General features: G+C 38.1%; 1 protein-coding gene and 1 long non-coding RNA gene across 2 annotated transcripts; both read left to right on the forward strand.

The window, feature by feature from the left end:
* Positions 1 to 12,449: 12,449 nt before the first annotated feature.
* On the forward strand, positions 12,450 to 54,813 carry tox3 (TOX high mobility group box family member 3). Its single transcript, XM_065289560.2, has 7 exons — positions 12,450 to 12,682; positions 35,465 to 35,530; positions 41,607 to 41,855; positions 50,133 to 50,393; positions 50,511 to 50,738; positions 51,040 to 51,120; positions 52,524 to 54,813. Exons 1-7 carry the CDS (start codon positions 12,584 to 12,586, stop codon positions 53,271 to 53,273), a joined length of 1,734 nt encoding a protein of 577 aa, XP_065145632.1. The 5' UTR covers positions 12,450 to 12,583; the 3' UTR covers positions 53,274 to 54,813.
* A 66,133-nt stretch (positions 54,814 to 120,946) lies between these two features.
* LOC135778953 (uncharacterized) lies at positions 120,947 to 123,045 on the forward strand. Its single transcript, XR_010544671.2, has 3 exons — positions 120,947 to 121,118; positions 121,245 to 121,392; positions 122,107 to 123,045. It is a non-coding gene; the product is annotated as an uncharacterized lncRNA (long non-coding RNA).
* Positions 123,046 to 144,179: the final 21,134 nt, after the last annotated feature.

A 144,179-nucleotide genomic window follows, 5' to 3' on the forward strand; every position in this document is an offset into this window, starting at 1 on the left:
TTGCCGGAGAGAAGCGAGAGCGTAAACGCCACCTTTGTCTCCTCGAGGAAGAATGTCCGGGGCTGTTGGGCGAAATGTAGAGAACAATGAGAGAGAAAAGTACGGCAATAGTTGGGCTCACCGGCATATTTCTCCGGGATAGGTAGTCTCGGTTCCTGGATAAAACTACCCCCTGGAGGTGAAGATGGTGCGGGCGGCATGGGTGGCGCAGTGGGAGGCGTGATGTCCGGAGGTCGCTGAGAGAGCTCGGAAACCTTCGCCACCATTACCTGGACGGCCTTCCGCATATCTTCGATGGCTTGATCCTGATGATCCATACGAGCCAGCGATCGTTGGAGAAACTCCTCCAACGTGGAGATTGGTTGACCACCTGCTGCTTCCATGTTGGCCAGATTCTTCTGTAATGACTTGTAAAAGACGGAAGCAAACGCAGGTGAACAATATAACAATGTTTATTAAATGTAAACAAAGAGAGAGTATTCAGAGGTAATGCGGAAGTAATCCAGTCCGGTGTTGTTGAAGGCAATGGCGACGATGACTACGGGGAAGTTGGTGCTTTGAGTGCGGCGTTGGTGGAGTAGTGAACAGTGGTGAAATCCAGGCTGACACGGAACATCCACACGAAGACGACGACGACAATAAACATCCAACAGTAACACGTAATCCAGAGAGCACGAAACAACCAAGCAACACGGAGACTGAGCAAACAATTGAATCTGGCAGGGAACAGAAAGTCAGGTGAGTATATATGGAGATGATGTAATGATGAACAGCTGGAGCGAGACAATCAACACACAGGTGAAAGGGATTGCTCTAACGAGCACATGGCAGGGGTAAGTGAACAACACACACACACACAAACATGACACGGAGGAAAACACTGGATTTTCCTACCGTGACATAATGTCATTAATGACTTACCCGTATGTCGTTCTAAACTCGGAAGACCTCCGTTCATCTTCGGAACACAGTTTAAAATGTTTTATTGTTAGATTTAGTCCGAGAGCTTTCTGTTTCCTCCATTGAAAATCTATGTACGGTTTCCATGTCCAGAAAAGTAATAAAAACATCAAATAGTCCATGTGACATCAGTGGGTCAGTGAGATTGTGGTGAAGCATCGACAATACAGTTTGGTCCAAAATAGCAAGAATTACGACTTTATTCAGCATTGTCTTCTCTTCCGGCTCGAGCGTGAAGTCTTGTGACTTGTAGTGACGCGGCTGCCCTGTTCCTCAGACATGTTTGCTTAGTTTTATATATTTTATTCAAACTTATAGTGTGCGTCTCCCCAGACTGTAAATGAAGCTCGGGCGCTCAAAACAAAAGAAAGATAAAAGAAGCTGGGGCGGAACAAATAACAGTCAGCCTCATCGTACGTCAGCCGCGTCACTGACTTTATGGGGCGCCGCAGTCGGATGACGTCAAAGTACCGCGAGAGCTCTTCAAGAAATCTTACGGAGTAGTTTAATTTCGACTCGCTCTCGCGGTACTTTGACGTCTTGCAGCGCAGCATGAAGTCAAACTCATAAGTTACACAGAGACCCTATTTTAAATACAAAATTTGAAGGCGGGTTCATGTGTTTAACGGAACGCAAATACCGGACTGTAATCTGATATACCCTTACATGTTACGATGTAAATAGTCCTCAAATTGTATATTATATTGTATTACCAGAAGTTCATGCGAAATCTGATGTACTAATAGACTATTATATTTGTGGACAAAAATCATTGGATGATTCAAACATTTGAAACAGACTGGATTCGACTTGTGATCCCCACAAAGGTAAAAGTCCTGTTTATTTTTGCATGTTGTTCATTCGGACTTCTGTAATAAAATACTAGATATGATGCTAAAACATCTGTAGGCTATCTCAAAACGGCTTTACAGGGGGTATGTCTTAGCTAAATGAGATGTAAATGAGCCCTATTGTCTCTCCAGCCAGGGAAAAGGGAAAGTGTTAACTTTTTTCTTTCTCAAATTTCTCAGCATTCTCCTTCTTGAATGTGTTACATTCAAATGGCCACAACTTCTCCAAATCTTATCAGATTTCCATGTGTTACACATCGTTAGAAAGCTTAGAAACTGCACTTTCAGAATCTATGAATAACTCAAAATGCCCCAGATCCGACTTGTGTCCCTACTTTCCGTGACGGGTCACATTTTTCCACTGGCAGCACAACTAACATGGCAGGGCATCTCCGGGTTCAATGTCATAAACTATATAGTGTAGTCTAAAAATTGCATGGCATTTTTTGTGCTTTCAAAAAAAAGTTAAAATCGAGAATCGAATTGTGACCTTAGAATCGAAAATGTAATGGAATTGAGGATTTGGAGAATCGTGACACCCCTACAAACAGTGCACACATGATATACAATGATGGCCACTTTTTGCCCCCATATATAGCTGGATTTCATTTCATAATGATGTGGCTCTGAGCACAACGCATTTCAAATGAAGTGAATCGTACTGTTTATATGCACTTTAATATTTGGTATGTCCACCTTTTCCAGCAATTACAGCAGCACTGTATCTCTCTGGCATAGTGTCAATATATTTACTCCATATATTTTCCCCATGCCATCTGCAACTCAAGCCAAAGGCTTTACTTTGAATATACAAAATGCAGTTTATGTTCCAACTCGCCCCAAATTAGCTTGATACGGTTGAGGTCTGGAGAGGAAACACCAGAAAGGAAAAAACCTAGGTCTCCGTATGATGGCCATCTGTCATCATTATACTCTAAAAACCAAAGAATAGAGCCATCATTAGGAAATTTAGGGTATAAGGTATCCCTTAAAATTTAAGGTTTTAGTTTATTCATATTTTACATATTTAAGTGTGTGTGTGTGTGTGTGTGTGTGTGTGTGTGTGTGTGTGTGTGTGTGTGTGTGTGTGTGTGTGTGTGTGTGTGTGTGTGTGTGTACCTGGGAATTATCAAATGTCCCCACAAAGATAGGAATACCAGTAAATGTGTGACCATTGTGGGGACATTTTGAGGTCCCCATGCGGAAACAAGCTTATAAATCAAACAGAATGATGTTTCTTGAAAATCTTAGGTACAATAAAGTTTTCTGTGATGGTTGGGGTTAGGGTTTGGGGAAGGGAAGAGAATATACAGTTTGTATGGTATAAAATGCATTACGTCTATGGAATTTCCCCACAAAACATGGAAACCTGTGTGTGTGTGTGTGTGTGTGTGTGTGTGTGTGTGTGTGTGTGTGTGTGTGTGTGTGTGTGTGTGTGTGTGTGTGTGTGTGTGTGTGTGTGTGTGTGTGTGTGTGTTAGTAGAGGGGTATTGGGTTTATACCTTGATGTTTTATTGCCCTTAAAATGTCCCTAAAACTTTTCAGAGACAGCGGTCAGAAAGCATCATTGTCTGTCTCTAATTATTGTATACTAATGCATCTTACATTCATCAAGTCAAGATTTACAGTTTAATTAACTGCTCTTGTGTTTAAATGCATTAAACAGCAGTGATTTATAAATGGAAACCAGATTCTGAATTGCAAATGAATTTCAGTGAGTCCACAAATGAGAGATACTGTACATTTAACGGTTTGATTTATAGTGAATGTGATCTCCCCTAGAGTAGATTTGAGCACATCTGACTGCAATGTTTATTGAGCACTGCCCCAGTTCTCACAGTCCTGCACAGGGATACTGCAGTGTAAAATAAACACAAGGTCATTTGAAAGATTTATGACATGTTTATGAAGCAGAATTCAGAAGAACAGAATTCAGAGCCATACTTCCTCTTCTCATACTGTTTATTCGCTGTGCTAACATTAATGCAGCTACATCTAACATGGCCATTTCCCTTCTTATCTGATGGGATTTCCAAAAGCACTATTCGGAAACAACACACACACATACACACCACATCTATGAAAGAAAAGGGCAAAACATCTACATCATGTAGTCGCTTTCTCAAAAGGTCAAGATAAGGGGTGAGGGTACGACCAGCACTTGTGTTCATTTCAAAATCAAAGTGAATTTTTAGACCAATCAACTCATTTAGGTTTTCTTTTATGATTTTTGTCATGTTTTTCTTCATCTGTCTGTCTGTCAATTGACTTAATTTAATTCGTATAGGGCCGTATTACACACGTATGCAGAAGAGAGGGATGAAATCAAAGTTAAATGCAAAAGAGAGAAAGAAAAAGTAATGACAGACTGAAACGTGTCATTATATGCTGATAGAAGGCACACTGAGGCATATAATGTAATTACTTCCCAACTTTCACAGTGTGTCAATCACGTCACTATCTGCTTATGCTTTAATGGGATATTGAAATGTCCTCTCAGCTCAGAGGCAATGAAGGCTTCTGCTAATTAGTATGAACGAGGAGCGTTAAAATGAGTAATGCTGTGGAGGACAGGTTTTAATTGAGAATAATATAATGCTCTATCCCTCAAATTCATCAAAGCCACACGCTAATTGCTTATCAGACTAATGTTGCCATAGACCATTTTATTTCCTGTACATTTTTGGACCAAGAAAGTTTCTTTGCTGTAATTGATGTAAGATAATTACAGTGACATTTCTGAGTAAGGTGACATACACATTTTACAATATGGTGGTTAACAGAATTAGAAGATAAGTAGATTACTAATTAAGTCATTACCAGTGTTGTGATAATGACTCTGCATTTGTCAGTAAGTAAATTCAAGGTGATTTTCTTAGTTTTCTTCAATGCATAGGCTGCATTTAATCAACAATTATCGAATATACAATTAATTTGAACTGCTCACTTTATTTACCTTTGTAGCTTATAGTAATTGATAAAAATACTGAAGTAATATATCATTTGGTGTGTAAGTGTGTATTAGTACATGTTAACGATATGCAAAAGGAACAAACCCCAAAGTAAATGATGACGCTAGTTATCGTCTCCAACGTAAATTTCTTTTCTTGGACTACTACAAACACAGATTGTAGGCAACAGTTTACTTCCTGGGATTGGTGATGTAGACAAGACCGACATTATCATAATTCCTTTGCTTCGGACTCACGGCCTGTAAGTTAACTCCTGTTAGCATTGCGTTGTAAGCGAATCTTTCAAACATGGTAATTAGTGTCACATTTCCAGCTGACGTCAGAGGTATTCAGACCAATCTCAACGTACAGATTAGCTGGCCAATCAGTGATACAGAGCTTTTCAAAACTGTGTGTTTCAGGAAGATAGTGAAATCCGGAGCATAACATAATAACATAACTGTTTGGGATCTACTCTGATTTAAAGTCGCCATGAAACGGAAGTAGCGATTGCCTTATTTTCCCCGTGGTGACGTATATCCGAATGAAACGGCTTTTGAGATGAAATAAGGCAGGGCTGGATTTGAATTTGTCCATCGAGATCTGATTGGATCGTTTGAAGTTGGGTCGTGTTGCTAATTGCTAATCACTGCGATCTTCTCCCGGACCCCGCCCACCTGCCATACTTTTGACCGGAAGTGAAGAGAGATCGTTTTGAGGAGGGGAGGAGATTTGCATTTTTGATTAAAGATTATGAGCACACACGAATTTTTAAAAAATAATGAAGCTCACAGATAAGTAATTTGTTAATAATACCACACTATTAAAAATACATATATAGTTTTTCATTTCAATTTCATTGCGACTTTAAAATGAGTAGTAAGGGGCTGGACACACCAAAACTTTTAAACGCGGCTGAAAACGCCTTGAGGACGCCGAATGCCAGCTGTTTTTCAGCTGAGTGCCAGCTTTCTTCAGCTGAGCGCTTTGGTAGCTGTGATACTTCAGCTGCGAGCCGGTTGGTTGCTGTGGTAATGTCCCGCCCCTCCTCCACTGTGATTGGGCGGCCATGTGAGAACTGACATTGACGAGCGGAGCTTTTCTCCCCAAGTTGAATCTCTTTCAACTCTCGACGCTCAGCGCCGAGCGCAGAAAAACCACCGAGCGCCGGTTTTCAGCGCGGAAAAACCCGCTAGCTGCTGGCTTATTTGAAAAACGCCGAGCTTCCATTGGAAACAATTGAAAACATGCGCCGACCGCGGGCGTAAAAGTTTTGGTGTACACAACCCCTAAGTGTTTTTTGTAACTTTTTTCTGTTAAAAATGAAAATAAAATCTGTTCATATTTATTTCCCTACCTTAACCCCGTGTTCACAATAGTAAGCTTTTAATTATGATTTATATTTTGAGTATCTGTGTCTGTTTTCACATGAGTTTGAAAAAGTCATTCTTATTTGCGTGATTACGTCACATCCGTAAACAGAAAAAAGACTTCATGGCTTCTTCACACGTATGTGCTCTGGATGGGGAAGAGTTTGTAGCTTGTTTATATAACAGTTGGTTAGAGTTGAAACTTGTTATCTAGATGGCGGAGTTTAACCTGTAAAGTTTTAAACAACGATCATCTAAGAAATGCCATGTAAAGATGTCAATTTGTTACGTTCTTACATGGGGAATCATCTTTTGTTAAAGCAGTAATAGCTCATACTGCGGAAAATGGGAATATGACAGAGCTTGTGCTAAAACAAAAGTTATTATGAGCAGGGCTTTTCAATATTTGAAGGGCTTAAATACAGAGATGGCCAGAACAAGCATTGCAGATACTTGTTTAGATTTTGGATATAAAACTTTCAGGATGTACTTCTAAGTGTCAAGTTGATGTATAATGACAGATTGCTCTGATTCAATAAGTATTTGAGTAACGGGGCAAAGCACAATGCACGTACAGAAATGACTTTAAAGCCGGCAAATAACTGGAATTTTATAGTTCTAACAGAGATGGCGATATATAGGATTGCAACTTAAAATGTAGCAAAATTTATATGGTAACAGTATATTTGAAGGGGTGTTTATGAGACTGACATGACATCTTCATAATCATGACATGACACGACACGTGTCATGAACATGAAGAGATTTTATGCACATTTATGACCACTGTCATTAAGTATCATTTGTTCGATTATGTCATTTTTAATGCAAAGATTACATTGTTTGAGATGTATTTTTTATGACAACTTGACATAAACCAATACATCATGACTTGTTATAAATCTGTCATAATCATGACATTGCAGAATAATTATCAAACTACCTAGCTTTATGGGTTAATATGGATAATAATATTACATTAAACTACCATTTAAAAGTAATTAAGTGTTTATACTATGTCAAATAATTTTAAATACTATAACAAAATGCAACAGACACTTCAAAATATTATACTTTATGTATGTCCACAATACATAAAAAGCTGACAACAAACAGAACTTGTTCTTCCTCACAAAGGTTCTGAAATTTTCGGAGAAAAAACTAACAAAACATTTAATCAATTTAATTTAATGTAATTACAGTAACTGTTTTCCCAGCGATATGGACCCTACACTGCATGGCTTAACCCATTATTGTACTCTGCCCTACAAAGGCAAAATACTTTAACTCGCTAGAGTGTGAAACTGAGAAAAATTACTTTAAAGTTTAGACTTTTTAGTGACTTTCAGTTGTCAGTTAATTTCTTCTTTGTTTATTTCCTCGAAAAACAACAAAATTGACTCTACTTATGCACATAATAAAGGAGGTCTTGAATGTTTCAAAAATATGAATAACTAATTTTTGACCAAAAACGAAGTTACTGCCTTTTGCCTTTGTAGGGCAGTACTGTTTTCATTTAATTATAGGTTAATTGGTCTCCAAATGCAATTAATTAAATATAATTGTATCAATTTTATTATTATTATTGTATGATTGATTTTATTTTTTAAACACATGGAGGAAACGTAAAAGAAAAATAGAACTAAATAATATTAATGACATTGTTATAAAACTATTTGACATAGTATTACAACATTTATGACATTTTAATGACTAAGTATACTTGTACCACGGTACTTGAGGTCAAGAAAAATATTTATGACAATGTTATAAAACTATATGACGGAGTATTAACACTTAATTACAAATTCAATTTGTATCACTGGTAAAAAGTGGTCAGTTATGTTGTCTTGGTAATGTCAAGTTGTCATGACAAGTTATAATGTATTGACTACTGTCAAGTTGTCATAACAAAGACATATCAAACAATGTCATCTTTGCATTAAAAATGACATAATTGAATGAATGACACTTAATGACAGTTGTCATAAACGTTTAGAAAATCTCCTTCATGTTCATGCATGTGTCATGTCATGATTATGAAGGTGTTATCTCAGTCTTATGAACACCCCATCAAGTAAAGTGTTACCATTTAAACTTATTTTAATATTTTTTTAATGTTTAAATTAAAATAGCAGAGGAACTTATTAAAATAAGAGGTCAATGTTTTCACTTAACAATTTTCAATTTAAATTCAAATGTATTTATAGTTTATAGAATAGTGTATAATATTACATACATTATTTTCCAATGTAGCATTGTTTTAAAGCTACTTTACACGAAAAAGAAAATACAAACAAAAAACAGAAAAATTATGAAATTCATAATAAATATAGAGTAGAATGTGTTCTACACTATATGTATTGCTGCTATTTAAAAAAAAATTATTGTTTGTGTGAGATGCCAGGCTGGCAGGGCAAGTTGTGAGATGCCAACCTGGCAGGGTAAGTTCTCATTTGACACGTTACAGGTGCAATCCGTTCTGCACCCGTTTTTCGTTAAAAAGGAAAGCTTATAGTAATGATTTATTATTGAGATTTGTGTATTGAGATTTTCTAAACATACATTCTATATAATGCAATAGCACATTTGAAGCGACGTTGCCTTATTTGTATAGTCAGTATAGACAAATCCCATCATATCCCAACAATTAACCGTTGCATTAAAATATCTCCTTCATTTTCAAAGTACAAACAGCACTGTGGTGGCACAGAGAGAGAGAGAGAGAGAGAGAGAGAGAGAGAGAGAGAGAGAGAGAGAGAGAGAGAGAGAGAGAGAGAGAGAGAGAGAGAGAGAGATTAGTAAAGGGGGGCTGTGAGATAAAGAAAGCACTTTTATCTTTTATCTCGCTCATCATTACTGAATGCTGTAATAGAGACGATGGCCCCTGAGGGTTCTACATAAAATGCAAAGACAGCATAACCACACTGCACGCTGCATACTGCAGTATCAGCCATGATGGTGGGTGGAGGGGAGTGAGAAAGAGAGGTGTGGGAGTATTAAATCTCATGAAAACATAATTTGTAGGAGAAATGTTTCAAATGTACCCTCTTATCCAAAATAACCCATTGTTGTATTATTATGGGCTATTCAGATACTTACGCACCAAGGTAGAGTTGCTTATGACATATATATAGTAATTACATTAGTACACAGTTACCTTTCTTAGATTCTTACACAATGATGTGACCTTATAAAATAATAAAATATTAAATTGTTCATATCTAAATTACTACATCAAAATATATCTAATAACATTTTCAGATTACAGCAAATAACTGCGCAAATGAAAACATTTCGGAATTAGATGTTCATCATTAGCAACAATGATGGTGACAGATGTCAGACCCTCTTAAAAACGTGTGATCAGTCAAACAATTTTTTTCGATGACAATTCAACTTCATTGCATTTGAAAGGGAAGAGACATCAAAGACCTCAGTGGCTGATAATAAGAAATTGAGGGCTGAGCCAATCATGCAGACCAAAATGGTCTGAGAATGTTACTACATAAATCTGGGTAGAATACTTTATCTCTAGGAAGATGCTATAGCTGAATCTTTCCTATCTATGCATAATGGAGCAAAGCTGATTTGTCAGTTTGCCAAGGTCAGTGCAATGAAAATGCTCTTGTTCAGACTTACAGCAGAGCATAATTTAGAGCTCTGGGTTTAAAAGTAATGCTGTGGGTCAAAGGTCTAAGGGCCCATAAGACAAAAGTCATAGTTAACAAATGCAATATGATGATGCGTATGCTGTTATGAGACTGCAGCCCCATGACTGAATTTGTTTATGTTATGAAAGGACTTATCATCGGAGGCAATTTGTTTTTTATTCAAATGTGATTTTCACATCATACGTTATTTTGGCCTACATAAAAATAAAGCCATGAAAGATGAGCGCTGTGTGAATTATTCGTCCTTGTTTTGTAATAAGCACAAGAGAATTGAGATATGAATATTATTGATGGCACCGATACCTCTTCTTTTGCGTTCACAGCTGTTCAGCCTAATTTAGAGCTCACTGTCACAATGGAGAGATCACATGCTTAATATGAGGGCCGCATAAATAAAGATTATTAGGTTAATTCATTATTTTGCAATTATTATTCTTTTTATACCTCCACATAATTACTCTGGGCTGCTATAATTGAATTTGAACTTGCGCCAGAGAGGGATAATTTGTTTTCAGGTTACCAAATGGTGACGGTGTTACCGGGTGTAGAGGAAATGACATGAAGTGTGAGTGCAGCATAATTCATCCATGCTCAAACAGTGACACCAAACCCACAGAGAGGAAATTAATTCAGTTTCCCTCCTGCCACACCAGCAAACAACATTACACACACAAATAAATAATAACAGCGTATCAAAGATGCTCATGCGCACATCAGTTTGGCTGTGTTCATCACCAAGCATATCAAATGCAATAACTGTGCAATGTGAAACACCCTTTTTATCTGATATGCGTAGATGCATTTGTGTTTTTGTGTTTGTCTGTCTATTTATGCCTGTTTATTGTATGAGTCTTGCAGAAAGGGATTTTTTGTATAAGTTGTCTAATCCAGTAAATATTTCTTGGGATAGGACATATTTTTAGAAGCAAATCTCTATAGGCAGTTGTGGCCATGAAAATATATATATTAAAAAATCATTAAACAATGTTGACCCAGCACACTACATTTTGCATTTTGCCTGGTTTCATTTACATAAATGATGTAGGGTTTTTTCAACCCCTGGGGAGTCAGCTGACATTGGCTTAACTTAGCACCCTTTTCTATGCGTTACATTATTACTACGCTCCCTAGTACAGTTTAATCGTAGCCGCTGTATTTTGCTGCTTATGTTGTACATTGATTTTTCTGTGTTTTCTCCTGCATCTATTAATGTAAAACTGCTTTGAAACAATTAAAAAATTGTGAAATGCACTTTACTTCTGACTCAAGACCTTATAATCTTTGACATAGTTATAACTTCCCTACATATGTGACAACTAGCCTCAATCTCCTCTATGACATGTACTGTATGTAGGAAATGTAAACAAATCATGTTAGTCATGATTTTATCTTTCAGCTGAGCCTCTGCTTTGCTGGTCAAGTTGCTTTCATCTGTATCTCTCTGATTTAAACCCAAGGGATTACAGAACTCATCACAACCGATAATATACATCCACCGCATTCTCAAGATAAGAGGCACATTATAAATAAAAACACTGTGATGAATAATCTGTGAATTCTCAACAGCCTTTCAGGGTGTATTTATACAACGTAATTGTGATTATTTGTTACACTATACATCTTCTCCATTATAACCTAAACATTTAAAATGGATTGTCAAACAAACTTCATTTACTTGTAATTGCATTGTATAACCGGTATGTTTTGGTAAGTAGTTAACCTTTGCTAAATACCCCCAATGTGTCTATCATCTGTAGTTTATAGCCCCTGGTGGTCACATTTGGGAAAGCTGTCCAGCTTAGAGCATGTTTGAATTGGCTACAAGCACATAAATGGTTTAAGATCTCACTGTCTTCTGTCTCTTCAGCTGCTCCTTACACAAGCTTACCTGTTTAAAAGTTTACCATTGAAGCTATCATAAGAAGTTTCCCATTCACATGCAAATACTTTCTGGATAATCAGTCCATACACCAACTCACCCTGTCAAAACCTACCGATCGAGATTATATATTTTCTATGGTAAAGTGATGCCAGTGTGACTATTGAATGAGATACAAGATGAAATCTGTTATGAACATAACTCTGCAGGCTTTTTCTTTCTGACTCTGATAGGGGAGTGACGATGTCAGATGGGGAGTGGTCGCAATGAGCCCCACTCTCCCCTTCTTCATACCCCTGCCATCACAGCTTGATGTTGGTTGGAGCAAACAGAAGACCATTGGCTGTTCAGAGTATAATGAATATGTAAACACCGCTTTCTAAGTTTCTGAGACGTCCTAACGGAGATTGTTATCCATGTGTCTGGAGGGGTTCGTTTGATGTACTTATCCAAGCTTTGCGGGGCAAAGTGTGCCCAGATCTCCAGCTGACCTGCATTGCTTCATTTTAAGCGCAAAGTGTGGATTGATTGTGGCGTTTTGGAAACGCTGAGAGCAAAATTGTGTTTCAATTCAGTAACTGTGTGTTTTTGTAAGTGTGTATCTTCTCTCATAGCGGAGTTGCTGTTTGCCGGCTCGCGTATCCTTCTTTGTGTTACTCTGCAAGCATGCTTGAACCTCGCAGCGCAGGAGCAGTTTGAACATCGCCAAACGTTTCTCAACATCCCAAAACTATGGCTAGCGAACACTGCTTATAGAAGAGGATTACTAATACCTCCAACATCACCCTTTCTCTGTGCTTTTCCCGTGCGCTCTCTCATTCGCGCCTGGATAGTTGAAGGACAAGTAAAGAGAAATTGCGCCTTTTTTTCACCGAGCAGCGCTTCAGCGAGAGGAAACATGGATGTATTTTATCCGTCTGCCGGAGGGAATGCTATTCCCGGTGATCCACAGAACCTGGATTTTTCCCACTGCTTGGGATACTACAACTATAACAAGGTAAGAGACGTTATTTGAACCCTCGAGCTAGTGAAACTAGGACGCAAAGTTGATTTCTTCCTTTTGTTGTCGTTTTGAGTAAGGAAATATTAGTTTTTTTAGGAAGCACTTCTTTAAAGGTTTTTGTTTTAGCTGTACTTGCCACACATTTGTTTTTTATCCAGTTCAGGGAAGAAACTTAAACTTTTGCAAGGGTCTTGATGCATTGCGCATGATGTTTTACTTTCAGCACCATCGTACAGAGCAGGTGGAAGAGAGAGACTGCCAAAAACACTCTCCCCGAGTCCTCTCTGATGTGTTCCTTAGCTTAAACATCGCTTTTTAGTCATGGCATTTTTAAAGGTCGAAACCCAAATTTAAGCACGCTTTAGTTACTTGACAACTTTGTCTATAGGTCCCCTTCCCGGCTGTCTATAGTAAAAGTAGGCTAGGTACAAAGCCCTACGGGCATGTCTCGTATAAATTCAGTAATGTCTCTGCAGAGAGATACAAATAAACAGTTAAAGGACTTTCAGACAAAGGACTGTCAGTGTTACGGGACAATGAGTGAATTGTGCTGCCTTACAGATTGTGCTCGATATGACAGGAATGTTTTTATGTGCTCCTGTGGGAACAGTTGTGTGATTTTCAGCTCTCTTTGCAAATGTCGATCAGTAATTCACAGAACTATGAAATAACATGTCACGATGTCAAACATGGAAGCGATTATGTGCATTAAAACTGTATTAAGTTATAAAATCTCGTTTACACAGCAGAGACTAAACTACTTTGACGTTGATAAATTGTGTTTAGTAATACAGGATCGGATTGCAGAGTGGCTTTATTGTAAACAACACACACATTTTCCCCAGCCATTCTTTGTTTAAATCTAGTAGTAATTGTCAAGAGTTAAGTTTTATAGACTTTAAAAGCAAAATACATATTGTTTTGCTCTCCTTAGTGCAGTCACATGTTGTATCACTTGGTATCAACATACAGCAGGTTTATGAGAAGTTTCACCCACCCATCTCAGCCTTTACATAGCCTTGTATCTTTTTTCTAAAAGTTTAATTTAATACAAGTCTGTAATATCACTCTATAAAGACTTACAGTAACGTATAATGCAGCCCTTTAATTTGCTTTATTAGCAGTTTGTATATACTTTATAAAGACTTATATCTACAGTAAAGTCATAAGGATGACATAAACACAATTAGGTCCTGTATTTATCAACTTTATGAGGATGGTAGTAGAAGACAGTGGCAGATGAAATGAGAAATACAGTGGGATGCTTTTATTTTATTCACAACTGAACGAAAAACAAAAAACATTTTAGTGCATTAATGAGATACAGACAAATCTTTGTTTGGGGCTGTAAGTTCTTAAACTTAACTTTGAAATAACAAGTTAAAGGCCTGGGCCCTTGAGGCAGCTATACGGGGTCTTGATTTGTGTCTGCAGCCACACTCTATGCGGTGAATTCTGGGTAATGAGTGTGGTTTCTGCAGGAGCATTGGGTTTATGAAGAGAGCACATGTGGTAGTAGTCAGTGAAATTTACTAGAAAAGTGTTCCTGATGGCTTAAATAAACCAATGGATACATTTTGTAGGATGTAATGTTACTTTGTTTTTTCGGTTTAGGGTTCTTGTAAGAGTTTTGTAGAATTTGGATGGCGCATTTAAATTTGAGCTGTTTGTGTTTTGTTTTTGATATTAATCAACAGAACTGACAAGTATGTCACACTAAACCAAACTCTCTACTCGCTTTATATGTAATGTAATCGCTTTGTGGTCGTTTTTACATAATGTCAGGTAGGAGTAATTTGCATCGGAGGTGAATTGTATTTACTCAGATCACTTTCAGATGTGTAATGGTAATGAAAGGAAGCTTTTTTTATTATGCAAAGACATAACATTTGACTGCACATTTAGACAGAAAACATTTGATGCTGTTGCAAAGGAGCTAGTAGTATAATGATTACATTGATAATGAGACTTTTTTGGCAGGGAATGTTTATTCGAGTCTGACTTTATTTTGGTAGATGTCAGCATTCCTAACCCTATTCACTCACTTTCTCCCTCTCTCTCTCTCTCTCTCTCTCTCTCTCTCTCTCTCTCTCTCTCTCTCTCTCTCTCTCTCTCTCTCTCTCTCTCTCTCTCTCTCTCTCTCTCTCTCTCTCTCCCTTTTGCCACTTCCAATGAAAGGCACCATTCACTTATACAAGAGATGGATGATTCTCTTTTTCCTGTTGTCCTGGAAATGTTTGTTTGTTTGTTTGTCTGTATGTATTTTAAAGTTTGTATACACTGGAACTTTTGGAAAGTTTTACATACACCAAATACGTATAAGTTATTATGGTAATTAAATGTAGAAAGACACAAAAATAACACCAAAACCATAAAAGCTTTTTATATTCAAAACTTTGACTATACAACCTCCTAATGACAGGTTGTGTGGGTTTACGAAAATAGTTTATAGAATAAATCAGAGGTGGTTTTTTGACCTACTAAGTTTCAAATAGCATTTATTTTACTTTGCTAGCCAACTTACAACATTCACTTGTAATAACCTGAATAAAGTAGAATATAATAATATCCAAAAGAACTTAAATTGTCACTTATCCCCATTTCGCCATGTCACAATACTTTTTTAAGATGTAAAATAAATCTTTGGTGTTCCCAGAGTACACATGTGAAGTTTTAGTTTAAAATAGATAATTTATTATAACATGTTAAAATTGACAATTTTTAGGTGTGAGCAAAAATGTGGCGTTTTGGGTGTGTCCTTTAAAATGCAAATGAGCTGATGAAATTCAAACACTGATCGCAATGATGGTGGTTTGTTGCAATTGAAACTCAGTTGTGCTGTGAATTATTTTCTCTCTCTCTCTTTCTCTCTACACTAAATGGCTGTGCCGTGGTTGGATAGTGCAGATTAAGGGGCGGTATTATTATAATAAGATCTCCTTATGACATCATAAGGAGAGCCAAATTTCAAGGACCTAATTTTTCACTTGCTTGCAAAGAAATGTTTTACCAAAACTAAGTTACTGGGTTGATCTTTTTCACATTTTCTAGGTTGATAGCAGCACTGGGAATCCAATTATAGCACTTGAATATGGAAAAAGGAAGATTTTCATACCATTTAATTACATGCAAATGAATAACATATTTATAGATGTCAAAGTGAAAAGTAAAAAGTCTGGCAGAAGTCTAGTAGAGTCCTCTTACAGTCTTTGGAAAGGTTGATGCTATTGGATCAGGGTTTGAGTTTTCAGTGAAAATTTGCTTTGATTTCCTCTTCTTAACAATATTATGGACTGAGTACTGTAATACTTCAATAGAGACACTAACTTTGTAACTTTGACTTTTACACAAAACACTTAAATTGAGTGGGCACTGATCTGATTTGCAGGAGTCAGTGGATGCCAATGAATGAGTTGCTGCCTCAGAGATTGAACTCTATGGAGTTCATCTAAAGGGTGTTCTGGTAAGACAATGCATGATGTGAATGAAGAGCCTGTAGAAGCAGCTGTTTCATGGCCCTGCATTACAGACAAAGACCAGAGGAAATGAGGTGACAGAAACTGGAGATGGCAAATTACAGTGGAGAGGATACAACATTCAGATGCTTGTAAACACCCACACATAGACTTCGGGTTAAATTACATTTTAAACATCTGTTTACAGTGTACACAGCATGTGCCATTATACACAATACACAAGAAGCAAAGTCCAGGATTAATACATTTGAATTGATGTAACACAGTCGTCTTTTGTAGGAGAAGTTGAGGTGTGTTTGTAAAGATTCTGGTTTCATGTTCTTTCTTAATGGATTCTGTCTGACAGTAGAGATTTTTTTGTCAAACATCACTTAGCGTCACGAAAAAAAAAAGGTTTGCATTCGGAAGTCTATAGGCGTTTGCGTAAGATAAAACTCCCCATCACATCCCCAAGCACAATATTTGATGGAAAGGAAGTATTAACTGCCCGACTGACAGCTGAAGAAAATAGCAACTGTTGGGTGAAATGCGAACGCTGTAAATGATACAGTTTCATATGCCACCTTGATTCAGACAGCATAGCATTTAGAGAGCAGGAGCAGATGCAAGTGTTCTGTCACTTTTTCACTGCCAGGAATACTGATGTATCTATTGAATCTGAAAAGCTTTCATTTGAATATGATATCAGCAGTATTTTGTCCTAAAATGGCAGACACATGTGAAGGTTGTTATTTGGACCTGTTGTGTACGTGGCAGGGTACGTGTAATCTGCTACTGAATGTTCAGATCTTGTACGATACACCAGTCACAATGTGTACTCTTCATTTATGTTGTTGCTGAAGTACTGATCTCTCTCTCTCTCTTTCGCATGGTCTCCTCTGTGCTTCTATTTTCTCTCTCTCTCCATTATCTTTTATTGATCCATTTCTTCAAGTAAACTTACACTTAATGGGATTTTGCCTCCAGAACAAGAAGTCAGCCTTAGTGCAACCTACGTGCTGTATTCTATTCAAAGCATGGGAACGTACTAGATCACGGTGAAAAGATCGTAATGTACTGTAATCCTCCACATCTAACTACTGTTTGACCAATGGTCATTTCAGATGCATAAGTGATTGATGGAAGGAAGGTAACCGTGCCAGTACAAACCCGAGGCTCAAGAGCTCATTTCCACTAACCCCTATCATCAGACTCCTTAATAGTCGCTGTGATTGATTTAGTAGCTGGTTGATATGATGCTGCGTGGCTGGGCGAATATGTAAATTTGTAGCTGACACACAACATTAGCCAGGCCAGATCATGCTCTATAAATCATGTCTATAATATGCTGCTTACTGTAAATGCTGCTTATCTCAATATTGCACACATGCCTCATGTTGATTTCTAATGTAAACCTATTTTTTATTTGTGTTTGAGAGTTAAGTAGTAGAATAAAGTAAGTAAAATAATAAATGCAACCCGGGGCGATGTAGTAGGGCACATTTCTTTAAGTATTTGCTTGTGTGTATAACTGTGTATGTTGATCGGGAGAAAGTAAGACAAGAGAGAAAGAAAGGCAACATTGATCCCAGGCTGCAGAAAACTGTCACCAAATCTTCCCCTGAGATTTTGTTGAACAAAGGTTTGATGGCTGCTCTTCAAGACAGGAATGTGCCCCATGCTAGGGACACAGCGCTTCTGACATTACATTGTGCTGATGCCAGTGAGCTATGTGGCGAGAGTTTAGCATGTCCTCTTTCTTTTGTTATGAGCTAAGCTGAAATTCAGATTCTCATCCTGTTCCAAAACACTTCACAAATAGTATTGTTTCAAAACAAAGGGTGCCAATCTGGAATGCTGATCAGTCAAAAGATATTCCAGTTATGACAATAGTTCACGATAAGAGAGAATGCAAACTTTTCCATACATTGTTTTGCTTTGAGAGGGTCACATATGTCTGTGAGGTCACCAAAAATCTTCGTCATGATAAAAAGGAAAGCGTTAGTATTGCTACATTAAACTGGAGATAAATGATTACAGGCGGGGAATACTTACTGATGACATATATTATTATTTTAATACAGAGCTGTTGCCAGGTGTGACTGTTTTGTTTAGTGCTTGACTGCGTATGTACTTTATTTAAATTGCAAATGAGATTTTCTCTAAACCAAGGGAGTATATCTGTCTGAATTTTATATTGCTTTATATGGCTCTTCAAGTGTTATTTTTCTGAGATTGTAATTGGACTAATGATTGCTCTCATTTCCTTTGACCTTTCATACATCATTATAGTTATAAAGGAAGTAGAGGAAACACAGTCTGAAAGTGTGTGTTCGCGGCTCTATAAAGTATATTTTAGTCTCTCAAAGCTCTCACAAGCTTTGTCCTGCTTCTCTGAAGTTATCGACCTCTCAGGCTTATTGCTGGGATATTTTCAGTGACCTAAAAACAGCTTTTGCTCTGAATCAAGCTGTTTCCAAAGATCCACTCGACGCTCTCAGAGTATGTGATACAATAAGTGTTCAGCGCAGTAAATGTTTTCTTGCTTTTTAAGTGTTTTTTTTTTAGATCTTTCATCAGACAAATCCAGGCCATCTTAAAGGGATCGTTCACCTTAAAATGAAAATTCTGTCATCATTTACTCATCCTAATGTTGATCTAAACCTGTATGAATTTATTTTTTCTGATGAACACAAAAGAAGATATTTTGAGAAATGATGGTAAACACAGCAGATAGTGACCATTGACTTACATAGTAGGAATAAGAAAATTATGGAATTTAATAGGTACCTTCAACTGTGTGCTTAACATCATTTATCAAATTATTTTCTTCATCACTATCTGCTGTGTGTTTACCATCATTTCTTTTGTGTTCATCAGAAAAAAGAAATTCATACAGGTTTAGAACAACATGAGGATGAGTAAATGATGACAGAATTTTCATTTTAAGGTGAACTATCCCTTTAAGATCTTTTTAAAAGGCTAAAAGACCTTTGATTGTTGTTTCTTAAACTTAATGTAACATGACTCTCTACATATGAATTTAATTTAAAGAGTCTCACTGATGTACCTCTCTCTCTCGCTCGCTCTTCATGCATCTTTTAAACCAGTAAACAAGTCAGTTAATCACTCATCTCACCTTATTTGACTATTCAATCTGTTCTCAAGTTCCATGTTTCACCAAACAGTGGCAAAAAAGAGGAACAGAAAGAGGGAGGATCCCATTATTATAACTGAAGAATGAGGTCTTTGAGACTGTGTTTGATACAGGGGCTAAGTTTCCTAGATGGTAATCTCCAATAATCAAAACTAGCAATTATTACATCCCTTTTTATTAATTAAAAAAGTACAGTTTACATCTTAACCCGCTATGTTTAAACCAAATATAGTACTTCTTTGCTTCTGTAATTTCTTTGTCAGGTTGGCGGTGTTGCACCACACGTACCCACAATGCTCTGTGGCTCCAGGTTGTCCTGTATGAACTGACAAAGACAGCAGGTGTGCAAATACTAGTAAAGCTCACTGAGCAAAGAGTTCAGATAGTGGGGGTAAACAAAAGACTCATTTGAATGAGCAAACAGAACACATATTGAAATGACTGGTAGGGGTAACAACAGACATAAGATTCAATGCTCTCTCTCTCTCTCTCTCTCTCTCTCTCTCTCTCTCTCTCTCTCTCTCTCTCTCTCTCTCTGTTTCTCTCTCTCTCTCTCTCTCTCTCTCTCTCTCTCTCTCTCTCTCTCTCTTTGTTCTTCACATTCTGTTGGATATCGATACCCAAAGGTGATGAAATGCACCTGCTGACAGTGTTATGGAAATCAGAGGACGATGTATGTTTGCTATCAGTTTAAAAAGGTCATCGGTTAGTGATACTACAGGTAACACCTCCCCCATGCTCGCATATGCTAGGGACCTTACAAATGTCTTTAAATCATTGAAAAAGCACACATTCTCTCTCTTTCTCTGTCTTTCTTTTTCACTGAATTTTAATTGGATCATTTATATGGGGGCATTAGACTGATAAGAAAAAAGACTCTTTGTTTTGCATGGGAATGTAATTCTCTGTAATTTATGTTAAATAAAACGTCAGGCCTTGTTCGCTCTACTACAGCATGCCTGATCTCTCTACTTTTTCTCACTTTGCCATCTCTTTATCATCGTGATTGGATTTGATGCGTATGTTTACATTAGCACATCATCGAAATAAGATTCTAAATATTATTCTCTGCTGTTTATTTTGGACTTGGTTTAAGCAAAAGACCCGTCATTGTCTCCCATGCCTGAGGCAGTACAGGAACGTAGCTTTGTTCTATAGCATTATATTGCTTTCCAAAGGCTGGAAGCTTGTGCTGACATGTCGACTCGTTTAAATTGTGCTTGACAGAACAACCCAGGGCAATTAATCATTTGACTAGCATGTGGAATGATGCTGTATCACAGACAGAGGAGAGAGAAAAGGACCTCTCACACGTTTTGCTCTTCCTATCCGATTCACCAACCATGAAATTGTTATCATGCCCGTGACAGCGTATTTTCTCTTGCAATAAAAGTCATACGGATTTGCACTGTGCAGAAGAGCTTTTCCTCATATTAAGATGGTGCGGTGGACGTTCATTTGTTGGCACTTGTTACGACACCTGTTCTACGTTTGACGCTTGTAAAAGATAAGGTCCCACAAGAGAAAAGAATGAAGAAGAAAACCGAAAAGGAGAAAAACTGTGTAGCTGTGTTCGTTTTTTCTTTAGACCCACCAACCATATGGTTTTTCTCACTGCTGAGCCAGCTGATGATATTTATTTCATATGCATATTAAAACTGGAGAGTGAATGCTTTGTATACACTTTCCAGAAATTGTACAGTGATTGCTTCATTGCTGATGGATCTTTTATAAGCCTCGGAGGAATCCTGGAGAGAAACACCAGTCTGCAGTCTCTTCTAAAGTGTGATTGAATGTTGCGTTTAGCCTCTAATAAAGTTCTGTTGGAGACTTCAGCAGCTGGCCTCCATCTGGAGTGTGCAGAAAGAGTATTAATGCCAGTGTGTTTTGGAGGTTTAAGAAACTTCTATTTAAGTACATTTAGGGAGAAATAAAATTGAGCACTGACTTTGACTGACGCTAACAGGGCAGTCGTAGCCTAGTGGTTAGCGAGTCGGGGTTGTAATCTAAGAATTGCTGGTTTGAGGCTCATGGTTGCGACTGAGGTGCCCTTGAGCAACTTGTGGCCATTGCTCGATGGGTGGAGTGAATGGGTTAAATGCAGACAGTATGGGTTACCATACATTGGCAAATATTTCCCTTTCACTTATAGGACCAGAGGAGGAATATTTTGGTTAACAGTAGCTCAGATATGCTGTTTGCCTAAACAAGATAATAATGTTGTGCTACCTGACTTGTTAAATCAAAATATTTGGAAGTTACAGTATAGTTGGGGATATTTTTCCTCTCGGATTTAAGTTTAAACTTGATATTCACTTCTGCACAGCATCCTCAAAAATTATGTTCAGTGAAAAGAAGCAGCGCTTTTAGCTTCTCAGATGTGAATACCTGTGACAGCCTTCAACTACCCGTGAAGTGAAGAGATCACAGGGTTTTAAGGAGGACTGTGTGGTATGTAACTCATCACATGAACATTTTGATTCTTTTATTACTGCTAATCTGCTGTCACACAATATTCACTCTCACCGGCTCGTCCTTTGTTCGGTCCATGATGTAAATTGAAGCCGTCTTCTCCTCTCAATCATCACACCTCTTTATCTACTGCGTCTCTCATTCTCTCTCCATTAGCTGAGAAGTGAACAATGAAAAAAATTATTATAAGGTGTCACGTAAGGAATAATTGACGACGGGTCGTTGAATTATAAGAAAATAATGCACACAGTTAATGCATCGTGCCGTTACACCACATTATTTTCAAATAATTCAAAGGACTGGAGAATGATTTTGCTTATACCAAGATTAACATTTTTCAGCCAATCAGAATAAAGCATTCAACAGGCCCGTGGTATACATGGATTAAAGTTTTCCGTCGCTAGACGGATTTCCGTCAATTGAAAAATTATTAAATTCACTTTTCATAAAGACGACGTGTAGGCTATTCACCTTTTTAAGTGGGATGTGATCAAAGCCTGGAGTGGAGCCAAATCACGTTCCTCTCTCCACTGTAAGCGTTCTGTAACCACCACGCACCGGATCCACTCCGGGTTTTCTGGCTGTATCACGTTAAGCTGAGGTAAAACTTTATTTCAGCTAGCATGGACAAACTTATAATGCAGGAAGGCTCCGATGTTTTGGAGATCGATAAAGGTGTAAAAGACCTGGAGATTGACTTAGCGAAATGATGAAGATTGGCAAGGCTTTCAGTTCGTGGGCTAAGAAAACCAAAAAGCCAGGTAACTTGCGTGTCTTTGCACAGTATGACTAGGGGTGCTGTATTTTGGGGGTAAATGATTTCCCCCGTACGTGATCACCCGCGTCCCGTTTTTGACTGCTGATCTAACCAGTGGCTGATACAACGGGTTTGTTAAACTCGTGGGTAAACTTCATGTGGCGCCACAAGAACCAGGAGGCAGATGACATCCAAATCCCGTGAGAGCGATTCGAGGAATCATAAGAGGAGACTGCTTCCGAAATGCTCTCGCGGGACTTTGATGTCAAGCACATGTCGGTTCTTGCAGTTGCATTTGCGTGTGGTCACAAAAACTTAACATTTGTACACATATTTAAGCACCACAGTTTAAAAACAAGTGATTTAAGCCATTCAAAGTCAAACAACAGTGGCCGCTGTTTCTGTGTCAGATGGGCACGCAAAGTCGCGCATTCGCTACTCATTGTGTGAGTATTTTTGCCGCTTTATTGGCCTTAAATAAACACATGCGTCAAAAATCCAGTCTTTGCAAATATCCTCATATAAACACGGCCATTTAGGTCTTAGGAGAAAGTAAACAGCAGAAACATTGCGCACAAAATAGCACATCAGCGCTGCTATTGTAACATAATAATTTGTTGATAAAGGTACAGTCATTCATTTTACATCTTTCACTATGGTTACAGACATCCTGTGCTTATTGTACACGAGTTTGACTCGAGTTACTCGTTTAGGATTTATATTCATACATAACGTTACTGTATAAGAGTTGTGACTGTAAGCTGTTTTGTGAACAGAACAGACCCTGGATTATTTGTTTGTGTACTGAATAATATGATATGAAAAAGTTGTATTTGTTTACATTAGTAAATGCATTATATAACATGAACAAACAATGAAAATATAGAGTATATAAGCATTCTTGTTTATGTCATTACAGTAATTGACGGTAGTTCATGGTGCATTCACTAATGTTAACAGTTTCAACTTTGATTTAAAAAAAATATTAGTAAGTGCTCAAATTAATACATTTACAGTTAATTAATTAATAATTAATAAAAGATTCATTAAAGGTGGTGATATTCATGTTTTCTTTTTATATAGTGAGTTATTTAGCTGTTTCGCCTTAATCTGAAATTCCCTGTAAACTACAGCTACCTATATACTACAGGAGACTTTAATATGGAATTAATGGCAAAAAAATCTCCCCTTAAAATGTTATTGGTCTCGCCTACATAAAGTGTAAGTTAAAGGAATATGACTTGGCCTGAAAAAAATTTCAGTCAGAAGAATTTTTTTCACTTTAATCCCTGGGTATAAGTAAGGTTAGTGCATTAGACCAGAATGGTTGAAAGGTAACAACTAATAAAGATGTTGATATAGTCAAGCGAATAGTGCTGTGCTCAGTGTTGGGATGAGTTTTTCATATCCCCCAGAGTGAAACTTGGATAATAGATCAGTTTTAGAATAGACCCTGTTTTATTACTGATCATTTTCAATAAAACCGGCTGAATGGTTTACAGGTTTGTTGTGACAAGTAGCATTTCTGTTTCAAAACCCTACTAAACAGTCACATATAACTGACATTTTCTTATGGTAAGATGTGATGTGACCTTTCTTACGTTATAAAACTTTATCCTATACCAGTCACACCAAGCATTTAATTCTGGATGTCGTACTGTGTATAATTAAGTATTTGACCGATAAAACTTGAAAGACTAGGTGCGCAATTTGTTGGTAGATTTGAAGAGTTTGTTTCCAAAACGAGATTTTAATTTCTGTGTCAAAACATGTTTATTATTATGTCATCATGTTTTTATTGTTTTTGTTGTATTCTGCTTTCTGAGTGGTCCAATATAGCAGCATTTGACAGATTACGTGGGTTTTGGGTGAGACTACCTGTTCATCAGATCAATGGCAGGTTTTTGGGAAACCTGTATCAAAATATTCTTTAATTTACAATGTCACTTTAGTCATTGAATTGGTATTTAACAATGTTGACTGTTTTTCACTGCAAAACCATCTAAGTAGATAGAAAAATGTCCTAGAAAGTCCAAATATACTCAGTAAACCTCCTTTACCCGGGTAAAAAAGTTGCACCACCATGACATATGCGTGTCGTTGTTCATTCAATTCCTCTTGCCAGGACTTTGCTGTAAAATAAGGAACCATTGCATTTAATGGATTCTGCCAACAAAGCTGTATTTCTGAAGGGCCTAAGGCTGGGATTAAGTGGATTTGAAGCGAAAGTGTCTGATAAACGTTTAATATGCTCTGAGAGAATTCGGATAATATCATTATCTCATTTTTGACAGAGGTGGTGTTTAGCGTCTTTGCATCTGTGCTCTTTGTGGATAAACATCCATTCTGTTGTTTCATGCATTTTATGTTTGCATGTGTGCTTTTGTGTGCGTATCATATAAGAATACATTCTGTCCACTTATGCACTGGGTCACCAGATGTTGCTGCAGCGTTAGCATCTGTCGGATTGGACTGCTGGACAGTAAACTCTGAGTCCTGCACACTATAAAACCCTTTGGTAAATCCTCAATGGTATATTGTTTTAGGATCATTACCCCTCTCACTCACCCTGATAAACCTTGTATGAAAGCATTCATCTCCCAATGCTCTCTTAAGCCACATGTCAGTGCACTGGAGACTGGTATCTCTAAAGCTCTGTTTACACAGGAGCTCAGTGTATTACCGAGCTCAGCGAGCTTCAACGACCACCGCTGTGTAAAAGACGGCTATGATTGCTACTAATTAGTCGATAGGGTGAAGTCCTAGCCAAACTCGGACAGCCATTTTGTTCTACGATTTCTTATTTGCGCGAGAGAGAGAGAAAGAGAATTATGATCAGTTTTATCTTTGTTGAATGCGCACATAAACAATATCTCTTCAGTATAGTAATATTCCAGGCTGCTAAGTCTATGAAAACGACAAGCTGTGTTCATATAAGGATCTGATATAGCCTTATAGGTTACACCAGAGCTCTCAGCCTTGGCATGCGAGACCTTTATGTCAACATCTTTGTTCTTAATCCAGTAGTCCTGCAGAATGCTATCAATTAATACATCGTTTCTTATAAAGATTCCTCAGATTGTATGAGAGCAAGCGAGAACGTGTGGCTTTCATCTAACTCAAGCTAAAAGACTACAAATGGGAGCTGTGATATTTGGAGTAATTCACAAGCGCACGCATTCACACATTAGCGGATGCAGTCGGACAGCCATAAGGTTGAGAGCTAATTACAGCATTTAAAACCTATCAGTTCCATATGATTGCCGCTCGTGCCGGCTAAACGGCCTTTATTTGGTATGCCGTGGAAATTTCCCCTCGCAGCGAGGGCTCCGTGGCAGCAAATTATTTTCATCTTAATTGCATGTAGGTGGAGACATGAAATAATGGGGCATATTTGTGTTCAATCTGCTGTGTTTTCATTACATTGTGGAGGAAAACATTGTTAGCAGGAGTTAATTAACAAATATGAGTAATTGGTCTATGCTCATATTTATCACCGGCGTGCTCGCAACAGGCAGGCCTGAAGCGCTAACAACAAAGTGCTACATAAATCAAAGTGCTTTTCTTTGCCAAAGCAGAACCCTTGGGAGGTACCTTAGAGCTTAATTAGAATCTAGAAGGATTTTGTTTTAAGTGTGAGGTGAGCAAGCACTTGAATAACAATGATAAATTAGACCCTAGAGCATTGCCTGTATGTTTTGGACCACGCGCGATGTTATATCCTATTTCTGTGTAATTCATAAAGTGTGATGGCGAAGGCACTCGGCCAGATGTTCTGCCGGTCCTGTCGATTGGATGAGAAAGATTAATGCAAAGATTGCTGTTACTGGCTGAAAAGTTTACTGAAACGATGCCAGAGTGTTCACTGCAAAATTACCCAGATGGGATTACGTGGACTATTTGGATTTTACGAGGGTGTTTATAATATTATTCTTGTCACAGAATAATATGAAGGGATGCTTAATGTTTTGCTGCGACGTCAGTCATAATTCAGGGAACTTGGCGGAAAATTCTACCAACGTATTTGTGGTCATTTCGTTTTAGACTATTGATGGAAAATTGCTGCGTAACTCGATCGTTCATCGTCATTCCTTGCTGGATTTTTTTGCCATACTGTTATTTTCCGAAGACTTTAACATGGGACTTATAGTAACCGATTATGACTGACAGATCACAAGCATTGTCGATACTTACAGGAAGAAGATTTATTAGTTTAATCTGAAAGCAGTGCTGTGCTCTCACAAACAGACGCTTAATGCGGCTTTCACATAGGATGCGGTGTGCGCTGCGCTCGCCGCTGGGTTCAGCGCAGCTATGCGATTTGTGCTCTGCTTTATATTGGGGTTTAATGGTGGATGAGGAATACAGAGACTGATGTTCCCCGTCTCCATTTCGCGTAACTTTAAGCTGCCTACCTACAACGAACTACTTGGCTTAAAAACTCACCTGACATGCCAACTTGAATAGCTACGTGTTTCTATGACACAGCTTTCCTTCCGATGTCTCATTAGGAGCTCCGGGAATTCCGAGTATAAGCTTTTTGTTCATTTTGTTTGGATGAACAGTTTCTATTGGGCGCGTGGGTAATCGTCGCAGAGCGCAGCGCAAAAGTTAAACGTAACTATTTTGAACTTTGCGCTAGCGCTTTGCTCGACGCAACAACAAACCGCCCTCGCACGGCGCAAGCCATTGAAATGAATGGGTTTCATAGCGCAGCGCACACCGCGTTCTATGTGAAAGCCGCTTTATGCTAGTTCAAGAGCATGTTGATAAAAAAACGAAAAGACTATAAGTCTAAATTATCTATGAGATGCAATGAATCTCGTGTGCTGCCTTAAAGAAACAGTACCTCAAGTAAAAAAAGTCTTGCCTGACAGACACTTGTGCGATTCTTGATTACAGTCATACTGATACTCTGTGGACATGCATATGGACTGCCTGCCTGTCTTGGCACCCGATTCAGCCATCTGGCCTCAATTATGCTTTAAACATGCTTTGTTGTACATGACAAGTCCACACTGACAGCAAATCTGCCAGTGTTTAAACGTCATGCCTCTGGCTACGATTATACTCAATCAGCCACTCTGATTTTAATTGGAAAGTCACAAGATGAGTGGGAGACGTGAATGAAAATAAAACTGCTTGCATCTTTAGCGTTGTCGATTTGGAGGTTTTAAGAGTTTCTGTGTCTGGAGAATATGCTCACCACAAACAAACTGCTTGGAATTAAAATCTGTGATTTACAAAGTAAAGAAGCAATAAACCATCCTGTGCAATTATCCTTGTAATTGAAAAATGTTGTCTTGTTTGCAGCGGGTAAAATGACATAAATTAAAGTTCAAATATACAGATGTTTATCTTGGCTTAGCCCCTCCTTTAAGTAAGTGTTCCTGGATAAACATTAGTTTACCCCTTAGCATTCCTGAATCACAAGAATCGCAGCTTTTCAAAGATATGTGACATGTTTAGCTTTTTGTTTTTGAGTTCATTGGAAATTTAGGGGTTAAGGATTAATAAGTGTAACAGTGGATATCTTTAGAAAATGCTTTAGAGTCAAAGACCGGCATGATCTCCATCCAAAACACCGGACCTCCGGGTTTGATCTGCCAGAAAACAAGACTATCCTTTATGTGTAAATACACGAGTAAACAGCATCTCTTTAGCACCCCACTCCAAGAGACAGCGAACTCCGTCAATCTCTTTTTTTCCCAGCATCCTCAGCTTCATTCCATGCCAGATCATCTCTTTGCTTTTAGCCCCGGATTAGCTGCTCACAATTGTCTATGCTGGACCTGCTGTTGTGGTAAATTGGCTAGCCATGCTGTTGTAAGGTTGATGCTTTTAAAATATCCAAGCGAACAGTGTTAGGAGTACACGGGAGGTCCCCAAAGACCTCTCAGATGCAGAGAAACGGGTCAAACACTGACCTAATGAAGACAGATGGAGGTGGACAGTGTCTACATGTGTTGTGAATGATAGTCAGCCTGTGGAATGCTTTGCACACAGTGTTATTTTAGTGCAGTGCTTCTCCTGTTTGGCCTATAACAGAGGTCAACTCAAATAAAGGATTTGTGTTGACCCCATTTTAAGGGTTCTTACTGTAAAACGCGGTAAAATGACTCACTGCACTCAAACACTGTAGCTTTCTGAACCGTAATCATCGCCAAAGTTTAGACAATTGCTTAAGTCACTAGAAAAGTTGGACTTTGCATAATTACAAATAAACACATACGTTTCATTTATTAGCCACAAGAAGGCTGTTTATTTAACTCTTTCCTCGCCAGCATTTTTTAAATGTTGCCAGCCAGCGACAGCATTTTTCAAAATGTTTACAAAAGTTTAATGCTTCCAGAAAATGCTCTTCTTGAAATATATAAACGTGCAATATATCAAATAAAAGAAGAGACCCTCTGCTTAAAAAGAATTCATCCCTACCTTCATTAGTTCTCTTTTTATCACTTCTTGAGATAATTTCATTTTTGTAAAGGACTTTTGATAGAGATTAGATTACTAGCGATCCTCAAAACTTACACAGACATACAGCTGTTTGTCCTAGGGCGATACTTCAGGGTTTTATAAGTTGCGAAAGAGCGCTACCTGGTGGATAAAAGCGGTATTGTGGAAAGCCGGAAATATTCGTCAATTGCAGGGAAAGAGTTAAATGCCATGTGGCAAAATATTTAAATGTTTTGTGCTATTTTTGTACTTCTTCGATTATGAGGCATGTTGGTGTACAGTAAACATTGCTGTCTGAGGTCAGATGTTTGTACAGGTGTCTTTGTAGAGACTTGAGTGATGCACATTGGCGGACAGTTTGAGACATGTTTGTTGTTGTAGTTTTAGCACCTCACAAATGATCATTTTCACTCTCTTCCTTTCTCTTAAAAACTTCTGTTGTTGAAGATCGGTTCTCTCTATCCACATCACAAAGAAACCCTTTAAAAGATATGGCACGCTTCCAGTAATTCCCAGTTTTATTTCTGTTTCTCTTTGATCTGTGTGCTGTCACCCTGTCTTCAAGAGTAGAATAATTTTAGGGCATATCTGTGCAAATCCTTAGTACTCTTTTGTTCCTGGGCTCTCAAAGTGTCACCATAATGACCAGAAGTGAATAGGAAAGATTAGGTATTGTAATATCCGCAGCACTGCCATGATAATCTTAGCTTTCCTTTGAAATGCAGAATGTAAGATGACAGTTCAGGTGTAAACATAATGGGAGAGTATTCAGATGGAATTGTGCTTGTATTGAAAATTGAATGGCTCTAGCTGTTCATTTTATTTTTTGCATGAAGCCTGATGCTCGGTTTCTGAGCGCAGGACCTGTATTTCCATACAGAGGTGTGTAAATGCAACAAGCAGAAAACCTATAAACTAGTCATCAATATTTTAACATTTTCATTATTCGAGCTAATTTAAACCAACTGCACTGTTAATCTTTCACAACCTGTTGATTGCTCGGTTTCTCGACACATTTCTGGAGGGCGGCCATAACTGTGTTTTCAGAAAGGCTCCTGTCAGTGGCGCCAGGCTACACAGCCACAAATTGGAATGTGGCACTGGCCTGGGAATACAGCCAAGATTTAAATTAGACAATAACCTCTGGCCCCTCACGCAGGCTCCTCTCTGCAGCTGTAGGCTGATCCATTTGTTTAATATGGTGGAGTATTCTGTAGAATAATGAGCTGATGTACGAGTCGCCTCTTAATAGTTTGTGTTTCACAGACTTAGAGAAACAGTGCAATGTATCTACCGCAAACAACTACACAGAACGTATACAGTGTGTATATAGGGATTAAACACACAAACTAATGCTGCTTGAATTTATGTTGCAAAAATAAAGAAGCAGTACAATAGAAAATACTGCTGTGCTATATTTTGCTGACTGAATTTTTGTGTAATGTTTTCATATGGTGCACTTTTTGGTAAGGTTCGTGAACATTAAAATCTTTTACAACATTTAACTTATTAATATTGTTTAATGGTCAATTACTGTTTTCATTTTTCCACATACACATTTTTCAATTTCCAAAAAATGAAAATTCTATCATCATTTTCTCACTCTTGTTTCAAACCTGTATAAATGTCTTTGTTATGATGAACACGAAGGATGATAATATGAGGAATGTTTGTAAATAAACCGATCAGAGGCACCATTGACTTCCACACTAGGAAAAAGGAATACTATAGAAGTCAATGAGGCCTCTGATTTTATTTATAAATATTCCTTAAAATATCTTCTTTTGTTTTCATCAGAACAAAAAAAATGTGTACAGGTTTGTAACAACTTGAGAGTAAATTATGACAGAATTTTCATTTTTGGGTGAACTATGCCTTTAAAATAGTTAATAAATAAAATAACTTGTATTGACAATGAAGAGTAATAGACAAATAGATATAAATTAGCCTAGATTAATAAATGCTGTCAAAATTTAGCTAAAGATAGGAATATGTTTCTTCATGGGGAATATGTTTCCTCATGGGGACCTTAAGGACATTTTAAGGTCCTCATGAGGAAGCAAGCTTATAAATCAAGCAGAATTATGTTTTTTGAATATCTTAAGTTTTCTGTGATTGTTAGGGTTTGGGTTAGGCAATTGAATATACAGTTTGTACAGTATAAAAACCATTACGTCTATGGAATGTCCTCACAAACATGAAAACCAGAATGTGTGTGTGTGTGTGTGTGTGTGTGTGCATGCGTGCGTGCATGTGTGTGTGTTTGTGTAAGTAAGGAATCTCTGAAGCTGCAGCATATCCAGGGTTTCAGTACTATATATCCAGCTTTTCTGTGGCAGAAAGCCATAAGTGCTGTACCCAGCGAGATCAAAGATGAAGCTTCAGCTAGTCAATGCATCTTTAAAGGTTTTCTGTAAGGATTCAAATTGCATAGCTGGTCTATTACTTTAACACAGGAAGGCATGGGGGGCTGTCATTTATCTGAGGTATGCAGATAAGACCAAATGGCCTTACTGGTCCAAGTCTCTTACACAGCAGAAACAGATGCTGCTGCAAAGGGAGATGACGACTCATTTCTGTTTGACATGCTGTAATATGTGTGACTGAATTGAATCGGGCTGAGCACATAAAACATTTACATCAACACATAACAAAACACAAATAAAAGTGTTGTCTTTGCTTTGATGTCATACATTACTATTCATATTATTAGGACTGTAATTAGCATTGTAACAAATCCCAAGATTAATTTACTCAGCAAATGAAAAAGTCAACCCACATATTTAATTATCAGATTTACTTTTTATAATTTGCTTTTAGTCATCCCTCTTTAGTCATTATAGCGATATAATGCCTGCTGTGCAACAAGCTCAGTGGGTGGAGGATCAAGGACTGTTTTATGGATCCATTTCATTTCACTTACCTGGTGGGAAAAATCTCGAGTAGCTCTCAAATTTCATTGTTGCCACTTGTAGCTATATAACTTCATTTTGGCAATGGTGTCTGGCATCTTTGTATTTCTCTTCCCGATATGTTTGTGAAAGCTGGTGTGAGGGCAGCCTCCATTGCATATAATCTAATGCAAATTCTTGTAATTTGTATATAATCCATTACTTTGTATACCCATGTCTGCCACTTGTTTATTTGAGGGGGATCTAGCTGAATGTATTAGAAGAATAAAAAGCATTTAAGAGTGAGAGAGAATGAGGTGGCTGTCTAAAGCAGATTATGATTGTATTCTCTGTGTGCTGTACTTTCATGTAATGATTTTAGCTATACAGACGTCTAGTGATCGATTCTTCCTGTAGATAAGAACAGTTTTGCTTCAGGCTCTTTGTGTAAGCCTACTAAGCAAAGACGTCAGTTTACAAATTTTCCTCCCTGTGAGATGTGTATAGTTATGCATCTTATATTTGTCTGTATACTATTTATTTAGTCGTATGTGTATGTATTTGTGCATCATAGAGGTCTCTAACCTGAGCTTTGCCATCTTCTTTAAATTAGTAAAAACAGAAACTGTTATATTTTTATACTAAAATAAACTGTCCAGTGCGTCAAGCTGTGCTATGTTTGTCCAACTCTCCCACTCGCATATAATGACTGTATTACCTCAGTAATTCTTCAGACAGACTGCTGGCCACGGTCACAGTCTTCGCAAGCAGATATTTACTGTTTGCTCTGTGTCGGGTCGTAGTTCTGCAATATAGTTTTTTCCCTTGGGTTATTGAATTCACTGATGTAATAATAGCTTATTTTCCCTTTGGAAACACTTGCATAAGATTATGTAAAAAACGCCAAGGTTATAAAACCCTTATGGACACTGTTGTCCAAAAACACATTTTATGCATTACAGTAGTTTTATAAAACACAACCTTGGTTTATGCATATAAGTACAGTACAATCACATCTCTTTTACATAATATATTTGTCAGTAAAAGTAAAATCATTTCTGGCTCAATTCCACCTTGACATGAACCCTGGCATCCTATTTCTATTCACAGTTTTTCTGTTTCCTAAAAGCTATCTTGTTTATTATATTTCTGATTATATTTTGAATATATATATATTCATAAAAATACGATTGGGTGAAATGTCTTTTAAAACACAGTTCTTGTCTCTCTCTGTTATTGGAAATGCTTGTTCAATTAATATTTATGAGTTGTATCTGCATGTGGTGGTGGTGATGTTCGGTAGAGAGTCAGGTATTGGGATTTTAAACAGGGTGAATGGTGTGAATGAAACTTTAAGGCTTGAGCATGGCTGGTACACTACACACACACACACACACACACACACACACACACACACACACACACACACACAAATCTATCCCCTTACCGTTTGTATTATGTAGACTTACATTAGTGATGAATTGAGGCTTGAACTTTTTTCCATTTTCTAAAAATCTCCCTTTTGATCTCTCTCTCTCTCTCTCTCTCTCTCTCTCTCTCTCTCTCTCTCTCTCTCTCTCTCTCTCTCTCTCTCTCTCCCTCTCTCTCTCCTTCTTCTCAATTTTTATGGTGGTAGAGGAGGTGCTGTAATTGTTTTTCTTTAATGAGGTGTCAGTACCGGCCACCCTAAAAAATACAGGGCTTTTTCCTATTGGTTTTTCATCTGCTAATGGCAGAATACTAAAAGACTATAGCAGCATGTATTTGCTTTTCATAATGCAGAAAAGCAAAGCAAGCAAATAAAAACAAACAAATGCATAAATTAAATGCATCTTAGGAGGGATAGAAATAGGAGACTCAGCACCACTGAGAATACAGTGTGGATACAGTATGGTATACAGTGTGATATGATCACAGTGGTTTACAACAAACAGTGTATTTCTGAGAAAAAGTGAAGTAAACACAGCATGTAGTTTTGGTCATTTTTTCAATCCGTTTCTATTTTTAGAAAAACATTATACTGCTGACATTATGGTGCTGTATTGTATGAGGGAGCGTGTGTGCTTTATTGTAGATAGCACCAGGTGAGGACTCCAAAAGGCTTCTTCAACCCAAAACACCTGCTCTCCAAGACCTGCAGCTGCCGGCAGGCCTGTGTTTGTGTGTTTGCGTTGTGCATGGGTAGATGTGTACGCGTGCTGGTTAGACTTTTAAAATATCTCTCTCTCTTTCTCTCCCTCTCTCTCTCTCTCTCTCTCTCTCTCTCCAGGGCATAGACTAATTAATGGATACCATTCTCAGTTGATTAGCTACAGTTCCTTCTGTAATTACATTCGCATACTAACCACTCAGACAAAAAGATGAGGGGGAGAGAGAGAGAACAAAGCAAAGGAAAAATAAATTAATGCTCTTCTCATTTTGCTCTGATCTTAATTTGCTTCTGCTATTGTTTTCCCTCCACAATAAGATAAGAAAGCTATTTTTCCTCTTATTTCGGCAATTCTGGTTGTGTAACATCTAAAGGAATCACTTTGTTATAAACAGACAAAAGCTTGCTGTTGGATGAGTGTTGAATCATGGCCTTCAGGCTGTTGTGAAGATGACTTTTTCTCGCTGTTCTGGTTACTGTTTGTGTGTGTGTGTGCATATAAATGTGTGTGTGTGTGTGTGTGTGTGTGTGTGTGTGTGTGTGTGTGTGTGTGTGTGTGTGTGTGTGTGTGTGTGTGTGTGTGTGTGTGTGTGTGTGTGTATGCATGATTTGTCTGGTTATAGAGGGCCCTCTGTGCTGGCCCTCCAGCTGCTAACCCATAATTCCTCATTTTGCAGTCCCATTGTTCCTACCTGTCAGTGTGTTTGTGTCTCAGAAGAAAGATAGGATGGCTGCCATTTCAACAATTTTCTATCGTGTTTGATTTAGAGGGATAACGATTATATAAAGGATTATAAGAAAAGCTCAATTTAAAACAAAAACTCTAAAATACTACATTGATGTCCTGTGCAATAAACAAGATGAAGTTTAAACCAGCACGATTTCATTATCTCACATCGGCTCACCCTTTATTTGCATACTATTTTCAAATTCTCAGACCTCTACTTCCTTTCTTATTTATTTATTTTTTATTGAATAGTCCCAACCTGCCCTACCTATATAACAATCTCCTAATTTCGTTTATTTAACAGACATGGTTATGTTTTTATGATTCAACCACACCTTTGTACTCCAAAGATATTTTCTCCAACATACTATAGAGCAAGCCACACCTATCTCTCCCCCTGATGCATTCTTAATAAAGAATAAAGCCTTTTTCAGACACAGTGCTACACATTTTGTGATGATTTGCTTTACTTGTGAATCGAACCCTGACATAAAAGTTATTAGCTTTGTGTTCTACCAATTGTGCTGTAGGAACATGAATGATAAACTAATAAATAAATAAACTTTTAGCAGTGGTACTGCTTCCTAATACTCCAAAATAACGTTTTAGTTCATTTGTTTGCAGATATTTATGTGCAGTTGCTATTTTTTGCATAAAGCTGACTACAGAGGGACTGAAATAACTAGTGTTTTCCTTCTTGTTTCTTTTGCAGTTTGGGAATAACAACAACTACATGAACATGGCTGATGCCAATGGAGCTCTATTAGCAGGGGGAGATGTGAGTATATCAGATAACATTTTACATTGCCATGGATGGTAAACTATTACGAGCTAATGGCATGAGCTATATCACTGGGACTGCTAAACAGTCATTTCCATGCATAACCATTTATTGTTTTAAAGCAAACCCAAGTCCCAACAGCTCGCATGCCTTTATAAGTTTAAATAAAAAGAGTCATTTCAGTGGCAGGTGCGCAGCTGCTATATTTACATAAAACATGATTTTCCTCTTACATGCTTTCCTGAATTGCTATGGGATTTTTCTTAAAGCTTAAAGCTTGTTATGCCAGCGGCTATCTATCTATTCATGCACATTCACTTGTGTTGTTATAATCTGACTGAATGATTGTTCCAGTGGACCTGGTGTGTTTATGTACCAGTGTTTACATTGTTACACCTGGACAAGAGTGACTGGCTCGATATTGGCCAGAGGTCAGGTCAAGTAGGCATGTAAAACATCTACTATACTTATTTTACAATACAACTAAGCTAGGAGAGAAAGTGTCCTTTTTATTAAAGTCACTCTTAATTTCCGTCATCTTTATCTTCTGTCAGCATGTCAGCATGACAGTTTATTTTATATCTCAGATTGGTCTCTGCTTGCTTTATATAACAATATATGTTCTGGCTCCATGTTACACTCTTGTGTTGCCCTTGCCTGATTTCCATCCCATTTCCAATGCAAATCTTCATCTCCTTAACATCTCAACGGCATTGATAGCCTCATGCTGGCTAAGCAAAGATAATTCATGCGTGAGTCTGTGCATGTGAAGTCCATTTGTGCATGTTTGTTTATTCTCATAGTGTGTGTACGTGCATTGACTTGCTACGCATACCTTTTTTATTTGAAGTGCGAGCAGTAAGGGCACAGCTTGTATAACCACATGTGATCGAGTTGGTTGCAATCTCTATGATTTTCACCTACAGTGGAAAAGAGTTTTGATGAAAAATTTGAAATTTCCTTAAACATAGACTATATTTTTTCATGCATACTATATTGATGGCTTTATGGGATGTGACACAATGAAATTACCAGCATTAATGTTTTTTTTTTTTTGGTCACATCAAACACAGGCTAAAAAGAAATTAAAGGGACTTTACCTTAGTGAGTACTGTAATTTCACAGTGTGATGGGTTTTCCATGAGCTTTAGCTCTTTCATTAATCTGCTTAATGTGTCATCTTTAGGCTAGAGAGAAAAGTGAGAAAGGCTAAGCAATTCTGAGTCTCATACTGTGCGTATCTGTGTATGAATGTTTATTTAACATTAGGCTTTACTGTTAACCTGTGAAGCAAATACATATCAATGTATCTTTTAAAATAATAATAGACCTTGAAAAAAGATCGAGTCTGGCAATCCTGATTCATACTACATATTGCATGACATTAATCTTGTAAAATGAATCAGATTTAACTTTCGATAATATATGTAAACGCCATTAACTCTGTAATGAAACATGATATGGAAACAGAATATGGCAGTACTCGATCAGGTGACCTCTCCCTTCCTGCTTTATAACTGAAACTGATACTATCATATTCTGTTCCACTCAGCAAGATCACTTATCACACGCAATCTCGTTACATGCATGTAATCACTACTGTATATATGTAGAAATGGATTTGAAATGGCTGGTATACCGAGAGGGAGCCATTGTCATCTGAGTAGCGCCTCTTTCTTTGCTTGACTGATATTAGGAGCTCTGCCTTATCGATTTTTCTAACCAGCATGCTCAGTAATTGTGATGCACTGCCTTTTAACAAGTGCTGCTTATGTCTTTTCAGTTGACTAAATCTACAAACTGAAAAGGCTTATTGTTTTTTAATCCGTGCTATTGGTTTATCCTGGTTATTGTATTAGGTTTAGCATAATAGTGCTGTTGAAAAAAAAAATAGGTGCATCAAGACTGAATATTTATATGTGGGCTTTTGGAACATCTCTGTGTAAAGGCTATGCAAATTCCCTTTATGTAAAAACCTATAGGATGACACATGTAAAGCACATCTAATTTACATGGGATTTACACAAAATGGGATTTACATGTCCCACATGCAATTACATGTGTTTTCGCACATGTGAAAGTCATGTGGTTTTTCAGTAAAGGCTTTTCTTAAATACTATTTCATACTTAGGTGAACATTTAGACTATTAAAAACTCCTGCCAGTTAGGACATATAGGACAGACCTACGCACAAAGCCAGCATTTGAATTGTTTATATTAAAACGGTCAGCAGTGACTGAACAATGTTTCATTAAAAGCCAAATTCAGACTGCTATGAATTAAAGCCACAATATATAAGATTTTTGTAACGCAATATCCAAAAACCACTTGCACAATGTGATAAATTAAATGCAGATGTGTATAGGGCTGGGCGATAAAATGATATCGATATGTATCATCGATACACCTTTATCGATAACGGTAGGAAAAAAACCTTTGATATGACGTCTGTTAATGCACTGCTAGAACTGCATTGGACTATATTACATCACCTAGATCTTAAACAGCCTATAATATGCCCTGATAAAGGACCGTGCCATAATGTTAATAACAAAAGGAAATGTTAGCTCACAAGTGTGGCAGTTCTTTGTTTATTTGCGTCTGACCATCATTGGAACAATGTTGTGTGTACATAGCTGTACATACTTATGGACCGGGTGTACTTCTTTTCCGCGTCAGCGCAGCCTTCAAAGTATACTTACTGCGGCTACACACAGATGTCAGTGTTCGACAAATACACAATACAAATTATTTCTTATTCAAATTATTACTCTATCAGGCCATACTGATTTGGCGACATTTACAGTACATTAAAAAACTTAAAAAAGGAAAATTAGCCGATCCACCATTGCAAACAAAGTTTAGAACAAAGAACAAGAAACAAAGAACAGGAATCAAACATTATGATGACAAAAATGCTCCGGAGAGAGCATTTATAGAGTTTATTTAACACCAATTTAATCTTTATGTAAGATATATACTTTTTTTGTACTGCTAAACTAAAATAGTTTATTGTTTGCCTTAATGAAGTGTGTAAATAAAACATACAGTTGTTAAATGAATGAAATGAAGCTTAATAAAATGTATTAATAAATATCGCTATAGAATAAATCGAACACGTTATATCGATGATAAACATTTTAGCTCTATTGCCCACCCCTAGTTGTGTACTTACATTATAGAAACTATGGCAACACGAGTTGACAAATGTGGTGGTTATACAGCATCTAGCATGCAGCTGGTGTGCCTTGCAGCTACTTCATTATGATGGCTTTAAATAATTTAATCAAATGTATATATACATTTGATTGTATTATTTAAAGCCATCATAATTACCTATTATTACCTATAGGTAATAAAAAAATATTCATAACCTCATCTGTGAATATGACTAGCAAATTCCATACGTCTCTAGATGGTGAAAATGACATCACCTATAGTTCCACTATCCTTTATAACTTAAAGGAATAGTCCATTTTCTTAAAAAAAAAATCCAGATAATTTACTCACCACCATGTCATCCAAAATGTTGATGTCTTTCTTTGTTCAGTCGAGAAGAAATTATTTTTTTTGAGGAAAACATTGCAGGATTTTTCTCATTTTAATGGACTTTAATAGAGCCCAACATTAAATACTTAACTCAACACTTAACAGTTTTTTTCAACAGAGTTTCAAAGGTCCCGAAACGAGGCATAAGGGTCTTATCTAGCGAAACAATTGTCATTTTTGACAAGAAAAAATAAAAATATGCACTTTTAAACCATTTTAAACCACAACTTCTCGTCTAGATCCGGTCGTGATGTGCCAGCGTGACCCCACGCAATACGTCATGACGTCAAGAGGTCACAGAGGACGAATGCGAAACTCCGCCCCAGTGTTTACAAGTGTGGTGAAAGAGGACCGTTCCTACGTTATTGTATGTCAACTGATACTAATTAATGTCTTTGTGTCAGTTTACTGTTTAAAATGGTCCGCAAATGTGTGTTTTATATATGTAACATGTGACCTCCCTACGTCACTACGCATTTACGTTAGGTCGCGCTGGACCGGACCTAGACGAAAAGTTGTGGTTTAAAAGTGCATATTTTTTATTTTCTTGTTAAAAATGACAATTGTTTCGCTAGATAAGACCCTTATGCCTCGTTTGGGATCGTTTATAGTGCTTTGAAACTCCGTTGAAAAAAACTGTTGAGTTAAGTGTTGGTGTCAATTAAAGTCCATTAAAATGAGAAAAATCCTGCAATGTTTTCCTCAAAAAACATAATTTCTTCTCGACTGAACAAAGAAAGACATCAACATTTTGGATGACATGGTGTTGAGTAAATTATCTGGATTTTTCTTTTAAGAAAATTGAATATTCCTTTAAGGTTTGCCTTTGTTATTATTAAAAAAATGCTAACTCTAGTGGTGAAATCCTACATATTGTGCCTTTAACCAAAAAGCAAGAAAAAACTAATTTAGTTTTTTGTGCATTCATGCTGTATTTGACCTTGAAATTGGAGTCAAACTTTTTTACTATCTTTAGTTGTGGTACAAACTTACGTTTCACATTGCACAATTCTTGCAAACTGCTCCAAACCTCTCACATATAGCTGAATCTAGGATAAAATCCACTTTATAACACAATCTCTGCAGCCACCTTTATATTCTTCATCCGCTGCTGTTCTCATCCCACAACACTGCAGGCCGACGGTGTCTGAACACCAGACAGGCCAGAAACACATCTCAATTCTCATTTACACACAGACTCGCTCACCATCTCCCACAGCAGATGTTAATTTAATATCTGCCTTCTCTCTCTCATCTCATTGTGTTCAGTCAGGTGTTCAGTGTTTTGTTTAGTTATTTGTAAAGGTCAATGTCATTTCAGTTATGTTCTGATGTGAAAAAGACGAAGAAAGAGACTCTTCCTCACATTTGATCTTTGAATGTCGTATCTGATTTTACAGTATAGCCATGTTGTTAGGGCATTTAGGTCTTTCTTTCTTTTGCTCTGTGGTGTTGTACAGTGAACATGCTGGGACTGCATGTCTTATTCATAGAGAAAGGTCATGAAGTAAAGTAAATGAAAAGAGCACCTTTCACTTTCTCCCTCTGCATCGCTCTGCTCTCCTTTCACTCATTCAACCAATGTCCTTCTTTTTATCTCATTCTTTTTTGTCCCTTGATCATCTACATCTCTATCATATCTGGAGTGATCTTCTCTCATGATAGTTTTTATTATTTATGCCTCAGTGCTGCTGTTTTGATTAACACAAAGTTAACTGCTGCTATGCCATAGGGAGGGAAAATGAGCTTGTAGCTGTGTGTTAATGGAGAACTGGGAGACAGAGCTGCGCTGGCCACTAATGGTTTTAAATGGAGGTAATGTGAACATGTGTTAGGAGCTGCAAGCCCCTGGCTTTCACTATGTTCAACACGTCACTACCTTTACAAGACCTGCTGCTCACAGCTGTGGAAATAGTGCTGAACGTTAATGGAGTCATATAAAAAGCAAAAAAGGAGAGAAAATGAGAAAAAGGGGAGTGGTGATGATTATTATTAGCCTTAAACCTCTATTGGATCTCATCATGCTGTCATTGAATGTGCTTTAAGTACGTGTGTGGTTTCCAGAGGTGGGCCTACAGTTTATTGTGTGGTCTGAATTCACCTAATGGGTACCAGTATTTGCACTTAAAAGGGAGAAGAACAACAATAATATGCTTAAAGATTGTTCTGCTGTGTTTGCTTTTGTGCAATGAGGAAATGATGTCATTCTGCTTGTGTGATAGCTGTACAATATTTAATTTGTTATCCTCACATCATGTTTCATGGAGACTGTAAATGATAAACATTTTCTTGTACAAGAATTAAATGGGTTTTCTTATCTTCTCTATTTGGGTCAAAAGTTATTTCACAGCTCAGAGATTAAATGTGTTTCCAGTTTATGAGAAATCATCAGCAGGCTGTGTTTACTTTCTCCAGCTATTGTCCTTGTACATATTATTAAGAGCATACACAGTGACTGTAGAAAATCATCTGCATGACAGATGGCTTTACAGCTAGCTCATGACTTTTCATCTTTTCTCCTTAGACGTTTCATACTCCAAGTCTTGGTGATGAGGAGTTTGAAATACCCCCCATCACCCCGCCCCCTGAGGTGGAGTCTGGCATGGGCCTCCAAGAGGTGGACTCAACTTACCCCGGGCTACCCGACCACCCAAACTCTCATCGCGGGTCATACATCCCACAGTTCCCACCCCAGAGCCTGGAGCTTCCCTCAATCACTATCTCCAGGAATATGATGGATCAGGAAGGACAAATGAACAATGGACACCCAGGGGTAAAAATCAAGTTATTCTCACATTTACTTGAGACTTTATTGGTGTAAATATTAAGTAGTAGTAGCTGGGAGTTATGCAAAATAAAATCAAATGCATTTCTAACATTATATTCAACCCCAGCTGCATTTATCTTCCACAGCCCACTGAAATAAGTGTGGATGGTTTTCTTCTCTAAATGCAAATATGTTTGCCAAAGGTGTTCTGTGCAAAACTAATTCGGTGGCTGATATATTTTGTTGTTATAAAACTGGATTTGTACTTGTAGACGATTGGAAACAGACAGTGGTTGTGCAGTAAAACATTGCCAGATTTAGCTAAATATATTCCTTCTGCAACCTTGTGTCGCTGTGATGACTAATATATTAGACAGGCAAGCATTTGCTTCATAACAATCATGTTTTACGATCAAGCTTTTATAGCTGTTAATTTAGATAGAGAAATGGTTTCTAAATGCCACAGAGATGGATTCAGCGAAGAGGACGCTGTGAAAATGCCAAGGCCTTACTAGAAATATTAAAACTGCTATTATAGAAATGAAATCACTGTCGAAGACCTTTCAATACATTAAAGGACACAAATGTGACATTCGCCAGCTTTTAAATAATTATGACAAAGTTTGAAATTGAAACAGCTTTAAAAACTAAACAAAACAGCTCCTCCATACTGTATGTATATACAGTAAAATGATACATCTGTATTTACATTCCAATATCGATAGGCACCATCAAATTTTACTGCCCTTCCATGCTGCTGGCAAGTAAAATAATTGCAGCTTTTAAAATATTTGTGCTGCATAAGTGACCGCCGCAAGGCTTTTTGCCTAAAGAATTTTCATTTCATGCTCAGTTAAGCTCGTATGCAGCCGAGAAAAAAACAGAACCTTGACACAATTACAACGTGAACGGGTTCTCACTGCACTGTGAAGGGATTAGATTTGATTTCCCAACATTATTCCTCTTTAGCAGCTATTTCTGTGGACAGTGCCTCTGATTGTGTGGGGACTATATTAGCAGGTTCGGGGAGAATGAGGGCACTCTGCCCTGCGTCTGGTGGCATTATGACCATCCCTCTGAATCTTCTCTATCACTCATCACCCGATGTCCTCCTGAAAGACTCTCAGTCTCTCCTCTTAATGGAATTGATCTCAGTTTGTGCTGCTCTCTGGGATTGGTACGGACAGCGTCGTGCGATTGAGTCAATGCCTTATATTTGTAAAGGACTCTGTAAGGGCTTGCGGAAGTTAGGGATTTAACCTTTAGTGTCGTCCTTCAGTGATTTTTATGTATTTCATATTTTTTATATAATCCAATTCAGTATGATGCACCAAGAAGGACAATTCAGGATCACATTGATGTAATATTATGTGAGTAGAAAGGGCATGAACCAAAAATCCACAAAGAATTGACATATTTTACTTAAAATAGCGCATTAGTAATTATGTAAAGGTAAATCAGATCATTCAAATGAGCTTATCTATGAGAGATAACAAGCGAGCAGTGAGCCTGTTTTAGTTTTAATTTGCTCTCCGTGTTTCTGAATCTCTGCCAAATATTCCTCTAATTCCTTCCCTCTGATGCTGCACGTCTGTCAGGTGAAATTAGCCGCAGATGCTGCTGGACAAACCTAACTCTGCAAAATCCATTTCTCAGCTGTGAAGATGTCTGGCAGGATTTCGAATGTGAAGTCATTATTTATTTAATCTGTTCTCCTAACAAGCTCCTGCATCTCGCTCGAATCTCGTTGAATCTGACTAGCGCTCGGTGCAGGCCAGAATTGATGAGGAATCAAAGATCTGAATCCTGAAGAAAGGCTGTGATCCTGGAAGTTGTGTTGAGATAAACAGAGCAGATCAAGCATTCCTGTTTTAACATCTTGATTTCTTTTGCTGATTTACCTTTGTTTATCCATAAATTACAATTCTACATATGAAGAACTCGGATGCCAAAGCCGCTAAATGCCACCTCAAAAATTAGATAATAATATTAACCTCCTAAGACCTGGATGTCTACATACGTGGACATCAAATTTGTTTGTTGTTTGCACCATAATACTTAATTTTGTGTTACTGGAATCTGTTGTACCCAAACGTGGACAATTAAACTGCTTCATGTTTAATAAAAATATTTGGTTATTATATTTATTGATTCTTCCTAACCCCAAATAGCTGGAAGAAATCTGAAAAAAGACAAACCAAAGCTTGGGTCTTAGGGGGTAAACCAAATGGTCTGGGCACTGCTTTATATGGTTTGTTGTCAGAATCGCAACGTTGATTGTTCAGCAAAGTCCTCTAAGTACACATTTAAACACATTTGGTTCCCTTGTGATCACTTGGACTTGACTACATCATGAATGTGGCAGCCACATGCATCACATCGCCCACTAATGTGTGGTTCAGTTTCTTCATTTTTACCTTTTGAATTTTGACTTCTTTAGTGATTATGCAACTGTTTACTAGGCCTATGTCTTGTCCCAAGTGGATTTTTTTTAGAAGTTGAGGCTTCGGCAGCGAAAGACACTCAAACTTAAATACTAATGAAATGACTAAAGTGACATTTGTGAAAATTAGGCATTTCAATTACTGACGACTTTGCCATTAAAGTGAAATTCCTGAACATAAACAATAAGAGCTTAAAGGAACAGTATGTAGGATTGTGGCCAAAACTGGTACTGCAATCACACAACTTGTGGCTTAAACTGGTACTGCAATCACACAAATGGTGGCCAATACACAACATGACAACATAAACATCAGTTGAGGGCTGCAACTCCACTTTTTAAATGACAATATCCTGCCAGACCACTGTTGTCAGGGATATAAGTATTTGAAATGAAAATGATTTCTTAATGTCTAGTGACATATCAGGGCCATTTTATGATTAATTGAGAAAAATTTCTTACATACTGTTCCTTTAATTATAAATGCTTATTTACAAGAAAACATGCATTGTTTTTTTAATTAAAAATAATAAAAAATGAATCAATAAGCAAACAAAATTGTTTATAATGATAGCTCACTATTGAGTTACAGTCCGTGTGGTCTAAATTGTTTAGAGTATGTGTTTGTGAGATTCACACTGAAATGGTAAATCTTGTCCTTGTGATCCTTCACAAACTGACAAGGCTTTGACTGCTGTCTCAGAATAAAATGGAGAATATGTCCAGTGTTGCAGAAACTATATTTTTCTTTCCCAAACACCAAACAGACGCATACACACACATACACTTCTCCCTCTCCTCCACTCTCTCTCTCTTTACACCTTTCTGTTATCTTATCTCCAAGCTGAGTAGTTGTGACATCAGTTGTACATCAATCTTTGAAAGTGGATTTTTTTCTTCCTTTACTTTCATGTTTCTTTTTTCTTCTTTTTTTCTGCCAGACAGCCATTGTGACATATTGGGCCAGTAAGAAATGAAAGATATTCATGCAGGCATGCAATACTTGTAATGAAGTCTCAGCCTGACCTTCTGTGTGATTGATTTTGTAATTTAGTTTTCTCAGCCTGTACTTGAAATGAAATGAAATCATGTTGAACAAGTTTTAAATACCCATAAGGCAGCGGGAGAGGTGGAGGGAGGGAGAAAAGAGAGAAAGAGAAAAATAGAAGAAATGTTGTAGAGTTCTGTTTTTTTTTAAGAAATTGATTTAAATTCAAAACAATAAAACAACAATGTTGACCATAGTGCTGTACAAACAATAGCACAATTAGAAAAAGATAGCTTTTAAAAGATGATCACATAGTTATAAAAGTAATATAAAATAACCTGTAAAAGACAATCAAAATATATCTTAACTACTAGAATCAAACAATATCGTAAAAAATATGTTTTTAGGTGGCTTTTAAACTGGCCGAGCCCCAGTACGTTCCTAACATATAACGACAGGCTGCTTCATAATTTGGGGGCAGAGACTGCAAATCCTCGATTCCCTTTGGATTTAATCTTAGACCGAGAAACAACAACAAGTTACTGTGATTGAGATTGTAAGGATCTAATTGGCTTTTCTTCTTGTATTAGATCAGCAATATAAGATGGAGCTATGCCATGTAGGGATTTACATAATAATACGAATAAATATCCTAAAAGAAACTGAAATGATTTGAACACCACAGAGATATTCTTGACATTGTTTTTCAAGGGACTGCAATTCATACATTATATGACATTAACATTTATGCATTTGGTTGATGCTTTTATCAAGGTATACATTTTACTCGATGTATATACACAACCCTTAGGCTTCTGACGCAATGCCTAATCTGACGCAATGCCTAATCTAGCTAGACACGTACAGTATATGCCTGAAACAGGAGATCATAAAAATACTGTAGCATACTTTAGTACTTAGTAAATTGTAGTATATTACAGTGATTAGTACACTTTGTTAAAGGGACATTACACTTTTTTTATTTGAAAATGTGTTCATTTTCCAGCTCTCCTAGAGTTTTAAACATTTGATTTTTACCATTTTGGAATCCATTCAGCTAGCACTTTTAGCATAGCTTAGCACAATCCATTGAATCTGATTAGACCATTAGCATAATATCACTACGCCTTCTGCCGCCATGTTACATCAGCAGAGTCCTTGATTATTACACCAGTTTGAGAGTATAGTTCATAGACAAATCTGCCTAGAAAATCACAACTTTTAAGTTTTCGTCTGTCTTAGTACACGATGTATCTATAGAAGAGTCAAGTTTTAAATAGGAAAAATATCGAAACTCGATAAAAAATTTTTTTAGCATGATGCTAATGGTCTAATCAAACTCAATGGATTATGCTAAGCTATCCTAAAAGTGCAAGTGCCAGACCTGGAGATCAGCTGAATGGATTCCAAAATGGTAAGAATCAAATGTTTAACTCTAGGGGAGCTGGAAAATGAGCATTTTTTCAAAAAAGTGGAATGTCCCTTTAGTAAATGCTATAATAGTATGAAATATGGTGAATTGATTAACTGCAGTAAATACTGTTGTATACTTCTATATATTTACTATAAGTGTATAAGTAACACTATAGTATCTAGGAATTTACCTTTATTTTACTTTTATCATATTTTTTATATTGTTGTTTTTTAGAGAGAGATTGAGGGGAGGTGGAGGAGAAATAAAAGTAGAAAACAATTTATCTTCACGCTACTGTGGTCTCTGCAAGCATTCAAAATTCAATTTTTCTTCTTTTTCTTGAGCATCCAGTTATGCAGGTAGCCTTAAACGGTTGTAAAAATAAAGCCGTCTTCTGGTTAAGGTCCCAGCACAGCTGTGAATATGTGCATGGGGCTGATAAACTACCCATAATAGAGGCGACCTTTTCACATTGGCCAAAGTTGTGAGATTCATCCTCATAATTACCATATAGATGATTTTACTCAGTTTTCTGTTATGGAACATTTCCAAGAGCTCCGCGGAAAGATTGAATGGAAATTGAACTTGTTAACATTCTTTTCAGCATGGAACAGCTCATACCAAGCTGCTTTTAATAAACTCTCCTTTTTTTTATTCCCACCCCCCATGCGAATCCAGAAGGCCGATATCTTAAAGAGCATACCCAAGACTGTCAGCTATTGACACGACATCTTCAGATTCTTATCCCTGACCGGCTGAAAGCAGCATTGCTTATGTTATGGTTCTGAACACATGCTGGAAAAAGAGGTCTGAGGTTTTTCGAGGGTTTTTGTTGACTGTTTAGTTGCGGTCCCTGCTTTTGATGAAAGAGGCGAGGACACTATCAGGTACAACCAAACAGTCGTCTATCAAAGGTCTTAGTGTGTTATTTAGTTTGGCAGCTGGTCAGCCTCTTTCAAGTGCTTTTAATATGGAAAGGTTTTGTGCCTGTAGTAAAGTATAAATTCTAAACTTTTTACAGCATGTTGTGAAATAAAGATAGGAGAGGAAAACGATCCTTTTTCAGTCGGTGTAGATAGACTGATTGCTTGAATAATAACAACATTTGCACAAGCACACACAAACACACAGGCGAGAGGATAGGGCACATCTGGCCTCTTTGCTCTTCAGATAAGAAGTTATTTACAGATTTATGAAGACTATCAAAAGCATCTGTGTAGATGCGAGCTGTGTGTCTGCAGACAATGTTCCAATCAAAATGCAAATCGAGGCTGTACAGCAGGGACATAAATAAACAGATCGAATACAGACTGGCTCTTTCTACAAGCTAAACTACTCCGACAGCAGAAATCACATTTCTTTCATTGCCTACAAAGGCTGCTATTAGCAGCTGCCTGCCATTTGTGCTGGTTTAGTCTGAATGTTTCATTCACTCCTCTTTATTTTCTATATACTGATTTGTGCACCGTGCATAAATAACTATTTTATGTCAAATTATCTCATGGTTTGATTTTCTGGTGTTTGATCGCTCGGTCTCGTGTCTGTAGGCGGAAAGATAATGTTGTCAAATCATTAGATGCTTTAAGATAAATTGCAGCTGATTTTTTTATCCTCTGTGGGAATTATTACTACATCTGTTCTGCTCTATGCGACGGGATCAAAGCTAAAGACCAGTTCTGACCGCTTCTAAAAAAATACTCGGCAAAGCAGTCAGTGTAACATTTTGACAAAAAGAAAATCAAAAGAGTAAGGGGGCATGTGGTCCGTTGACAAATGTAGCATGCTCCTCTGCGAATGTAGCATTGATCAATGTAGTATTCACATGGGGATGAGCCGAAACATAGAGTCCTGTCATAGACTTTGATGATCTGTGTGAATCTCTCCTCGCTGTACATTAAGGATGCAAAGGGAATGTTGTCATGATTTTGGTGGGGTATCGGTAGCTGTTAGTTGAGTAGTCCTGCAGGGACCATGTTGAAGTGATAGACACAGATGGCCTTGGTTAATGAACACAGTAGACAGGTCTAAAACAAAGAATACTGCTGGCTTTGTCTCTCTGTCTTTTATACTAATGATAAACCTAGTGCAAATGCAAATAGTTTCATCTCTAAGGGGTGCACTCGTTTATAGATTTGTTCATTTATAACAAAGCGGTGATGTTTCTTCAGAAAGAAGAACGAAAGTTCCCGATGTCAAAAACACCTATTGTTTTTCAGATTGCGTTTTTGATAAAGCACGGATTTAATATAAAGTTGCATGTGCCCCGGGAATTTAAAGAGAGAATCTAATCTGTGTGTGAGGGAAGGTGTTAGAATATTGTACAAAGCGAGAGGGTTCAGCAGGTCTGGCCAATATGGCCAGGTGCACAGCTTTATGATGTGTTGACACATACAGATATTGAGTCGGTGAATACCAGATGGATGGGGGTTGATGCAGTAAGACTTTGATAAACGAAAAAATGAACAAAGGCGATCGGATGAACTGGTTTTCCCTGCTGTTCGAGTTGATTTTGCTCAGTAATCTGGTTGCTGTTAGAGATACTGCTGTAATTTCACTCTCCATTCAGTCTATGCAAAACATTTCAGGCACACCTTCTCAGTACTGTATATAAAACATCACACAAATCATCATGTCAAAAACATTGTGGATGCATGGTATACAAAAATAACATCTAGTTGATCTAATATTTTGAAGGTGTCAGAACAAAAAATGTGAGAATTATACAAAGATTGATACTGTAAGAGTTGATTACAAAGAACTAAAGTGCCTGACTGTCCTTGGTATTTGTAGGCTAAGTAATGTATAGTATGAAGCTTGTCGTATGCTAAATTTCCATCACTGAAACAGGGGTGCTATCATTTTATAGCTGCACAGAATGCAGATCTGAAATGTTAAATACTCTTTATTAACATTCATTTTTTCTCAGCCAGGGGTCTGGGCCCACAGGGGGCCTCAACAGATTTACAAGGGGGCCTTAAGATGACTTAAAATTATTCAAAATATTACAGCGAAATAAGATAAAACAACCAAAAATCTATATATTTATTATTGTTTTGGGCAATGGGGGGCCTTGAATTGAAAAAGGTTTAGAACCACTAACTTTAGGGACACTTTTGATCAACCTTGTTTTTCTATCTATGGGGCATTTCCCGGACAGGGATTAGACTAGTCCTAGACTAAAATAAATATAAGAGCTGTCCAAACTGAAAACAACTTGCACTGACATATCTTAAAATACATCAGTGCCCTTTGTTTTGCCTCTAAATGCACACAAGTAATGTTTTTAGTTAAGCATGTTTGTTTAAACTAGTAATATTTCCTAATTAAACTAACCCCTAGTCCTGGCTTAAGCTAATTCCTGTCTGAAAAACCACCCCATATTGTTTTTTCCATAGTTGTGATCAAAAAGTTTTAATAGTAATTTTTTTTGTTCTGCAGGGCATTGGTCAGACACACCTGCGTCAATACCCAAACCCCACCATGGTAATGCGCTCCATTATTAATATGCACAACCCTAATGGCATGATGTCACAACACCCGCTTACCACCCTCAACCAGTCACAGATCAGCACACAGCTGGGGCTAAATATGACTGGATCAAACATAGCTCACACTTCCCCGTCCCCGCCCGCCAGCAAATCGGCCACGCCCTCTCCCTCGAGCTCAATTAACGAAGACGATCAAGAGGAAGGAAACAGGGTGAGTGACATTTACTTACTTATTATCTTTTATCGCCAATGTTTTGGTGCAGTGTATTTGATGTATTTATATGGAATGTATTTATAAATTATATAAAATGTTCTCTTTTTCTGTCAGGTGATTGGCGAAAAGCGTCCCGCCCCCGATGCTGGTAAGAAGCCAAAGACACCCAAGAAGAAGAAGAAGAAGGATCCCAATGAGCCTCAGAAACCAGTGTCTGCATACGCCCTGTTCTTCAGGGATACCCAGGCAGCCATTAAAGGCCAAAACCCTAATGCCACATTTGGGGAGGTGTCGAAGATCGTAGCTTCTATGTGGGATGGATTGGGAGAAGAGCAGAAACAGGTAACACAAAACACTAACCTGTTTTATTAAAGGACTTTATGTTCAAAAGTTGAAGAGAAATGTTTAAACTTTTAAACTAAAGTGGAAACTAATGCAAAAGAGTAGGGTTTTCTCTTATTAAGCATTAATAGCTTCCCTCGTTTCTAAAAAAAAAAAAGATTTATGTCATCAAGTGATTTAACAAACTGCTTGATATTTTCCACCCTCTTTAGTTTGTATCCCTGTTGTAAGAATCATGTTTGCCAGTCAGTGCTTTATTAATTACTTGTTTATCACACCTCGTGTATTTTCTTCTCCGCAGGTTTACAAAAGCAAAACAGAAGCAGCAAAGAAAGAATATCTGAAAGCTCTCGCAGCGTACCGCGCAAGTCTAGTGTCAAAGGTGAGTTTTTGATATCTCTTTATCCATCTGTTTCGCTTTCCCTTTATGATTTCTTCTATACCTCTGTTTACCAGTTTGTTAACAGTTCTTACTTTGAGGCTGAATAGCTTTCACCTTGAGGTTTTAAAAGATGAGACCATCAGCGCAGTAAAATTTTAATTGAAGGCAATACATTTACTGCTGACAACAGAAATTTTTATAAATTATTTTTTTATATTTTTTGTCGTCTTACAATACTGAGACTGTGAATGCATTACTTTCACAATAGAGGTGTTACAAGAGCAGTAAATGAATTCTTCATAATATCCATAATGCTTATTAACTCCCTGTATCAGCTAGGGACATTTGCATTTGAGCAATACCATACAAATGTCAACCTTACCATATATTTTTTGTTCAAAAGTTTTAAACAGTACTGATATCTTAGATGTCAATATTTTTTGGATTAATTACCAATGTGAGTTTTCTGTTTAAGTTTGTTAACATTATTTTCCATAGTTGGGTTAGTGCAGCTTTTACAACTGTCACCTCCATAACTTTGTTTTTTCCCCATTATTGCACACATATAAATTAAAATAAAAATGTCATTTTTGTCACATCTGTAACACATGTATAAAATAAAATAGAAAACATAAGTATACTGTAGACTGATATTTTTCTGATGTTTGGACTGTTCATCAGGGGTTTAGGGAAAATATAGACAGATGTTAAATATATTGGTAATTAATGCTATTAATTACTATTAATAGCATTAATTCTCTAAGATTATGTTTTAATATTTGACTTATCCATGTCATATCCATAATGCTAGAATTGCTCATATTTGTAATTTCCTTGCAAAATTATATGTTAATATTTAAGCACCAATCCATCTTACACACTTTTTACCATTAGTGATGGACAGTACTGTGTAAAAGTCTTAGGCCACCATCACCAGCTTTGTTGTTTTAGCAAAGTTTTAATGTCCATTCATATTTATTGTTTACTCTTTTTTAAGATACAAACTTTTGCACAGTACTGTATGTTCACTTGTACAAGTACTGGAGAATGTTATTAATGCAACATGTACGTCATTTCGACATTGTCATCACATTGGTTCTGGTTCAACAGTTAAATATAAATTGATTTAGAACCATTTTTAGAACCTTGACGTTTGTTATTTTTGGCAAGCAAGATTTAAAATCCTGTTTCAGATCTTCTCCTAGACTGCTAAAAATATATAAATTCCACCAATCTTTAGATCACTGAAAGTAAGACAGCAGCAATTTTCTGTGAACAACTCTTCTCTTTCAAGTCAGTCAGCAGATCAGCACTAATAAAGCAGAGGGCACTGCACTAAAATAATTAGTTGAGTACAAGAATTCATCTGCTCATTTGGTCTCTCTTCTTTATTTCTGTCTCAGGCTGCCGCAGAGTCAGCCGAAGCCCAGACTATTCGCTCAGTGCAGCAGACCCTCGCCTCCACCAGCCTCTCTCCAGGACTTGTACTGCCTTCACCGCTATCCCAGCACCCTTCCATGTCTGCTGCCGCACAGGCTCTCCAACAGGCCCTGCCTCGAGCCATCGCCCCCAAACCTCTGCAGATGCGCGTGGGCAACAACCAGATCGTCACCTCCGTTACGGTAGCTCACCAGAGCATGGCGCCCGGTGGCGTGCAGACGCAGCTGCTAGGGCAGATGGGCGCGGCCGGCCCGCAGTCGGGCGTGCCGTCGCAAATGAGTCCACCGATGCAGTCGCGGCATGTGGCCATGCAGCAGCAGATGCAGCAGCAGCAGATGCAGCAGCACTTGCAGCACCATCAAATGCAGCAGCAGCAAATGCACCATCAGCAGATTCAGCAGCAAATGCAGCAGCAGCATTTCCAGCATCACCTGCAGCAGCAGCTTCAGCAGCATCACATGCAACAGCAGCACCAACAAATGCAACAACAGCAGCAAATGCAAATGCAGCACATGCAGCAGATGCATCAGCATCAAATGCAGCAGCATCAAATGCAGTCACAGCCGCAGTCTCAGTGTTCGCCCGTGCAGCACTCGCCCGGCACGCCTCACTCCGCCTCTCTCGGGAGCCCACCGCCCCCAACTCCGCCCCACCAACACCCATCGCAAGTACAGGCTCACGCCCAGGTCCTGTCACAAGTGAGCATCTACTGAACCAAAACCCCCTCAGACCCACAGTCGCAACTCAAAGAGAAAAGCAGATGGAAGTTGTTATTAAAAAGCATCGTTACAAAGTTGCTTTTTTAAGTTGCACTTAAGAAGTGTGTAAGAAATATGAATGTTTTACAAATAACTGTCCTTTGTTCTAGATGGATATGTGTTTAAAGGACAGAGCATCTTAGCTGGATATTTTGTCTATAAGATAGGCTGAGCTACAGGGAAGTCTGTTCATAGACTTGAGTGCCCCGTAGTCATTTGTATGTACATTTAGTTTTTTTCTCTCTGTTGTGGAGTTTAAACCGTGCCGGAGCATGACAACGATGACAAAAACTTTCGAGGTGATCGCAGAAGCACCTGATGGGTTTTATTTAAGAGCTTTATTTATGAGGTTGGCGTCATTTGGATTGACTGTCACCACCAGACAAAACAAAGACAAAAAGGCACTGTATTAATAAAGGGAAGGTAATGAACTGAACAATACACAGGTACTTAACTAGTCATCAGAGATACGTTTTATTGGCTCTTGCACTCTCTGGCCAGCGTTTTGTGAGTCCTACCTTCTTTTTCTCCTCGGCAGTGCCACAGATGAAACTGTTTAACAGTCACCGCTGGGAAATTCACATCAAATCAACCTGCTTTTGTAACAGAGTGGTGTTTGAGACTCTCATGCCACGTTATCAAACAGGAAAAAACACTCTTGGATTTTGCTGGACAGAACAATGGACAGACTTCCACTTTAATCATCATGTCTCCTAACACTTTCTGTGATCTGCTGTATGTGTTTGAGGAAAGAGCAGAAGTTTATGGAGGTTCTTCTTTGGCCAAACCATCAAGATTCTCATTCAGTCCCCCGTGCGTAATAACGGCACTCCAAAAAATGTTCTTCTCTGTAATTATCTTTACCTCAAAAGTTTTATTGAATAAGTTATGTTTTTGTTTATTTCTTTTGTGTAATGATAACATATTTTATGGAAAAAAGGATAAATTACTGGTTAACTGGTATTTTTATTTTATGATACCCCACACTTTACAACGAGGACAACTATAGACAGCAGTTTTATCAGATCTGTTTTCGAAGGACATGGAAGTATTTCGTGCCAGCTGTAAATGAATCAATGGTAAAAGAAAATGAAGTTGTACATTTTTCATACCTCTTGTTGTAAAGTTTTAATATGTGAGGCTTTAAACGCAGAAGTTGGCGAGCTGACCAGTGTGTCCTGCTTTATGTCATAGCGCTCTTTTCTACTTTTTTATGAGTTACAGTACAGTAGCAACGATTCGTTTTGTTTGTGTTTTTGCTTACAACTCCAAATTAATCGCTTTTAATGGCAGAAAAATAAATAAGGTTCAAGTCGGTTGGAAGCTCCACCTGTTTTTAAACTTCCACATGTCTTTATTATTAAGTTACACGTTTTGTTTCTGACATCCAAAAATGTTTAAAAAGAGGCATTCCATCATCACTATGATACTAGCCATAATTTTGTATTATATTTCTCTGTGTCTCACTGTTTGCAATTAAAATAACAATCAAACATATTTATTTCAAGGAACTGATTCATTTCAAAGATTATATTAGCCATACTTTTGTATAAAACATTTCCTCAATGTGTCCTTGTTAGTTATGAAAGATTTTAAATAAAGACATCAGTACTTAAAGTATTCGGTTGATTTGGGAATATAATTGCATTTCTGTACCATCCACTCGTACAAACATTTTAATATGAAAAGGGATTACACATATTATTGCTTCAGATTTATTATAAAATATGTTTTATTAGAATTTCCCTTGAAAGGGGCTTTGCAACACTAATTTTTTTTGCTTTTTTAATGCCTTTTTTATAGTAAAATATATTCAAATACTCTATTGTGCATTCTGTGGATGTTAAAAGGTTAAAATATTCTCATTTTCCAGCTCCCCTATTTTTACAGTTTTGGAATCCATCCAGCTGATCTCCGGGTCTAGCTGTACCACTTTTAGCATAGCTTAGCATAATCCATTTAATCTGATTAGACCATTAGCATCACGCAAAAAATAACCAAAGAGTTTCGATGATATTACGCATCACCTGAAAATAGTCCTCTTCTATTGTAAGTTGCTAATGGGACTATTTTTGGACAGTGCGTAATATCATTGCACCTCATGCAGCCATGTTACGGCAGCAAAGTCCTTGATTATTACGCCAGAATGAGAGTATAGTTCCTAGCCATATCTGCCTAGAAAATCACAACTTTTAATTTTCTGTCGGTCTTAGTACACGATGTAACTACAGAAGAATCAAGTTTTAAATAGGAAAAATATTTAAACCCTTTGGTTAATTTTTAGGGTGATGCTAATGGTCTAATCAGATTCAATGGATTATGCTAAAAGTGGTACTGCCAGACCCAGAGATCAGCTGAATGGATTCCAAAATGGTAAAAATCAAATGTTTAACTCTAGGGGAGCTGGAAAATGAGCATATTTTCAAAAGCGCAATGTCTGTCTCAGTCAATACATTTCAAAGATGACCTCCAGAATATTTGTGGGGGAAGGTAAAATTGCAAAAGGGTAATTATCATAAGCGCATAATAAGCATGTTAGGACAGTTGATCGTCTTCATCCTCAGTTTTCTTTGTGAAAACGTCCAAACGAAACAGACGGGAAAGAATCTGTGCCGGTGCATATTTAGTTCTGCATTAATAGAATTCTCAAACTCTATTTTGTAGCCAGTCAGTTAATTTCAAGAACGCTTGTGTAATTTGCGGGAGAGAGGCTGTCGTGATTGGCTCTCGAGTCTGGTTTTGTGTCACAGAGAAGCCCACGCTCTCACTTTGTGATTAATTGCAGCATCTGTTCTGTCAGAGGGTGTAGTGGAGGGGTCTGCAGGAAAACTGCAAATAAGTGCTGGCAACAGTCTTAAAGCGCCTATGATGAAATGAAAATTAAAAACAGCGAGTACCCCGCATGCCCTGCATTTCAATGGCAAGAAGTGGGGAGAGAGAAAAGGGAGAGGGTGAAGATTGCTAAGCATCGAGTGTAAGAGCGGTGTCCATGGTGACCAAACACATCCTTTAAAAACAGCCAGTAATGAGGGGCTGGGAAATAGCGGTTATTATTCCGAACAGTCTCTTGGAGGGCAGCATCAATAATGCATGCGGTACCTTGTTATTTGGTAAACCTTGTTATCCACACGGCCTCAGTGAGGATAAATATCTCACAACAAGGGTTGGAACTCTGACACACCCCGGCGATAAATAAATAAATAAACCGAGGGGTGCAGATATTTTCGAGCTCATGATTACATGAGCTCACGGTGCTGATGATGTCGGCACACTGATGATTATGAATCGTATCACTGCGTGCCGTGTCAGGGCGAGAATAAAGGCGAACGTCTAAAGGACCTCATTCGAATTCAATCATTGCCTCATAATGGGGTGGAAAATGTGAATGTTTAAAAATGTAGCAGAACGTTATTAAATATTTTCCTTAGTTTGCTGTAAAGGCTTATTTAGGTAAATGTATGCTAGCGTTATAAAAATGTCATAATAAATTCACAGAAGCGAATATAAATTCCACTGGAATTACACTCCATTAGCATGCTGATGTCACTTTTATTGCCAAAATCTAGTTCAAACTGCAATCACGTGATCTGAGAGTTGAGTGTTTAAATCATTTTTCATTGTGTGTCCAGTGCTATTTATCACTTTGGGGTGTGAGCACGTGCGCACATACAATTCAGGCTATGTTTATGATTTACATAAATAGGGTCATATGCAATGTGAATGCCCTTTTTTCAATATAAATCAATGATTGATTACTATCTTTCATTACCCTGCTGTCCACACAGATACAATGTGAATGGAGCAACAAAGGGTCTGAGACTGTGACCTTTGATTTTGGTTTCTGTGGTCAGTTTCGATCCGTTCACAAGAGATATGACTAATCATTAAAGAACACTGTTTTACAAAAGGCAAACAACATCGCATTCATTTAAGACTGATTATATTTTCCACCACATTAGAAACTATGTGGCTGCCATGAACATGATGTGATTTCCGTAGTGAGCCACCTCATTAAACCTATTATCACTAAATGCAAATATGAATCAAATAAACTGTTCCAGGTTACCACTGCTAGTTTCTTAGTTTGTACAGATTGAGCAATCCCTGATAAAGCAGCAACGTGACAGATGGAGAATTTCTCTTTGTGGACATTGTTTGCGTTACTTGGCAACAATAACCAAATAGGGCAGAACTTGAGTAGGGCAAGGGTCACTTTCAAACAGAGAACATCCGTACTGCTCGGCCATGCCGTCTACCCATCCCCAACCAGCTCCCAAAGACCACGTGCAACCTTTTGACCTAACTCGAGACACCTGGCCTTACAGAGAGCGAAGTCTTTCGCTAACTTGTTTTGGGTACGATCCTGTTGAACACTGGGCAGGATGACAGGGTTTGTTAGCACAATGTTGACCTCTCAGTCAGAGACAGAACTTTGTTTAGATGCTGTTGACCTGCTGGTGCTGCTATGAACGTTTGTATGAAAGACTCCCCAGACTGAATGATAAAGGCTAACAGCTGGGTCTGAGGCTAAAGCCAAGAACTTGACTTTCAAGACTGAAGGAAATAGTTTTCGTTCAGGGCATAACCTCAGGATAAAGTGCTAGATGAATACAGGCTGTTTAATGTGTGGTATAATGTTTAGATATTTAAAATTAAACTTTAAAATAGTTTTCATGTGTTTTAAAATTGTTATTATTTGAGATAACACTTTTTTTTGAAAGTCCACTTTTTACATTTTACAAAAGTACATTTGCAACTTGTCCACTACCAGTCATCACAAAATTTGTGATGATCCTTTAACACAGTGGTTCTTAAACTTTCAGTAGGTGCCTTCGCCTCCCCCCCCCCCCCAAAGAAAATTCATGACATAAAAACTTAGAAACAAAACATTAAATGACACAAGCTAGTGGTGTTGATTAGTAGCTATATTTTTCTGAGTTTTAAATAACCTGAATTTATGATAAATTATTGTATTTTGCAAAATGTCATAAAACGTGAGATGGTGCCAAAGCCCATCTCACGCCCCTCAATTTGACAACCACTGCTTTAACAGACATATTACTCACTATAAACTCACCTAAAGGATTATTAGGAACAACATACTAATACTGTGTTTGACCCCCCCTTTCGCCTTCAGAACTGCCTAATTCTACGTGGCATTGATTCAACAAGGTGCTGAAAGCATTCTTTAGAAAAGTTGGCCCATATTGATAGGATAGCATCTTGCAGTTAATGGAGATTTGTGGGATGCACATCCAGGGCACGAAGCTCCCATTCCACCACATCCCAAAGGGTTGAGATCTGGTGACTGAAGGGGCCATTTTAGTACAGTGAACTCATTGTAATGTTCACGAAACCAATTTGAAATTATTTGAGCTTTGTGACATGGTCCATTATCCTTCTGGAAGTAGCCATCAGGGGATGGGTACATGGTGGTCATAAAGGGATGGACATGGTCAGAAACAATGCTCATGTAGGCTGTGGCATTTAAACGATGCCCAATTGGCACTAAGAGGCCTAAAGTGTGCCAAGAAAACATCTCCCACACCATTACACCACCACCACCAGCCTGCACAGTGGTAACAAGGCATGATGGATCCATGTTCTCATTCTGTTTACGCCAAATTCTGACTCTACCAGCTGAATGTCTCAACAGAAATCGAGACTCATCAGACCAGGCAACATTTGTCCAGTTTTGGTGAGCTCATGCAAATTGTAGTCTCTTTTTCCTATTTGTAATGGAGCTGAGTGGTACCCGGTGGGGTCTTCTCCTGTTGTAGCCCATCTGCCTCAAGGTTGTGCATGTTGTGGCTTCACAAATGCTTTGCTGCATACCTCGGTTGTAACGAGTGGTTATTTCAGTGAAAGTTGCTCTTCTATCAACTTCAATCAGTCGGCCCATTCTCCTCTGACCTCTAGCATCAACAAGGCATTTTCGCCCACGGGACTACCGCATACTGGATATTTTTCTCTTTTCAAACTTTTCTTTGTTAACCCTAGAAATGGTTGTGCGTAAAAATCCCAGTAACTGAGCAGATTGTGAAATACTCAGATGGGCCTGTCTGGCACCAACAGCCATGCTCAAAATTGTTTGAATCACCGTTCTTTCTCATTCTGACATTCAGTTTGGAGTTCAGGAGATTGTCTTGACCAGGACCACACCCCTAAATGCATTGAAGGAACTGCCATGTGATTGGTTGATTAGATAATTGAATAAATGAGAAATTGAACAGGTGTTCCTAATAATCCTTTAGGTGAGTGTAGTGTCTACATGAAAACTTACAGTATTCTACTAACCCCTTCCCTAACCTTACCTCACCACCTACTAATACACTACTGAAAGTGAAATCTTTTTCACGCAGCACGTTGATCCCAATGCCTTCTGTGTGAATGCAAACCCATGTCCTGGAATAAATTCTGGGATCTCTCCCGTAAAGGGGACATTGCCGTAAAATTTCTGGAACACATTCTGTGTAAACAAAAGTCAGGACCAATCCAGTAAGAAGCGTGTTTTAGTGAGGACGCACGTGTCATTGCAACAACATAGTTACAGTATTGTTCAGCTTTGTCACTTGGGTTTCAAATGCAGATCTACATTCACAATGAAAAATTTTTCCAAGCAGTCAGTCTTCAAAATCAGTGTTGAAATACAATGGCACAGATTGCACACAATGGTCCCTAAACAAATACATGCCAGGTTGCCAAATGTCAAGGTCAGATTCGTATTTGTTAATATTGAATAGTTATTTAGAAGCATGGGAATACAAGTTTTTTATTAATGCTACTATTGTTATACAGAGTGTGTTTAATTTTTTCAATTAACACAAGCTTTGATAGACAGAAGAAAGCCTCAATAGGGAGATAAATATTATAGCTTTACTCAGTACAGTAACCACAAGCCTTTGCTCTTCCAAACCACTTTATCAGGGCAATGCTTCAACTACACGATCCCAATTTCTCCCAAGTGCAGATCAAATGGGCTTCTAGCTGTTCCCAGCAGCCCTCTCAGCTCTGGCAGAAAGAGCAGAACTGGACTAAATTGAAGTTTAAATTCCCAGAAAATAGTTTTCTTTAACGTTGGATACTTATACGCATTTATTAGCATCAAGTGAGATTATTCAGTGAAGCTGAATTTCACGCTCACACTGGAATGACAAATATAACGAAGGCCCAATATTTTGACTTAGAAAGTGAATTTTTTTCAAAAATCCCACATAGTATTATAAACTTTCTGGATTTAATTTCAAATAATGTTCATTGTTTCCCACAGCTAAAATAATTGCTAAAATGTGTTTTCTTTAAGAGTGCCAAAGTTTAGTTTGACTAGATATTGTGTAAAGCAGCTATGCCTGATTATACAAAAATATAAGCTGTACAAGCACTTTTTTTCCTTTTTTTAGCTTATAAATATTACATGAACTGAGCTACTATTTGTTAGTCAGATGCATAACAAAGAATTTAGTAGAAAATGCTGTGAGTTCACAAACCTTAGTTTGTGGGCTCTTGACTATTCTCCGCCAGTCTCAGGGTGGAACTCATAAAGGTCATCAAATAAACAATCCTGGTTCATAATCACCAGGGTGAACAAGACCAAAATAAGATTCAGTTTCACCTTGGAGGCGGTGAAAGGCCAGCAGTTCTCTTAACATTAGTTTAGTCTCACCAGGAAATCTCAAACATAGTTTATTGTACAGTCTGTTTTTTCAGGCCAGTACAACCAATTTAATTCAGATGACTTTGCTATTCAGAAACAGTTTGCACATGGCTGGTATTTTTTATTTAATGTTCAGTTAGAGTCCTGTTACAAAATTGCATTGCAAGCTGTCATTGATTGAGGAACATTGCTTTTGTTGTGACAGAGAACTAAACAACTCTGAAGCTGACAGATGTCTAGATGAGAGAGAGAGAGAGAGAGAGAGAGAGAGAGAGAGAGAGAGAGAGAGAGAGAGAGAGAGAGAGAGAGAGAGAGAGAGAGAGAGAGAGAGAGAGAGAGAGAGAGAGAGAGAGCTGCTTTACTTCATTCTGTCTCCTTCAGTTGCAGAATATAAAACCATATCTTGTTTCCCCCAAGTTCCTTCTTTCCTATTCCTTTTTAGTATTCGATAGACTTTGTGTTTTTCAGAGAAACCTGACTCTCTGAAATTGCTTTTTATTGTGACTTACTTAGGCTGTTAATGTAAGCTATTACTGAGCTCACATGTTACTATAGCAACAAAGCTGATAAAGTGTACTGGGAGACCAAAGTGATAGATTACATGTGCATGCTGTGTCATATCCAATAACTCAAACTTACTATACGGCACATTATTCCAGCGGACTGAGAGAAATCAATAAATGTGAACACAACCAACAAGCCATTCTTTCTCTCTTTCTCTCGCTCACTTGCTTTCTCACTCTTTCTCAACATCACTCTCTCCCTGTGTCTAATTTCATACGACAGTAAGGAAGCCGTAGCAGATCAGGCCGTGTTTCTATGATGTCTACGCAGAGCTACAAGGGGGCAGGTGCTGTACAGACACCATTCAGAGAGACTCTATTCAGCTCTTCTCCTCCGTTTCTCCATTCATGCAGGGCAAAACGCCATCTGCTCCTGTTGTGCCTGGAGCTCTCACAGCTGACCAAAAAAACCCACCCCAACAGCTGTTGCCAAACAAAAGCCAAACAATGGGGGCATCGAAAGGTTACACACAAGTTTGAAAAAGAGAGGCAGAGCGAGAGGGCAGGGGAATAACACATTGCTCCGATGAAAGGAAAGTTAGAAACAAATCTTTCACAGATTATCAAGAGGAATGCTCTTTTCAAAGGAGGCGAAAGAAACTGTTAAAAATGAGATGGTAAATCTTGTCTATATGAACTTGGTGGACTCCATTTTTTACGGTCAAATAGAGAATTAGGAAACTTGTATTCATGGTCTTTAAAAGTCGCTGATGAGTTTGACTCACACTTATTTTTAACCATGCTGGGTAAATATTAGACAGAACACAAATTACTCAATGTTTGGGTGTTGTTATGCAACCATACCCAGCCATTTTTAGAGTGCAGTACAATGCAGCCTTAGTGTGTAAAATTATCATGAAATATTTAAATTAGTAAAGTTATACACAATTAATACACTAAAATAATACTGGTGACTATTTCTTATTCTAATTTTTGTTATATTTGACTCTCAATAATGCTAATTTGTTCTGTATTTAAGAACTCCCGTAAAATTATCCAGATACCAACATTGTCCAAGTGGAAAACTGCAAACAAAGCATCATCACTTACACCCACTTGAGGCAGGTAAGCAAACTGCACAGGGTTCAGTGACAAACCATCAAAAGCTCCTTAATCTACCACAACTAACCTTTTAAGGTCATTTATGAGGTAAGAGGTCACAGCTACTGATCTGTATGGATGGTCTGGCGTCATTTCTTCGGTCACCAGACATGATGTTTTCCAGAGCACAGGGACTTTCTTTAGGCAGAGAGTAAGAGAGAGTGAGGAAGAGGAATGTGACAATGAAAGAATGATGATTGATCTGCCAGAGGTTACACACTTCCTGTTCTTTACACAGATGAGGCCAATACTCACAGAGAGCTGGATCTCAATCCTTCTTAACACATCCAAACACTGACGGATTCACTAGCGAAGCTGTAAATCAGAAAAACTGTGTGCTACCTGAGACCTGAGTTTAGTCAGAGTGTGAGCTGAATTGCGAATAAATGCACAGACAGCGAGTTGGCATGGAAACCAAGACAACAATCCTCTTTTTCATAACAGCATGGAATTTTATGAAACACATCTGTATTTATGTAAGTTTGGTTTAGCGAAGCTCACTTGATCATTATGAAATACAGTAGCATAAAAAACAAATCTTAAACTCTTAAAAATAAAGGTGCGTCACAATGCCACAGAAGAACCTTTTTTTGGTTCTTCAAAGCACCTTTAAAGGAAAACGCCACCGTTTTTTCAATATTATACTATGTTCTTACCTCAACTTAGACGAATTAATATCTTTTTTCAATGTGTGCATTTATTCTTTGTAGAGTGCGTCGTGAATGTGTTAGCATTTAGCCTAGCCCCATTCATTCCTAAGGATCCAAACAGGGATAAATTTAGAAGACACCAAACACTTCCCCATTTTCCCCATTTAAAGAGTTACATGAGTAATTACATGTGTAAGTTTGGTGGCACAAAATAAAACGAAGTGATTTTTTTCTTTAAAGAATCTTTGACTAAATGGTTCTTTGAGGAACCCAAAAAGGTTCTTCAATGGCACAGCTGTTAATAACATTTTAAGATCCTTTATTTTTAAGAGTGTAAGGTCCTTTACATGTATGTACATTTTGCTATATGTTGGTTGTATACATGTGCAGTTACAATTATGAAGTGGTTAAAATAATTAAACATCAACACACACACACACACACTGTAAAAAGTGTTTCTGTGCCTTAGTAGATTTAACAAAAATATATTTTTTTATCCAAATATGAGTTAAAATAACATAAAAATGTGAATATTTGAGTAATTCTAAATTAACACTTTATTGATTAAATTCAACTTTATTTTATCATGTATAATCCACTTAAAATTGTAAGAAGGAAATTAACTTAATAATTTTGTGTTGAAACTACATGAATGATTTTTGTAACTAGGCAGTGGATTGTAGTTCCCAGCATGCTTTGCATGGGACTGCAATTGAAAAGTAAAATTTTAATTTAAACGCTATTTTATGTGTTTTTTACTAAAAAGAGAGACTTTTTAGTGTTTAATAATCATAAATCTTCGAGATTTTGAAGAGTTTTTGTTGTTTCTTTATGTTTTGTAGTTACCTTTGCTCAGAAGACTGGTTGTGTATTGACTGTACTGTTAAACGTGACACTAGTTGACATTGAATTAATGTTATTGTCTTCTATATTGACAAAGTCTTTTATGTAAAGTTAATTACTGTAGTGCTTAGAATATAGACATTTAGATTAACTTAATCGTGCAAAATCGTATGATTCTCATGAAAAACAACAACGAAACCGAACCCCTAACCCCGCACCTAACCCCAACGCCACAGGGATCAAGGCAAATTGTACCAAAACTTACGAATGTGGTTGTATGACTTAATGCAAATTAGCCAACTTGTAAAATATGTACGAATTCTCGTAAGATATAGCGTTAACTCATCTTTTTGTTGTGTTTGTATTAAGTAATGGCACAATGTTTGTTATACTTAAAAAAAGCTGCAAGTTGACTCAACTTATAAAATGTAAGGCAAGTGGGTGCATTGGATGTTTTAAGTTAGATCTACGTTTTACTTTTTACAGTGCAGTTACACCATCATTGTTTAGCAGCACTAAAGATGAAATCTAAACAGTTCCACTATTTTATACACAATGTGGCCTTGCCAGGCTAAAGTCTTATACATTAAATCTAATGAGATAAGAATCATCAAAGTTTCATTTCACTCACTGGTTTCACATTGATTTTAATCTTGACATGGCCTTACTTCATCAATATTAAAGATACCAAGGTTATATTTTCACAGAATGTGCTTTACATTATACACTGAAAAAACCTTATGGACACCGGTTCCACATTAAGTTTTCTTAAAATAAAATGAACGTTCATTTTTAATTTAAGAAAACTTAATTCAATCATGTTGAACCAGTGTCCATAAATAAAGTGTACGTAATTCCATCAAGTAAAAAATTATAATAACTGGTGTTTTTTTTCAAATGATTTAATATTGAAAACCGTAAATCACTAAAAATTGCTTCAGCTGGGTTTTCACAGGCAGGGTCACATAAACGTATGCATCCATAAAACCACCAAAAACAAAGATCCGTCTATTTTAAGGCATGTTTTAATGAACACACTTCGACCACCCCGGCGGTGTGATGCTTAGTGTGAATGTGTGTTTATGTACCTCGTCCCAGTTCTGAGACTGGTTTATTATGCTCATGCTTCCATTCCATTTGTCATATGTTTGACTATGTGTTTATGAGGCTGTATGAGGTGGTAGGGCTATTTATCAAACAGCTCCTAATGCACTAATTCTGTGTTCATGATCTTCAGAGGGTTCATCCATCAACATCAGGTTGACAGAACTCCTCCCCCATCACCATATCCTTAACCCCACCTCCTCAAAAGCCGTGTGCAAACATATGGGCCTCATTTTTTCAGCAGTGTCCTAAATTTCACACAATCACTCCATCTTATGAATCCAAACAAGCGGATGGGACATTTGACCAATCACGTAGGAGCATGACTATCCAGACCAAATGTCTTTAATTATTTAAGCCGTTTTTGTATTATTTGTATGGCTACTGTAGGTTACTGTAAAACATTATGCAAACACAAGCCAAACAGAGCCAAGAAAAATCATGTCTGCTTGACCTGGCACTTTTTTACATAGATTATTCTTTTTCCCTTTGTAATTGTCTAATTTGGTCTCATTTAGTTTTAAAGTCCCCTGTTTCTCTTGTCTGATCCTGTCCTAAAACCTATATTGTGGCAAGTCCTTATTGTTTAAGCGATGGGTCTTGTTTGTTTCTTTTACTATTGAACTGCACTTGGATCTTAACCCTTGCTGTGCTCATGTGTTATGCACAGATGTATTCCTGCAATAAATGTTGAGTTGATATTTGTTAATATACTTGTTTTCAAGAAAACGAATGGCTTGTTTTGCACATCATCCCAGCATGTGACCATCTCAATGCCTTTTATATATCTGTTCAGATCAGCAGGGCTCCTATTAAATCAATTGCATGTCACCCCAAAGTAGATACCTGCTTGTTTGACTTTCTTAATATTCGATATCAAAGCAGGGCTTCGCAAATAGTATTGTTTTCTATGTAGTATGGTTAATGTAGTATATATAATTATAAATCTATGTATATTAATGTAATGGTTTCCATCTCTTATTCCCACTGTGTTAATTGTTGCTTCTATGAACAATAATGGGATCTGAGCAATCAAGAAACAATTACAACAGTGTTTGTAATGACTAAATGATGTTGATAATGATGTATTAAACTTTCTATGGTAGTCATTAAGTTTTTTTACTTGCAAGTCAGTTGTTCTGGAAATGAAAGGTGAAAGAGATCCAGGCGGCTGAAATAAAATAGCAGATCTCTGTGATATTCTCTGCGGAGGTAGCAAATGAAAACAGGGAGACCGGCTGTGCGGAAAGGTCAGAACATGTGTTGTGGAGATGTCTGCTCTTAAGCGCTCTATAGTCTCAGAGGTGGCTTGTACTTAAAGGGATAGTTCAACCAAAAATGAAAAGTCTGTCATCATTTTCTCGCCCTCATGTATGAGTTTCTTTATTTTGTTGGACACAAAAGAAGATATTTTGATAAATGATGGTAAGCACACAGCTGATGGTACACATTGACTTCCATAGTAAGAAAAACAAATACGATGGAAGTCAATGGGTACCTTCATTTATCAAAATATCTTCTTCTGTGTTCAACAGAATAAAAAAAAACTCATACAGGTATTGAACAACTTAAAGGAACAGTATGTAAGACATTTATATCAATTAATCATAAAATGGCCCTGATATTTCACTAGACATTAAGAAATCATTTTCATTTTAAATACTTATATCACTGACAACAGTGGTCCGGCCAGGATATTGTCATTTCAAAAGTGGAGTTGCAGCCCTCAATTGATGTTTATGTTGTCATTTTGTGAATTGGCCACCAGTTGTGAGATTGCAGTACCAGTTTTAGCCACAAGTTTGTGATTGCAGTACCAGTTTCGACCACAATCCTACATACTGTTCCTTTAAGAGTGAGTAAATTATGACAGAAGTTTAATTTTTGGGTGAACTATCCCTTTAATGATGAGATAACAATTTTTCAGCAAAGTCCTTAAAGTGTACCAAAGAAGAATTGGATAAATGGTGATTCACATACTTCAAGGTGCATGGTGTTTTAACCAATAAAACGAGGTTTACTGAATATATTAGGATATTGACCAAATGTTGAAGTCTTTCACCTTTTCTCAGAAAGGACATTGTAGAGTGAGAGGTTTTTTTTAGTAATGAAGATTCCCTTTCAGTCGGTCACTACGACGTCACGTCGTGACCGACGAATTGGGAACTCGCTTAGAGAGACCAATCTGCTTCGTATACTACTAAAACGCCAATGAACTTGGCATTGAGATATTTGCATAATGCTGGCGCCGCCCCGCCAGGTGCCTTTATAAGCAGCAGGTGCAAATAGGGAAATTAGCTTTTTCGCTTCGAAAGCCGGCTTTATCTGCTACTGAGAAGCTACTTTACTCTGTTGGGATTTGATTGCTGAAGTTGGTTGAACTAGCAGTATCACAGCGGACGCTTCGCTTATTCCACGGCTCTACATCTGTTTATTGTTTTGAGTTTAGTGTGTGCGTTGCCTTCCTGTGCGCTCATCAACTAAGCATCTGAGTGAATTTCCCTAAAAGAGTGATACGAGAGAGCTTTGTGCCTTGTTAAAGGCAGCCACTCTCTCGTATATGCGGGGATCAGCGTCCTTTTCAGGATAGCTTTTCGCCCGTGCGATCTTGGATGCGAGAAGTATAAGGGTTCCAGTGACGGTCACGAGCGCTGTCTTCGTGCTCAGGCATCGAGCACTCCGGGGCTGCGTTCGTGGAGAGTTTCTGTTCTCTCTGTGAGAGCATAACCCTCTTGGATTGCGGAGACGACTGTCGTTTCTACGGGAACGCTGTCCGCGCCTTTGCAGTGCTGACGCCGCCATGGTGCGGCTGTCAAGCGCTCGCAGGGCGCCCTTCGCGTCACTACGCTGAGTAGGACGGAGGATGCGTCCTCCACCTACCGGCCTTCTCATCCTCAGCCGGTTGAGGCTCCGGTGGAGACTGCAGAGTCGTGTTCTACGATGTCTGCCGAATCCATTGGACCTCCTTCTGGTCCCGTCACTTCTGCAGCATCAGAGGGGTGTCCATTTTTCCTCCGAGGCAGAGTCGTTCCGGAGATGGCGGCCGTGCCCGCGAGCGGCGGAGACGGTAGAGTTGGAAAGGTTAACCCCTCTCCGCCCGAACCGTCCCGCCCACATGATTGGTACTTCGGAGGTGCTCGGGCCTCTCGGTCCTCTCCTCCCCTGCCTTTCTTCCCCGACGGCACGAAGAGCTGACGTGATTTGCGGCCGTCCGGCCGTTCAGCTTTCACCCCTCACCTCCCTCACCAACGGAGCCGCTGAGGGCGGGGACCCCTTCAGTGGAGCGGGATGCGTTCCTGGAGGGACCACCCAACCCTTCCCTCCCGTGTTTGTAGACAGTCGTCCGGTTACGGACGCTGCCCATCAGGCATGCCGGAGAGGCGGCTTCAGCCCTGCACGTAATAACGTTGCTGCAGGCTCACAAAGGATTTACCAGGGAGGCCGCGACCTTCAGTCGTGCGATGTCCACCTCAGTGGTTCAAGATCGCCACCTTTGGCTGTGTCTGGCTGACATGACGGACGCAGACGAGAACAACTTGAATGCTCCTGTCTCACAGACCGGCCTCTTCGGCGAGCCAGGGGAGTCGTACAGCTCCGCTGCACAGACTGAGGCGATCTCCTAGGTCATGCCCCGGCGGAACAGAGCTGCCCTTGGTCCACCACGCCGGCTCCTCAGTCTGCCTCTCGCCGTCGGCGTCCTGCGGCGACCACCTCCGTTCCCCTCCTCGGACCCCATCTCGGCAGCGCAGGGGAACCGGTCGTCAGCAGCTCGCCCCGCCCGCTTAGCCGCTTCCCGTGAAAATCGGGAGTTTAAGTGGCCAGTGAAGGGCGACCCGGATTGGCAGAGGATCACTCTTCAGGAGATGGAGCTCCTTCCCCCGATAGAGGGTCGGGTGGAAAATCCTTGGTTTGCATATGTTCCACCGGCTGTTTAGCCGGTACCCACTAACCACACATAGAGTGCATTCCTCTTCCCTCTCCAGGTCTCCAGAGGATCGAGAGAGCCGTGAGCGGGCACACACCAGCTCACCCTTCCTCTCCTCTATCGCCAGCGGGTGACCTGAGGAGTCCGAGCTCTCCGCTGAGGAGACCGGACCACCAGCACCCTTATCGGAGTCTGCGCTCTCCGCAGAGGAGACCAGACGACCGTCACCCTCAGCGGGCTCAGGTCAGTGTCACACACACATACTGTAGATGTTTATGCTGTCACAGCAGACGCACCGGCAGTCCCACCTGTCTCGCTTCGCTGCCCCACCGCGGGTACTTCGGTAGTGTCGTTATTTCTCCTCGTACGGTGCCTGGGTGCTTGGCTTCAGTTCCCAGCCCGTTTCGTTGGGTTTTACGCACGATCCGCCTCGGTTACGAATCCGGCACACCCCAAAATTTCGGGCTTTCGTTTCACTGTAGTGAAAGCGTCCGATGCACATGTACTGCGTGCAAAAGTCGATATCCTGTTGGCGAAGGATGTTCGAGCCGGTCCCTCTTACCGAGATGATGATGATAGGGTTTTTCCAGCCTTTATCTCATAGTACCCAAAATACGCGGCGGGTTACGATCGATTTGATTTACGCACCGGCTCTACGAAGGTGTTCTTTTTGGATGATAACGCCGAGGCTCGTATTTCAATATTCAGATCGGTTTGCAGCCTTAGACCTGTAGACGTGTACTTTATGTGTCCATCTCCCCTCGCTTTAGACCGTTTTTCGCTCTGCGTCGTGGGGTGGGCATATTAATACGAAGTACACCATTCGAGCTGTCTCTCTCTCTCCGTGTCTCCATGTGCTAGTCACGGCATTAAAATGTCAGAGAGAGAGCGTTGTTCGCATTCTGCTTTTTTCTACGTCGACTTATAATAGCCCGTTCTTGGCAGACGTGCGCGAACACAGAGAGTTAATGCTTTGGCATCTCGCTCGTTTAAGTCTTCAGGTCGACTGGGAAAGAGCAACTTTGCCCCGTGCAGAGGATCCTTTTTCTCAGTATGGAAATAAGACTCGGTCGACTAATTGACGTGTTTAACAAGAGCGCGCAACCAGTCAGTTCTGACTTGCCTCGGTTTAATTCGAGGGAAGTACGCGGTCCCTTTGAAACAATTTCAGAAGCTCCTGGACATATGACAGCATGCTGCGGTTGTGACGCCGCCCGAGCTGCTTCATATGAGACCGCTTCAGCATTGGCTTACGATCGAGTCTCGAGGAGAGCGTGGCACACCGACATACACCGTGTAAACATTGCACCTGCGTGTCATTTAAATTTTTCCCTGTGGTAGACCCGGCATTTCCGATAGAAGATATGCCCCTGAGGGGTCTCCTGGCATTCTGTATATTGCAATGCCCTCAGCACGGGATGATCAGCCACGTATGACGGGCTTGCAGTCTCAGGGGTGTGCATAGCACCCCAACTGCCGCGAGCGGTGCGCTGTATATCTGGGACTTGTACGCTCCGCTATGGAGATGCGAGGGAAGGATGTATTAGCCGACACCAATAACATTGCGACTGTTGCGTTATTTACCGTTAAGGCGGTTTTGCGCTCTCGTCACCTGTCGCATCTCGCTCGTCATCTCCTCCTTTGGAGTCAGAAGCATCTGAGGTCCCTTCGTGCCATTTACATCCCGGGTTCGCTCAATACAGCGGCAGACGCGCTTCCCGAGCTGCGCCCCCGGCGAATGGCGACTCCACCTCCAGACGGTCCAGCTAATTTGGAAGAAGTTCGGTTGTGCGTAGATAGATCTGTTTGCGTCGCCGGACGATACCCACTGTCGCCTATTTTATTCACTAACCGAGGGCAGCCTCGGCGTGGATGCGTTGGCACACAGCTGGCCGCGGGGGGTGCGTAAATACGCATTCCTTCCAGTGAGCTTTATTGCGCAGACACTGTGCAAAGTCAGGCAGGACGAGGAGAGCCTTTTATTAGTCGCCCCGTACTGGATTGGTTTTCAGAGTTAATGCTCCTCGCGACAGCCCCTCCCTGACGATTTCCCCTGAGGAAAGACTTTCTTTCTTTAGGAAGGGGCACATTATGGCACCCGCGCCCCGACCTGTGGGATTTCCATGTATGGTCGTTGAGCGCGCGCAAGGTTTAGGTGATTTATCGCAAGCGGTATCTAACACCATCGACGCGGTTCGAGCACCGTCCACAAGACGGGCTTACGCGCTTAAAGAAACCTTTTTCGTCACCCGGTGCTCTTCGCAACGCGAGGACCCCAGAGAATGCCCATTAACATTGTGCTTTTATATCTTTAACATAGGTTAGATGGTAGGCTGTCCCTCCGCCATTAAAGTTGATATCGCCGCTATTTCTGCTCATCACTCTCTTATCAACGGCAGATCAGTTGGCCGGCATGATTTAATTATTTCATTTTAAGAGGCGCTCGCAGGCTAAACCCCTCGCGCCCTCCCTCTTTCCTCCTGAGACCTGTCCATGGTGCTGAAGCCTTCAGGTCTCCCTTTTGAGCCTTTGCAGTCTACGAGTCTGATGTTTTTATCAATGAAAACTCTGACCCTGATAGCATTGGCCTCCATGAAGAGAGTAGGGGATTTACATGCATTCTCTGTTGACGATTCGTGCTTTTAGTTTGGTCCTGCTGTCTCACTGAGACCCAGACCAGGCTACGTGCCCAAAGTTCCCACCACTCCCTTCAGAGATAAGGTGGTGAGCTTGCAAGCGCTGCCCCCGGAGGACGCAGACCCAACCATGACTTTGTTGTGCCCCGTACGCGCACTGCGACTCTACGTGGATCGCACGCAAAGCCTCAGGACCTCAGACCAGCTCTTTGTTTGTTATGGTGGCCAGCAGAAAGGGAAAGCTGTCACTAAGCAGAGGATGTCTCATTGGATAGTTGATACTATCGCCCTGGCTTATAATCTTCAGGGTATTCCTTGCCCCTTTAATTTGAGAGCGCACTCCACACGGAGTGTTGCCTCATCTTGGGCTTTAGCTCGTGGTTCCTCGCTAACAGACATCTGTAGAGCTGCTGGTTGGGCGACACCTAATACGTTCACTAGATTTTACAGTGTTCGTATCGAGCCTGTATCCTCTCGTGTTCTTTCCTCATCAGGGGGAGCACGGAGAGCAGTCTCGCAGGTCGGCTTGCAGCCTCCAACTGATGCTTCATAACTGTGTCAGTATGGAAGCCCTTCAGAACAAAAATGCGTAATGGTTTGAATTGTTCTTCCTCCGCTGCCTTGGCAGCCTTTGTTGCGGAGCATTGGCTGTCAGCCTTTCACTAGCTGTATCCTCGCGAACCTACGTGTCTGGCTCGGGCTCCACATTGTGTCCCACCGGGTTCCTTTGTGAGTATTTTTCCGTGGGGTTAATCCTACCAGCCCACGTTTCCCTTAGCAGAGCACTGCTTTGCTTACACAGCCACGGCTGTCTTTATTCTTCAACTACGGTTGACTTTCGCCCACCATTAGCCCTTAAGACGGGTGGTGGCTTCCGCAGCGTTCCTATCCCGCTCAGGTAGGGCGCTTCCCAGTCGCTGGCACTTCTGTGGGGTTAAAGGAACATCTAGTGCCCGGCCTTCTGCCTTAAAACCTATCTCCTCCTCCTTAAGTGGAACCGGAGGGCTTTTACGCAGTCACTGGAAGAGGTCAGCCCCTAGTGGCGTTTTGGTAGGGATTCCCAATTCGTCGGTCACGACGTGACGTCGTAGTGACCGACTGAAAGGGAACGTCTCGGTTACGGATGTAACCCTCGTTCCCTGAAGGAGGGAACGGAGATGTCACGTCCCGTCGCCACAGGTGCTGCCACCTGCTGTTTATCGGCCGGTCTCATTTTCCCGGCTTTCTCAGCGAAAAGAAGCTAATTTCCCTATTTGCACCTGCTGCTTATAAAGGCACCTGGCGGGGCGGCGCCAGCATTATGCAAATATCTCAATGCCAAGTTCATTGGCGTTTTAGTAGTATACGAAGCAGATTGGTCTCTCTAAGCGAGTTCCCAATTCGTCGGTCACGACGTGACGTCTCCGTTCCCTCCTTCAGGGAACGAGGGTTACATCCGTAACCGAGACGTTTTCCATGTACATAAAGGGTTTTGTAGTGAAAGACAGCCAAATTTGTTACAGGTAAGTACACTGTAAAAAATACTTTGCTGCCTTAAAATTTTTTGTTAAATCAACTCATGTCAACAGAGATGAGTTGTCACAACTTATAAAATATAGTTGAGAAAAGTCAACTTAATTGTATAAGTTATAACAACTCACCTGAAGTTATAACAACTCATCTGTAGTCAAGATAAATAATAGTAAGTTGAAATGACTTGGAAATCCGAGTTGATTCAACAAAACATTTTAAGGGAGCGGTGTATTTTTTACAGTGTACGAATGAAATGACTAAAGTGACTAAAGAATTTGTAAAAATAAGACATTTCAATTACTTATAAGTGCCATTAAAGTGAAATTACTGAGCTTAAACATAAAAGAAAAAAAGTTTATTTTACAAGAAGACATGTCTGACGCACTTATGTTGGGTACACACCAAAAGATAATTGGGCTGATTTTGGACTGATTTCCCTCCTTCCAAAAATCCTAGCTATGTCCCGATTATCTTGATGGTTCTACAGTTATCTTATCAGATTTTCCCTTGGTGTGTGATGTGAGTGTCCGAACCTGATTGGAAGAACGTCAGAGCTGCCCCGATCGCGAAACATAAATATTTAATGTTTAATATTTACAATCAGAAATCTTGATGTGTGGGGGAACCCCGAGGACAAACACACACACACTCCTGAGATTATCACATGAAACAAAACAATATCCAATCAGAAAGTGAGAGGATGGAAGACAGAAGCAGTCATGGCGCAGCAAAAAGTTGCTGCAAAGTGAACTTGTACAGACCATGTTCCCGTCGTCTTCACAACTTCACCTTTTCTTTTTTCCTTGAATTTTCTGTGAAAATCACTATCATTGAAATTTCTTCCTGCATATCGTCCGCCATGCTTAATCTGAAGTCTCGCGAGATTTTGCGAGATTTCCTGTGTTCACAGTCGAGACTCTGGTTGAAAATCTGTTAACAAAATGGTTAATATTATTATCCTCATGTTTGTGGTCTATCACATTTTGAAAATCTTATAAGATGTAAAAAATCTTTTAATGTGTACCCAGCATTAGAAGGGTTTTGCATTTAAGCTCTACATATTTTTCAGACATAATATTACCATAACCATTGCATACTCCCATACAAACATTTGTTTTCTGTGGTTTGTTTATTTTAGTCATTAATTTTTTTGCTTTTAATTGAGGACAGAAAAATGCTAATGACTTGTCTGAAGAGCCTGATTCACAGTTACATCACAACTAGCTTTCTTCTCTGCTTGAATGAGAGCTCTACAAGCTATATTTTATTTTGGGTTTGTGTTGTGTGTTTCTGGGTCAGTGGCCTAGTTTCTTGAGGATGACGGTCTTTTGTAGAGGACTACAGAGCTAATACAATAGAGGCTCTTCAACAGCTGCCCTGTTCTCAGCCTGCCAAATAAAGTGACCAAGCCCTGATGAACTTTTCCCTATTGTTCTCTTTGGTTCCGCCATCTTTTCCCCCCTCACTGGTTTGGCAAACTCCAGTCAGGCTTCATTGGAAGTAATGTAGTGTTGGCTTTTGTTTGGGCAGCGCTGTTGTCATATCATATAATTCATTAGATACAGCAGAGTGCACTAACACAACCGGGACTCCACTGATTTAAACTTACATGCATGTTGATTATGTAATGGTGCACTGCATGATTAGTGTTAATAAATGGCATCTGTTTTAGCTAAAACATTTAATTTCTTTAAAATAAGATTTCTTTGCACATCACTGGAAAGAGAGCATCTTGTGTCTGCCAATATGCCATGATTCATTTTCATCAGTTTAAATGATCCTGAAGTTAATTCATTTGTAATCTTCGCAGCTTTGCACTGAAACTATACAGATATCAAAATTGTTACACTGTAGAAAGCCATCAATCATTCGGTAATATTTATTCCTTGCATCATGTCATTGGTGGAGGAGTCATAAAGCCTTCAATTGCATTCATTTATTTTGCATCAGAATGTGACATCCAATGTGCAATTTTAAACTGGAGTCAATAGCCATTATATGACGTGGTTTACGATGGAGGGCTTTTAAACATCGTATACTTTTTGGTCTGTTGGGTGGGTACGATGAGTCCAATTTTAGCCTGAGAGCAAGAGAAAGGTCTTGGAGATTGTTGCAGAAATAATGTTATCCTGACAGTATAAATCAGGCACAAAGTAAGGTAAACATTTGTGTTGCTGTCACATTTAATAAAGTGCCATGGCATTTCGAGATGCTTTGAAGAGTTTTTCAGTGTAATAAATAATGTATCTAGCTTTGGACTTCAAGACCTGGTATGGGTCTTGTAAGTGAACAGTAAATATTAATAAGAGGAATTTTGAGTTTCAGTCCCCACTAGTCATCAGATTTAAAACAAAACCAGCAAGGGTCAGATGTTTTCCCAGACATACAGTGTAGCCCTTCTCTATAGGCCTACTATAAAAAAAATGAAATTGCCTTGACAAAACACATACTGTAGTCTGTACTTCATACCGTGTCAAAAAATGTGATCTAAGTTGGCATGGCAACAAATCTCCAGGGAATGAAAAGGTCATAGTGGCTATAAATGCATTGGTTCGGTAAGAATGAGGTTGTTTCCTATTATCATTTCCATTCTGCGGCACCTTTATTTTCTCCATCTCTCTGCCTCATGCTCTTATAAATGTGGTGATTCACTGCATCAGAGCTAAACAAGCTGATGATTTTAATTTTCTGTTTTCGGAGTAATAAACATTGACATGGGAATGTGCCTCTGGCTCGCGATCCTAATGAGAAAATGAAATTAGCTTTTCAGCTGACTGATCAGCAACATTTTATACAGAATAATCAAGCATTATTTGAGTGTGGGATCTTTCTTGTTATGAATATGCATTTTGTTTTTCTGTATACCATCATGTACCACATTTATGGCAACTCTAAAAAAAGGTTTAATACAGACATTTGTAAACATTAGATATCCATAGCATGAATATATGATTAGTATTATGATTGTGCTTATGTTGAAGACTGCAAACGGATGGTGTTAATTCTATAATTTATCTTTGTTGTAAAGTTTTAAAGCGAAAGAGGCGGCCCAATTATCTCTCTGACACAACATTTATTCCATTTACAAGCTGTCTGACCTCAGTTCTCAATGAATAATGCACTGCAGGTGTATATGTGTGGTGGTGGTGGTGGCACAGGTCTTGTGTCGTACAGTACACCAATGTTTCAATAGCTTGCAGATGTGCAATGGCTGATGCAAGAACTGGTCAATAAGAACCCCTCTTAGCCTCTCATTGCCCCAGTATATAAAGTACCTAGCACTTTAAGACTATTTTAAATGAGAAATTGTTCAGGAATCATACACCTGAGGATTGGTCTAAACGGTCCGCTTTTCCTTTGCAGGAAACATAACAGTAATTGGGCATGGGTGAAACTAGCATTAAGGACACGAATGGGATTCAGAAGTCTAAGAGTACTTGTAAAAATCCTTTAATTTAAAACAGGGGGGGATTTTTCTTTACAAATTGTGCTATCAGCATGACTATTTGAGTTGAATTGAAAGTCTTCAAATTAAAGACCATAGATTTTAGACTTCTTTAACTGGTATGACCCCTTTACTGAATCATTCTGCAAAACCTAAAGATCTATATGTCATCCCAGCATGACTGAAAAATGGTCCAAGGAGCATTGTGTGTGCTTTAGGAAGCAGAGGCAGGAAAATCTGACCTCTTATACAAAGAAGTTAACTATGTCAGTAACTTGGTTTCCATCCAAATGTTAAGCGATCTTTTCAAAATTCGCAAAAAAGAAAAAAAAAACAAATGCGAATGCGAATGCGAATTAGGTGCGTTTCCATCAAGTTGTTAGAGTAAATGATGGTGTTATTGGTAAACTACACTGTAATCTTTATGGCCTTATATTTTTTTTGTTGAATCAACTCAGATTTACAAGTAGTTTCAACTTACTATTATTTATCTATTATTTACTAGAGATGAGTTGTTATAAGATGAGTTGTTATAACTTATAAAATGAAGTATTTTATAATGCTGCGCTTACACCAGCCGCAGTAGAGGCGTCAAGCGCAAGTGATTTCAAGTTAAGTCAATGTGGAGACGTGTTGCCGCGTATCTGGAGGTCTCGCGGTGCAGATGAGGCATTTGGCGCGGCGCGGTAGGCGCAATTTTGTGCGAGAATGAAGTTCTTGGGCCCTATTTTAACGATCTGAAACGCAAGTGCGAAGCGCAAAGCGAAAGTGACTTTGCGTAATACAGCCACACAACAAACTTATGAAAATATTTTAATCGTTATTTGCATGATAATTTTTTAATGCAGCCACACACAATAAATAAAACTATCACCACAATGCTCACCACAATGATTTCCCTTATCTCATGTGTTAATATTTTTTATTGTAACAATTTATGATTTGCAAAAATAACTGTTGCATCTGTTTAGATTAGATAAGCAAAGTGTGTGTGTGTTGTGCACGCTATACATTATGGTCAAGCATGCGCCCTTAAAATAGCATAATGAACAACGCTCAACGACTAGTTTTTTTCTGGTCAGTGGCGCAATTGTTTTTTGAAACTGCAAAATAGCATCAGGGATGGTTTGCGCCGGAACACGCCTCCTTTTTTGCGCTGAACCGCCCAGGGAGCGCAAGTTCATTCCCTAGTTTGCCAACGTGCGTCTGTGGAGGGAAAAACCCGCTGTGTGCCGGGGCAAAATACGAATGATACATGCGTCACTGACAAAGTCAATTGCGCTGGGTGCAAGATAGGGCCCCTTATTTCTATAGAGACAGAAATAAAAAGGACCTCACTTGGAAGAGTGTCAGTGAGGACATCGGGCTACCTGGTAAGTGTAAATACTGTAGACATTTCACTATTAAGTCTCTCGATAAATGCACAATCAACATCAGCCATCCTGCAAACAGACAACTGCATAGCACTTGCCCCTCCCACAAGAAGCGGATTTTGCCTCTGACGCGCATCAAATGCTTGCTTTTTCCGCATGTCTACCTCGCTCTAGATGCGCGAATACATTCAAACTGTTCAAGCAGCAAACAAGGCGTGATAGGCACGATTTTGACGCCTGAAACGCAGTTGGTGTAAACGCAGGATTAGTCGTAGTAACTCATCTCTTGTCAAGATAAATAATAGTAAGTTGACATTATTTGTAAATCTGAGTTGATTTTAAGTCAACAAAGTTTTTTTACAGCGTAGTAACCAACAGTAAATAAAACCAACCCATTCTCACCAAATGTGTACAAATAAAACGCAGTGTGATTATTGTGCAATAGACACGTCAAATTCCGATTTTGTGATAATATGATACGCAAGTCCTTCCCGTTCACTTATTTAGCGCATCGTTTTTTGTCATTTTATTTATTGGTTTCTCATTTGTTTTCTGTTTTACCATTGTGGCTTGGGTTTAGGGTTAGATTTGGGTTTTGCTTTAGGATGTAATTTAATATATAGGTTTCTCCATGTTTTGTCTATTTTTAAATCATGGTTGCTTGAGGTTGGGGTTAGAATCGGGGTATAAATAAATAAAACGACACGAAACGATGCGCCATATAAGTGAACAGGAAGGACTGGTGTTTCGTATGCACGCAAAATCGGAATTGGGCGTATCCATTGCATGATAATCACACTGCGTGTTATTTCGGTTAATTTAGCCTAGGTAACTTCTGTATGCTTAAATAACTGATAATATTAATTTTAATGTACAGACCACTATTAAGCCTGCTGTTCTGTCCGCAATTGTTTAATTGAATAACTTGCCTTTCCAGATTAAATATCTGTTCTTCGGCTTGGATTTTGTGAAATAATTTTCTAAATAAATGCGACGTACAGTCCACTGTGACTTATATATTTTACTTCGTCTTAATGACGCATTTTTGAATGATGCGGCTTAAACTCCGGTGCGGTTTATAGTCCGAAAAGTACGGTAAAAGGACACACCCAAAAATGGCACATTTTTGCTCACACCTACAAAGTGGACATTTTAACATGATTTAAGAAATTATTTATGGGGTATTTTGAACTAGAACGTCACATATGTACTCTGGGACACCAAAGATTTATTTTACACTTTAAAAAGTCTTGTGAAATGTCCCCTTTAAGACTACGTCGAGCTCCATATAAATACAACGTCAGTGGAAACCGCTACGGTCAGACCCGTGGGTTTAATGTTTGCTACTTCAGATTTTTATTTGGCAAATGCATTCCTATTTCCCATTATTTGCATTTACTCTTTATCGCATAAGTCAAAAAACACCTCAAGTGAACGTAAAAACTTTTTCTGCGAATTAAGGCATTTTTATTCGAAATTAAGTGTTTCCATCATTCATTTTTGATGCAAAACTTCAAAATGCGCATAAAATCATCATGGTGATGGACACATGGCTACTCTCACAGACTGCTTATTTGATGAATAATCTTGAAACAATGCAGAACATTTAACCTTTTTGTTTTTAATATTTCAACTTTCTGTTTAAATTACAGTTTGAATGTATGCAGGGTGGATTGTGGTTAAATGTGGTCGACCCCTTGCCGGGCTTCTGTCTGCATAAGTTTAATATTTACTTTCTCATGTACTTCAGTGAGCCAAGTCTCTCTATCATTTCATCCATATTGAGCTGTCTACCTTTGAACTGTACATGCTTTATTAGTTTTATTCCTGCTGTTGGCAGCCAGTGTTGGGGAATCACATTCATTAGTGTCAGTTTCATTGCCCGCTGAGTTCAAAGCATTTATCTGATGAGAGAGAGCTGGCGCTGTTACACTGAGAAACCCACAACACTTCTCCCCGACCACCACTTTACATCTGTCACTCGGCTGATGCAAATAAAAAACAGCAACTTGTTTATTGGTATTGTTTTGTTCGGGTTTCTCTAGCGTTCCTCTGAGAGAGCGGTGCACCTGCTGTGATTAGTTTTGTTTGATATGAACTTGCAACAAGCTTTCTTGCCCTTGAGGTTTTTAATTAGCATTAGTGAAGAACCAGACAGAGCTGCATCATGATCTTCCGGTCAGTGGAATGAATCATTAATCATCCAAAATACAAAGACTGATAGTCCGATACAATACAGTAATGTCCTGGCTGACATCATTTACTCTTGTTGTACTTTAGTGTGCATTCATCTTTATGTTTTGAACAGTTATATGTGGAACATCAATGCAAGTCTACTTAGACTATAAACTTTCAACACATACCCTAAGGAGAATATGTGTCCAGTGAAATGCAACACATTGGACTGATTTACAGATTATCATGGGTAGTTTATAAACAGCCCTGGAGGTGTTCATGATTTATGTCAAGTCATGATGAAATATGCCTGTTTGCTGTTTTACTTTCAACCTCTGAGGCTGATGTTAGACAGGCCATCCATAACTGACAAATATTTTATACAGTTTACTTCCAGGGTTTGGATCTCACGTTGATAAAACAAACTTCACACTCTATATACATTTATTTTGAGACCATTCTTACTTTGAAAGACAGAATATTTGGCCCAAGTTTCCATTGAACTTTAGCAGAAATAGTCAGGAAATGTGCAAGAGTTTGAGAAAACCAACTAAACAAATGAGGCATGAACGGATTCTCAGACATTCTCAGACAATAGCAGGAATGCACAAAAAGGTCATTTTATATTTGGGCTATTAGAATACTGTACATGCAATGAATTTTCTTTTCACGCTGGATTTTAATGGCTCGCTGTCTACTTTGTTTGATTGAATGGGATTTACTCAACATTATATGACAGCTTTTTAGTAGCTGAAATATTAACCTCACTATTTTCCAGCAACCCATTAAGGTCTGGTTAGACAGATTCGTGACAAATTCATTCACCATGTGCAAAAATCACCTCGAGCTGTAATACAGTCAGGTACCACTGACCTAAAGCCCAATTACAGAGCAGTGATGTCCTTGCAACAGATCTCAGTTTACTGACCTCATACCTCACTAGTGCATTGGGCTACATAATCTCTTACCATCTGCTGTTGGGAACTACAGTACGATACTGAGACTTCCAGAGGAGATGCCCCTGCATGCTGCTGTACCAGAGAGTGATGGTGTAATGTGGCGACTGGGGAGAGTAAACATGTATCACCAGGTGACAGTAAAAACTACTCATGTGATGCAAAATTTTCACAATCCTTTACCACAACTGGCCCACGGTAGACACTTCAAGAACAGTAAACGAAGCTTGAAGACCAGTACTGTATGTGCAGTATGTTATCATTTATAAAAACATTAATCATGGTCAGCAAATTTGTGACACTGGCCATGTTAACTCCTTTGTATGAGAGGTCATATTTCCTTGCTTGCATTGAATCGCACATGATGCCATCTGGAACGTTTTCAGATCATGCTGAGATACCACAGATCATCAAACTTTTTAATGGATGCCAGCTTGAGTGCATGTGGTAGTTAAAACAATAAGCAACAACATGCCAAGTTCAGAAATTCATGGTAATTTATCAGTTTAAGTTTTCACTTGAATTGTCATACTCAATGTAACTTGTATAATGTAACTGTAAATATTATTCATTTTTAGAAGTGTACTTGTATCTCTTTCTGCTTTATCCACAAGGATGAAAATGTCTCACTGTGTTAATTGCAATGCATTGTGGGATTACATTACAGGATACATGCAATCTTCAAAAATGTAATAATATATTTTACTCATGAGACAGGGTAGTCTACAGTTTAAAGCATACCTAGTAATGCTAACTAAAAATGCTGTCTGAATTGGTTGCTTAATAGGTTTCAGGCAGAGCTAAATTGTAAGTCTTTATTAAACTGCAGCTCTTTCATGTTCTCTATGTGAAAGTGTAATTTACGATCCTGTTGTCCATTTTGCCATATAAATGGAGACGCATATTATGCCTTTGTACGTTTCAAAATTGAGTAGCAGATTACGCTTTTCTGTCCTGTGACTTTTATTTTATCACACCCAAACACTATGAGCATGTTGAACAATATGTAGTGAGAAGCACAAAATGAATATTTTCATATCAACTGCAATTGGTTTTTCCAAAACGACTGCTCCCCTCAGTGCCAGGTGCACATGCTTTATGTGCAGTTTTACATTATTGCATTCTGTTATTTATTTATCTGCTCCAAATTGAATTTTCCATCTGGCTCAAGCTATAAAGCCGTCTTTGTTTGCCGTTAGATCATTACTCATGATTTTACCTTCTTTTTCCTCTCGGGGGACGTCAGGGCCGCTTTATCCAGAAGAGAGAAATGCACTGTGAAACACTGCCCCGTTTCCACGGCGTTAGGGTTATTTCATCCCGCTGTTGCTATGCAACAATGTGAAATGTTGGCACAACATGATTTAGATCTCGCACAACAATAAAATCCTGTGCATAGTAGCAAACCTTTAATGTTGTCAGCTGCGGTTGAACACAATGTACAAACACTTTTATTATGGATTTGCTGTCTTAAATATGCCATTATATGTTTCTTTTTCAGAAATCAGTTCATTTAATAATACATTTCTTTGTATGTATTTTTACATAACTAAGCTTTGACATGAGGCAAGAAAAAGGGTGATGGATGTTTCAACAACCTGGTAATTGTGCAAATTTAACTTCTAACACTGACTGTTGCAAAAATAGAGCATTGAGATAATGCTTTAATCAGACCTGCTGTTGATGTCCTAGAGTGCAGCTTTGAACAGGTGTTATTAAGCTGATAAGATCTCATGCTAGAACTGAACTGATATGGTGCATTGTGGCATGAAATGGCAATGGGTTTTAATGTAAGGTTAATGTGTTGTGGTGTATGTTTGATAAAGATAAAATCTTTTTTTACAGCAAGAACTGCTTAACCCCTTAATTACAATTATACAAGATTTTACGATTTTAATACAATATTTGCGTTGTTGGTATAAATAGCAGCCTGCTTATTCAGTTCCACTTTAATGCAACACATTTAGAAACTATTAAAAATAATGAAAATCACACATACGTATAAAAATGTATACGGTACCATGCACTGTGAGTCACTTTGGAAAACAGCATCTTCCTAATGCAAAAATGTTAATGTAAATTTATTACAGTAGAGCAACCAAACCAATTTACGATTTGCAACTTATTTCTTCTTACTTTAAAGACTCCCTAGATAGTCTAAAACCAGCTCATCATTAACACATCAGTTCTACTTTTTCCATTAATAAAGCTTGCAGCAATATAAATATATTCCAGACATTATTGCTCACTGGTAATTTTTTATCACAAGTAACCTCTACCGTAATGAGCTACAGTGCTTGACATTGTTTTTGTATGAAGTAAAAATAATTACAGCATATTAAACAGAATCAATATACTATACTTGGGCTGTGAAGAAATAGTCTTAAGGGGTGTGTGTGTGCGTGCAAGTGTGTGTGTGATGGAGAGGGGGAGGTATAATAGTGCCTGAAAAAGGAGCAGAGAACATTAATCATGGCTCTCTTTCATGGCCTTGACACATGAGTCACAGAAAACTTGTTTATCTGTGCTCAGAGAATGAGAGAGAGAATAAATATTAACGCTTTATAGATAATTCCCCACAGAGTTGCAGAAAGCTGTCCTTTCAGACAGCTCTCTGTCTCTCCTGCTACCTCAGATCATCCAATTATTTCCCCCTCTGCCACATACCAATTAGTTAAAACATCCTGTCTTCATCTCTGATGGCTGCACCAGGTGCTCTGGTTAACTTCCACAAAATGCTGTTTAAGTTTGAACAATCTTTATAAGGACATGTGTATTACATATAGGAGACTTTTTGTGACTGGCTTGACACAAAGAGAATTAACTTTTTGTTCATGCTGACACTGGCATTTTAATTTTAATGTGTTGTGTTGTCTGGGTTTACTGAACATGCTCATTAAAAATAAATAAAAGGAAAATGTGTGAGCGTTCACTTTTGAAAGATCTTCAGATGATGCTGACATACGCACGCGCACACACACACACTCACGCACACACGCACACACACACACACACACACACACACACATTCTGGTTTTCATGTTTTGTGGGGACATTCCATAGACGTAATGCATTTTATACTGTACAAACTGTATATTCTATTCTATTCCCTTCCCCTAACCCAAACCATCACAGAAAACTTTCTGATACCTTACATTTTCAATAAACATCAATCTGTTTGATTTATACACTGTCAGAAAAAAAAGTACAAGACTGTACCTTTTTTGTCGCAGGGGTGGCACCCCAAGGTACCGTTTTGTACCTTTACATAATACAATGTTGTACCTTTTGGGGTACATTACTGTTCCTTAAGGATCTATTTTGTACCTTTAAAGGTACAGTTAACTGTTTTGCACCCCTAAAATTTAACTGGTACAAAATTGTTCCTTAAAGGAATATTCCATTTTCTTAAAAGAAAAATCCAGATAATTTACTCACTACCATGTCATCCAAAATGTTGATGTCTTTCTTTGTTCAGTCGAGAAGAAATTATGTTTTTTAAGGAAAACATTGCAGGATTTTTCTCATTTTAATGGAATTTAATAGAGCCCAACATTTAATACTTAACTCAACACTTAACAGTTTTTTTCAACAGAGTTTCAAAGGACTATAAATGATCCCAAACGAGGCATAAGGGTCTTATCTAGCAAAACGATTGTCATTTTTGACAATAAAAATAACAAATATACACTTTTTAAGCACAACTTTTCGTCTAAATCCAGTCCAGCGCGACCTAACGTAATTGCATAATGACGTAGGGAGGTCACGTGTTACATATATAAAACGCACATTTGCGGACCATTTTAAACAATAAACTGACACAAAGACATTAATTATTATCAGTTGATATACAACAACGTAGGAACGGTCCTCGTTCTCAACACTTGTAAACACTGGGGCGGAGTTTCGCGTTCGTCCTCTGGGACCTCTTGACGTGATGACGTATTGCGTGGGGTCACGTTGGCGCATCACGACCGGATTTAAACGAGAAGTTGTGCTTTAAAAGTGTATATTTGTTATTTTTATCGTCAAAAATGACAATCGTTTTGCTAGATAAGACCCTTATGCCTCGTTTGGGATCATTTAGAGTCCTTTGAAACTCCGTTGAAAAAAACTGTTAAGTGTTGAGTTAAGTATTAAATGTTGGGCTCTATTAAAGTCCATTAAAATGAGAAAAATCCTGCAATGTTTTCCTCAAAAAACATAATTTCTTCTCGACTGAACAAAGAAAGACATCAACATTTTGGATGACTTGGTGGTGAGTAAATTATCTGTTTTTTTCTTTTAAGAAAATTGAATATTCCTGTAAGGTACACAATAGGTCCTTAGAGTATAATTTTGTACCCACAAAAAGGTACCTTTTAGAGTCCCACCCCAGCAACAGAAAAAGGAACAACTTTGTACCTTTTTTTCTGACAGTGTAAGCTTGTTTCCTCATGGGGACCTCAAAATGTCCCCACAAGGTAAAAAAATACTGGTATTCCTATCTCTGTGGGAACAATTGGTCCCCACAATGTGATAATTACCAGGTTACACACACACACACACACACACACACACACACACACACACACACACACACACACACACACACACACACACACATACACTCAGGGACGGACTGGGGCTAAAAAACAGCCCTGGACTTTTTCCCAAATAGGCCCATCATCCGGCCATTCGCCCCTAGCCGTGCGCAACAGACACAAGGATGTCCTGATACTATGCCACAATACTGTCAGACTATTAGACAAGGATATTTAATATTTTGTCCATGTCATATTAAACTTTGATGTATAATAAGGCTGTGAAATAATGAAAATAGCTAGGCCTATTAATTTTGTCTGTACAGCTTTCACAAACAACCACCAGGTCTTTGCCAATTCCACAATACTAAACACAAATATGAAAGACAAGGAAAAACTGCACTCTGATACAAGACAGACAGAAAGTGCAAGCTAGGATTTTTTGGTTAAACTAATATTTGGTCAATTATTTAGCCCCCTTTCTTAGTAGCACGTTTAGAGTGGTTGCAATGCATGCCTGATATTTACCCGTTTAATTCAATAGTCTTCATTGTAGCAGAAAATGTGAGCTCACTACAACCTCTCATATACAATAAAGTCAATGAAAGAAATGAAAACCAATGCAATACGATGAATGTCCACCCACAGACTGTTTTTAAACGGGGTTGGATAAATATTTTTTGCTTTGATGTGTGTGATTTTGGTTAGATGACAGTTGTAGGTTACAGTTTGACAAGAGTTTACAGTTTAACAAAAGCAAAATGTTTTGTTTTATTGCGACTGTATACAAATATAAGCAAACACTTTGCCGTTTGAATTATGTCCCATATGAACAAAATGACAGAGTATGTATTGTTTTTATGTTTCCACTGTTCAATCGCGCCCGCGCCTCTCTCTCTCTCACACACACACACACACACACACACACACACACACACACACACACACACACACACACACACACACACACACACACACACACACACACACACACACACACACACAAGTGCGTGCGCACACACTCACATCACGTCTTTCTCTAACACTAGTTGCGCATTACGTTAATTTTTACGCGAGTTTTATTTATTTTTATATCGTGTATATTATATTATAATGTCACGTGTCCTGCTACTACTGGCACTTAGCTCTTGCTGATGTGAAGTTAACTCGGTCTGTCCCTCATCATGACCAGGCTGTGGATGCTCAGGCTCGCAAACATAGACGCTCGCGGATTCGGGGAATCCGTGGAATCCGTGGACCAATCACGGCTAGTAGGCCGACTCTTCTTCCTTGTTTTTTTTACACGTAGCAGCATATAAGTGATCGTATTAGTGCCTCTGCTGTTGGCTGTTCATATTGCGTTAGTACTGTAGACTTTTTTTGCCATCGGCCGGGCGACGGCCCTCCGTTGAACGGCCGTTCTGGACTTTTCCAGAACGCACAGATTGCCAATCCGTCCCTGCATACACTCTCAGAACTGCATAATATTATTATGACTCACCCCACCAGACAAACAGTTAATATTATACAAATACAAACCTCTAATTCTGTAAACAGTAAAATTTACTTGCCCATGTGTTCTCTGTCAAACTACTTAAAGCAGATAACATCGCACTATGTGCTTTTCTTTTTTTTCTTTCGTTCTTTTTTCTTTTGTAAATGCTAATGTACATATTTTTCTTTCGTTAATTAGATTATATAGATACAAGAACTGTCGAAAATATTCCAAAGTGGACAGTATGTTAACAGTCCACGTTCACAAAATGAGAAACCCGTGGCTGTTCTCTCCTCTCTTCTATCTCTTGTTCACCCTCTTCCCCTCCTCTCTTCCTCAGCATGAGTTTAATTACTGTATCCTTCTCATTCTCTTATCTGATTCACATACACACACACATCCAAGACTCCATTTTCTCTGCTTTTGGACCCTCACTTGTTCTTACTTTTATTCTGCCTGAAAGAGAAAGCAGAGACTAGCTGGCAGCTTGGTGGATTTTATCATAAAGAGGTTATTGTTGTTTAATGGCCATGCAGGGCAAGCTGAACAGATTTCTTGCTGCTGTCTGAGAAACATGGTACAGTAGCTTTGACTGTACTGTTTTGCCCGGAGAGCTTTTTTAAGCTTTATGACTTGAAAAAAATACTTAATTGCTGTGTGTTTTCATGAGACATTAGAATAATATAGTAGTGTTATAGGGGTGGTTTCCCGGACAGAAATTAGCTTAAGCCAGGACTAGGCCTTAGTTTATTTAGGAAATATAACTAGTTTTAACAAACATACTAAAACATTACTTGTGTGCATTTTGAGGCAAAACAAAGGGCACTTATGTTTTAGATTTTAAGATATGTCAGTGCAAGTTGTTTTCAGTTTGGACAGCTCTTACATTTATTTTAGTCTAATCCCTGTCCGAGAAACCCCCCCATAGTGTAACAATGGTGAATTAACTAATCTTGTTCTAGTTGTAGCCGGAAAATGCAAAGGCCACATTTCTTGCTTTGTATTATAATAGTTACAGTCAAAGTTGCCTCACTGTGAACACCGAAATGATACAAAGTAATCAAAGGTTTGAAAACTTGCCACAAAATGCCACAACAACGAATTAGAGATTTCTCTAATGTTAGACCCTGTTTGTAAAAGCTAATGTCATTTTTTTGGTGATTTTCTAAATAATATAATCTTATGTAATTAAAGAACATTATGTGAAAATACAACCTTGGTATCTTTAATATTGACTGAGTAAGGTCACGTCAAAATTAAATTTAAAGTCAAATCAGTGATTAAAATCAAACTTTGCACCAAATCTCATTATAAGATTGTGAGACTTTTCACACGCAGGATCACAGTTCTTTAAAATGTCACGAGAGCTCATTCAACTCATTCAAATGTTTTATTTCATCCAATGGATTTCAGAGAACGATTTGCATATATTCAGAAAAGCTCCCTCCATTATGTTTAGCATGTAAATACCTGTCTGGTTCTTCAAAGGCTCACTGAAGGTCAAAGTCTTGTTTTCAAACAGAGAGGCTGGAACTTCACCAAGCTGCAATTGATTTAAATCGTAGTGTTTAAACCATGACAACCGGTATGAAACCCAATAGACAACCACCCCTCTCCATCCCTCCATGTCTGTCTCATAGCACCATGTCAGGACACAAATGGGTAATGGGATTCTAATGGCGGCTTCTCTCCCCTCCCCCAGAAAGCAAATGGCTCCCCCTGTCATATTTATAATTGATGCAAGGCTAACACTCATCTTGGCTGTCAGAGTAATATCAAACTAATTCAGATTCAGTGTAACGCAACAAAATTGCAGTATGAACATATGGTGCTCAAATGCAGTTCTCCAATAAATAACAACTCACTGCACATACTAAGAGGATCAAAGAATGAAACAGCTGACATTATTTATTTAGAAACCAACAATAAAGTCTTCGTATTAAATGAAAATGTGGATAACCAGTTTCAGAAGGTTTGTTTGGGAATATAAAATCTAGGTGTAATTATAGACTCTGTATAAACTATAACCACATGTTTTTCAATTACAAAAATGATGTCAGTGAAAATGCCAGAGCTGGAGCTCAACAGTGAAATCCATTGACATCAGGTATTATGTACTGTAATTCCACACAATTAGTTTAGTTCTGTACAACAAGAATAAAATAAGTTAACTTAAAAAGATAATGTTTTTTTCTCATTTCTATGTAGAGCACTTTGAATTACTTCTGTGTATGCAATGTGCTGTACAATTAAACTTGCCATGCCTTGCCTTGTTGAAGTCTTAATTAAGTATGCTGTTTACACACTGAGTGCCACTGATGACACAGGAACTTAAATGTATTATAATGTGAACTATTTTGCTGTTTTATTGCAATTTACACAGACTATTATTGTATAAAGAGGCAATATTGGTTCCTTTTTTTCAGGCATGTTTTTTCAGACTCAGAGCTGTGCAATTTTCTTTAGCGGAAATGTACAATCTGTATGTTGGGTTGTTTTAACCTATGGTTGGATCAAATATGGACAAACCCAACTCTTGGGTTATAAATAAACATATGCTGAGTTGTAGTTACCCAACCATGGGTAACCTCACATTTAAGTTAACCAAACAATGGATTAAAACAACACAATAATTTTTTGAGTGTATGGGACCAGATTGCATCCTGCTTTTTCTATCTGGTTGGTGGAAAGTGGTTAATGTGGCTATGGGGTAGAGATTCCCACTGATCATAGGAACATGTTTGTTTATTATTTGTGTTGTCTCTGCAACCTCTGTGATAGTTTAGTAGCTGAATAAAATGAATAAAGGTTTCATTTTGAGCTAAATCAAGCTGATCTGCTAACATTTTAATCATACTATAAACAGACTCAAAAGCCTCAGACAGTGCCAATATTTCAAGATCTTTGGACTATAGCCATTCATTGGGTTTGTTTATGTGTATGTAAGCAGTCTGAGTAAACAGTCTGAGTTTGTTTATTAGCTGGTGGTTCTGAGGGCTCCTGACAGGGCAAAGCGAGAGAGAGAGAGAGAGAGAGAAAGAGAGAGAGAGAGAGAGAGAGAGAGAGAGGGACAGAGAGAGAGAGATGCTGATAAAGGTGCACTATAGCCTCCAGACAAACACAACATGGATGACTCAAGTCGCTCTCTGTCTCTCTGTATACGTTGCTATCTGCGGTCTCGGTTTTCTTTACAGACAGAAAACTGTGCCTGTGGGCAGCTATATGAAGGAATTATTGATTTTTCGTGGATCATCTGTTATTTGTTGTAAAGGAATAAAACAATGTTCTTGACTATTCAATATATTGTTCTTATATTTATCTCCTTTAAAAATAACAATCCATTTCAAGGGGTTAAATCTGTGCTGTTTAAAATAATAATAATGACTTTCCAATGCACGTCTAATTTACTGATGTGGACATTTATTTATCATGTGGTAGCATAGCAGGATCACTTTAGGAGAAGATGTCAGAAACCCCATCATCATTACCACCACCCGACTGGAGTGAAAACTGAGACAGTGATGTTCTTAGCTGGTCTGAACCAACAATGCACCTTTGGCCTCTTGAAAAATTATTCATCAGCTGTATAATATACACAACTGATTTATAGGAATAAATGCTTTACTTTGTGTTTGAGAACAGGCATACTACCCTACAGTTACTTTATATGTATAGGAATGAAGTGCGGAATAAAAAGGCCATTAAACAATGTATAAATAATGCTGAATAATGGATAAATAATGTTAAAAATTTATAATAAGCACAGTTTAGTTCCTGTTTGGTCAAGCATAAGCAAATGGTGTGTGATGACATGTTACTCAAGTTTATTTTAAATATAATTTTTTTGTGTTTCTGTCCTTTAATTTGTAATAACAGGTCGATTTGGACATAACGAAAGAACATATAAATTACACATTTGTAAACCAGCTGCCAGGACAAAAGCAGTAATTATCATAGCATTTCTGCCTATCACGTGACTCCGTGAATTACTCTTTCCATATCAAAAAAAGGTACTGTTTTTACTTTTAGTCTTAAAATGAATCACTCCACAACATTCAGGAGTCCAATAAAACGTGCTTTTATAATGATTCCCTTTTACAACACAGTAGTTATCTCACAGTTAAGTCATAAACAGCTCTGAGTACAAAAACACAAAGACCTAATTTTCCTGTTAAACAGCTGCTTTGCTCTGAAGATGTATATTTCTGCAAATGTGTATTTCGTAAATGGCTGTCTTTGGAAGGCAGCTTCCCGGGAAGATAATGGTGTAGATAGAGATGTTTGTGCAGGGGGATTAAACAACAGTCCTTCATTGAGAGCTAATGCATTCAATTACCTGGCCATGCTGACGACAGAGAGCTGTGGGTAAGTGGCTGTATTGTTGATTACCTGAAGCTTCTCCAAACACAAAGACCCAGCTGCTTTCTCATGTCTCTGCCAATGACAGAGAGTCCGTCGGCCTTGGCTAAGGACAAAAAAAAAACTAAAAAGGGTAAAATAAAGAAAGATGCTCAAGAGGAGGAAAACATTTATTTCTAACATGTAACATTCAGATCTGTATTAGAATGAGTAACAAACAATTTACAGTACATCAAATACAGAAGGGTAGTTTACAATACAACCATTATATCTACAGTATATATGCATATCGGTAGATGTTTTTATACGAAGAGACATACAGTGGGTTGAGAATAAATTTTCTGTCTGTAGGTTCCCTGAGAATAAAACCCATCAAAAAATATGACATCCAAACTAAGTTAAACTTACTGCTTCTGAAGGTGATGATGCTGTTTTCGGGACCATTTTCCTTTTTTACTGCAGTCAGGCATCAGAATGTGGCACTAGTAGACCAGTTAGCTTATGCTGGTTGTCAAACCTTGGTTCTCAGATTACAGTTAAGAAGGGTCATATAGACCTATTGTAGCAGAACAGACCTTGCTTTTTTTCATTCAACATTCAAGCACAGCAGTGGTGCCCCCAGAACATTTTTAATAGGGGTGGCCAGAGGAGGCCATATACTGTAGCAAATCATGGGGTGGCACCAAAACATTATTTAGTGGAATGTGTGTTATTCTTTTGTTTCTGGTTATTGTAAAAGTATGCTTTTAATTAACAATCATTGCTCTTTAAATAGCGTAGTCCTTTGCGAATTGACATAGGTGGATAAAGAGGCTGCATTCATCTTTATTTCGATTTTCAACCCTACATTCGAGTGTAAATAGCCTATATTGTCAGTGTTTAATCTACATGCTCTGTACAGCATGCTAATTAGCTAATTGTTCTACATAAGGATGCACCAAAACAAAAATTCTTGTCCGAAGAATGCATCCAGTGTGTCACCAATGAAATCCATTACCAAACTCCTAATAAAAATTAACAGATGGAGTAATATATTCAATATACAAAAAACCCATAGTGTCCAATTCACATATGAGCAACAGAAATCGTGACTGCCCTGCTGAAAAAACAGCATACCAGCAAGACCAGCATGTTGTGTTTTGGTGCTGGTATGCTGGTGACCACCAGCTTACCCAGCATAGACCAGCATAATTCCCATGCTGGTCCATGCTGGTTTGATGCTGGTTTTTCAGCAGGGTGCTTTTCCGAGGGGTGCAAATTCAAAATATGTGTTCTGAGCGTCATGTGTGTTCCTTGTGTTTTGAAAATATGTGTTTGTTGCGTCATGTGCATCATGTGTTTTGTCAAAATAAGTGCCTGCTGCACACGAAACTCTTTATGATAAGAGACGCTCACGTTCACAAAATACATTCAAGACACTCCCTTAACTCTTATTACACATGAGATTATGTGAATATCGGGCAAACGCGAACATCTCTTTTATCATAAACCCTTTAGACGCGTCTGCATCAGGCACTTATTTTGACAAGACACGTGAAGCACATTATGAAATTTTATACCATACACATGACGGGCTTTCCATGATGGGAAGTTGTAACAAACTTCACATTGTGCGGCTTCAAAAAAAGTCACCGGCCGCCACTGCTTATCTTAAACATAAAGTTAAAAGCCAAACAGATGCGAGTGTGATACAAACAATGTTTTATATAGCATACAAAAAAATAATTTACTTTGCAGGTCCCCACAATAACTTCTGGTTATGTCTTTTTAGGGTTGGTCGTGACCCCTCCTTGGGGGCGCCACTGAAGCACAGACATGCACACAAATACATGCACCATTCCATTGTTGTAATAGGTGAGTCAAAATCTGAGTGTGTATGTATAGTGCTTTGTATCTCTTTCACACACAGAGAATAGGAAACTAGATGCAATCCAATGGATCTTATTTACTCTGTGGTATTCTATTACATTAACTCAGCTTTAGCATCCTTCTGTTTTATTTTTTTTTTTAAATAACGTTTTAGCAGAAGAGCAAAATTGTGTGGATTCGGTGCTTAGTGACACAAAAAATAGTTCCTTGTTTAGTTTTTTGTATTTTTTTCAGGGATGTGCTTAAAACAAAGGAAATAACAACTTCACATTATGGAAAAAAATGTCAGAATTAAGAAAAGTAATTTTTTTGTGCTGTACTGTTATATTTTCTAGTGATTCAGAAGAACATTCCAGGTACTGTTTATGAGTTTAGCACCATGCAGTGCATATGCATTCAGATATTGATTAATGATGGTGGCTTATTTATTCCCTCAACCTTTATCATACTAGTTAAACACATTTTGCCACAGGATTTTAAAATTGTATTTGAAAGATAGTCACCCATAGCAGTTTATTCGCTCTATTGAGTTGCCATTTGATACTAAATACATTAAATATTTTTTAGCTTAAGTCTTTCACCCCTCTTTTTACAGCAATGTATGGCATGCTTTATAATAACATGTAAAACAACACCACGTCTATCAGAAACAGCACCTTTAGTGTGTCCTGTTCTAAATAGCACTGACCATCACATGCTGAAATACCTTCTCATATTTCTTGCATCCCATATATCTTATCTCCTGTAAACATTGCAGCTTCAACACAACAGCAGATTTTTTTAGGCTGAGCTACATTATGATGCACATTTGGATCTGGTGCAGCTACATTAACCCTATTAATCATTCTCCCAGCTGCCTGGGAAAACTCACTGAGCACAGTGCTCAAATTTAGGATCACATATGCTGTCAGTAGGCCCAGAATAGCAGCCCTGCTTATGTAAAAGCCTTGTATGACTGCATACAGCCAGGCTGGCTGCAAAAGTGGACTTGTCAGTCAAGTAAAGCAAAGTTGTCCCCTGGCTGTACAGCATGAAAGCAATGTCAATGTTACCTGGCTACAAGTCGTGTATAAGAGAAAATAAACAGAGTTTTAGGAAATACATTTATATATTGAATAGTAGTGTTGAGTAAATTACAGTGTTCCTGTAGCTCAGTTGTGTTAGCAGCACAAAGGCTGTGGGTTTGATTCCCATGGGTTTAATGAAATACTCTTAATGCACTGTAAGTCGCTCTGAATGAAAGTGTCTGCTAAAAGCATACATGTAAATGGGTATTTGCTATATTACATAGATTGAGCACTTAGATTGATTATTAGGTATCTTTCAAATCTATCTTGGACTGGCCAGACTGATTTCACGAGAATTCATACATATTTTACCAAATGGATAATTCATATAAAATCTTACCAGATTAGCAAAACTGGATTACGAGTGCTTTAAATGGGATCACTATTAGCTAATGTTGACTATTAGCTATGTAAAAAACAGCAGGTAGTTTGGTCAGTTTGGGGTCACCGTGTTTTTACTTGAAGAGATAATAAAACAGCACAACTTTCCTTTACATTTTGCAATTCATATTGCAATTACATATTGCAATTCAACATTCAATCTGTTCTTCTGGCCCATATAAATTATACACAAACACATTGGAACATGCATTTAAGTCATTAAAAGGCTAAATGTCTTGTAGTTTACATTCAAGAGATGCCAGTTGTTAAAACTACTTTGACTGTTTGGTCTCTGATGATTATGATTGTAATCAATATACAGGGCCAAATGAAGATTACTTTTGTTAAAATGAAATGTTAAATATTTTTGTTCGCTATAGACTGCTGTATAAGAGATTTATATGGCCTTTCTCTCTTAATTGACTGAACGGTTTAAATAGTAGCCCAATGTCATGCTTTGAATACATTATAAGAATTAAACAAATAAAGAGCAAAATTTCAACACAGAAAAATAATACATTTCCTCAATCATACAGAGAAATTCGCTCTCGCTGTACTTTAATGTCATCCCCCTGTCAGTTCTAGTGGTGCCGCATGAAGTTAAACAAGCCTAATGTTTTAGCCACCATTACCATGTGGTGGGGAGCAGGTGTTCATTTCTTTAATACCAACTAACATTTTGAAAATACAAATACAAAATTTAAAGCAGAACGACTTTACGAAGTCGACCCATTGAGTGCTGTTCAAAACACTGAAAATGTAGTTTTCAAAGGACAGATTTTTTGTAGAAGACAGTGTATTCTAGTATTTTATGTTTTATTGGTATGTTATTACCTTCTGTTTTATTTAGTAGAAGAGAATTTCAATAATACACACAACTGGTGCATATCCGGTATACTGTCTGGGATTATGAAATGTTAAAGCTAATTAGTTTAAATAGCATGCATCCCAGGAGAAGGCAATAGATCAGGAGGGGGCAAGTGTGAAAATACAGCCTGAGATCATGCTAGAAAATATAATGAATTTTCATTAATTTGAGTTTATTTTATTGCGGAAGATTTTCTTTTTCCGGGTGGATCATCAAGACTATTGGTCCTCCTAGTTGTCAATCAGGAGTGTTGCGCAATTGCATTTTTTTTTTTAAGTTGAAAAGGCAGTTTTTTCTAAAATTCGAGAAAATCGTCCGCTACACCTTTAATTATGTCTCACTATATTGCATCATGCTTATTGATGCTTTTTCTCCATTTCACATTATCAATTAAAACACATAGAATATACAAATTTAAATAATGGCTTATGTAAAAAAACGTATTATATTGCTGCATACAGTCCTAATCAAAAAAACTAAAAATATAATTTATTTTGCCCATACATACCAAGTTTTAATATATCTTAAATATTCTCTGCTTTTAGAAATATCAGGTGTTTAAGGCTTTGCCATGACCGCTACCTGTACTTGGTCTTTAAATATGGCTGCCAACAAAATATAAAACTTTCAGAAGTTACCATTTTATTTTGTAGTCATCATTCATTGTCAAAATCTGCAAAGACAGTAACAGTAAGAAATGTACAATAAAAATGTGTTTCTTACGTCCCAAACGTCACCGTTTAGATTAATGTAATCCGATTACAGTAAATGAAAATTTTAAACTAAATAGTGCATAATATGGTACTTTATTGTGCGAATACGTTTCTGTAGAGTTGAAAGGTCACGCGCTCCTACGCTGCGCGCGCAGCCCCGCACGTTGCTGATGAAATACGAAGCATTTTGTTGTTTCTGTAAAGCTTTTCTATGTAAGTTAACGTTATAAAGCTGCGATTCGTTTTTGTGGCGGTGCGTGCATCAAAATGTAATGCTGCATCGCTAAAGAAGATTAAAGTCGATGTATAATATCAGTTTATCTAACCACGAGGAGATCTGCATCAGGTAACTAGTCACGCACACAAACATCAACAGCCCAAGTCTATCAAGCACACCTTGCTTTCATGTTTAACTCGCAGATATCTTTGATTTTCAGAAAAGTTTTTTCTTTATATAAGCGTTTGTTTTTCTGTCATTATGGGGGTTGTTGTTTGTATACTGATTAAATATGTTCCTGCGCCCTAACCTTAGATTGTAATTCTGACAAATGTTTGTAACTGTTGTCTGGTCCAAACATCGTTTGTGCATAAAGTACCGTGTATTTCGTGAGTTATCATCCCCCTCAAACAGCACTAAATGCTAAATACTTGTTTCTTAAATAAACGTTTGTGCTGCTGTTGAGTGATTTTGCATTATTAATGAAGTTCCTTATGGAAAACTGAGAGTCACGTTGCAGTAGCGTACAGCATGTTATTTTGATGACCTGCTAAAGCCACAGCATCTATTGTGAAAGAGCAGCAGGTGGCCTATGTACATGCCCTTTGTTTTATGTGAACATGAGCTGCTTTGGCACATCAGCTGTAGTCCCAGGGGGATGACTGATGAGATGCAGGATGTTATTGCCTGGTTCCATCTTGAACTTGAAGTCTTTCTGATGACCAATACCTCTTTTTGATATGATATCAAATATTATAATGGTCAGTTTTGCTGATATTGATACTTACACTATTGTTTTTGGCATGTAAGGCACAACTATTTGTTTTTTATAGGTTCACTTATATTATACAGTTGAATTACTATATATTTTTATATATATTTAATTCAAATGTACAGTCATTACATCGCCTTGACTGTATTACTCATCTGTGTTCATATCATCATTCATTCACATGTAATTAAAGGCAATGCTGCCTGATAATGCCCAGTCAAACAGACAGCATTACAAAGATATACAGTACTGGCTTTGGCCTGTTGCATGTCTTGCCTTTAAGTGGCAGTGTGTGATCACCTCTATTACTGCAGGCTGTTATGCTGCAGAGGCCCTGGGGCAGACAAACAGCTTTAGATAGGGCTGGCTGAAGGATTGCTATTTAACTGATAGAACACTGGATAGTACAAGACTCCAGCTGAGTCTCCTCTGCCTCAAGGCTCTGTCACTAAGTTCAAATCATTCATTTTGTGTGTGAGAGAGGGAGAGAGAGAGAGAGAGAGAGAGTAAAAGCGAGAACCATCTAGACCCTTATCAATTAATTTTTGTGGAGCTGTCATGACAGGTGTATTTTTCTTTTGACAAGCCCAACTGCGACTCAATTACACGTGTTGTTCTGTTCAGTGCTGTTCTGACATCTGCTTAAAATATTAACATCTGTTCAATATGGAGGTTTATTTTAAGGAGGGGGAAAGTAGGGCAGGTAATATATAATCATGTTTTTGTGTTGGAAAACTTGTTTCTGCCTGTGATATTGTCAAACTTTGAAGCTTGAAGATACGTAACAGGCAGCTACTGTATTTTGCATAGAAAACACTTTTGCAGTTATACCTATATATTTATACAGTTCCAAACTATAGTTGTATTCCCATTATGGAAATTGAAGGCTTTTGTATTCAAAATGTATTTTTTTGGCATGCTTGTATAAAGTGCTGTTACATCTCCGCTATATTTAAATAAAGAGACGAGCACACACTTTTAGGTTCTGCTCTTTGCACGTGCATTTCTTTACTGACCCAACCCAAACACCTGTTGTGTGTATCTTACATTCTATGGCGCCCTCTAGCGGCCGATACAGGTAACAACCATAACACATGTCAATCTTATACATGACATCCCCCCTTTTCTTAGACATAAAAAAATCATAAATTCCCCCCGTTTCTTAGAACAAAAAAAAATTAGAATAGCACTGTAGTGCTCATTTGGACATTTGAAACTAACCACTTCTTTTTTTTTTCAAGTCCTAATCCCAGTAACAGATTAAATATTTTAAAGTATTTGCATACATCAATAAGACATTAGCATTTCACAGTTACATCTGTTTTCATCAGGGACTGTGAACATGTTACACCAAAAATTCAACTTCTGAGAACAAACAGTATAACGTGTTCAACTTTTACAATGTCAGTATACAACATATTCAGACAATTTTTCGGGCAGCCTTCTGGCCCGTTGGGGTCTATTTTGCTTTTCTGTGTCTGATTGTTTTTCTTTGGGGTTCAAACAATTAGAGTCAGCGTAGGAACAGTGAAAGTTTGTGTCCTGTTTTGTCTGCCCATTCTCAATTTCTCCTTCTGTTACATCACCAATGTTAAATTTTTTGACATGAGAAGTGTTTCGAGAATATTTTGCTCCTGTGGGTGATTCCACGATTACTTGGTTTCCATTCTTACTAACAACCTGGTGTGGTTCAGGGTTGAATGGAGTTGTGAATTTATCAACCTTTTCTTGTTGTATAAGTACTGTGTCCCCCACATTTAAGTTTGAGTATTGTGCACCCCGGCGGTCATCAGCATACATTTTTGCTTTTGCTTTTTGTTCAGCGTCCCTGTCGCATACTTCCAAATCCTTACAGGTTTCCAACAGATTGGGCAACTTTCCACGGATCTTCCTGTTAAAGAGTAACTCAGCTGGGCTTTTTCCTGTCGTTGCATGTTCAATACTCCTGTATACAGTCACATATTTTCTTAACTCTTTCTTCCAATCAAGTCCTTCAGCTTGTGCGATTCTGATCCTTTTCATCAATGAAGAGTTTTGGCGTTCCACCTCCCCATTCGCCTGAGCCCATTTGGGAGTGGTCTTCACATGTTTGATCCCATTACTCTCACAAAACATGCTGAATTGTTCAGATTTGAATTGTGGTCCTTGATCTGATCTGCATGTGATAGGTAACCCGTGTCTGCTGAATATAGACTCCAAACTGTCTATGATTTTGTCTGATTTTGTCACTGTGAGTATATCGTATTCATAGTAGCGACTGTAATAGTCTACCACAACGAGTATGGAATGACCAGTTGGAAATGGGCCTAACAGGTCTATAGCTACATCCTGCCAGGGCCCATCTGGCAGTGGCGTTGGTCTCAGGGGCTCAGGTGCATCCGGCCTGGCTACCACTTGGCATCCATGGCATGATCTGCAGTGCCTCTCTGCTGCTCTATCCATGCCCGGCCACCACACTTTAGACCTGAGATGTTGTTTGGTGCCCACGATTCCTAAGTGTCCTTCATGTGCTAAAGCTAGAGCCCTGGATCTTAATGCTTTTGGTACTACTATACGTGTTCCTCTAAGTACCAAATGTCCAATGGAGCACAATTCATGGGCTATTGGAGCATATGCTTTGCAGTTCTCAAAGTGACCACTATTTATTGCTGAACGTACCTCCATCAGTTCTGTATCACTCTTAGATGCTTCCTCAACCTCTCTAGTTGTCATAGCATTAGGTGTTGCACTCACAGCGATAAATCTTACATACTCATCTGATCTGTGCACATGTCTCTCAGTTTTTGATGCTTCTCCTAGCAGCCTTGACAGCGGGTCTGCTATGTTGTGTTTGCCAGGTAAGTATGTGACTTTAAAATTGTATGGCTGCAAACGGAGTACCCACCGTTCTATGCGGGCACAAGGTTTTGAACGTGGGCTGTATATGGTTTCCAGTGGTTTGTGGTCTGTAATTAGCTCAAACTCTCGGCCATATATGTAGGCGTGCAGTCTCTCACATGCCCACACAAGGGACAAAGCCTCTTTCTCTGTCTGGGAATATCTGCGTTCACAGTCTGTCAGGCATCGACTCACGTAGCATATCGGCACCATTTCCCCCTTCTGGCTCTGAATTAAAACTGCTCCTAGCCCCACCGGGCTGGCATCAGCTATCACTTTAGTTGGAGCATCTTTGTCAAAGTATGCCAGTGTACCTGCTTTGGCTAACTCCTCTTTTAATGCATTGAATGACTGTTTTTGTTCTTGTCCGAACTCAAAACGTGTTTCCTTTTTTGTCAAACGACGTAATGGCTCTGACAGTGTTGCGAACTGTGGGATGAATCTGCTACTGTAGCCTACAAGGCCTAGGAAGCTTCTGACCTCTGATGCTGTCTTGGGCTCCCTTGCCTCCCTTACAGCCCGTACTCTCTCTTCTGTCGGGCCAATTCCCTTCTCAGACAAAAGAATTCCCATGAATATCAGTTTGCTCATGTTAAATTGGCACTTTTCAGAATTCAGTGTCAGTCCGCGTTCACTCAGCCTCTCCATGACCGTGTGTAACCGCTGGTCGTGCGTCTCTTGGTCGGCAGCATGAACAATGACATCGTCTGATATATTTTCTACACCCTCAATTCCTGCTAAAGCATTGGCAATCTCGTGTTGATACTGTTCGCTGGCGGAGGATACACCAAAAAGCAGTCTTTTGTACCGATACACGCCATTATGCACAGCGAATGTAGTGATTTCTCTTGAATCGGGGCTAAGCTCTAGTTGGTGATAGCCCCACTTTAAATCCAGCTTGCTGAATATAGTTGAGCCATTAATGCCCTGGAGAATCTCATCCACTGTGGGAATGGGGTAACGTTCTCTCACTATGGCTCGGTTAGCCTGTCTCATGTCCAAGCATAGTCTTATCTCTGAGTTAGCCTTAGGCACTATGACTACAGGATTTACCCATGGCGTAGGACCGCTAACCGGTTCAATGATATCCATCTCTACCAGCTCTTTAATTTTCCTTTCTACTGCCTTCCTGAGATTAAATGGTATACGCCTAAGCGGCTGTGCTACTGGTTTCACACTTTGGTCTATGTGTAGAGTGACTTGGTTAGTGTTAAGCTTGCCAATCCCGGTGAACACCTTTGGATATTTGTGTTGTAGTGCTTGCTTTATTTCACTTACGGCAGAAATATTAGCTCCGATTTTCAAAACTCCCAGCTTGACCGCAGTCTCTTTTCCTAAGAGGGGTTCCCCTTTCCCTCTTATCACAATAAATTCAGCCTGTTCTGTCCTGTCAGATATGTTCACCTCACATGTGAATGCCCCCTTTACTGCTAAAGGTTGGTTTGAAGAATATGAATACAGTTTTCTCACCGTTTCTGGAACATATGAATTGCATTTAATTTTGTTCTGTTTGAGGTCCTCCCAGGTATCTTCATCGATTACATTGTTTGTGGCGCCTGAATCGATTAAGAGTTTTAACTTTACACCACCCACGAGGAAAGTCAACCTCTCCGACGTTTTGTCCTCTTGAACAACAAATGCATAATCTGTTTCCTCCACAACATTCACATGTTGTTTTCGAGTGATACGCTTTGTGCGACACATTTTTGAAAAGTGATCTTTTCCACTGCATTTATGACATACCTGACCTCGTGCTGGGCATGCTTGGTCTCTGCCTAAATGGTCAGTGTGTCCACATCTGTAGCATTTTATGTCCCTTTTCTCATCTTTTCTCTCTCCAGGTCTATATTTGGGGTTTCTTTTATATGTCTTCTCATCTTTATTTCTTTTAGGAGCAACTCGATTGATTACATTGTCGGGTTTCAAAGATATAGCAGACATTTGCTCCTCGATCCTCTCACACTGTGAAGCTAGTTCCACTGAGCGAGCGAGTGTTAAATTTGGACCCTCTTCTAATAATTTCCGACGAACATACTCCGACGTACATTTACTAAGAATGGCGTCTCTTATCTGGTTATCTGTGTCTGCGTTAAACGCACAGTCTTTTGCGGCTTGCCGCAGGCGAGTTGCAAATTGTTGTATTGTCTCACCTGTTTTCTGTGTCAACTTATGAAAAGCTTGTCGGGCAAATGCTGCATTGACTTGGGGCACAAAGTAAGAGTTGAGAGCGGTCACTGCTGCGCCGTAGTCGGTAACCTCCCCCGTATTTTCCAGAGTTGAAAAGATGTCTTGTACATCTGGTCCCGCGAGGTGAAGTAATAACGCTCTCCTCCGCTGTTTAACCGTGTTTGTCGCATCATCTCCAATGATAAGTCCTTTCCCGTCTGCATATAATTCGAAAGATTTCAGCCATCTTGTCCATCTTGGTCCGAGTGTGGCTGGGTCTGAGAAACATTCAAAGTTTTGAATCCCACTTTTCTCCATGATTGTTCCTCGTCACGATGTTATTTTTGTTTATCTTGCTTTAATATCCTCGTCGCCAATGTTACATCTCCGCTATATTTAAATAAAGAGACGAGCACACACTTTTAGGTTCTGCTCTTTGCACGTGCATTTCTTTACTGACCCAACCCAAACACCTGTTGTGTGTATCTTACATTCTATGGCGCCCTCTAGCGGCCGATACAGGTAACAACCATAACACATGTCAATCTTATACATGACAAGTGCAATTAAGTTTTTGTCAGTCTGTTGTTCACCATCCCGAATATTCCTGCTCGTTGTAAAATCCCATTAGCAAATCTTTTTTCAGGTCTGTTAGACATAATTTTTTATTTTTAATCCTTATGGCTGTCACAGAGATATCTATTAGGTATAAATTCTAGTAGAAATGGTACTGAACTATGAACATTAGACTGCTTATTTAAAATTGCTTTTAGATGATTTAACACCGTTACTTTATATCTTATAAATTACTATATTGGGCAAAAACTTTGACATGACATATAAATCACGCATGCTCTATTAAAACCTCCCCAGATTTCTCTTATATGCAAGCATTGGGTGTTGGTACAGTTCAAAGGATTTTTTCCCTCTCTTTCATGATGGAGAGAAAAGTAGGTCACTCACCAGTTGCTCTGTCAATATGCTAAAACCAGAAAAAGACATTTTACTGCGGTTTCCAGACTAACAACATTTTGTAACTGCAATCCTCTCGTCAGTCAAAGAATTACTGCAACCACTCATAAAGAGCCGCCAATGAATCTAGAACAGTGTTTGGAAAGACTCATTTGCTTTTGCCAGATCCCAGATGATTTTCCATGGGGACTGAAACTTTGCATTATTTAATGTGAGTGCTACACCAATAAGACTTTATTGATTTGAAAAGAAACAGACTGTAAAGACATTAAATTCTCATGCTCACCCTGGTTTTGAAAACAAATAACATCCCAGTCAGCAGATGTTTAAAGACCTTACCTTATAACCACTTTTTCTTCTGACAAAGACACTCAGGGGTCGACCACGGCTCGCGCGCCACAGCATCTTCTTTTTTTAATGTCTTTGCTAATTTTAAACATACAGATATTTACATCATACATCATTCAAAACTTTAAAGTGTCTAGTTTTTTGTGTCCACTGTCAATAAAAACAAAATGTTATGCATTTCGTAAAATTAGAAAAAAATACATGATGTGCGTTCTGTTCTCTCTCAGTGAAGCCCTTTCAGATAAGTGTCACAAAATGAACTATAACTTAGCGAAAAGTTGTCAGACAAACAAAAGATTTATGTCTACATAATGCTTGAAATGTCTTACTTTAAATAATGTAAGTGAAATTGAAAACAAATATTTTTATTTTTTCTGTAAACTGCATGAGAAGGAGAGGTACAGTCTTTCTCTTGTTACTTCATTACCTGAAATGAACTGAGATTGTCAAACCCCCGTGCCATTCACAAGTAAAATACGATGATCCATATGCATGGCTGATGCCCCACAGTCAAGGGACAGTCAATACCTCATCCAGTTTCTGCATTTAGTGCTGTGAATTCGTTTTATTTATTTGCATCTGTCTACTCACTGTTCATTGCGAGCACACTCGCAGGCATTCCTTTGTGCTTCTTTCAAACAACATGTTGCGATTGTCACATGCCTCCTCAAACACACAAGGCATCTATATTTGACGCGTTTGTGCTATTCTTATAAATGACGGAATTGCAAACGGGACATCTTAACCTTATGTAGTTTTATTAAAAAGCACAGATGTCACTACAGTGGGGCTGTAATGATATATTGCGTGTCACACCAAAAAGACCTGCCTAAAATCGATTCTGCATCGCAAAGCTGCGATTCTGTGTTTCATGCGCAGCTTGTGTGTGTACTATGGCGTTTTGGTCAGTAAGAAGTCCTTATCAATCTAAAATCGTTATGAGTTGGAGTCGTTTATAATGTGAATTTAAAAAAAAGCAACACTCGATAAACAAAATCATTCAAAATATTTTTATAATCATAAAAATATGGCGATATAAATATTCTTCGAAACACTTCCTGGAATGGGGTTTGTAATGCTACTTCTTCTGTGGCACAATTGGAGGTTCTGCACGAGAGCGCCCTCTGGCTTTTGGATGTGGCGGCATTTCTCTGTAATTAATTCAAATTCATTCATTGAGAAAACGCACATTTGCACGATAAATCGTTACAGCCCTACACTGCAGGTCAAAATTTTAATAGGGCCCCAAAACCTCAAAGAACTCAAAGGGTTAACACAACTGAGTCTATATCTGGGTGCGTTGGATATTCTTGCCTCCAAAGGGCATTTCAGTAAGTGGCCGCCATACAGATAGAGAAAAAATTACATTATTTTTCCTTGTCTTTTCGCTAAGTGTATTGTAAACGCCACAGTATGAGACACAATTACGCAACTCCCTCTACAATTTACACATCAAGAGTTCTGATCTTCAAAGGGAATAGGGCATAGGTATGTTTACTTCTGATTGGAAGCTCACTTTATGAAACCATAAGATGACCTAGTAAGATGACCGATCTAAAGAGAGAAGTAAAAACATTTAATTTATTGGCCAAATATCTGCCAAATCCAAATGACTAACATCAGCAGTATAGAAATACTTTCCTAATAAAGACTTATTTACTTGTTTAATTCACAGAGCAACCTTTATGTATTTTGTAAGTGATCATGCTTTAAAGAAAGCATGCTTTTTCCTCAATAATCTCATTCACACAGCCTGGAAAGTCCCAAAAAATTAGCAGCGTGCCTTCGGTGTAACGCAAACATGTCCCGTAATTGATTTTGGGTTGGCTCCCGTAAAGGGGACCTATAGTATAAACATTGGTATAACATTTATGAAACATGTCCTGTGTAAACAAAAGGCAGAATCAATGGCGTAATGGCTGTGTCGCAGTGTGTCATTATCGTTCAGCTTTTTGACATGGGGGTTTTAAATGCAGATCAACATTCACGACCAGAAATGTCTGCAAAATGAATCTGAGATCAGAGAGCTCGTCACTATCCGCGCTAAAACTGAGATTGTTCCCAAGCATCATAGAACAGCACTTCATGATCAAATCAGAAAATAAAAAGTGGTTTCTGGAGATAGAAATTGTGGATAATACAGTAAGTAAACTCAATTCGCAATCCAGTAAGTGCACGATAACAAATACAATACATGCCAGGTCACGTTTTTACAGGATTTTTACGGGATGTGTAAGAGAATGCAGAGATTCCAGAAAATAATTGGCAGTGTGAATGAACCAAAATCAAACGATCCCTGGAGAAATTCCGGACACATTTTCGCGTTTTTCCGTAATCTGTGTGTGAAAAGGGCTCATAATACCACTCAAACGGATTATTCAGATAGATTCTTCTAGGGTAAATTTTATAGTAACCTGGAAGCAACAGTAACAGGATTTATTGCAGTCTTTTTCTCTGATTGTAGGTTTAGCTTTTGCTAATTATTGTTGATAAATCATAGCTTTTATTATTGGTAAATTCAGGAAAAAAGCTGCTTTACCTTGAAAAAGACAGTAGAAAATGAAAGATGAGGAAATGATATAGAAAGTTGAATGTGCATTTTTTGTCATTTTTGTTTTTCATTTATTCACAATCTAATGTGGTGTGTAATTCCAGGAACAGTTATTAGAAGCATGGTGTTTATCACAAACCGAAATGCGTGTTGAAAATAGGATAGTGTGATGTTTTTCTTTCCCCAAGGACTTTCAGACTGAAAGCCATTTATTGTAGACCCATGTAGATGCATCAATCCATTTACTTGCTATACTGTGCAATTCATCTTTGTTTTTACCTGATTTTGTTCTTATTACATAAAAATGCATTTCCACATCTGTGCTGCTACAATGGCTATGAAAAATTGATACCTGTGTAGTTTTGTTGTTTGCAGTACAAAAACATTCCCTTTTGTGTTTGTTGGTGTAATTAAGTTGCATATAAACACTTCAGAATATGTCCAGTTTACGGAGTGTGTTTGGAAAAACATTTACTTGGAAAGGCCCAGAGGGCTATTAACAGAATTTAAATGAATTGTGTCTTCATTAGTATTCCTATCACAGCAATCAATGGAATTTAAAAGCAGGACACAGGTTTTAATTAACCTATGCAAATGAATTGTATGCACACAATTTATATTAGTTTAAATAATGTAGCATGTTCCTCTTGATAAGGATTAGGGTTTAAAAAAAAAGTGATCTCGTTCTTGCAACCCTCTCTGTCTGTTGAGAGAACATTGACATTGTAAGATGTTCTCTGCTTTGTAGCCTGAGTCGAAAGTGTTTACCATTCAGCAGAGTTTAATTGGAACAGCCTAGTCAGGTAGCAAAAAAAAGAGGAGAAAATAACAAAGGAACAAGAAAACAGTTTTTATGTGTGAATGTGTTTTCACAGGCTATGCACTTTTATGCCTTTTTTAGTTTAACCTAAGATTTCCTTTAAAATATTTACCCAGAATGAAATAGTTTACCCCCCAAGTTTGTTTTTGTCTTATCAGCAACCCCGTCTGTGTACTGCTTAATTGTACAGTCCTTTCTGTATGGCATCTGTGCATACCAAACAAGTCCCTGTAGCTCATATAGTAGAGCATTGCTTTGACAGCTCTTAGGTTATGGGTTCGAAATACATGAAAAACAAGATACATAAGAACAATACAACAACACAGCAAACATGAATATACATAGTATCTAAAACACCACAGTAAATAAAATAAAAAATACTTGCATTTAACCCAATTCTGGCAATTTATTTAAAATGGAAATAGACATTAGGATAAAATAATTTCTGAGTCTATTGAACCTGCATCTAGGCATAGAGTACCTACGGCCTGAGGGAATCAACTTAAGGCAGGACAGGGGGTGGCTCGGGTCAGCTACAATGGATTGGGCCTTCTTTGTCACTCTGTTGGAATAAATGTTGGATAGAGTCGGCAGATTGATACCTGCAATCTTGATACATGTCCTAACTTTGCTTTCTAATCGTTTTTTAATTTTTAAAGGCGGATTGCACAATGGTTGAAAAACGCTTTGTTTTATATGTTTAGGTGATTTCAAATATCAACATTGGCTTTCAAACATTGTGCACTCCCCCTTTTTATGGACAGAACCAAACCAGCAGATAAAACAAAAGGTTAAAACAGACTCAATAAAACAAGAATAACACATTTTGCTATTCTAAATGTAAACCTTGTAATGCACTGTTAGTCGATAAAATGTCTGCCAACTGCATAAATCTAAATGTAAATATCATACAGTTAGTGCATCTATGGGCTTGTTTTCAGTGGCACATACCAGTGTTCTTCACATCCAACCCTGGAAAGCCGGTGCCCTGCAGAGTTTAGCTCCAACCTTAATCAAACACTCCTACCTGTGATTTTCTAGTGATCATGAAGACATTGATAAGCTTGCTCAGGTGTGTTTGATCCAGGTTGGAGCTAAAGTCTGCAGGGTACCGGTTCTCCAGGGTTGGATGTAAAGAACACTGGCGTATACCATAAAAGGTTTAAGATATAATGGCAGCTGAAAACATGGTGCATGGCTCAAAGTAAGCTATTACAGTCTTAAAAATAAAGGTTCATAAAAAATGTATTGTCAGGCTCTTAAACATCTACAGAACCTTTCTGGTGCCCAAAGGTTCTTTTTTTGTTGAAAAATGTTCTTCAGACTATAAGTAGCAACTAAGGGTGTCACGATTTTAATTTTAAATCGAAATCGATCGAAATTAAGTCACAACTTCGAACAAAAAAATGGGATCGTCGATGCTGCCACGCCCCCATGTCACGTCCGGTCGGCTTGCCAAGCGGCGAGGGAAAAAAACTCTGAGGTGCCTTTAAAAACATCGCTCCAGCGGAACGCGATTTATATTTTAAACATGGGGGATGTAATGCTACAACTCCTTGAAATGCATATCATAAACAGGATTACTATCTGATCTGACTTCGGACAGAGCGCAGCTCTCTCTGCAGTCTGCACGTGCGCGTAGAGTAAGAGAGCCGCCAAGATGCAGCAGGTTATATTTTAAACAAAAGGGATAGTTTGCCTTAGCTCGCATGAAACGCATAAAACTGAACAAATACGTAAGGATTACTACTTTAGTTTATGTTTAGACTTTGGAGAGATGCGAGAGCGCGTGGACATGCGACAAAGAGAAGCGCAGCTGCTTATGACCCGCTGGATTTATTTCAGATGCTAGGAGTCCAAGACGCGCGTATTAAGTCCATGTGCGTGCAAAAAGTAATTCTCTCTATACAAGCTCTCAAGTAAAGTGAAGCCCACAAACCCCCATGCGAGTTGTGCAATGTGCATGTTAATGTGAAACTATAATAATAAATAATGGCATATAATTTTTGTCTTTTAAAAAAATATGTAAAAGCCGAGAATCGAATCGTGACATTAGAATCGAAGATGTAATTGAATCGAGGATTTGGAGAATCGTGACACCCCTAGTAGCAACAAGTGGCTCAAATAAAAGATCCTTCAAGAAATTGTTATTTCATGGCATCATTGCAAAGAACTTTTTTAGAAACTTTATTTGTTGAGTGTGGAATTGGGGTGTAACGATTCTTGGTAAACAATTAAACAGTGCCGTTATCCTCCCGCATTAAGCACCACATTTGATTTGACCACGCATCTCTTATTCAGTTTGGTGAATAAAACAATGTATACAACCGCTAATGTATGGTTCTGAATATGCTCTGCATGTGTTTATGTGAGAGTACCTGTCCAATCAAATCATAGTATGCAACTCTGTAGCTAACCTCACAGTAACTAACCTCATCCTCAGAGCCACTGCCAGCTTTATTTAAAGGGAAAACACCACCGTTTTTCAATATTTTACTATGTTCTTACCTCAGCTTAGACAAATTAATACATACCTATCTTTTTTCAATGCGTGCAATTTTAAATGCGTTCTAAGCGAATCTGCGAGACGTTAGTTTTTGTTGACGTTTGAATTGTTTTCAAACAGACGGAGCGTAGCTAACTCCTCCCCCTCCCTTCCGTGCTTTCATGAACGTGCCCAACCCCCCAAATCCTTTTTGTCGTTTATTGGCGGGAACACTTTGTTTTGTTTTGTGGTGCTAGGTTTGGCCACTATGTTGTTATTGCCGTTTGTGAAGCCTGGGCTGTCTACAGAGATCGCGTTTTTTTACAGTTTGATCAGCGGACAGGCAGCAAGCAGATAGTGAGGAGATGTTTGCTGTATGTAACAAAAAATGTTTTATGGTCCAAAACGCGTCAATTCGCTTAGAGCACCTTTAATTAAGACTGTTACATGAGTAGTTACACGAGTAAGTATGGTGGCACAAAATACAACTTTTGTTTGGAGCTATAGGAATGAATGGAGCTAGGATAAATGATAACACATTCAAAAGGTGCTGTAAAAAGATTGAAAAGAGATACAGTAGGTAATGTAAGTTGAGGTAAGAACATAGTAAAATATTGAAAAACAGTGGTGTTTTCCTTTTAAGTCTGCTGTTTGGGAAAATTTTGGGGGGTTCTAAAACACTACAGCAGCGATGGTCGAAAAAACGTGGACACAACTGTCACTGTGTGTAAAATTTGTGCCGTATACTCAAGGCAGTACATCTAATATGACGAGTCACTTGTGCTATCATCACCAGAGTGTTGTTGATATCATGCGATCGCAGGTGAAAAACTGCTTAGGGTTTAATTTTTTATGAAGATGTTGTGACCAAAGTGTTATATGTTTGTAACCCAATTAATAATTGTATTTTCTTTGAATTTGACACACACCGAATTGTATCAAATTGGTGACACTAAAACCGTGACACTCTGAACCATGATTAATTTGAACCGTTGCACCCCTAGTGTGGGAGACATAAAAGCAAATTAATGCTGGCAGTGTGTTGTGTTATGGGATGCACATGGTGCTTTGCGACCAGAAATTTTTGTTTCCTTCATTCATTGGAATCTTTGAGCTGAAGGGTGTAAGTTTTTCACCACTAGGGTCATCAAAACTGCAAATGTAGTTATGTATTTTAAACAGGTGTCAATGTTTTTTTCAAACATGCTATTGTTTCAGCCAGTGGTTGAGCCAACGTCCCATAGCTTTTTGAATATAATAATGTGTAGTAGGCAGTGTACAATACTGTAGCAATGCGTTATAAATGATAAAAGTTTTAAACGGCACATTTTTGTATACACGTTTTCTTTCTGTAATTATCTGTTTTACATTGACTTGTTTGTGCAATTAGCTGCAATGTATTTTCTTGTTTGTTTTTGCTGTGTGCAGATCTTTAAGAGACCTTTGGGGACTGCAGTATCTTTAAAACTGTTGGTAAATGTGGTGGCTAATCCCAAAGCATCTAAACAATTAGCTGAGTCTAGGTAAACATGGTTATTAATACAGGCAGCTGTCAGCATGCTCTGCATCTGTTAAGGGATTTCATCTCAATCCTGGCTCTTTACCATCATTCTTTTCTCTTATGACTGGAAAATAAAGATAATTGCTTGTGATAATTAAAGTATTTATATTTCCATAACATGGTAGCTAGTTGCATTGTCTCATGTTTGTGTTACATTTATTAAATTGTGTACAATATGCAACTGTATACAGGTATAGCTCCTTTGCTTTGTGCATCTTTGGAATATCAATGACTACCGCTCTTCCTATTCCATTTAGTGAAACATTGCCATAGTAAGCGTTTAGCCAGTTGAGAATATGTAAAGAAATAGCTTTGTATGTGCAGTGGCTCACGCCACGGTAATAAAAGTACTCTCTGACCAAGCTTCCATTTGCCTTTTTCTAATAAAGGCTCTATACGGTACCTACAGCAAATAAGCATTGCCCCGGTGTTTCAGAGGATACAGGTCTAAAATGAAAGAAAAACAGCTGGACACAGCAATAACAGCAGATCAGTCATTTACGCTGCTGCTCCTGCATAGTCATTATAGGTTGCAACATATCAGCATGCAGTCCATCCTAAATTCATCTTTCACCACAGAGGCCCACGAGCAAAGAAACTCAAGGGGAAAAATGACCAGGTTTCAGGATCATTGTGTGTGAATTTGGCTGTAGCAAAATACTGTTTTTGATTTTAGCTGCCAATATTTTTCTGGTGGATTGCAAGGCCTGAAGTCGGACAGTTATAATAATAATCGTCGGCCTATACAAAACCTACTCCTCCCGTTTTTTCCCAAACAACAGTCCTTCCCAAAAAGTGACAGATTTGTCCTTAGCAACAGGGTGATTGTATGCACTACCTGATGGAAATCATTTTGACAATCTGTTGTTCAAAGAAATGTTCACACAAATGCATTTTCAATCTTTGGCTCTGGGCTTTCTATTAAGATGAGAACAAGAGTTTTCATGAAAAGCACAAGTCAAGTGTAAGATTATGTCTAGATTGCTTTGTTTTGTTCAGGGGTGAGAAAGAGATGAAGCTAAGTGTTGCGTGCAAGCTGCCCGGTTTGATTTCTGTGGGCAAATCTTTGGCTTCAATTCTATTTCCTATTCAGCAAATTCCTGCTATTGAAGAGATTCACTTTCACAAGAAATTGCATTAAAAAGGCCTGAAGGATCCATAGATCAATGAAATAGCTAAATTTTTCATTGGACTAGTTCTGAGCGTGTTTCTGATATTGGTTTCAGTTTCAAAACCCTGTCTGTTCCTGTTATATGTAGGAATGAAGTAATGCACTTAATGGAGAAATGGAGCAAATAAATAAAGATTGCTAACACCAGTGACAACTGCAGTATAATTTTAAAGAGCCTCTATTATGTTGCTAAATTTTTTTTTATTTTGTGTATTTGGTATAATGCAATGTTTTCGTGTGCTTTATGAAAAAACACACTGTTTTCCACATATCGTACATTATTGTTGCTACTCTATGCCCTGCCTCTCTGAAATGCATAAATGTTGTACAAAGCTCATCGTTCTGGAAGATGTGGTATGCTTCGATTGACAAGCTAGCCAGTGAGTTGTGATTGGCCGAATACCTCCAGTGGGTGGCGTAAATCTAACATAAGATCGGATTTCGCCAAAAAGGTGACAAGTTTGACATGCTTGCGTCATCGTAAACTTTAGGATTTGTAACTTTGCATATGTACTAACCCACATTTACACCCCAAAGGAAATTTAAAATTATTAATCGGAAAATAGGTACTATTTAAATAGATGCACCGAAATGAAAATTATGGATGCGCTTTGTCGAAAACCAAACAATGACTTAGTTATAAATATAAAAAATATATATATATTTTAAAGTTGCATAAGGTTTATACATTCCTAAAAATCCAGTACAGCGCTCAACGCAAATAATTTTTTATACTGGCCTGTAGGGGTGGAACGGTACATGTATTCGTTTCGAACCGAATCGGTACGGGGGTCACGGTTCGGTGCATGAATTTAAACGGAGAATACACGGTACGAAAATAAAAAAACTTGCGTGCAAAATAATTAATGTAATGCGGAACTACTGTTAGAAACGCGGGTTCTTTATGGACAGCTAATCTGTAGCCCCGCTTTAGCTCTGAAGCTCTGATTGGCGCCGATGCAGTCGAGCTCCGCCTATGTATGCTCTCTATTAGAGCCCGTCTACATTCTCTGGCACTCTGCATTTTTTTGTCAGGTTGACGGTCTAGTGAGTGAGTGAGATAGCAGCGACAGCGAGTATGGCAAATGGTGGTGAGGATCCGCCGGCCTCTTTAAGATCGCAAGTTTGGCAAAACTTCCGTTTTCCAGTCAGTTACAGTAGTACAGGCGAGAGAGTGGTGAAAAAGAGGAGGACTGTGCGTCGGCATTTTCAGCAGTTGTTAGGTATGCAAGTGGAAGTACATCTAATCAGGGCTCACCATGAGACACGCTCACACGCCACACCTTGTATTTCTCACGCTGAGAAAAAGGAGATAAATTGTCCTGCTAATATGCAATTAATGGACGAAGCGCAGGCATACACAGGGCATTTCTGTCGAGTTCAGCTGCTTTCAGTTTTTTTAAGTGTTCTCAACTTTACGCAGCGCCGTCAGAGTACCGCGAGAAATCTTGCGGAGGAGGCTGATTTCAAATCGCTCTCGCGTTACTCTGACGTCATCCACTTGTCGTTTCTTGCAACGCCTCATGAAGTTGTACACACCTATTAAGGCATCCCACAAGCCTACTTTTTTTGTGTTCTTTAGTACATTAATATGAAATAAATGTGCTAAAATGTAACTTAAAAATGTATTTAGGTAACTTGGAATACATTTGAAACCCATCTTTGTCTGAAAGATGAGTACAAGTTTATACATTTTTGTTATACAAGATAGTATGTTAAATGCATTTCAGTTCATATTCATGACATCTCACAATAACACAGATAAGGACACCTATGTTTCTTATCTTAAGTACTAAAAAAATTTGCCTTCTTTTTGTTTTCCTTTTCCCTCCATTGTACCGAAAATTGAACCGAACCGTGACGTCCGAACCGAGGTACGAACCGAACCGGGACTTCTGTGTACCGTTCCACCCCTACTGGCCTGGTCGGGCCAGTGGTTCAGGTTTTCACTTGCCCTGTCAAAATTGTAACTGGCCCCAATAAAAAATGGCAGTGCCATATATGTTATAATGTAAAATAATAATTAAAAAGTCAAATATAATTGTATATATACAACAGACATCTTCCAACAAAAAAAAGGCTCCCAACTTTTCTTCTTGACCTGTAAACTGACAGCAAATAATATTTTGACATTGTTTCTTTCGTTGTGTTTTACCCAAGTAAACATTTGCCTCCAAGATGTTGAATTATACATTGATGAAAATGTATGTCAGTGACTGAGAATGAAGCACTGGGCCGATCTGGCACGTGACAATACTTTTTACTTGCCCGAACGTCTCTCAAGCTTGCCCCGGGCCACCGGGCAGTCCATTATGTTGAGCCCTGCAGTAGTGTATTGCATTAAACTCTTTTCCTGTAATCATTTAGGATGGAGCTGAAAACTGCAGTCTCAGAGTTGTTTAAGTATTAGAGATGTTGATGCGTGTTAAATCCATCCCTAGGCATGATTACTGAATGAGAGTCTGAACGTACCATTTGTAATCGGTACAATTTTGCATTAGAAGTAGAGTGGGGCAGTTACTTCTTTTGTAACACATAGACATGTAAGATATTTGAGAGGTCTAATATAGATACTGTATATAACAACAGTAAATAGCTATATTCTCAGGCAGATATATGTGAAACATGATGGAGAACAATGATAGCACATTATTTTTAATTCAAGGGGGACAGCGGTTTATTTCTAGACACTTCTTCAGGGTTTAAAATGCGGTGAAAGTCACTGATGTATGTATTAGTCAGTGGTGTCTCATTATTATTCATGAAACTGCTTGGCACATCCCCCTTAATGTCAGTGGTGGTTATGGCAATGTCAGAAATGATTACAAAAGGAGTGCATACCTGTATTCACATATGTTGATGCAGAGTACAAATGCAATCAACAAAATGTTTTTATTTGTACATTTAAATAACTATAATTATCTATATTTGCTGATTGTATTGTGAGCTTAAAAGACAAAATATTTTGTTGCATGCAAATATGAATTGTTGTGTATATTTGTGAGAGGTTTTCTTAATGCTGTTATATTGGCAAAAGTAAAAGCAGATTTTGTATATAACATAAAGACATTATGCTTGCTTTTATCTTCTTTTTGCAACTCTAACTTCCATATTTTTCCAGAGTTTTGTTGTGAACAGACAACAGATCTGTGCTGAAATAAATTTTGTTACAATACAGAATACAATGTAAAAGATTATGGGGTCTTTTATTTATAATGTTTGTCTGTTTAAGTGCTTCCATTTAGATACACATCAATATTGGGTAGCTTTGCAATTATAAAATATCTTATTGTTGCTGCAACTTAACATCGTAAATGCAAATGATACTAAACGCAGTATTATATGCAAGTCCTTTTGGATGCATTCCTGTTCTCCAAGCGTTTCTCCTAGTGAACATTTCCTCTGCATAGTCATTTAAAAGTTAGTGCACGCTATCAATAGAGCTTCATTGGCATGCAAAACGCACTACTGAGCAAACATTTACAATGTGTTCCTCTTGTGAACAAATGAGTGAGACTAATGATACAGAGCCCCTGCGCACCACTCTGGTCCTTTTAACACTGACCCAATTTTACTTTTCCCACAAGTTAGCAGATGGAGCAAGCTTTGGCTACAATTAAGGATAATAAGGAGCATTAATTAGAACAGAAATGATGAGGAACTCATTAGTCTGATATGGATAAAGGAGAGAGAGAGAGGCAATTGAAGTCCTGATGATAAACAGTGTTGAGCTATCAGAGGATGGGAATGCATTCTCACTGCGGCTAAATTGACTGAGCAGAGGAGCCCCTTTCGTTTTTCAACATTTTTCATTGAAATAACAGCACTGCTGAGTTTAGCCATATTATGTCATTAGTTCAGCAAATTAATTTATACAGTGTTGTTGATAAGTACTTAGACATTCATTGCTATATTTGTAGTCCCAGTCAGTGCTAAATGAGTCATCTGTGAGAAATGAAAATGCTGTGAAAAGATCTATATAACAGTACAGGCTTGAATTATAAAATGATAGCTTCCCCCACTCTGCATCAGGTTTATATAATTGATATTGTTGTTTAATTAATTTCTGTCTCCTTGGTTGACATTTGAGCAGGTCTATTTGATATCAGGATAATCTGGTTGACGTGGTTAAAAGAATGATTGCCAGGGGGTTGGAATAGTTTTAGTGTTCTGTTATCCTGTGGCTTGATGGGTAGAATATTGCGTTAAGGATTAATCATAGAGAATGCACATCTGGAAAAGAAATGTATAGATTGAATGCACTGTAAATTGCTTTGTATCAAAGCATCTGCTAAAAATGCATAATGTAATGTGTTATTGAATGTAATGTATTGAATTACTACTGCTACTAATTCTGTTATACACACATATATTTAAATCACTTAGTGTAACTCTTTCCCCGCCATTGACAAGCTATCTCTTCAATCAGCTAAAACGCTTCCCTGCCAAAGATGAGTTTTACTCCCTGGCTATCAATTTTTTTTAAACAATGCTAGTGGAGAAAGACCGAGTTAAGCATTTTTTTTGGGCAGGACTACTGTTTTTTCCTACTGTATATGATTTCCTACGAATTGCATTCTTACCAAATAAGAATTTCTCTTTTTATTTGACCTTTGTAAAATATACAGTAGCTAATAACTTACTGCATTGCTTGCATGTTCCATTGTTATAGGTTTAGATTGTTTTGCCAACTTTCTGGGTAAAATAACATTTGGTGGTATTGCTGACTTATGAACCAGTTTGAAAAAGGAAATTAAATTAATCAATCATTCAGTCCTAAAAACTGCTTAGAATAGCAACTGTATAACCAGTGGTCGGAAAGATCCTTACCATAAATAATTCCTTTCATAAAAACATGCATAATTGTAATTCATCACATATTTAAGACATGTTATTCCAGAGTTTATAACTGTCTGTTAGTCCCCGTACAGTAGTAACAGACTAGAGATCCCAATTTTTTCTGAATTACTACATGAATGATGTGAATATGGCTGGGTTATTTTCACCAATACTGAGTAAATATTAGCCAGAACACACTGCTGAGTTCAAAAATGACCCAATGCTGTTTTATGGTTAAAAATAACCCAACCATTTTTAGAGTGTAGTGCTTTAATATTATCACTACTTGTAGTCTGTTATTTCCCTAAAACTTTTGTAGGCAATTGTAATTATTGCATAAAAACCAGTTCACCATTATGTGGGGCCTAAACAATATTTAAAAAACGGTTGCATAAATTGTCTTTTGTGCCTCAGAGCAAGAGTTGAAACTTCACAATGTGCATGATTTCCTCTGCCAAGCACTCTACGGTTTCAGTTGTAGCAGTCAATTTGGCAAACATGGATTTCATTTTAAAGCCAAACACAGCAGTGTTGGTATGGCAGAGTTTCAGATTTTAAGCAAATGAAATAGGATCACAATACCACAGCCGCAGCTCCTTCCTGTCAGCTAAGTGTCAAATATGAACATAAGTCATGACAATACCAGATATAATGATAACAGATAGTGTAATAAACAAATATAAACCCATTCTCAAATATTTAAATAATATAAAGTCAAAGATGAACTGCAAAAGTAGAGAATTGCACAAATCTGCACTTTTTCTTTCCAAAATAAAGATCCTAAAAGGGGTTCTAGCAATGCCATAGAACAGGGTTCCCCAAATCTTACCCTGGAGGGCCGGAGCACTGCAGAGTTTAGCTCCAACCTTGATCAAACACACCTGAGCAAGCTAATCAAGGTCTTCATGATTACTAGAAAATCACAGGTGCGTAAGATTATTTAGGGTTGGACCTAAACACTGTGCTCCGGCCCTCCAGCATGAGATATGGGGAACCCTGCCATAGAAGAACCATTTAGTCAAAGGTTCTCTTTATTTCACAAAGAGGTTTTGTGCATATTGAAGGTTCTTTATGTTGCTAAAAGACTTGACAAAGTACCTTTAAGTAATCTTTATTTTTAAGAGTGTTGAGTTTTAGGAAATTCTTAGCATAGTCAGCCATTAAACCAAACCTGACAAATTCTGTTCCTTCAGTGTTGATGATTGTGGAGAGATTTGTCAGTGTTTAATCTTTCACCCCTCTTTCAGTCTTTATGTGAGTGTGACAGTGAGACTTTAGCAACAACAGTCGGTGTGTGTAGTTGTCACGTTGCCTAGTGAGACGACACTAGTGAAATCAGCAGAAAATGTGTGTACCCCTGGTGATGATAAATTGCATAGAAGTATAGATAAATGAAGATATGATGCTTTGAATCTTGCATATTTTACATCTTCAGGTGCATCAGGGAGATGACAGTTTTAATTGATGGAGATTTAATTTACTCTAAGGTACATTTATAGTCATACTACTTAAAGGGATAGTTCGGCCAAAAATTCTATTAAACCCATGATTTACTCACCCCCACAGAGACGTGCACAGGAATCACTGAGAATAACAGGGTCCTTATTAAAATATATGTACACAAACAAGTAAAACACTGAAATACAGCACTCAATCACCTTAACTACTAATAACACAGAAAAACATGACTTGAGTTACGAAAATCCCTACATATAAAATCACTGCTAGGTTTCTCCAAATGTAATAACTGAAAATCTGTTCGTCTGAAAAATTATGGATATAAGCAACTTGGGGGTGAGTAAAACATTGGTTTTAGGGATGCTCATATCAGTTAATTTTCCCGACCGACAACCGTAGCTTCTAAACCGAACATTAACCGTTAACTTATAAGATTTTAATATGAAATTGTCATTGAGTAAAAATACAGTTGACGGTTGTCTGTGAACTAGTAAAAACAAAAGATTTAATTTGAACGTGCAAACAGCAGTGACAGATCAACAACAGAACCAGGATTCATTCATTATCAGATATTCACGCAACATTACCTTATTAAAAAGCACGCGATCGGTCCAGAGGATTAATATCCAAAAAGGGCAGATTGTCTCTGTTTCATCTACCACAGTGGTCATTTCTAAAGCAGGACGCTTTTCAGAAAGTTTTGCTTTTGCGTCGTCTTTCTCCGTTTGTGCAAAAAGAGAGATGTTTATGTTCAGGGTCAGAGGCCATCACCGAACGTCTGTCCGGATGTGCGCGAGACGGAACGCATCATCTTGCGCGGACACGCGCGCGTCTCCGTTCAGCTTCCAAATACGCATACAAATGATTTCTCATACACTGAAAAAAATGGACTTGGTGGGTCTTTGAATTTAAATAAAATAAACATGTATATGCAACACAAAATATTTATATTCCTTGTGTAAACATAATTTAATTGATTAGGATGAAAATATTTTGTTTGAATGTAAAATGAACACATTATTTTCACATTGATTAAAATTGATTGAATTGAATACTTAAAGCAATAAAATTGAGTTTGCACACAAAATGGCACCTCCTGAGCAGAAGGTGGCAGTAACGCTCAATAAAAAGGACGTCAATCGCCATAAAAGAAGAATAAACATCGTTTGTTTTGGGCGCCAAAATGAAGACTCAGCACAGCAGTCAGTCAGAAGAACTCTCTCAGACGGACACCACGTTATTAAAGTAAGTTCTATTATTTATTTATGTTCACTTTATACGTGATACATCTTCACTAGATAGACAGTTTTTTTACAATATGTAGCCCTTGCAATGACTTGTAGTAAAAATTATTTTGGATGATGTTGGTGGAGTAAGTTAACGTTACAGTCAGTCAGTCAGTAAGTGTAAGGCTCATAAAGAAAAACAGCCTTTTAAAAATGTCAGCTGTATAACGTTATTTCACGTTTGGTAGATTTATCCGAGTTGAAAACTGTCAGCTTTGAGTTGACTTTTGAGGCACTTTTTACTCAGCTGTTCTGTGGAAATGTGTCAGGGCAAATAAAACGCTAACCAAAAGTTATTCTGTCCAGAGTAAAGTTATCCATGTAAGTAATTTAACAGATGATATCAATTGACTAATTAATAATGACATTGCGTATGAAAAAAACTGTCTGCTTAATCAGATGAACAGACCCGCGTCAGTTATTCGTGACCTCGCTACGCCACGAGCAACACTTGATTCAATTAGAAAAAGCTTTTTTAAAGCAACACCAAAGAGTTTTGGCTCTTTGCTCCCCCTACAGGTTAGAAGCGTAATTGTCCATTACCCACTGTCATAAATACTGAGGCATAGCTGGCTCTGATTGGATTGTAGGTCTGCCGTAAAGCAAGTTTTTGTAGTATTCACTCGGACTACAGGACCACTACCCGACGGTTGGAAACTTCTTAAGTGCGGTTTTGGCCGATAGAGGGCTGCAAAGCGAATGTGAAAGTGCTGTTCACCCTGTTTAGAGTGGATGAACGACTGAAACTGTTTTGGAAGCGTTATTTTAAGGTAAAAAAAACTCTTTGGTGTTGCTTTAAATGTCTCGCGTGACGTCTGGTATATTAACTGAAAAAATCACTTTGAAGTGCCACACCTTAAAGCTGACGTTTTCAGAAGAGAACCTTGTTGTTTTAAGATCTCATTTTGTCCAAAATTGCGTCCTATGACAGATATAATACTTATTTCATTATTGCTCTGTGTATGTGTGACCTTAATCATTTGAGGTTGTGTGTTGATTTCACCTCTGAATATTTCCTCTTATAGGTCCATCATCCTTGCATGCGCTACACACTCAAAAGCATTGGTAAGTAATTCCTATCACTGTTTTACTGCTGTTAGGAGCTAAATCTTATTTTTGTAACTAATATACATGTATTATTCTTTGACTCGCAGTACTCAAATATACAATGGTTGGTTAATTTGTTTTCAGATAAATGCTGAATTTAAAAGAATCACTACTGTCTTATGTTCCTGCGTGTCACCTGGACCTCCAATCCAAAAACCTGACGAAACTCTTCTATCAGAAAGGAGGACAGCTAGCAAACAGACTTCAAACAATGAATGATCAAATGACAGAAGTAAGTAATATAGATTCATAGACAAAAACGTGTAAACATTGTTGGAAGTACAGAAAATGTAGTATGTTTTAGTTACATCTTTTGGCACACGGGTCATTAAAACACCTGGGAAGATTTAAAGGGGTAGTTCACCCAAAAATAAAAATTCTCATCACTTACTCCCTATCATGTTGTTACAAACCTTTATAAATGTCTTTGTTCTGATGAACACTAAGGAAGATATTTTGAGGAATGTTTGTACCCAAACCAATCATAAGCCCCATTCACTTCCATAGTGGGGAAATATAATACTATGGAAGTGAATGGGGCTCATGAACAGTTTGGTTGCAAACATTCCTCAAAATAAATGTCTTCCTTCGTGTTCATCAGAACAAAGACATTTATACAGGTCTGTAACAACATGACAGTGAGAAAATGAGATAATTCACTTTTGCTGTGATTGTCAGGTATGGTAGCACACACTCGAAATGTGGCCTCTTTATTTAACTCATTCCAGTGTAGTGAACGCGCACACACACCTGGAGCAGTGGACCGTGCAGCTGCCTTGCTTTGTAACCCATATATTTGTAACCAATTGTAACATGCTTTGGCAATTCACATGGGTCTGTATACTTACATTTATATGTGTTTGCATTGTACTAAATTCCAATGACACTTTTATTGTAACAGTAACTTTTTTCTGTTTCTTTAACTACATTTGTCTGTTTTGTACAGGGCATGGATGAAGTCAGCATCAGTGAGGTCATTTGAAGACACCACTGTTGGGATTTGTGCTCTCAAACAACATGCTTCTTGTGATGAAGAAGAGGATCTTTGTATAGTCCTGGAAGGCATGAAGGTGTTGCAACATCGTGCCATGTTGTTTGAGCTGATGTATGCCTTAAACCTGAGCTATCCTGATCTCTGCTTTATTTTTGAAGAAATCCAAAAGATTTTAATGGAACTGCATTGAGCGTAACTTTAACGAACCGTTTCTTTCAGTGAAAGGATCAGAAAGACTGTGCTGCTCATTTATGTTCTTTCTATTTATCTGTTTTAAGTGTTTTCTCTTATTAAAACATTAACAGTTTGCTGCTCAGAGTTGATTTTGGAAATGGTTGTTGTATTTTGTTTTTGTTGAATCTTTGATTATCAGTTTATACAAATGCTGTAGCTCTGACTTTCTGAAGGATTGATATTTTCCAGTTTGTAAATCCATTTAAAAAATAATAGTACTTACTGTTTTGCATGTCTCTTTGGAATGCAGTGTTTGTGCTTTAGCACTTCTAAATCTACTGTGATAGTAACTATTTTAAACATTTGGGTCAGTTTTACAGATGGGGCTTTTTCTAGTCCCAGACTTTTGCAATGCCTTAATTTGAAAACATATTGCACTGACATATCTTGACATATATCAGTGCCATTGTTTTGTCTCAAGATGTACTCCAGTGTTGTTTTTGTAAGGTAGGTTTGTTTGTAAACTTTTTTTTGTAAAAAATATCCTAATATAACTAGGGCCTAGTCATGGCTTAATCCACAACCTGTCTTGGAAATTGCCCCTTTGTATGAACTGCATGTTGTAATAGTTATTGACTGTTGTTGAATTAATGTGTAGATTTAAATGAATTGATGATCTGAAAGCAGTGGTTTGCCTCAATATCACTAAACATTTGTTCAAAACTCTTTGCTTTTTATGCCAATGCAAATGTATTTTGTATTTAAAACAGAAATAAATAACATTTGGATAATTATGGGTGATTATTCTGGTGCCAGAGACATAATGAAATTGCTTTAGAGTTACATAATCCCATAATATAAGCATTAAAAAAGCATGTTGGAATTACAGATGAAAATCGAGTCCCCTTACATAATAAAATTACTTAAACATTACAAAATAAATGTGTTATAGTAAAGAGAAATAGCACTTTGAGTCAACATATTTATATTAGACTACTTAAAACAATTAAAATGTTTTGGTCTGACACATAAAAATTAAATGAGGAAAATTATGTTGGTTTTACACAATCGGATTATGTGGGACCGATGTACACATTAAAATTACGTAAATTGAAAGGATTTTTTTTTCAGTGTACAAATGATTACTTTATCAGACCGTCAGGGCAGCAATAATTTGTGTCATTTACAGGACATTCACAAATTACAGATAGAAAAGTGGCTAAATGTCTGTCGGCTCATGACTACACGCACCATGTATTAACAAATATTTTTTTATTTTAACTGATAATGTTAACCGGTCATAAATTCTTACCTTCGGTTAACGGTTAAACGGTCAATGTGAGCATCCCTAAATTTGGTTTAATATCATTTTTGGCTGAACTATCCCTTTAACCATTTTGAATAAATGGTGTACACATAATACAACTGATTTTAGACAAAACTCATTTTTTTATGTTGTAAATCTCATGCGAGAAGCACTTCATACAGTAGGCTACAATACACAGCGAATCAGATGTCAATCATCAATGGATTTTTTTCAATCTGTGCTACAGCGTTTCTGTAGGTTGCACTCGTTTAACTGTGTCTGAGGACAAACAGGTCGTGTGTAAATAATGGTGGGTACATGTGTAAAGTTTTGCTTTTAGTTAAAATTTAGTAAATTAGTATTCACCTCATCCAACATTTTTTATTTTCTATGCTATGAGTAAAACTGCATCAGACGATTCAGTTTTTGCAGCGATCTGAACAATTCATTCAAACTGATTCGCGAACCAATTCAAAACATTTGGCCCATTTGCTTGGTAAAGAGTCGACTCAAACAAGTCATTAATTCGCGAATGTCCCAGAAACACGAGACGGCAATTTAACAATGAAATACACATTTCGTAATTAATTAAAATACTGGAATGAAGGAACGCCGCTCAGTGTAACGAAGTAAAAGCACAATTAATTTTTTCCACCTCGAAAGGGCAACGTGAGGCGAGAAGGGCATATGGGCAGTTGCCCGGGAAACCTGAGCAACCCCCCCTGTGCACCTCCCTGCACCCCCAAGCCTTCCGAGATGCATGTGTCCATCATTTTTCAGATGAAGACATTTTCAGTTATTTTAGAAAATATCTTAGATCTTACAGTTAATCAAATGAAAAGTTATGGGGTCCACATCTTCAAGTCAAAAAAATGTGCATCCATCCTTCACAAAAAAATCCAAATGGCTCCACGATGATAAACAAAGGCCTTCTGAGGGTAATCTGTGCCGTTTTGTTGTAGAAATATCCATATAAAACTTTATAAACGAAAATAACTAGCTTCCGGCAACGATTGTTGTGTAATAACTGAAAATGTGTTCGTCTGAAAAATGATGGACATATGCATCTCGGACGGCTTGAGGGTTAGTAAATCATGGGTTTAATATCATTTATGGCTGAACTATCGCTTTAATCCTGACCTACAAGTGACCTGTTGAAAAACAAGTAAAAAAACAGTGCTAAATATTTCAAGGGTTTCTGTAGTTAATGTTTGCGCTCATGGCAACTTGGCTTACTTGAACCAGACCTTGAGGCAGTGACATCTGACACAACAAGCCAAGAACAGATACACTACTAGTGGTACCAAAGGGTGCAGAGGCTGTGAATGAGAGTGTGTTGTTTACATTGTGTGTTGGCTGTACTGTAAATACAGTCTGTACTGCGCAATAAAGACCTGGTGAGATGTTATTTGGTTCTAATGTATTCTATACAGTACTGTGTATGGCTGGACAATAAACAAAACCGAGATGTTCCTCGTTCATGTATTCTGCATCTGAAATAGTAACAATGGTAACATGATTAAAATGAGATGAAATCTGAGAAAGTGTTTTTTTAAAGTGAGCATTGATTTCATTGAACATTGAAATTAAAATACCATTGAATTCTGACACAGGGCTGTGTGTTCTGGAATATCAGCAAGTCGACAAGAATTTTATTCTGGCTTTTTGATGTCTCTAGTTGTTTTCTCTAAGTTGAAGAATCTGATATCTTTCTAATCTACTTAGTTTTTGGCAGGCGAGCGAAACAGAATCCATCCTTTCATCAGCTTGCTCATTCATGTTTTTTGTGCTGATTTGCGGCTGATTTTTGTTAGACGTCTGCACAACATCTGTTTCTGCAAGCGTTTATTTCTGCAGCGATTTCGGCTGACAGTGCAGACGAAATGCCAAACATTTCATTACTTGCTACCCTCTGTTTCCCTCTTGCTCTGAACGAACATGATTGTGTTCTGAAGTTAAATATGGACAACATTGATTGTTTTGGATGGTGAAACATACCCTACGGTTGGAAACTTCTTTAGTGCGGTTTTGGCCGATAGAGGGCTGCAAAGCGAATGTGAAATGAACGACACGAGTGGATGAACGACTGAAACTTTTTTGGAAACGTTATTTTAAGGTAAAAAAAACTCTTTGGTGTTGCTTTAAAACGTGGTGGGCTGCACAAGATAAAGAGGAGGGCCGCATGTAGCCCCTGGCCCTCCAGTTGCCCATCCCTGATTTAGGGATTTTCAAATTTACAATAAATGTACATTTAAATCTATTAAATCTATTTGATTGTTGGGTAAATTTAAGGGTTAGGCCGTTTGGGCCTGGGAATCAGCCTTTCAGAGGCATGTTGTCATGAATGTTCAAACACTTGTAGTAATTATAGTAGTAAAAATAGTAATTATTTGAGGTACAGTATATTATGTTATTTAAAATTATTTATTCTACCCGAATGGGTGCGTATTTAATTTCATTTGAAGTGGTATTAAAAAGGTCTTAAAAAGCCTTGAATTTAGGATTGACAATCCTGGGGGTACCCTGTGTTATCTAAGGCATAATTCACATTTCGAGTGTTTTGCGCACGCAAATATGTTATTTTGATTGTGGCCCGGCGGCAAGCACGCTGAAATAGAGAGCGAATCTGGGGCACAACAGATAACAGTCAGTCGCGTCGTACATCAGCCGCGTCACTGGGTTGTTCGACTTTGAAGGCGGGTTCATGTGTTTACAGAAACATAAAGTGTAATCTCATATACAGTGTACGATGTAAATAGTCCTCAGATTGTGTATTATATTCTATTACCAGAAGTTAATGCGAAATCTGGTGTAAACAATAGACTATATATCTATATAGTCTGTATGTGTATTTTGCTGTGTATGAAATGTGCTATACAAATAAAATTGCCTTGCCTTGCCTATATTTCACAGATTATACGCATCTGTGGACAAAAATGGTCATTGGATGATTCACACATCTGAAACAGACTGGATTCCACTTGTGATCAGCACAAAGGTAAAAAGTCCTGTTTATTTTTGCATGTTGTCATCCGAACTTCTGTCACAAAATAGTACATATGATATCCTACATTCAAATCACCAACAGATTTCCATGTGTTACCCAAGCTTAGAAACTGCACTTTCAGAATCTGTGAAAAACTGAAAATGCCCCAGATCCGACTTTGGTCCCAACTTTCTGTGACTGGTCACAATTGTTTAACTAGGGGAGCTTGAAAATAGGCCTATTTTCAAAGAAAGTGGAGTGTTCCTTTAAATCAGTCAACAAGTCTTACCTTGTCTTATCCTAGCAGTATTTTCCTTTGTAAGTTAGCTGACATATGCATACAATCCATATCCATATTATTCCTCTCTAAGAGCTTAATCCATTCATTATTCCAGATTCAAAAATCTACGTGCTGCCACTGTGATCCGTGAGGTGAGTTTTTTTTAATCTCAATTCTGTTTACATAAAAAGGACTGTTTGCTGTTTTAACTACTGTATAATAATGATTGCTCGTTCAGTGCAATGGGCTTGGCATTAGCATTGCTTATTTGCTACCATCTCTATGCTCTCCGAGCTAACATTTTAGATAGTATAATTTTAGATGGTTCATATAAAAAAATCGTAGCTCTTGGTAGCGACTTTTAAAACGGTATCGATATTTTCTTACACCACTAATTCATAATACGCATAGACGGTTTCAGCCGTAACAACATTGGTTCATGCCAAATGTACTTTACTAAGGCAAGAATGGTTGAACATGTATCATTTTACGTTATGTATACATTACAAGAAGAAATATTAAGAGTTGACTGTAAAGAGTCTATACTGGATTCTGTTGAAATAAAAACAAACCCGAGAGACAATTTTCTTCTGAGGAAATAGGTCACAGATTCAATTACAGTCACTGAAGCATGCACACAATCTATCATGCCAAATTAAGTGCATTTTAGCAACCTACTTTTCTCTCTGAATTTTATAGACGCATTCACTCTACTCAAGATTCTGCAAAAATAAATTACTGGCTTTCTCCCCCCTTTAATTTATAGCTGTTTTAAATGTTATGCACACTGGTGAATTTTTTCTCCCTGGAAGGAAAAAAAACTGTTAAATCTGGCTTCGGGGGTTTATCTGTTTTAGAAGCAAAAACACTTTCTGATTCTCATTATAAGTTTCAAAATTGCTTCAGCACTGCTGCCTCGGTGTCACCAAAAAATCTGTAGAGTGCCAAGGTGAGAGAAGCTGAATTAAATTGAAAGCAATGTTAAGAACTAACTTCAGGTTAAATTGACATGAATTAACAATGAGTTCATCTTCATTGGCTGCCTGTCATTAACTGTTACTGTGCATGCTTGAAGAGTTTCAACATATCTCAGTACAGCAAGGTTCAGAAGAGGACTTGAGTTGTATTTCCTGATGGCTGATAGACTCTATGCTGAGGAAAAATCTAACCGCACATCATGTTGTCAAGGAATCTTATCCTGTTACCTTTTTCAGTTTACTCTGTATTTACTCAAAGACTCAGTTGCCATGGACATTACAACACTGACCATCTCTAGTAGAAGGTCTAGTTTTTGATACCTATTACCCTTGCGAGATCATAGAAAAGGATCTTGCAAGGATATGTTTAATCTTTTTTGTTGTTGTTGCTAAAGCTAGTACTTTTAGCATTAACTCTTATTACACAAGGCAGTGTTTGATCTTAAGCTTGTATGGTACTTCATATTAAGCAGTGGAGAAAGCTCCATAAAGGAGTCTTCAATAATTCATGACACCAGATTTAGATTTGTGCCTCGCTGTTTCGAAACTGCAAAATTCCACACTACATTACTTTGTGGAATTGGCATGGGTCTGCGATTTAAGCTTTGAGTTGCACTTCAGCAAGTTTTATCTTGCTTTATTTTCTTTTCGTCCTTTTAAAAACAATATTTTTACTGGTATAAGAATTGTTCATTAAAAATACAAAATGTGCAGGAATTCTTTTCACCTGAATGTAATATGAACATAATGAGCATGCCTTACGAAACCTTAAAAAACCTCAGTGGTTTAATGAGCTAATAATCCATTTGTATACCCACATTCCAAATCATACAATTTACAGACTGTTGTTCTTGTGTTAGTCTAATGTAAACCACACATGACATGAAATATGGCTTTAACTATAGTTCTGTCCTCTGCTGGTGTACATTTAAGGTCTATTTGGTTTGTCCCAGTTCCATTTTAATAGGACAGACATGAGTGACGAATGGAGAAGAGCGTCTGAGTGCTTTAAACACTAATGCAATGCAAATGGAGCAACATAATGTGCTTCAAGAAGCATCTTTTTACATTTGCATCATGTTTTATTGCATCTACATGCAAATGTCAAACCTGGGTAATAGATTTTACAGTTAATTTGTTCATCAAATAACTTAAAAATAAATGGATTTTGAATAGCTTATTCTTTTTTAGAATTTGTTTTAGGATATTTAAGGATGTTGCTTGGCTGTCAGTTGGGGTAATGTGTTAAAATATGATTGGACTTAGATCGGAGTGCATGAGATCATAATATTGTTGTGTCTCTGACCTTTTATTCTCTACAGTATGTTTTAATTAATGCTTCAGTAACACTAAGTATAGATTAATTTGTAATTTATTAGTATTTGTAATACAGTAACATTAGCAACATTAACTGCATTAGGCACCATGAGTACATTTAATATCTATTAAATGGACAGTTCACAGCATTTATTAACCTAAGACCTGGATGTCCACAATTTTTTTGTTGTTTGCACCATAATACTTAATTCTGTATAACTGGAACCTGTTGTAAACAAAAATTGACAATTGCATTGCTTCATGTTTAAAGAAAAAAAATGGTTATTGTATTTATATGTTCTTCCTAACCCCAAAATAGCTGGAAGAAATCTGAAAAAAGACAAACCCAAGCTCAGGTCTTAGGAGGTTAATGTTAACTGACAAATATGGAGTATTATCATTATTGTTTATTCTTCTTTGTTCATAATACATTCAAATTTTGTCAAAATAAAGAGTTTGGTTCCAAAACCATTTTTTGATTGTGCATTCCAATTAATATCAATCAAACTGCAGTTGGTTTGTTTTGACTTATGCCGTCATAACAAAAAATACAGCAAAGTAGCACAATAAAAGTATAAAACATGATAACATAATAATTTTTTTTTAAAATGGAGTTATCTAGGGCTGTAACGATTAATCTCTGACATTGATTCTGAATCGCAAGGCTGCGATTCTGTGTTTCATGCACAACCTGTGCGTGTACTACGGCATTTGGTCAGTAGGAAGTCCTTATCAATCTAAAATCATTATGAGTCGGAGTCGTTTATAACGTGCATTTAAAAAAGCAACACTTGTTAAACAAAATCATTAAAAAAATTCTTTATTATCATGAAAATACCTTAAACAATTTGAAAGACGGTAATATAAATATTCCTATAGACATTTCCTGGAATAGCGTTTGTAATGCTGCTGCTTCTGTGGCTCAAAGGGAGTTTCTGCACGAGAGCGCCCCCTGGCTTTGGGATGTGCCAGGTTTTCACCATAATTTATAAAAATGTATTAATTGAGAAATCGCACAATTACATGATTAATCGTTACAGCCCAAGAGTTATCTGGTTTTGAAACCAAACTCTTCAAATGTACTAATATTAATATTAACATTAACCAGGATAACAGTTTTACCAGTGCCTTTACATTGGGTTTCTGTATGTCTCATTCATATTATTCTAATCGAATGTGAATGATTTATTAATTGTATATGATATGAATAAGCTAATAGTCATGCATATAAAGTGTGTTTTTTGCAAGGTCTGTTCACTACAGAGACAAATTAACCACACATCACTTCAGATTAGGTTAACGTGACCATGCTCCATATCAGGGCTTTAGTGCGTTTGTGTGCGTGCCTAAGATTCAATGTGTTTTGTGCATGTAAACGTGTAATCAAAGCCTTTATAATTGGTGTGTGTATGTGCATGTACTCCGTACTAAGGTCGTACTCCAGCAGATCAGGCTCCTCATTAATTGACCCTTGAGAAAACGGTTAACATGGTAATGCTGGTCATAAGAGGTCACTCGGCTGTCGATAGTGCATTTGACTCCGGCCTTTGAGCATTTCATTGCCTTTGTATGTCATACCAAATAATTATCTATATCAGAGCAGCCAACTCTATGATGTGATCATTATACAGTCCAGCTGGTAATTACACACTCACGCTATCTCTTTTACTGACTATACCATCTCTTTTACACTACTGTATCTACTCTTTACAAAGATCATGTTGGTGAGTGGTCCATGCTGTGAGCGTCAATATGATACTAATTTTTAATTAAATATATAGATACATAAAGAAGCTTGATTTACACATTCTTTACTCACATGACCCGTTATTCTCTTCCTTTTGAGCCCAAACGCACACATGCGCACACACACACATAAGCACCTCTTAAAGGTTTAATGGACATCTCTAGGGTCATGTACAGGTCACAATTAGTTTACCACGGACTAGTGACACAAACGCACGCTCACACACAAACGCATACTGTTTGTGTACATAACCTTATACCCTCTCTGAACTGTTTTGCGCTCACTGTTTAGTTAATTCTGTGTTCCAGTACAAGTATGAGTGACTTTTGGCTGTACTGAGGCATTGCTGTGGTGTTTTAAGCACTAGGAGGTTGTTGTGGTGCTGGTCATCACAGTGGGAAAGGCGCCCGCTCTGTTTTATCTGCTCTCAATGAATGACCGAGTACATAAGATCAGACTTTAAAGGCTTCAGTGTGCACTGCCAATGAGAGTTGTTCCTCTTGTGTAAGTGATGTTGACGTTTTATCTATGTAGACACATTTGTGTAAGCGTGCGTTAATCTTCTGCTATATTGCGTGTTTTTCACTGCTGTGTCTCATGGCAGTTTGTGCTATAGTTTACTTTCAAACTTATGCATTTCATTCGGAAATATCTTTCGTGCCTGCACCAGGTTTTTTTCTGCCGTTCGGGAGCACAGACGCTGTATTGTTTTTTTCCCCGTTTTTAAAACATTGTCACTTCTGAATGTTTGGGTTAGGGTTTGGGGTGTCTCACATCTAACAGTTAACAGTACAGATGAGCCTTATCGACCATTGCTAGGGTGAGGTGATTGACTTGAAATAAGCAACTACATACGATAGATTTAAATTTTGTGACACGAATGTCCGTGAGACTTTGTTGGTTTTTCCGGGCATAATAAGATGCTTGTTAAGGGTCTGTGTCCTAATTTAGTTCTGAGTTATTTGCATATTGAATTACAGCAATGTTCATGAACATATGAATAAATAAACTAAACAATTTCATTATTTAGTCTATTTGCAATGCCATTCTGGAGTTAAATGTTCATTTTAGTTAGACCTGGAGGAGTATTAGTGAGAGAGTTTTGTTCTGAATGCGTTTCCCATCTGTGAAATGCCAAGCAAATTAATTCTAATGCCTTCCGATTTGAGGCAGTCATACCCTTTATTATAGCTATCAAAAGTCAATGAGCTATTGCAAATATTTTATTGGAACATTTAATGAAGCTGTGTCTAGCTGAAATTGTGTTGCAAAGTTGGCACTTCGGATGGTCACACTGGAAAAAGCAATGACACTTTTCCTAAGTATCCCTGCGTTTTTACTTAAATGTTTTTACTGGATAGCCTAGTAAGTGGTCCATATATTGTAGGCAGATGATAAAAATGAGCTTGAATGATAATGTGTATTTGACAGTTTTTCAGCATGTTTTTTTTTTAAAACATTTACTTGCCCACATTTGATGTTTCTCTGGCACTATTTTTGTGTAATAATTTGATGAATAGCTATTTACTCATTAAAAGGCAAGTCTCTATTCTTGCCTTTTTTACTTTGTTTCAGAACATAATGCATCAACACTGTGAAATTAAATTAAGCATCAGGCACACAAAACACAATCACTCTTAAATAATATTCTTGAAACAAACAAACCATTAAAAACTAACTCTTAATCCTCCATCTAGCACAAACATGCCTCATATGATGTCTTATCATTTTTCCTCTTTCACCAAATAAAGTAATCAGTCTGTCTGTTGTTGGCACAGTTATGTACTAACAATTAATTATCATGCCATCCTGATTCCCAGCACGGGATTGTGATTAGAATAATGATGTTTGCTGTTTGAATGAGGACATCCACCAAATGACTATGTGGCTCCTCGGCCCTGTATGTTACAACAGTGCCATCTAGAGGAACTTGTCTTTTAAGACACATTGCTGCATTTGTAGTTTTTTCTCCTGTTAATGAATTATGCATAAAAATTGTAGCAAAGGGTTTAATTAAAATCTGATATGAAGATGTATTTTACCGTGTAAACATTTATCTGAATCCATGTATTCGTGTTCTTATTGGATCGCATTTAATATGCATTTGCCCTGAGAACATAATGACATACAATTAGAATTACAGATTAGTATGTACAGTATATGTAACAAGCATTCAACCTGAAGCATTTGTTGATTTATACAAAACACTGTTCCCTCGATTTGGTTCACTTCACATTGCGTCAGTAGCTGCCTCTATGGCAAAACTTTGTTTTCTTTCATATTGAAGCTTGTTGGTTCAACTCTGTTCAAGCCCACCACTTTAGGCAGAGCCATTCACCTATATAACTCTCCGCCGAATGCCATTTAGTACCTTTAACTCTCGGCGCAAGTGGCATGGTCTCATCCACGGCTTAGAAGAGCTTGAAGATGTGATGTCCTCTACCTCAGAGGCGAGGACTGGGCCGCCTCTGATGAAGAGGCTGCCTCGCCAGTGGATGAACCCTGCTGCTTCTGCATTGCTTCTGCGCCTCACACCTTGACAATATTACAAGTGTTCCCCTGTCTCCCTGGCTGGCCTATTTGGTTTTACCATCGAAGGCTTTCCTCAATGAGCAAAACCCTCTAAAAGAGTAAGTGCATTGTTGTAATGTCACTTAGGCATTGCCCTCCATGCTTCCCCGCCGTTCCTTCTTATTAAAGACAGAAAAATCATTGGAGCCATGTGCCTGGGCACAAGTGTGATGACGAGCTTACACCAGCCCGGCCCCAGCGTGCCCTCTTTCCAGCAATCCTGTGCTTTATGCCTTTCTTCTGGCGAAAGCGACATGGTCTCTTTCTGCAGCTTAGAAGAGCTTGAAGACGTGATGTCCCCTACTTCAGAGGGCAAGGACTGGGCAGCCTCTGATGAAGAGGCTTCCCCACCAGTTGAAGAACTCTGCTGCTTCTGCGCTGCTTCTGCTCCTCAAACTATGGCAGTACTACAAGTATTCCAAACCAAGCTCCTCCACGACATGGACAAGTCAGGGCTTACCCCAGTGGAGATAAAGGATGGAAATAACGTGGCTCTCCTTGACTACCCCGTCTCCCTGGCCGGCCTATTTGGTTCTGCCATCAAAGAGTTTACTCATTGCTTAACAGAGGCCCAAAAGCGGGGCGCCACTTCTTTACTAAAAATGCAAGCTCTTCCAATGACGGCGGCTGCCCCAAATCACCGCATCCGCAGTGCACCAAACCGCCATTGATACTGGAGCAGCCACAACAGCCACCAGGAGCATGTCCTTATCAGGACCCCCACCCCAGGTTGTCGTTGGATTTTTTGCCTCTAAAGGATGCATGACGCTTAGAACTCTTTCTGTGTTCACCCAGGCCGCTGTTTACATCATGTAAATGTTGTTGGCTATGGGCTCACCAACATTCTATGTGCTCCACACCCAAAACGAGCATTGCGTAGCTGGCATGCGACAGCCCCACGGAGCAACTCTGCCTCACACTTAAGTCAAATAGGGTAGTGTGTAGGGCTGTAACGATTAATCGTGCAAATGTTCGTTTTCTCAATGAATGAATTTGAATTACGGTGAAATCCGGCACATCCCAAAGCCAGGGGGCGCTCTCGTGCAGAAACTCCCTTTGTGCCACAGAAGAAGTAGCATTACAAACCCTATTCCAGGAAATGTCTGCAGGAATATTTATATCGCTGTTCTTTAAATTGTTTCAGGTATTTTCATGATAATAAAAATATTTTGAATGATTTTGTTTAATGAGTGTTGCTTTTTTAAATACATGTTATAAACGACTCCGACTCGTAATGATTTTAGATTGATAAGGACTTCCTACTGACCAAATGCCGTAGTATACACACAAGCTGTGCCGAAGCGGGAGGAATTATGATCAGGAAGTAAACTGTTGCCTATGCCTACAATCCATGTGTTTGTTGTAGTCCAAAAAAAGAGATTTCCGTTGGAAATGATAAGTCACATCATTGTTTACCTTGGGGTTTGTATCTTTTGCATATCATTAACATGTACTTATATACACTTACACACCAAAGGAAATGTAAAATCATGAATCGGACCATAGTGGCATTCAAAGTTGAATTCAATGTGCATTGTTGCAAGCTTTTACAGAATTGTTTAAAATGGTAAAACAGTGTATAAAACACAAAATTATTCAAACATTTAAACCGTGAAATAAGAATGTTGGTTAAATATAATGTAAAAAATATAGGCCTTTTAATAATCATCGATATTTCCACAGTAAGCAAGTCATAAGTTACTGTAAAAACTTCCACAATGTGTGGGGTAGTTCTCCTCTTGCGAGTAAATATAGTAATGTTAGATTGGCTATACTATTTGTGGTTGTTTTAACCAAGCTAAAAAAAATAATTAAAAATCTATAAGGTCCATCTCATGTTGGTGAATGTAGGCAATGTGTATTTTGTTGGTAAATTGCATTTCTGGAAACAATGTGATGTTGCTCACATTAGTTAATATATCAATACATTTTTGTCAGTTGGCACATAATACAGTCATTGTTCTTTGATGTAATGCTGAGGCGGAGCTTCCGACCAAATCGGAACAAGATCTGTAAAAAAGGGACACATAGCCCTAACCCTCATCCCAACTTTCTTTTTCATTTTGTATTGTAAAAGCATTTGCATCGTACTCTTAAAAAAAAGAAGTTGCTACATAATATCATAGATGAAAGGAATAATTTTGACTGTATGGTTCAATAAAGAACCTTACACATCCACAGCACCTTTCATTTTATGATGCAGATTTTAAATGCATTTTGCACTGTGCTCAATTGTAAAGCTCCGTCTATTCATTGGAAAATACTGAGTAATGGCTCCATCCTGTGGTGATCTGTAGTATTAATAAAAGGAAAAAGTAGGTATTCTGTTTTAAATTAGATTTTTTTGTGAGGTTGTTTGTGCACACTTTTTTATGTTTATTTGGTATTTACACCCTCTAAATCTGTTTTGCTGAAGGTCTGACTCGTATATAAAGAGACATTCGATTTAATGTTTAGTTGATGTATGTTTTATATAATTAAAAAAATCTATTTTATAGTGTTTAGTTTATTGTAAATAAACTCTCATATAGCCATACACGCTGCAGTGTCTGTTGTAAACTAAAACCTGTATTTAATTATTAAACATTTCCTTTGATAACATGTTGCCCTGTCAGTGCTCACTACTCAACCATGTTGTTTACCACAAATAATGGCAAATCAAAGTCTGGGAGTCCCACACGTTGCATAAATATTTAAACATGTTTGCAATCTAGTTGTTATTAGCAGTCAATGGGCCTTTTAAAGTCCAATTAAAGTGAGTTTAGATGTTTTCGCTTTTATTGTGTAGTTTAGCAAACTGAACAACTATTGTGCTTAGTATAAAGACAGTAGTTACTGGAGTAATGGCATTTATTACAATATTACTTAAAGTAGACTAAGGTTGCTTTCTAAGTGCTATATTTTAGTAAATTCTTGAGGGAGAAACCAAAGAAAAAAATGTATTTACCTCAATTGGAGGAAATTCATCTTGATACGTGATACTTGATGTGAATTTTCACATATAACCATAGAGACTTGTCAGCTAAGGTATATACTGTAGGCACAAGCCAACAAAGCATCAGTCTGATATACATCAACAAACCCCATGATCAGCTGTTATCAGAAGAACCAGATGAATCCACTAATCTAGAATACGTCCATGAAAATACTTAAATGCTGACCTTAGGGAGAATGATTGCCAGGGTTTGCATTTCAAATCTCCTTTCTCACGAGGCCCTTCAATTACTAGAGATGGAAAGCAATCTCAAACTAATGAGGGGGAGGTTCTCCAGGCCCCACACTTCAAACTAAATGCATGGGATGGTAGGATTATTCATGTTCTAATTGGCAAGAGATTAATTAAAACTGTTTACCCCACCATGAAGAATGCTTTTTTTCTTGTGCATGTATTAAGCCATTTACTGTACACCATAAAACAATTGAATCAAGCCAAATCCACCAGATAAAAATAAAACATCGAAAAGTGGATTTTCTTTACTATCTGGTCTTATTTAGCCATTTAAAGCAACACTATGTAGTTTCCATGTACAAATGACTTACAGCTCTCCCATGTGGTTGAAAAGCGCAACAGTGCCTGGTATCAGACACTCTTCTGCAGGCAGGGGGAGGGGCGGGGCTGTGTTTCCTACCCTCCACCGCCACTTTCAGCGTGTGCTTGTAGCAGCTAGGAGGCTGCTCAGGTTGCAGCAACAGTACAATTTGTCCAGTTAAAAGTTGTTCTATCACTGAAATAATTTAAGAGACATTATTTAAAGGTAAAAAAACTACATAGTGTTGCTTTAAAGTATTGATAAATAGGATCGAAATATTTTGACACATCCAAGTTTTGTCTAATCTGTTCAAACTTTGTATCGATAGTTATGCTTAAAAGGGGGGTGAATTTGTCTTTTATTGTTTTATACTGTTGTCTGATGTCTTCTTATGATGGTCGCATGGTTTTTATATTCAAAAACATCAAAAGCAATAAGTAATAGGTTATTTTGTAACATGGATTAGGGGCTCTCTGGAGAAATGGTTTGTTTATGGGACGGGCCACACTGAAAACCTGGACGTAAATTCCCACTGCTATGATTGGACAGCTTCATTCCCCGTCATTACATGTGGGGGAAATGTTTAAAAACATTAATGTGTAAAAATAGCAGCCGAACACAAATATGTTTGAGCCACAAAAGATTCTGGGTGCTAAAGATGATACACATAAATGACAATACGTATAGTAAAGTAGAAACAAAACTTTAAACTCGACGTGACTAAAGTACTGTATACAACACAGTAAGCGTGCATCAGAATCTAAACTGCGGCTGATAAAACCTTATCAACAACTTTGTATATTTCTATTGTGCTTGTGAGGTTGCTCTGACATACACGTAACGTCACATACCACAGTTATATGATAAAAAAGCTTTGTTGAGTGTTTGACCTTTCAAACGCAACTTGCCTTAATTACCGTATACAACACAGTAAGCGCGCATCAGAATCTAAACTGCGGCTGATAAAACCTTATCAACAACTTTGTATATTTCTATTGTGCTTGTGAGGTTGCTCTGACATACACGTAACGTCACATACCACAGTTATATGATAAAAAAGCTTTGTTGAGTGTTTGACCTTTCAAACGCAACTTGCCTTAATTACCGTATACAACACAGTAAGCGCGCATCAGAATCTAAACTGCGGCTGATAAAACCTTATCAATAACTTTGTATATTTCTATTGTGCTTGTGAGGGTGCTCTAACATACACGTAACATTACATACCACAGTTATATGATAAAGCTTTGTTGAGTGTTTGACCTTTCAAACGCAACTCGCCTAAATTACCGTATACAACACAGTAAGCTAGCATCAGAATCTAAATCTAAAGTCCTTCCTTATCACTAACTTTGTATATTTCTACCGTTAAATTACAATCGTATTGTTAAGTGTTGTACCTTTATTAATCTTTTAATGTTTTTAGTAAATTAAAACAGTCAAACATGTGTTTAGATACGGATGTTACAACAGGACATATCAAGCGATCTCTTCTTACAAAGCAATAGTGAAATGCAGTAACTTTAATAATGTTAAATGTTTTACTTACTATGTACCTGTAAACTGCTGTGTCATTCCTGTCAGATCCAGTATTAGTGGTGTTTTTAATCACATTCTCAATGCAAATTCAGCATCGAGTTCTTTACAAATTTATCTGTGGTACACAAAGTAAACAAACACTCCCCACGCCAGCTGGAAATTCTTAAAAACAAACTTTATCCACGCATTCCTAATGTTATGTTCTGAGCCTCCGTTATCCAACATCTGTGTTCTTCCCATAGACGGTTCTTCCACAACCGAAACTCCGTTTCCATGTTTACTCTATCATAACAGTTAACAGATCACTGCGTCAAAATAAAAGTCTCTCAGAAAAACTGTATTTAAAAGTCATTTTGGTTACATTTGGCAATCTTTAAGGACATGTTTACTTATTTTTGAGACACACGTGTGTCACGCGAAGCTGTGGGCGGGGCTACAAAAGTGGCCTTTGTATTTGGCTTTGGGGAGGTGCTTCAATTCTACTTTGACGTCATATTTCTCCGAAATCCTCACTCGGTGGTTATACTGGCTTGGTGCCAAAAACTGTTATATTTCAGTAGCATTTTCAGTTCTGAAACTTGCAGGATGTTCATATAAGTATGATGACCTCTTATATAACAAATTTTCAAGTTAAAATTGAATATTTGATTCACCGCTCCTTTAATAAAATAAAACTCTTGAGATGAACTCTTAACTTTTTGGTCTTATTGCAATAGTAAACTTATTGTTTGTTTGCTGCTGTTATAGATAATATATGATTTATGGTAACACTTTACAATAAGGTTCATTAGTTAACATTAGTTAATTACATTAGTTAACATGAACTAATAATGAACTACACTTACACAGCATTTATTAATCTTTGTTAATGTTAATTTCAACAATTACTAATACTTTATTAAAATCTTGTTAACATTAGTTAATGCACTGTGAACTAACATGAACAAACAATTAAAAGCTTTATTTCTATTAACCAGCGTTAACAAATATTAATAAATACTGTAACAAATATATTGCTCATGGTTTGTTCATGTTAGTTAATACATTAACTAATGTTAACTAATGAACCTTATTGTAAAGTGTTACCTTATTTATTAAATTATTTATATATAAAACAACAGCAAAATTGTTGTATACCATGCGCAGAACTATTACTGTATGTAATGGCATTATAATTAAATGTTATAAGTCTATCAGCATTCTGCAGGTGTGGTGTGAGTGATTTTTCATTTAAGGGGTTGCATTTTTAAACTCTGCTCAAAGAGAAATCTATTCATTTTTTTTTATATATAATTTATATGTGTAACTACTATTATAATAAAGAAGGCAGGTAAAAAGAAAATTGACAAGAGTAACATGAGAGTAGAGAGTGAGTTTATTAAAGGTCTATAGGTTTATATTTACTCCGTGAAAAAGTTAAAGCTTTGACTTTATCATTACTGTTTAAAGTAAGAAAGTGCAGTGCCTGTGTACCTGATAGTCTTATATTTCACCAAATAAAACATTGATGCAGCCTCTAAAGGTGCCATCCTTCTTACGAGCCAATTCTCAGACAATAGCACTTTGTGGGTAATTTGTTTCAGCCAAGATTTATGGCATTGTAAATATTTAAAATCAAATTTGGCAAAAAGACAGAGATGAATGTCATACCCTAGGGGTGCTGTGGAAGCCTCTCTCTCTCTCTCTTGCTTGCTCGCTTGCTCCATCCCATTCAGCCACCCATGCTGTAATATCAGCGCTTTTACTCTTGATGACCTCTAGGTGGCAGCACAACCTAAACACTGGTTTAGCTGGGCCTTGTCCTGGCATGTACTGTAAAGACAGACAGGGAAGACGTCCAAAACAGACCAACTGTGCGCGTTTATGTGTGTAAGTGTGAGAGGGCTACACACTCTTGCAGCATTGTTGTTGTTTGTGTTGGAAGATGCTGAAACTATAAAGACATGTCATTCGTGCCATCGATTCAGAGTCTCTGTTGGGCACAAACAGGAACTTTACCCGAAAATCGAGACACTACAGACTACAGAGAAAACCAGCTTTAGGTAAATATACATGGACTGTTAAGTTGGTTAAAGAGTTAGTTCACCAAGAATTGAAAATTACTCACTCTCATTTTGTTTCAAACCTGCATACATTTCTTTGTTTTAATAAACACAAAGGAAGATATTTTGAGGAATGTTTGTAACCAAACCAATTATAAGCCCCACTTACTTCCATAGTAGGAAAAAATAATACTATGGAAGTGAATAGGTTCCCAGTTCCCAACAGAAAAGACCAGCATTACTGTTCAACCGCATAGATGGACTTTTCATGATTGGATAAATAACCCAAAACCGCAGTATGATATCGTCCAGTGTGTTGTAACACTAGAGGAATGGTTATATTAAGACCAGACAATGGCTTACTGGCAGCTATAGGTGTTTTAAAATCAGTTGTGTTTGATGTATGGCCACAGAAATGCTTCCTCATCTATCTCAGGCCAATAGTAAATGCTGAGTTTTGGGGCTTGCCCCCTGGCCTGCTGTGATGGATGACCTGTGTGGAGATGGAGGATAATGGTAGTGTATGAGTAATGTGCATCACAGGCTTGAGTGCACTGTAAACCTGTGCAGTTTCTGTATGTGTTACTATGTGGTGACCAGCACACACACACACACACATCAGAGACTGAACTAAAGTGAGACGGTCTCATGTTGGGATGAGTAAAATGGCTCCTTTATGTTATAAATCATAAGTCTCCTCTGTGTGTCTTTGTTGTGTATTCCCTTAATGAAAGTTGCATGTTTGTTTTTAGTGGTGAAGAATGTACCTGTGGCTGTGACAAAGTCCTGCTTCAATATTTAATGTGTCATAACAGCTTTGTTGAAAAAAAGTTCACATAGATGCTGGAATATGCGTGTTTATCTCTGTTTAGAAACAATACTTAAATTTTGCCTTTCGAAACCATAGCCTACTGATATCTAATTATTAAATGTACAGCAACATTTGATTCGTGTTAATGTTTTCAATAATTTTTTTTAATAATACCCGACTATAGCTTTTAGTTTTCTCTCCTCATAGCCTTAACCACTGCTTATTATAACACAGCAAATGCTTCTCTCTTATCTCAGGGACTTTGCCACAGGGGGAGCCATGCTGTATATACTCTCATTTTCTACTTATTTACCTAAAATTATTTACCAAAAGTGCAACTTGGGCAAGATTAAATGGTTCCATGATGTGTTAGGCATTTGGTAAACAAGAGTGTTAAGGAGGGGATGGCACGTGTTTGACTCCCGCAGAGTGGGCACACTGCACTGAAGACCAGGCTTGGCTCTGCCCCCTGTAATTAAACTCAGCCTGGAGCTCTAGCAGGGCCATGTTGGAGACATTAAGGCGTATGACGTGGTAATCAAACTGCATAAGGCCTTGTGATTAAAAGTGTGCCTGCGTGTCTTTAAATGCTCTTTGGTTTGAGCCTTTCGAATTATGCATACTGTATATAGTGTATACTCAAAAATCCAAGCGGCTGATTAAAGGAACAAATATAAGGTGCAATTTTTTGTGTTCCGCTGCCCAATATGGCAAGAGTCTTAAATTCATTCTGACACATAGCAGCATGGAAATGGCATCTTGGGAAAGTGTGAAATCTAATTTGTTTTATGAACCAAATTGTCTAATAATAAGCTTTACTTGTAATAAAATCAGTTATATTCCTTTCATTTACTTGGTAAAGCATTATTTTAGTTGCACAAAGGTCTTCTGTTCGGTTTTTAGAGAACACACAGTCTCTTCGGATAACATTGCCGACCAAATGTAAAAACGATCAGCATTCTGGTGGTTGTGTGTTCTCATCATAGTGACCATAATGAAGGCAGTATTGTTTTATTTTTTAATTAGTGAGAGACATTTTAAATTTCACTCTTTGTGTAGACCTATATAAGGAAACCCTGTAAGTGTGTCTGACATGTTTTTCTTGTAAATCAGATTTTTTTATTAGGCTCTATGTTTAAGGTTTAATAATTTCACTTTAATTGTAATGGAAAGGTTATTAGTCAGTATTGAAATGCCTTATTTTCACAAATGTCACTTTAGTCATTTAATCAAATTTGACTGTATTTTGCTGCAAAACCCTCTAAATGCAGTAAAAGCCTTTTTGGCAAAAACCTCCACTTAAAAAAAGTCATGTGAGACCTGCCCGGAACTAAGTGCTTAGCGTCGAATTTCTTAATTTTTTCGCTGACGAAAGCAGAGTTGTGGAGAGCCGCTTCGCCATGGTTTCAGTGTTTTGGAGGGGGTCTGAAACAAGGGGGCGTGTCGCCCAGATTTACTTCCCCCGGTCTGCATCTCCCCAGACATACGTTCGTCTCCCTCACAAAAACATAATTTTATTCAAAATATGTAAAATTCTGCGAAATTCCGCGTTAATTCTAGATTCCGTGTTGATTAGCCAATTCCGTCCGCGATTCCGTGATCGCGGAAATTATAGGGCCCTACAGTAGTGCTGTAATAAGTATGGAATAGGATCTGATATATGCAAATATAATATGGCAATGGTAACAATACAACAGTAACCTAGGTACTGTTACTGTTGTACAATTCATCTTCCTTGAACTTAGAGGACTTTGCTGAAAAGTGGCATTTCTTAATGGGCTGATGCTGAGATTGTGTATTTAAAACAAAGGTTGTTGATGAACATATAATGAGCATTGAGAGCATGCATGTAGTAATATTCACTCTTTTTTTTAAGTAACATTTAGTGGCTTTTGCATTTGAGCTCTTCATATAGACAAAATGTCATTACCATTATGTCTAAATGTACACTCTAAAAAATGTTGAGTTATTTTCAACCCAGCGTTGGGTCAAAAATGGACGAGCCCCAGGGCCCAAGTTTGCCTCCAAAATTTGAGTGTGTGCCACTGAACATGTGTGACCAGTAAATTTGACCTTTTTTTTGTGATGTGACACTGAATTTATATTTATAAGTATTTATTACAGGGTTCCCGCGGGGTCTTAAAAAGCCTTAAAAGCATTGAATTTATGAATTTGGAAATAATACCTTAAAAAGACTTTAAAAAGTCTTATATTTTGATGTCTGGGTCTTAAAAATTGTGCTGTATGTAACTTCTCCATATTGTATTTTTCCTTAAAAGTTTCTTTGTCAACCACATTTTGATTAAATCAGGGATGCAAATACATCGCTTTTCGGCGCCTGCGCCTTTTTATTATTAATGGCATTTTGGTTGCGAGCACATCGTGTCTCTCCCGATGAGTCTGCTGTACGTTCACATGCTCTCTGTTTCTCGATGAATTGGGTGCGACATGAAGCGAGTTCAGCGTCACATGTTTCTGAACTTGAGCAGAGTTGTATGCATAGAGGTTTTCACGGAGGACCGGGTCCGATTAACATTATGTTTAAAACCCGAGTCGATAGGAAAACGGCCGTGATCAGAGTCAGTCAGCGCTAATGTTCACGTGCAGTTTCAAGCTGCGTGCCTCCGTTTCTATTGCGATAACAACTGGCTTGGTTTGAAAGTCACGACCACGCGCTGCACTTTCTTTCTCCGTCCCTTTGTTTAATAATGTTATTATTAATGAACCATCTTTTTATATCTAAAA

Source organism: Paramisgurnus dabryanus, chromosome 2, assembly GCF_030506205.2.
Source record: "Paramisgurnus dabryanus chromosome 2, PD_genome_1.1, whole genome shotgun sequence".
Lineage (NCBI taxonomy): Eukaryota > Metazoa > Chordata > Actinopteri > Cypriniformes > Cobitidae > Paramisgurnus > Paramisgurnus dabryanus.

Coding starts and splice junctions, on each gene's coding strand:
- tox3 (XM_065289560.2), top strand. CDS start 12,584: ATGGATGTATTTTATCCGTCTGCCGGAGGGAATGCTATTCCCGGTGAT. Junction 41,856..50,132: donor TGAACAATGGACACCCAGGG/GTAAAAATCAAG, acceptor TTTGTTCTGCAG/GGCATTGGTCAGACACACCT. Junction 50,739..51,039: donor TGGGAGAAGAGCAGAAACAG/GTAACACAAAAC, acceptor TCTTCTCCGCAG/GTTTACAAAAGCAAAACAGA.